The following is a 134,074-nucleotide window of genomic DNA, read 5'->3' on the forward strand; positions in this document are numbered from 1 at the left end:
CCTCTAGTAAACAACAGAATCTTGAGGTGCTGTGCTTTAGCCATTCCCATACTGCTCCTGCTTAATTAGAGCTCTGATTGGATGGGCACAGTCCATAAAGCAGCCATAACACTGGTTCAATCCAGCTGCAGAGCTGCGCTGCTTTTTTAACACTGGTTTATAGCCTGCAGGAACCATGACATCTCCAGATGTCTGTCTGTATTCCCACACACACGCAGCTAGCGCACACGCACACGCACACACACACACACACACACACACACACACACACACACACACACACACACACACACACACACACACACACACATCTTGGTGAAAAACCTCATGAATTTATGTTCACCCTGTTCTCACTTCCTCTTCCTCCTCTCCTCCAACAGTTCAGGGCTTATTTCTCTCACCTCCTGGGAATGTGGCAATGGAGTAAAAGAAAAGTGAGAGGAAGAAAACAGGGAGTTAAAGGGAAAGTGAGAAAGACTTGAAGGTGTCCTGAGAGCGATTTCGCTTTATGGAAAACGCCGCGACTAATCCTCTGAGTGTCACTGTACTCTCCGCATCCTAAATAAGAAGTTACTTTGTACTTCCCAAGACGTGACTTATCTCTGCCCCCCCCCTCCCTCCATTGTTCATGCTGCCTCGGAGGAACAGAAAACACTAACAATCAACGACATGAGTCCTTGCTTCATCATGACCATCATTAGCTTTCACCAACACAATTAGACGTTTTGTGCTGTTAGAAGAAAAACAGAAACACAAAGTCACTGTTTTCATCATTAGGGCCTGCTGGGTTTCACTGAAATGGTCTGATTGGAAAACAGCAGCCACTGATGAGCCATAAATGAGTTATGGTCATTTATGCTAATCGAAGCTACACACAACACACACCTCGTTCTATGTTAAACAAACACTTTATTTTCCCAATGAAAAGCTGGCATTCGCTCCCTGGGGTTGTATTACTACAGCTGGCCTACAGCTATGATCATAACTTAACGTCTCCATAATGGGCTCGGCCCTCTAAGCAAGCTGACCTGTTAGGCCTGGGACTGCTTGGCGGCAGTAATTACACATGTGAGCCATTTAAATGAGCATGATTAGCCAGCAACAAGCTGAAAGAGTGAAAGGAGGTGATTAGACAACTGCATGCTGATTCATCCGCCAGTGGGGGAAAAAAAAGCCAAATGGCTGCAGGTGAATATTTGTGTTGCTTTATGCAGTAATAGATGCTCTAACAATGTTTATACTCGTGGTGGTTTGCCCGACCATAATGAGAATCTTACATTGTGATAAAATGTGGTTTTACTACTCTAATTTAGACGGAAGGCGCACCAAGGAAATGGAAATGCTTTTATATTGCTGTGTCTGACCAGGGAAATCAGAAAGTTGAATTCTATTTAATATCAGGATTTCCGTTTCGGTCACTCACCTTGTGTTTATTCCGGTCTCTTGTTTAATTCAACCACATGCTTGTGTTGTCAGCGTAGCCTGGGAGCTATGCTCAAAGCCCCAGCATTGCCCTCTGGCATTTTTTTCCCTTTGCAGATAAAGAAACCCATGGCTTAGCATATCAAAATATTGCACTTTAATGTGGCAGGTTTATTTATAGAAAGAAGGATTTATAATTATTTCAGCACCAAAGGACACGCTGGATTGTGTCATTCTAAAGCTCGTATGTGCTACTTGGCATCATAATATCTGACAAGCGACTCCAGGCATTTCACAGAGTTTTTGTGAGATTTCAGCAATGCCCCCTGTCCAAACTTTTTTTTTTTTCCATTTAGATATTCATGAGTGTAAACACACACCTCTGCAATCACTTTTACAGGCACTGCAGTCACTCCTGTGGGCGCACAAATCTTTAATTACCCATGAAACATATATTAAAACGTTCATGGATTAACTTTTAACAGCATTCCTCTGATCATTTTAAAAGGACTTGAGTTCATCACAGCAGCAGAACCAAAGGAAAAAAAAAAAGGCATTGTGAATGCGTTGGGTGACTGATCTGCACATGACATGGAGTGGACCACAGAGTGTGCCTGTTTATTTGCAGGCCACCAAATACGATCAAATGTTGCATTAAGTAGAACATGACATCAAATTAGATGCAGTGATTAGTGGCCTTAGTACAGGTCACTAATAAAGCAGGATACGTCTCCAGCAAATGCTCATAAATGCACATACCCATGCCCAAACACTTGTTTCATAATGATCCTTCACTCAACTTGAAAAACTTATACAGCAGCAGGCCACTTCCAGCAGCCATTGCCATTAATAACATATTAACGATGTATGTCTGCTTTGAAATTCTAATATTTTTGCAGGGGCTCAATTTGAAATCCATCACGGGTGTGGGGGGCTCATTATTAGTATGTGGCTGAGGAATTATCGGAACAAGGCCCTTAGCTGCCTGTCTGTCATTACAACACTGTCAGATGTGCTTTGGCTACCGGGCCTGTTAAAGGGAGCACGGGGACTTATCTTCTCAGCTGTAAAATGATTTTCTGTCTCTCGAAGAGATACCAGGAGTGTGTGTGGGGGGGTATCAGTGATCTGAGAGTAATTAAGATATGGGCTCACATCACACAAGGGCTTTGCACGTGGGAGACAAGCAGATAAAATTGAACGTGAAATAGTTGAGTTTAAAGGGGGGACTTTGATTAATTACAAAACTCTCAAAGGACGGTCCACCCCCTCTTAAATTGAACTGCCATCCAATAGCAGCTGCTCTGGAGCTGATGACCTCAACACCTGCCTTTATCTTTAATAGGCAGGTTATCTCGTTATTCATTGCAGCTCACCCATTCATTTGCTATATTGCTCTTTCCGCAAGACTGAAATACATCATTATCTTTGTATCAAGCTGTTCCATGTAAAGATTTTCTTTAAAGGGTAAGGCAATCGTGTGCTCAATGGAACTTCAATTGAGTTTATGACACATAGCCTATCGGCACTTCGTCTTTTCATTTTGAATGTGCACTCTTATTGCTAAAGATGCTGCTTACAGTGTTTCCCCTATTAATATCTTACTCTGAAAATAGCTGCTGATAATATTCTGATATTCTGATTCTGAGACTTTGATATCACATTCATATCTCTTCATTAAATACAAGCCTCCAGCCAGCAGTGGTTAGCTGGAAACAGGGGGAAACAGCTAGCTTAGCTCCAAATGAAAGTTGCACAATCTATCTACCAGCAGCTCTGCAAAATCTAAATCATAAAAATCACAATTTGCTGTTTAGTTTTTATATGCCGGACTATTTCTGACTATTTCTGAGTGGTTGCCAGGCAACCAGCAGAGGCCCCAGGAAGTTACTGCTCCACCTCCAGAAAACACCTTAGAGCAGTAACTCCCGGATAATTTTAAAAACATTAAACTGCTATTTTTATAATTTGGTTTTTGTACGGATTAATGAACAGGCATAATGTTAATTAGGGGGCTTTAGAGGTGCTGGTAGGTAGTTTGTTAGTTTTTGAGAGAGTGACGCTAGCTGTGTCATTCTGTGTCCGGTCTTTATGCAAAACTAAGCTAGCCGGCTGCCGGCCGACAGACAGATATGATAGTGGTATTGATTTTCTCATCTAACTCTCTGCCAGAAAGCAAATATGCATATTTTCATACATTTCGAGCAATTCTTTTAACTGTCAGTGTTGGAAACATCAGCCCCACCCCCTCTATGTGATGCCCTGTGCAGTCGTTTTGTCAAATGCTTGGGCTCAGTTCCCACAGAAAATAATTGCTCATTTAGAATGTGATGAGTTACACAACAAAAGCAGTGGGAAGTAAATTTGGAAATAATGAAATATGCTAAGAAAAGCAACTCACACTGGGCTTTCTTACGGATTGATCACCATGTGCACTCCCTGTCATCGCCTCTGTGTCCCTATAATTTCCTGTGACTGTGTGTGGTTTGTGTGCTTTCTTAGCAAAGCATAAATGATTTTACCAAAGCAGCTCAAAGGAGCTTTAGATTAAAGTGCCGATGCTTATCGCAGTTTACTGATATGATGTATTTAGAGGAAGCCCTCCTTCATTTAGTCTTCCTCCAAGCTGTGATGCGTATGATTGATAAAACTTTCAAAAGGACTAAATTGATTTGCCTCCTCCTAGCAAGGTTAATAGGCCACAGTTTTATACACCCCACAAAGGGTTCTGTTTGTTTTTCAACCCATGTCTCCCTGGGCGTGTGGACTATATCACAAGATATGTGGTTCATTGACAAACCTCAGTTCACTGGTTGTTTCACTGAATACTATTCACAGATGACTGACGATTCCCTCGTATGGGACTAAGGCACGGACACAAGAAAAAGAAAAGGAGGGGACGCGAGACAGAGAGAAGAGAAACAAATTTTGCAGTCCAGATAAAGGGTAGGTGGAAGAGCTGTGTTCTGTGCCTTCATGATGATATTTCACCCTGAACAAACAAGCCGAGCCTCACAGAGAGAGGAAAGCATCGATCTACCCGGCTCCAATCATAATACATCCACTTTTCCCCAAGTTTACTTTCTGGCATTCTATCAGGACTTTATAAATTATTTTGGGTGACAAATCGATCTGTTGCTTTGCTTCCCTCTCTCTGCTGAGTGAAGGGAAACTTGATTGTGAGCACTGTAAGTGTGTGCGTCTATGTAAATGTGTTTGTGTGTGTGTGTGTGTGTGCGTGTATGTGTGTGCGCGTGTGTGTGTGCGTGTGTGTGTGCGCGTGTGTGCAGCCTTGCGCTATGTTTGTGTGTCATCTGCTTTGGAGGCATCATCTGCCATCTGGCCTCAAAGTACAGGGGCCACATGGTGGGAAAGCAAATGTCACTGGTCAGGCCAGCCAATGCCAAGTCCCGACAAATGACGTCAGGAGAAGCCCACACTGCCACTGCCCAAACAAACAACCCAGCCACCGAGTCCGATCCCCTCCTGACCCTTCGCCTTACTGTCGCTTGCTTGTAATGATGGTGATAGTGATCTAGGAATTAAAGCTTATCCTAGCGTAGCACTCAGTGACAGTCCCTGTGGACAAGCGTTGAATGCCTAAACTCAAGTAGAATATATCTTTAAGGATTAGCGAAATGTTTAGGGAGTGCGGAGAAAACACTGATGGCCTGAACTGGCCTGAATCAAAAAAAGTAAATAAATTGAATATTCACATCTGAGCCAAACGATTTAAAGCCAGTGATAATTAAGTATCAATCAGCTGAAATGAGAGATGAGATTCTGAACATGATCCACCTCATATTTGCTAAACAAATTAGATCATATTGCGTCTATTTTGGTTGCAGTCCCCTGTGCTCCAACATACAAATGTATGCGCACCAATGATGAGCAGTGAGCTCTGAATGCGGTGGTTAATGTCAGTCTGAGCTGAACTCGAAAGCTGATTTCTGCCTTTTCTCAGCCATTACTTCACTACGTCGAAGCAGCTGCAGCATAAAGGTTTCAACACTTGCCACGGTTGAAAAAAACACAAAACAAAGAGCTCCATTTCAATTTGCGGCTGCGGCTGCACAGACAGTGTGAACCTGTTAAAAGCCTTGTGTTTAGATGTTCACATAGCATCTGCTCAGAACCTCTGCAATGAGGATTGTGTTCAACAGATGAGGCGGATAAATAGTGCAATGTCCTTGGAAAAGAATTACTGTTTCAGCAAGGGTTTGCCAGGCGGGCGTCATGCTGTCTTTGGTTTTTAATTACACACCATGAGATGAACACACATCTGTATTTCTCTGCTACAAGGCCAAGAAGAAATACTACAAGGTTGAACTGACAAGGCAAGGTATAGAAAGGTATGGTTCAGTTTAGTCTCTTGGCCTTGCTTTACATTTTTCCAGCTGATGTGCCCTTGTGCAGTGGTAGTTAATGGTGCAGTGATGTACCGTACTCAAGGAGTTCTAAAACCCCAGACGCATGCTGCAGAGTATGTACTTTAGCTATAGGCACAAGTGCTCACAGTGACAGACACCTCCCTTCCTCCTCTAATCCCTTCTACACCTCTTCACCAGATGACAAGAGCTACTTTCCCTATAGACACAGTGAGAAGGAGCTGGGTGGAAATTAAAAACGTGCAAGTGGGTGGAACACTTGTCCCCATCTCATTGTCTCCCATCCAGAATACACTGTACACAAATACTAGAATGATCTGAGGAGTAAGATCATATTTAAGCTACACATTTGTTTGTTTAGCAGTTGTAATGGCATTAGTCACATATGCTTTAAGATATTTGGTTGTCTCCAGTGGCAGCAGAGAGTGAGGTTACAAAAATGATTATGCTTCGAGTGCTGAAGAAACACAGGTAGCATTACATATGCTGTGAACCATGCACACCAGTATGTACTATTTGTAGATTTCTGACAGCCAGCAGTTGTTAAATTACAGATTATCCCAGCAATCCTGACAGGGATAAAACTAGTCATACAGTCCTCAAGCAAAGAACATCAGCCTCCCACTCCCGGCAACTCCCTACCCTGCAGTACATAGCAAATACACAGACACACACACACCGACACACACAGACACACACACACATGAACAAATATAAATAGCTTTACACATGAGTGCATGCTTGTGTACACACACACACACGGACACAGAGATGCGAGCACAAACACACCAGCTGCCATATGCAATGAAGAACCAAGAAGACCTACTCTATTTTACACATCCACAGGGGGTCAATAACTCATTAGAGCTGAGGAAAGGCAGAGGCAGCTGAGGGAGATGACGTGGTGGGAGATGGGCTGTGTGTCTGTGGGATGTTCACCTGAGGATATCAGCATGTCATTGTGCCCAGAGGTCATGAGGACGATTCATGACTTCATTTGCAGTATGTCATAAAACATGCCGGGGAGTTTCCAGGCTTGAAATAGTGTACTGGTGTGTAATTTGCCCGTTTTATTCGCCTCTAACCTTTTTTCTCCCTTTCTGGGATTTTTACTGCGCATCCTATTGGCTTTTTATTTATTATCCTTTTATCACTTGTCATGAACTTTGCATCTCGTTGAAATGCTCCATAAAAAGAAAGTTTATTATGAGGTGAAACTAGACCTCTGTCCCACTAACGCCCCAGTGCAGGGCACTGGTCTATGTGATTGTGTTTAAAGGCATTGTAGGCATTGAAGCAAATATTTGCTCTGCAGATGATTCACTCTGCTCACTTGTTATTTCTGGCTTAAACTTACAAAATCGCTTCAATAGTTTCAAATATTTTGAATTTCCCTATTGATGACCTGCATTAAATGGCAGCTGCCCCTTCACTTCTTCCTTAATAAGTCCTGGCATGTCTCCAGTGAAGGGGACTCATCTGTTTAATCATCTCAATCACTGAGCTGGACCTGACTAAATATAGAATACAGAAAACAGGCCTCAGTGTGGGCTGCATCAGTGTACTACAGTGGACAGACTACTACTGTCAATGGATCAAATGAAAAAAAGATGCTTTTGTGTGTGTGTGTGTGTGTGTGTGAGTGTGTGAGTGTGTGAGAGAGAGAGTGTGTGAGAGAGAGAGTGTGAGAGAGAGAGTGTGAGAGAGAGAGAGAGAGAGAGAGAGAGAGAGAGAGAGAGAGAGAGAGAGAGAGAGAGAGAGAGAGAGAGAGAGAGAACCTACACAAATGTCTCAAGGTTTATCAGACAGACAGTGTGTGTGTGTGTTGTTTTGGGTCTGTGCCTTTGCGTTACAACACTGAGCACACTTAAGGACATGTTTACCAAATATATCCTGTTGCACAACCTAATCCCAGAGGCTTCAGCGTCATTTCAGTGGTACAAGTTCAAAATGTCAGCAAGCACTATCTGGCTGGACGGGACTAGAGCCTGATTATGTATTATTACTGGAAGCCACTGAAAACTAAGACTCATGCATTTATGTTACATCCAACTCAGTGATTTTCATCTTAGAACTGATGTCCGCGCAAAACCAAGGATGAGCGGTTCAACCTTGTTAAGGACACGTGCTAATTACTTGATCCAAAGAGTAAATCCATAAACACACAGACGATGTAATTAAATCATCTGCACAGCTCTGTGTCAACACCAATCATCTGAAATGACCTTGGAAGTTGTTGAAATAGATCATGTTCATAAAGTATGTCAGCACCTGACGCAGACATGCCACAGACCAAAGGGACCAATCCATACTGGTCTTTTGAAAAACAGTAGAGGATAAAACTGTGTTTAGAGAATTCACAAAGCAAAGGCAAATGGATATATGAGCAATGAAAGATGAAAAACCCTTTATTTTCACTCTGTCACACACTCATACTCATTTTACAAAGCAAACATTACCACGTTTTGTTAGAAATACCAGAAATTCAGAACATTTTACCAAATTGCTTTGCTTTGCTTAAATTACAGGATATGTGGATGCTAAATAACCACTTTCCCTACCTTTTAAATTAAATCACTGTGGCTATCTGTGCTCTGACAAGCTTGCAGCTAGTCTGGCATCCCGCTCAGCTCAGATGCCTGTGTTTGGTGCCATTTGGCAACCGCTGGAATATTTAAATGCCCTGATGAATACATAGCCCCTGGGCCTGACTGCTCGGACTGAACACTAAGTGTGCTCTGACATGGTCAGCATACACTAATGGGACAGTCCTGTGCATTCATCCTACAAAAACCCGGCATTGTGCCAGAGGGGACCAGAGGCTTGGTGTGAGTGTAGTGTGGCTAAAGATCTGGAAGGTAAAAAGCCAAACGTCTGACTGGTGCAACATCTAATGTGTACATCAGCAGCCACTTATACTGTCAAACTGTCCTTGAGAAAAACACGGAGCAGCTTCCTACTCACTTGTTGCAAATTACAGTACTTTGGATAAGCCTAACAGCTGCAGTACATTTTCCAAAGGGAATGAGTCTGCACCTCATCTCGGTTGAGGCTGGGAGTCTGGGTTAATGGTCAGAGGGACCATCCATTTTCTAGAAGCTCAGCAGCTGTATGTACTTAAGCGTGACTTAGCTGAAGCTGGAGAAGCTCCACAGCTGACTGACTGCAGCGTACAATAACATGCCAGGGAAAAGCTGTAACCTGCACGCGCGCAGAGGCACGAGAAACTGACGTATGCAGAGATGTTGAAAGCTCGGGTGCTGTCCGCGGTGCTGAAACACAAAAACGGTTAAAACGCGAGTCTGAATCTGTTCGAGACTCAGCGGGAACGCGCTCTGTCGGTCCTAATACGTGGATCCGAAGCCAAATGTGGTCCACGCCGCAACACATGCTTCACAGTGGACACAGTTGCCTCAACTCCCGTCGGAGATGCCAGTGTTGTGTTATGGAACACAAGAGACATTTCATTGATTATGGTTATTTTGGGAAAATGTCAGTAGAGCGGTGTAGCCCAATGATGTTGACCTTTTAAGCCGTGTAACTCCGTTCAACAGCATCACATACTGATGCAATTCCAAAAAAAATATCGATCACAATTTGCTGCAGATCTGAAATCCGTAGATTTATTTCTCTCCAGAAAACAACACCAAACAAAGAAGACTAAATATTGCAGTCAATAGATTTTTTACCAAGAAACCACTGCGCAGGGTGTTCTGTAAGAGTTTTAACAAACAAAGACATCGCTCTTAACTCCCCAGACTGAGTGCTATCACACTTGTTATATTTTTATTCTCTTTTATAGAGTACTATAGAGACAATAGGGAAACTTCAAAGGACTTTGTGCTTTATAGAAAAAGCCCAAATACATTACGACCTCCGCAGAAAACAAGCCACTTCATTCAGGGCAGTCCATCATATTAACGACGTTACGTTCGAGGTGTAACACAGTTCGGGTAAGTCGAATTGTGATGGTTCATGGTGTGCAAACACACAGAGACACACAAACACACACACGAGTGTTAACTTGAGGCTTTGGAGATGCCGCCTACTTAGACTACCATTACGCATTGATTAGTTCCCCCCACAGAGAAGCAGCAGAGGAATTTCTGGGTGCAGATAGGACCACTCCTCTCTCCCTCTCTCTCTCTCTCTCTCTCTCTCTCTCTCTCTCTCGCTCTCTGCATATGATTTTCTCTCCTCTCTCCACAGTCGGGGCTTGGTGGTGAAAAGGAGGAGGGGGGAGGGAGGGTGGTCTTGCAGTCGACGAGAGGAACAGGAGTTTATTGAGGAGTAGCTGCAACGAGAGGGAAAAACGCATGCAACTGAGCGCCGTTGCCTTGCGGACGGCGAGAAGAGACAAAAAAAAGAGGGAAAGGTCGCGCTCGGACGAATGACCGCTCTCTGCTGAGAAACTGTCGCTTGAATTGTTTAACTTGTTGATGCGACGTTATTGTGCCGTTTTCCTCTATCGTCTGGCTGCAGTGACAGATAGATGGGTGGCGGAATCGCAAGTATTCTCATCCGAGGATAGGTATTTTATTAAACTCCCGTGGATGCAGTTTAAAGAGCAACCTTCCCTAAGGTGGGTTTTTCTTTTACTTGGATTTTCATTGAAAAAAAAAAGCCCTGCTTGTTGATGGGTGACGTTTTCGAAAACCAATTCATATTCTGCCGCAAAGTAGGCTTCCATAACTGAACAGTTACACTGTGGATAAGGCTGGAGAGTGATACACACCAGTGCTATGCGCAGTATCAGTATAAGTAAATGGGTCTGTGTGTTTTCTTATCACATTCTGTTAAGCCTAGATGCTTCAGGAACCTAACCATCAGTGTCTCTATCTGCTGTTCTTCCTGCAGATGCAATTTATCTCTGAGCCATAGCACTGTGATAACCGGAGCAGGGTCGTTTTAAACACTACAGGTCAGCATGGCAGCAGGTGTAGCGGCATGGCTCCCCTTCGCCCGTGCGGCAGCCATAGGATGGATGCCCGTGGCGAGCACCCCGATGCCCATCCCTCCCCAAGACAAGAGGAAAGCCCAGGACGGACTCATCATCCTCAACGTGAGTGGGACCAAGTTTCAGACGTGGCGAAACACTTTGGAGCGGTACCCGGACACTTTGCTGGGGAGCACGGAGAGAGACTTCTTTTTCCACGAGGAGACAAACGAGTACTTTTTCGACCGTGACCCTGACATATTTAGACATATACTCAATTTTTACCGCACGGGGAAACTACACTATCCGCGCCAAGAGTGCATATCTGCGTACGACGAGGAGCTCGCTTTCTTTGGTATAATCCCCGAGATCATTGGGGACTGCTGTTACGAGGAGTACAAAGACCGGAGGCGCGAAAATGCAGAGAGGCTTCAAGACGACGAGGAGATGGACATGAACAATGACGTCACGCCGGTGAACCTGACGTACCGGGAGTACCTGTGGCGGGCTTTTGAAAACCCTCACACCAGCACCTTAGCTCTGGTCTTCTACTATGTTACAGGCTTCTTCATTGCCATATCAGTGATGGCCAATGTGGTGGAGACGGTTCCGTGTGGGACTCTGCCCAACAGGTCAAAGGAGGTTTCCTGTGGAGACCGTTACGCACTGGCTTTCTTTTGTTTAGACACTGCGTGCGTCATGATATTCACTGTTGAGTATCTCCTCCGTTTAATCGCAGCTCCCAGCCGGTACAAGTTCATGAAAAGTGTGATGAGCGTCATTGACGTGGTCGCCATCATGCCTTATTACATTGGCCTGGTCATGACCGACAATGACCAGGTGAGCGGCGCTTTCGTCACGCTGCGAGTCTTCCGGGTCTTTCGGATTTTCAAGTTCTCCCGGCACTCTGCGGGGCTGCGCATCCTGGGCTACACCTTGAAGAGCTGCGCCTCCGAGCTGGGCTTCCTACTATTCTCCCTCACCATGGCCATCATTATCTTTGCAACGGTCATGTTTTATGCAGAAAAAGGCTCCACAGCCAGCAAGTTCACCAGTATCCCCGCAGCGTTTTGGTACACCATTGTCACCATGACAACACTGGGGTAGGTGGCTGTAGTCCATAAAATCCTATATGCTTTTCATTACGCCATAAATCACAGTCTCAGCTGCCTTATTACCTCCACGAAACACTCACATTTTTTAGCAAAACACGCTACAAAAGATGTCTTTAGTTGCTCAATTAACATAACAACATGTAGTAATGAACTATTTTAAATTTTTCTAATTACGGAGGAGCAAAATTAGCTTGCTAAGAGACACAGAACCTAATTAGCACAAATTTTCGGTTATTGTTTGAAGTGATTGTGGAGCGGCCACAGGTGTGCATTTATTGGGCATATTAACTGCCTCGAGCGCTGCTTGTCCAATCAGAGGGTAGGAACGGTCTGCTTTATAGGGGCTTCTGTGCGCCATTCACTGCCTATCAATGAGCCTGCACTTCACAAACAGCCCTTATCCGAAGGTTACTCCTCGTCCCTGCTTGTTTCCATGGGCCTTTGTTGGATGAGCTCTTTTTTAAAGGTTAGCACAATGAGCACAAACATTCTGGCCAATCAACAGACGGTGAAGGGTTTTTAAAAAAAATCCATGTTACAGGAGAGCTCTCATAGGAGCAAAGAAAGAAAGGCTCATAACTGGCCAATACCCTGCATAACGGATTTATAAGCCAAACTGAGGCACAAGTGCTGATTAATGCAATCAATTAAACGTAAAGTAGTTTACAAAATGTTAAGGCTACACACACACACACACACACACACACACACAGCATTTCTCCCCCTACACCGCCTCCCCTCTTGTCTCTCATTCATTCTCTCTCAGCTCCTCTCTCTTCCTTTCAACGAGGTACAGTAAATATTTGAACGCTAATTTCATGCTCGTGAGCAACATCAGTTGTACTATGTGCTGATGTAGCATAAAATAATTAAACGCGCTTAAGACGATTACATCAAATTAATTTGTATTGATGAGCGCACTCAACCGCTCAGCCGCTGGGCGGGGGTTATTATTACTATTGTTATTATTACCATTATTCACTCCGGCTCGGCATTCTGGGGCGGTGCGCTTTCCAAGGTGCTGAAAAGTTGTGCGAATGAGCCGACTGTAGCTGCCATTTGGTTTTTATCTGTTCAAGTGAATAAAATGAATGCGGCGTTTTGCTGCCTGAAGCGCAATTTCAAGTTATACAGTGGAAAAATAATAATCAGACCGTTCCTAATGTGTGTGTAAAAATATCCTGGTTGCTTCTTTACTCACTGCTGCATGTGTGAGGTTGAGCACAGCCACTCAGCCAGTCTTAGTCCTCACGCCCTCCTCTTCGCTGATGACACAGAAATGAGGTCCTGTTGAAATAATGTTGTCTTTTAATTTAGAAGTCCCAACATCACAGATCAAACATTGCCAAAAAAAATTGCCACTGACTGTGTGTACTCTTGTGTGTCCGTTCTTGCCTGTGTGTCTGTAGGTGTGTATGTGTGTGTGTGTGTGTGTGTATACAGCTCTAAGTATATGCTGGAGATGTGTCAGGCATAATTCTATGAATATAAAGTTTAAACGTGCACTTTTCAGTATTATTTATTCAGTATTATTAGTTATTCCACTTATGCAGGAATACATAATGCAAAGATGCTGAATTGTGTGTTTGACTTTTTGATATCGATCCTTCTTGTTTTTGTCTGGGCTCATATCTGCATTGATGCAGCCACTCTGCACCTGCTTATGCTTCAGATCTGCAGGCACAATATGTTATTATTATTCTTGTTTATTATTTAAACTGTCACTACGCCAACCTCTTTCTATCTGCTCTCATACTGTGGTGAGTTAGTGGATTTTCTGTCTTCTTAATGACATACAAAGCTTCCCCCCGCACTCACTCAATACCAGTCAAACCACCACTCACCCTTGAAATGACCAATGAGAGCATAATTAGTGATATGCATGATCCGATGATTGAAGCTGCCACCACAAATGTAATGCTGCATTGGCCATGCTATCAGATTCAAAGCACAGATGAACGATGAGTTGTGTAAGAGGGTGCATTATTTATCTTTGGGGAGCAACAAAGATGTTGCTGCATTCAGCTAGGAATCCCCTTTGTGTTGCTTAAGATGGATTTGAAAAAGATGTTCTGTCGTGCCAGGACAAAGCTGAAATGTCCTTGGTAATGGGGACGTTTCTGTCACTCCATTGTGAACCATGACAGCCCGGCTGACAGATTTGCAACCTGAACTGAAGCCTTGCAGTGGTGCAGAATGCTGCATAGTGGACCACCGGTGGAGAGGCTGAATACCCATCACTGAAAGACAAAGTCGGCTCCTTCTCATGATTCATCATTGTCTGAAGGTGTGCTTTTAAAAAACACATCTCGTGCAACCCCTGTAGAATTCAATTGAATTGTGGTTGTCATTGTCTACCGAATACACTGGAGTGAGGAAAATATCTGTTGTACTCTCCTCCAGTAACCTTCAAATCCTTATCTGATCAGGGGAAATGAGGTATTCTGATGGTTTGTTTCAGAGCTCGGCATGCAGAAAAATTGATCGACGTCTAACAAACACTTATTTATATGAATGGGATAGTCTTTTCATTTGGCGGCAAATAAGCTCTTTAAAGACTGGCGGTGGTGCTACTGGCTGGAACCTCCATTTGAAGCTTTCGAAAGCATTTGATTTCATTCTGATAGTCAATGATGCTTTATGCCCGCATGGTATCATGATGCCTTTCCACTACATATATTTTCAATTTCCCTGACTCACACCCTGTGGAAGTAAAGACAGTGGCGTGCGTTCTCTCCCCTGCTGATGGCCCATTGATTGTGCTTAAGCAGACGTGCAGACATTGGGAGAGCAGGGGCTCCTGTTCAGAGGAACTTGGCAGGCAGCCTGAATGAAAGGGAAGGGTGCCTGGAGACCAGTGGAGAATCAATAGCACTGTGCAGCTGTGTGTCACGCCTCTGTGTGTCTACTGCTCTGTGGCACCAAACACAGGACAAGACCCACTTATCCCTCCTTATTTATTGAGCCTAATCTCTGTGGCTGCTTTCGGACACCCTACAAAGTGGAATCTGCCTCTGTGAGAATGCTTCTGCCCAGGTCTTCAAGAACTGGGAGATTCATATCTGTGGTATTGTGTTTACCAATATCTTTGAAAACTGCACAGGTCTTAGGATATAATTTTGTGGCTTGATTTAATATTGTCCATTTAAGGCTGCAATAGATTGCAATATAAAGATAGCACTGCACTTTATTAGACTGGAATCAGACGGTGCAGTGTTTGCTTGCTCTTATTTTCTCTAGATGATCCACACAGTCAGGGTGAATTAGCTGCAGAGGGAGTTTTTGGTGCTTCAGATCTTTTAAGTGATTTAAGGTGTAATGGAGTGCACTACTGAGAGCAGCTGTGAAAACAGTGGAAGTCAAGCGCAACCCACAAGGGAAAGGGAGAGAGGAGGACAAGGTTTAGTCTGGCATAGAGGCACCCACATTCCCCTGGACACAGACATTACCTTTGATAGACATAACAGGCCTCAGCTTCCGACACAAACATGTTCTTTTCAATCACACACTTAACTCCCAGTCCTCATGTCAACATCCTTCTTTCAGCTACTGCCTTAATAATGCTGAGAAGAATGATCATTCTAATTACTGATTTGTTGTGACATTTACTGTGTGGATTATCCTACAGTACAACAAACATGGCTGCACGCTGTAGTCACTCAACAGATGCAGAATTTATCACCATGTCGTTTGTCTGTGTTACAGCTCCACCCACCAAATACGACTGGTAAGGCTTGACAAGTGAGTCCTATAAACCTCTCAGGATAGGATTTATGAGTCAGAGGAGGGAAGGTTAACAGACACCAGGGTCACCGTAGGGGCCATAAACCACCAGAAGTATCACCATTATCATGCTTGCCAGTTTTGACACCATGGCCCCATGGCAATCAAAGCCTACAATGCAAAGCATTAACTTCATGGTTCGATGTGGTGCAGAGCAAAGCTTTTTGAAGTCCAAACCCTTCACTGCATGTCAAATGTAATTGAAGTGTACAGGAACAATCTTGAGGGCCCTTTACTGTATCTGTGCCCAAGAGATAACGAATGCATTCTTAATGATATAGCATTCATGTGGTTGGATAAGTTACCATGCAGAGGATTTTCACTCTTTTTTCTTTCAATTGAGCACGACAGTCAGTGAGAACGTTCGGCGTGTTTGATTATGTATTGCAATGGGTGTAATTTTTGTGTTCAGTAGAATACATTACACCACTTGGCATTGTGTATGTTATGCACATTATGAAAATCAGCAATCCATTATGAGCAATGTGATGTATTACTGTGTAAAGCAGAAGTGGCTGATGTGAGATGTGTAGGCTGCCATTAGCCTGTAGGCTCACAGTGCGCCTCCAGGTGCTTTATTGGGGAGGAGAGGTGATGCTAATATGAGGCTGTCATAATGGTCCTGAAGTGACAGGTGACTTAATGAGAAGAACCTGGCACTGAAATGTGTTCTGTGCGAGCTCCTTTCTGTCCATGCAAATGACTGCGAAATGGAGGCGTGAGAGTGAGGGGCGGGAGCAGGCAGCCTTCTTCAGGAAAGATTAAGATCATTGTGAAAGACAGAGTCTATGAAAAAAAAAACAAAGATCCTCTTTTTTTCTGCTGAATTGAAAATAAGCAAGCCCCTACATTTTCTTTATTCTCTTTGTTTTGATCACTGAAACAAGTTACCACTGGCAGTTTGAGATTTAAAAGGGTGCTGTGGAGGTGTGAGTTGAATGATTGATTAACATTTTATAGGAATTCATATATTACAGATTTATTACGTATGAATTTAATTATGTAGAAACTTTAAAGACTTTGTTTGCACTGTATTTTAATGATGGTGTATATATGTATACATACATAAACATTAATATATATACACACTATCATTTACTGTAATATATAGACCTATATATATTAAAGTAAGGGAAAACTGAAAATTATGTTTTCTTTTTGACATTGTATGTATGTGTATATATGTATAAATACATATATATATATATATATATATATATATAAATGTGTGTGTGTATATATGTATATATATATGCATGTGTGTGTATGTATATATATATATATACATACACACATATACATATATGTATAATATACACACACACATATCTATAATATATATGTGTGTGTGTGTGTGTGTGTGTGTATATATGTATATATATATATGCATGTGTGTGTATGTATATATATATATATACACACACACACACACACATATATGTATAATATATACACACACATATATCTATAATATATATATATGTGTGTGTGTGTGTGTGTGTGTGTGTGTGTGTGTGTGTGTGTGTGTGTGTGTGTGTATATATGATACACAATGATACAATGTCAAAAAGGAAAACATCAGTCAACTGTTTCGTGAACCTGAGCTGAAAAACAGATTATGTCCAGCTGGTAGGTTGATGTGAGGATACAGTGTGTGTGAACTGACTCTAAAAGCAGGCATGCGTCACTGCGGATGGTCAGATTGATAAATAATCTATACGACAAGGACAAAATGGCTGTCCTTCCATTTGATTCGATTTCTTTGACAACCTGTCTTCGAGGCAGCACCAATAACACTCATTCCATGTGGGGGGAGGGGGGGGGGATTCATTAATTCACTTTGAATGTGCTGCATTAAGCAGGGAAATAGACTAGCATGTTCTGCACTTGGGCCTGGGCAGCGTAGTGTGAGCGCATAAAATATGGCATCAGTGTTTTTTCCACTGCTCAGCATTTTCATCTTCTTTGTATTGCGAGCAACATCAAAGATTAATGTAATTTTCCAGAACAAGATTAAAGTTACTCTGAATGAATGCAGCATCACTGCATTAAGAAATAAGGAGATATGTGAGAAAACACATCACCCCGATTTCATTGTTGTTAGAAAGCATTTGCTCTACCTGACTCCACTTCCATCCAATCTAACAGCCAAGAAACCCTGACCCAGACTGAGTGAACGACTGAAATGAGGAAATTTTGCCTATTATGTGACTGTGTCCCATCTTGAAAGCTGATACAGTGGCAAGAAAAAGTACGTGAAGCTTTGGAATAAAATAGATTTCTGTATTAATAAATGTGATCTGATCTTCATCTAAGCCACAAGTATAAACAAACACAATGTTTTTAAGATAATGACACAAACAATTATACAATTTCATGTCTTTACTGAGCACAACCATTCACATTGCTTTTGGAAAAACAAGTGAACCCTTGGATTTAATAACTGAATGAATCTCTAACAATAACATTCATGGGGAAGTTTGGACCATTCTTCCTTATAGAGCTGCTTCAGCTCAGACATATTCTTAGGACATCTGGTGTGAACGGCTCTTTTCAGGTCATTCCACATCACCTCTATTGGATTAAGGTCCGGGGTCTGACTAGGCCTTTGACTTTGATGTTTACAGTCATTGTCCTGTTGTATCACCCACCTTACACTGAATTCAGCAGGTGGACAGCCACCCTGACATTATCCTGTAAGGTCCCTCGATAAACTTGGGAATTAATTTTCCCCTCGATGACAGCGAGCTGTCCAGTCCCAGAGGCAGCAAGGTCCCAAATCATGATGCTGCCTCCACCGAACTTGGCATAGTGACGTTTTCTTTGCAGAGAAGCAGCTTTTTCTATGTTGTCAATGTCAGGACACCATGCACCATGATTTGCCTATGATAGACTCATGAACAGAGATGTCAACCAGCCCCAATGATTCCTTTTAAGCCATTAGCTTGTACTCTATGGTTCTTGGCTTTTACATTACTGATCATTCTGCGTTTTGCTTTTGGACTCATCTTACCTTGGCACCCACTTCTGTGGAGAGTAGCCACATAACTAGATCCTCTCCATTTATAAACAGTTTGTTTGACTGTTGACTGATGAGTATCTAAACTCTTTGAGACTTTGTAATCAACAATTCCTCGATCCTAACTCTTCTGAGATCTCTTTTTTGCGAGGCATGGTTCACATCAGCAGATGTTTCTTGTAAACAGCCATCTCAAAATGTTTAAGTGTTTTTTTCTATAAGTCAAACTAGCTCTAACCCGCATCTCCAATCTTGTTTCATTGATTGGACTCCAGGTTTGATAACTCCTGACACCAATTAGCACATGGGTTCACATGCTTTTTCCAGCCTTCACTGTGAATGTATGAATGGTAGAACAACACAATTATTTGTGTGTAATTAGTTAAAATACATTGTGTTTGTTCATAATATTAATTTAGAAGTGGATATGATTATATTTTAAGACGGATTTCTGCATCAATTCAGATAACTCCAAAGGTTTTCCTTACTTGCGACTGTACAGTGTAAAGATATTGGATGTAAAACGTATGTCGTGGGATCAGTGGATCAGATATTGTAGTGTGCAAATGATAAACCGAAGCCCAACAGCTATCTCCTCCTCTAGTGTCGCAGGGCTTATTTACATAGTCAGCATTAACATACAGATGAAAATGGCTTGTCTGGTCATGGAGATTGGTATGCAGACACACATAATGCCTCCTCATCACTTTGTTGAAATGTACAACAGTATTCTAAGTGGATTCTCTTTAGTTTAGTCTTCTAATTTACACTGTGTTAAGCATTAGATCCATGCAATTATCATGCCAGGATAACAATAAATGTATTCTATAAAGAAATGTACACGATTTAGGATTTAGCCTAATATGCTAAACATTGATTCCTATTATTACTGTTACTCTTATTATTATGTGTCTATTGATACCTCCACAGTTTCGCAACACAACAAAAATGTTAGAACCAGGACCAGATTTACTACTATCATTCTGACACTGTTTATTTTTACAGCGGTTAATGTAATATCATGTAGGGGAGGACCATGTGTCATGATTTATGAGGTGAATATTTTCATCATTAAGAAGCTACTTCTGAATATAATTATATCACCTCCCAACATTACTCATTTTTTTATTATTCTTATTATATGTCTGACCATAGACTGTATATAAATGCATTTTAATGATAAATAACTGTATTGTGTGAATTCTATGAACTCAACGTAATCACGATGTTCATGCGCACAACAGCAACTATTGTATCAAGTATTGATACTCAAAACAAAACTTAATGTCTGTAGTATGAGTCCTGTAGGCATCAAACCACCCTCCTGCACAGCACAATACAAAAAAATGGAGAAAATATCTTCACCACTTTGACAATATACTTTACACCAAACAGAGATACACCAAACACAAATACACAAAATAAACCAACAATGTTTGTCTTAGCTCAAAATTATATAATTATTACAATTATTATTGTTGGATATCTTCGCTATATGTCTACAGTAGTCCTCAGTTTTTACTAATAACTGTTTTGCATATCCAGTTTTAGTGTCTCCTGGTAATGTCTATACAACTTGCAGCATTTCTGGCAGTATTTGCTTTTGTATTGTCTCTGTGTCACTTTAGTGATGTCAAATTGGTGAATATGTTTATTCATTTGATTGTGTTTTTATTTGTTTCTAGCAATGGTGAAAGTCTTTTCTTCATTTGCTCCTGTTGTCCTTGTAAAACCACAAGGTCATTTTTACACTTCAGTTTTGATATGGATTAACAAACAAGAGTTGCTGTGTTAATTAGTAAGCCTCCGAGGTGATAGTGGGCAGATTTTATTTTACCTTTGTATAGAGCTAGGCTAGCTGTTTCCCCCTGTTTCCAGTCTTCATGCTAAGCTAAGCTAACCACTTTCTGGATGTAATGTAGCTTCATGTTTATGGTACATGCACAGCAGTGGCATCAATCTTTTCATCTGAGACTGTCCTCTCTAGGAGAAAGACGGTACCAGTCTTTTCAGCTGGCCAAAAACAACACATGTTTACGTTCAAGTGGTAAAATCCTCTAGTAGCCGTAGTAATTATGACAGGAGCAAAGGAGGAAGTCAGGTGAATATTATAGAACAAAATCCATTTCGGGGGGGGGGTAGTTGAGCCAACAGAACATTGGACTTTGACATGCAGAGATTTGTTGTTCATTTCCTGTTTGAAACCGACTGTCATCATCATTGTTGTTTTTTAAGCATGACCACAATAGTTCCTTAAAAAATAATCCTTCTAACCCAAACCACAATGATTTATTAAACCCTACCAGTCATTTCTGTGCATAAACCTAACCAAAGCTTAACCGTAGCATTGTCGCATCATAAAAGTGATTTATTTTTTAACAGTGATTCATAACAGTTCTGGAGGGCACAGCCGAATTATGTCCTGCTGATAGATCAAACTCTTTCTCTATGTGTCCTTCTTGAGGCCTTGGACGTATATGGCGTATTTTATTCTTTAATTTGAACAAGAAAGCAAGCACGTGTAGTTCCTAAAATGTTGAGCATTGAACTCTCACCATTGTAATACCCTCTTACTCTGAAACGGTTTTAACAATATTATGAAGGCTTTTCTGTATTGCTTGTGTAAGTTCATGTCCTTTGATTTTATTCCAATCACACATTCATTACAACATTTTCACATACTGCAGTGCACAAACACTTTTCTCAATAATGGCCACTGAAACTTTCCTTGGAGAGAAATTCACGACCACTTCACAGTCAGGGTTTCACTGTAAGGTCAAAAAAACAAATCTTCAACTCAACATAGTGTTTAAACAACAGAGGAATAACATGATTCCCTCACGGTCACATTAGCATTATGAAAAAAGTCACTGTAACAAATTATAGTGTTTCACATATGCAAGTCACTGGCCTTGCACTTGTTACTTTTGTGTTACTCTTGAACTAATCAGCATACAAAGAAGAAGCTGCGGTTTGTTTTAGCTGTAAAATTTTTAACGTCCTCTGCCTGTCTGAACCATAGGTCTGAACATCACACTACTCCTCGCGCTGGCATGTAATGAGTGCTGGTTTAGGGACTAACAGTTGTTCTTTTATTTTTAGATGCCACTGTCGCTAAGGTAAACAGCAAACTAGTATTCATTACACTCCACTTCCCAGACCAGAAGACGCCTTTGTCCCTTCCTGACCTGCAAATCCAGCTTTGCAGCAACAGATGTAGAAGCAGAACCTAGTGAGGAAGGTGATGATAGTCCAACCGTCACCGCAAAGAGTTTGGGAGGGGTTTACTGCTCTTTACACCAGTTTTTTCTCTCAGGAGCATGGGACAGCATAGCAAACACAATATCTTGATACAGTGCCAGATTTTATGATGCCAGGGTGAGAGAACCCCCCCCCCCCGACATTTGTCTCTTTATCAAAAACGCCCCTTAGCCAACAATCCAACATCTGTGATCAGCAGAGATTCAGAGATTATAGCTAACAGCAATCATCAGTCTGCTGTGAAAATGAAACAGAAAAGACCTGATGTAACTTCTGCCTCTCTGACACCTCATCTGAAGACTGATAAGATATCACTTCAGATAAGGTTTAAAAAAAAGAATTATGCTGTTTTTAAGCCTCTCAGCAAAACATTAACTGAGGGGAAATGAGAGAAATCCATTACCTTGACAGTTACGGTAGTTTTTAAAGTACCTACACTCAAATGCTGTAGAGCATACATTCATTTCACTGTGACACTCTTGTGTGTAATGTTAATACCAGGTACTGTCTTATCCTGTATCCTGTGAGAGTGTTGAAATCATTATAGACTTTCATGTAGCGGAGACAAACAGAAGGCATTGCTTGTCATCAGTTTCAGAGAGAGCTGTAAAAATTTGATGCTAACACTTTTAATTGAGATTTGGTTTACAGCCCATTCATAATACCTGAACGTGAGCAGCTTCATGACAATGTCATGAATATTGATTCAGCCTGTTTGTCAGCTTAAAGCTCCGTTTCACTGTTCATGAACCATCTCATCTCTGTCAGAGCGGAGGAATCTGCCAGTTTACAGCACCAGGATGCCACAATAAAAGCTCCTCGTGATCAATACTGATCCCACTTGAATGAAATGCACAGTGTTCGCTGTAAAGGCAGAATACAGATCTCTGTAGGGCACACAAGTGTGGCTTTGAATGGAGCTGCCCATACTAGCCACTGTTAACCCAGTTTCATTGTTGAGTCTTTGCCACAGGCTCCATAGATTATTAGTTTCTGTATGCAGCATGAATGATAAGAGGCTATGTCCCATTTCAGTTTAGGTATAAAGAGCTTCCTCCTGTCTGCCTGGCTGGGAGGTCCTGCTGAGATGAGGGATGTCAGCCTGTCACCCTGACGCATGGCAGCTGTTTCCTGCCTGCCCCAGCTTCTATAAATAGCTAAATATATCACCTAATGTAGGCCATTTGGTCAAACAGAAACTAAACAGGGCATGTGCTCTAGGGCTGTATTTTTCTCTTTCACCTCAAACGAATTTCTCATGTACAGGTGTATCAGTGTGGGCACCACAGTCGAAATATTTCTTTCTTCTTTAACTGTCTCCATGCAGTCTCTAAAGACGTTTTATTGGCAGAGTATTTGATTATCAAATACTGTGGAGATCATATAGTGCCAGTATTTTATGTCGAGTTCAGGCCTTCACACACCTATGATCATTTCAGTTTATCTCATGTAAATGCAATACATTTTTTCAAGCTCATATATTATACATATATCTGTTATCTGCCATCTCTCATTCCTGAGGAGATACGGTAAAGGTGCTATTATGAGCAAATATATATTGTGGATGTACACAACAAAGCCTGTACAATATAAACCATTTTCAATACATATAGTCTTCCAGTAACTGCCAGTTTGTGAAAATTGCAATAGTTTTTTTTGTTTGTTTTGTTTTTTTCTAGTTCTCTGTTTTTTGTGTGCATCAGAAAAGTATTCAAAAGGTGGTCAAAATTTCAATCACACTTACTGTGGTCTTAAAAGATTGCCACAGTGTTAAATCAACATTTCACTGGCAGACTCTCAACAAGAATTGAGTGCTAAATCTTCACAAAGGTAAATGGTGATGATGCTTTTATTGTACACACCCGTAGTAAATTTAGAGGACTCACATGACAGGTGGAAGGCAGCGTATCGCAGTGTCTGTCTGTTGTCAGTATTTCAGTATAATTTATTATCTCACTGAGATAAACCATAGTATTTTTCAAGGTTTTTTAGCCACTTCAGTGGCATGGCACTATAGATGGAAATGCCACACTACCAGTCAGTCCACAAGTTTGGTCCAGAATGAAATATCTCAACAACCGTCAAATAGATTTCTATGACATTTTGTACCTCATCTAGCAGCCACATGATCTTTGTGTTTTTAGTGAAATGTCTCGGCAACTATTGGATAAATTTCCATGAACTTCGGTACATGCATTCATGTACCCATTGGGATTAATTCCTCTGATTTTTCTTTTTTTTTTTTAAATCTCACACCATCATCAGTTCATCATTAGTTGGTTTAGTGTGAATTAGCAATTTTTAGCATGCTATCACGCTTAAGTAAGTTCGACAATACCCTCTAACTATCACCATGTTAGCATTGTGATTGCAAGCACGTATGATATGTTAGTTTGGTTTAACTACTGTAGTACAGTCTGTTAAAATAACTGTAAGCCTGTAAGATTAGTCTCAAAATGGACAAACCTGCAAATTCTTGTTGTAACATCACACTGATTAACTTTTATGTTGAATTTTTATGTTAAAGGAGATCTCGTTAGTGAAGTATGTTTCTTTGTATTTCTGGTTGTTATTTTCAGTCATCCTGCTGATCTTTACTCAGTCTACCCATGCAGGATGCCTTTGTTCCACTGCTAATGTGCCACCTGTGACACCCGCGGCAGGTCAGACCAGTTTGCTGCAACTCTGTTTACATTATAGGTGGTGTCATAGAGCAGGATTTTGTGGTTTTAGCTCAGTACACTATGTATTGGACTGAAGATCAGTTTCACAGTACTTGTAATTTGCTTGAGTTTTGCCCTGTTAAGCTGCTTTTATACATCTACAACACTGCATGTCATAGGATAATTATGTGACAGCTACAGTGTAGCCCCTAATCACTTTGGAGATTCACATTTCCATATGATCAACTGCACTGTTATAGAATAAAATCACCCTGCAGTATATAAAGAAATATGTTAAGATAAGTGGCACACCACCAGCTACATTAAAATGCAGCTCACACATCAATAATTTAAATCCAGTGATATAATACATATATTAATATAAATCTCTGAAAGCGTTAATCAATTCCCTTACTTTGGATACATCAGAGCATTATGCTGATAATACTTGTCTGTGTTTACTTAAGTAAAATCTTTAGCCATCGTTATGAAAATGTAAAAGTTCCAAAACACTTTTTTACATACTCAGTTTAGGTATTTTATAAAGGCCACATGCAGGTAGTGAATACACACTCCATGGGGTAGGTGAGGCTAACAACTAGCAAGGTCACTCCAGGTAAGTATAGTAACGTTGAAAGTACAAAAAACAAAATGACAAATCCTAATCCTATCCTGTCAGTGCTTTCTGATGCTTTACTGGTTGGATTTCATTGACTTAAAAACCGCAACAATTTAAAAGCTTTATTGAGAGCGGGATAGATGATAGCTACTGTAGATTGATATGTTTGTCTAGGCATTATTGAAGTGTGGGTTCAGCTCCCACCTAGGGGATTTCCTGCCTGTGTGTCTCTCTCCAGGCATCCTACACAGGAGTATCTCGCCTGCTTACGGATTGCATTTCCATGTGGGGATTTTCTTTCTTTTTTTTTTTTTTTTCAAGGTATTAAGGGAAAACCGTAAACAGTTGATTATTATTTGTATTTTTCCCCTCAGCCAATTGTCCGTAATCCCTGTGGAGGAGCTTAAGAGTTAGATTTCTGGCATCCATGGCCCTATCTTTACATAACGGCCACAGACAAATGGAGTGTGTCTCGTTTTGACTGAGCCACACATTTAGGCCAGAGGGCAAAGACAAGCCAGCGAGTTGAGTAGAGAAGCCACCCAAACAGCTAGCATTAATACAGCCGAACAACACAATCAATTTCAGATGTAGCTTAGTCTCATTTATTTGCACGCACAGACTGACTTTCACATGCAAGGAAACACACATGACACACACCCCATTTACATTCCTGATGTATCTGCTGGTCGCAGATGTGGTGATGTTGGATGCTCTGGTCCTTGCCGTCCTCTGGACAGGGGGGCAGATCCAGCAACGGCCTCTCTAATGTGACAGGTGAAGTGGTCTCATTCGGATCCAAAAATCAATTTTGCGTGGACTTTGCTGCAGCATTCTCCTCTGGGCTCTTCCCAGCGATTTTGTGTACACATGTTGGTGACAGAAAACAAGCCGCGCTGCCGTTGTTCCAACTCCCATCGTCTTTTCTATGAAATGGCATCCATCAAAGTTAATGGGCTGTAATCATCACCACAAATACACTGTCGCACGTCCCACTGCTCGATCCTGAGTATTCAACTCCCAGTCAATGGGATGTAAAGAGCGACAAATGTGAGGAACACAATTTCCCATATCATTAACAAGTCCAAGTGAGAATTGGAGGAGAATCCCAAAACGTTTCAAAATTTAAAAGATCTCATCTGCTTCATCAGCGTCTTTGGGGACTGCAGAGGAGAAACGTTTGTTAGATATGCATGTGATATACAGTCAATACTACTGACACTGTGTTTTCAGGCATCCATCAACGTTGTCATCTTGTATTAAAGCGTGTCACCCGCCAACCGACAGATCTGCTGTGTGGTAGATAGATTAATTTTCCAAGTAGCCAATCCTGCCAGCTTTATATCAGAGTTCAGCGTATAGCGTATATCTACTTATCTCCAGGCTGTATGCTGCTGGACTTCTGATTATACATCACACAGCCACACACTCACACAGACACACAGACGCACAGATACACAGACTACTCTTTCAGTGCCTGGCATGGCAGCGCTCCAAGAAGGCTGTCCCTGATGTATTTCTGTGTCTGATAGGATGTTTTAGCCGTAGCATCCCCAGAAGACAATTTGTAGACCTCAACAGATGGAGAAGTCCAATTAGAAAAGCGGGTGAATGAATTGGAGAAATGGGAGACAAACATTCCAACTCTTTCTCTCTCCCCCAGGACAGACAGCTAATCTTAGAGTACAGGTACAAAACCAACATCACTTCTGTTTTGGAGGGGAAACATTAACAAAAAAAAGAGAGAAATAAAAGCTAAAAAGCAAGCAGAAAAAAGGCAAAAGATTTGATTTGTTAACACTACACAATCAAAGAGGAAGGCGCTGAATTTGATACAGCTCGCTCTCGCACCACATCTACAGTATGTATAAATATCTCCTTCTGTTGTCTGATTCTTCAAGGGCAGACGTCCCACAAAGCAATTGCCTTGCCATCAGCCAAGACCAAAAAGAGGAGAAGAAATGAAAAAGTGCTTAAATATAGCAACCCCCTGGGATAGTGGAAGGGAGGGTGTGCTGTAGTGTGATTAAAATGAATAACCTTCATTCAGTCACGATTGTTAACGGTACATTCGAATGTGCAGTCTGCGGTGGAGCCAAAGCCGTGCAGCTCCGCCTGTCTTCCGAGTGTTAACATCATTATTCATCAGGAGGCCTGTCCTCTGCCGTGACAAAGATGCTGAAGTTCTATATAATGGGAGTTGTGTCATTAAGTACACATGCTTTCTGCCACTGGCCCAGGGTCAGTTCAATTCATGCTTGAGCCACCCCTGCTGTGAGAGCAGACATAGTGGATGCAAGACAAATTTTCATCATCAAACTGACCTTTTTGGTTGTATTGTTGTTGCTGTTGTTGTTCCGCCCATGGCCCCGAGTTATTATTTTTCATGTCATTTTTTGATTTGACAGGAGAAGTCTCGTGGAGTGAAATGGAAAAAGTAATGATGTCCCCATGCGCATGAAGTAGTGTGGTGCAGGTGGGGAGATGGTGGTTATGGCTGCAGCTAGCAGCTCTACTCTGCCCCAGGGGCCAGTCAGCAGCTGTTAGAAGAGATGCAGCTCTTCCCAATACTTCCCCACAGGTTCTCACTGGTTCCTGGTACTCGCTGTTATCTAGGCTCACTGCTGTCGCCGGCCTGGCTGCTGTCCACACTCTCTGAGAGAGCGCTCAGTACATTTTTCCGCTTCACCACTCTTTCTGTCTCATCCCAACCTCGCTATTCCCTCCAGTTCGACTGTGAGATTTTGAAGTGTTCCTTTGAACTTGCAGTCGTGTTTTTTTAAACGGCTGGATTTTGTACCTTGATGTTTGTTTCTAAGACGCTCTCCGAGGAATTTTAAATGCCTCTCTCCGTGGTATGACAAACAATCTGAGACCATTTCGGTATTGAGTTGTGTCTACTTACAGTATGCCATACGAGGTAATGTCTATCCTGAATGTGTGTGTAGCTTTGTACGTACAAGAAGAAAACCTGGAAAGGAGGGGCTGCAGCTGTTTGGCGTAAAAAGCTAATATAGACAATTTAAAGTTGCAACTCAAACAGAATCTAGAAGTTTTTGGGTGTTGAACACAAAAAAAATTGATCTTTCACCCCAACATCTATTATCCTGAGACTTTTCCTTTCCTCCAAATTCTAGAGATATATTTGGCCTATTGGATTTATGCTGTAACATAACTTGTCCAGAGTCTGCAGATTTACGCCTCTACAATTAGTCAGATAATCGTTAAAATTCACTCTCGCCCTTGGAATCAGTAGTTTGACTGAACAATCCCAATATAAAGTCCACTTACTAGCTCTCTCGCAGGTTTCAGTCCTGTCTTACAGTCTTCGTCAGCAGATGGAGTTTGCTCAGTTGTCATGACGATGACAAGTGTTGCTTTTTATTTTTCTTTTATAATTAAATCACCTCTGGGCGTTGGTCAAGACATCACCGTACCTTCAGGTCTGGAAATGCTGATGACATTTTAAATTATTTCTTGACATCTACATTTAATAGTTTAAACTGTTTATCATTTAAAAGGGTTAGACCTTCTCCAGAGATTTAGACTTGCATTTTCATACTTGGTTTTTTAAGCTGAGTACTGCTGATCCTCAACTGATCTTCATGTGTAAAATTGGTGGAGTTCCCCTTAATCAAAAAAGCAATGAATAGATTAATCGATACTGAAAATAATATATAAACCAAGGCCTTAATGGGCTATTGGATAAAACTTCAATATTCAGATTAAATCACTGAGACCAAAGTCTGGCGACGCTGTTCTCTGCCATTAAAAATCAGATTTTCAGATACTGCAGCTCATGAATGCTCACACTGCAAACTCAGAGTTAAGGGGCCATTTGGTGGAGGGAACTGATATCCAGCGGCTGCTCTGTGTGGAATCGCACATCAAAGTTAATCTTGCACCGTCTGCTCTGGCGCCGTGGAGCACTAATCTGCTGTCAGTGTGATGAGGCTCCTGGACCAGTTCCCCTTTCCAACACAGAGGCACTAATCTGAGAGGCCTTTCACGTTCGTGCTCGTCTCAATCACCTGACCACACAACAAAGGTCACAGGGGTCACTTTGAAATCTCATCTGGTCAATACTAAGTGACAATTAGCATACAGTGTGTTTCAGTTAGAGGGCAGTTTGGACTATCATGCTGATTTTCATCTGTCACAACTATTTCAAGTGCATTTTTTGTAATTCAGAGACTGGAATTTTACAGACAAATACATAAAAAAGTACAATTAATTCAATTAACACGGCCATTACTAATGCTATTCCTGATTTTAGGCTACTACTCTTAATTTTTTTTCGTAATTGCTCATCAATAAATTTTAGCGTTTTCACCTTTAACCCCACCTCAGGTCGTCACATGGCAGAGGTGAGGTAATTCGCTGCCTGCTCGATCAAAGCTTTTGGTGTTCAAAAAAATGCCACCACTCTCTCCCCCGCATGCCGATTAACCTATGATGAATACGGAATGAGTTCATTAGCATAATCGCTTGAGTGTCTGATGATTTCATTTCATTATCACGTTCTCTCATAATCCATAGCTCTGGCGCCCCTTCGTGCTTCCTACCCCTCTTTCATGTTCCTTTGCCCTCCCCATTCAGCCACGAAGGAGTGTAATTGCATTATCAAAGTATTATACTGACGTTATGGGAATATATTTTTAGCCCCTGGCTTTCTGAAGTAATGTAAGGAGAATGGGCAATCTAAACATGGGATGACAAATTAGACTTTGAGCACTGTTTGAGTCAGTTTACACTGGTTTCATCATGTCCTGATGGAAGACTTGCATCATCCAGACCTCCCTCTGACACACAGAAAGTATTATTCTCACATTTGTATGTTTGTATTTTATGGGTCCATGTGGACACTTAACCCTCCTAAAACTTCGATGAATACAGAAGAGCCATTCATCGAGTAATTAAAAGAAACTGCCACGAGGAATTTGGTCATAATCGTGACGACGAGGAGCTGGAGGAGAGGTGACTTGGCATATAATAGCAGTGAAATGGGAGTACTTTTTTGCATAGGACAGCAGTTGTTTCTCAAGTGTCAGCAGGTGTAGACTGAGCGAGTGGAGAAGAGCAGAAGAAAAGAAAAATGTCAAGCAGGGCTGTGCTAGCACTGCATGATAATAGAAAAGGAGGAGAAAAAGAAAGAGAATGAAGCGTTTCATCTCCAGCTCATAGTTAGAGGCAGGCAGGTCCAGGCAGAGGAAGGGTGAGTCAAAGTCAGGAATGGAAGAGCGGTAGAGAGGAAAGCTTTTTATCATCCCTGACTCTTAAGAAGATCTCCCAAATGAGAGAGGGCGTGCATGCTAATGTCAAAGCCGCGATGATAACTAGCCGCCTGGTTTCACAGGGTGAGGGTTAAGCTGGGATTTGGAGGGCTGAGGGAATACATGTTTGATATGTGAGCGAGAGAGAGAGAGAGCTGAGGTGCCTTTGCCAGGGCTATACGTGGGGGATTATTCTATATGGTTTATCTCTGTCTGCATAGCTAAATGAGAGGAATTTCACTGGCCTTTATTGGCTGTGTGTAGCTCCTGAGATTCCTGGGTGAACGTTCAGCTGCGAGATCAAAGCCACATTGACACTGCTGCACCACAAAGTCTTCATTTACAAAGTATTAACACTGACTGGCATGTAGTCATGCATGCCACGGCTGTTTCCTTGAACTTCACATGCAAACCTTCAGCTTTATGCCTTTCACAAATCTGCAGAGACGGGATCTCAGTTGGATTGCAGAGAGCATGGAGAAAAAAAAAGAAAAAGATCTCTCACATCTGCTCCACACTGTATTTAACTGCATTTCAACATCCAATCAGAACAATGTAGTCTGAGCGTTGTTGCCCACCGAGTCGGCGATGTTTTTCACCTATCTCAAAGTTGTCCTTCCCTGTAGCTATTGTTCGCAGTTACTCATACTCAAGCGCTCTGTTTTTCCTACCACACGCATTACACCAGGCAGTGCGGTCCACTGGCTCCCTGCTATCTCTGCTTTCCCATCTCCCCATTATGTTGTGTAGTTGTGCCAGCCTCTCCTTCTCTCCCTTATCACCTGCAGTGAAAATCTAGTGGGCTAATCCCAGCGCCTGTGGGATTCCCCCCTCTATAATGATGTATATCTGAGGGATAGCATCAGAGCAGAGTGCTATCAGCCCACACACTCTTAATCCCATCAGTCTTTGGTGTCCAAACCCAGGAGAGGCAGCGTTTTGGATGTTGTGCTCCCGGCCTGTAGCCAGAGATGCAGTGCAGAACATCAGGAATGATACGTGGTGTTTAGGGATCATGTTGGAGATCATGTTCACTTATTGTGCTTCTGATTCTGAAACCTTGTGGTGTTCCTCCCTGAGGATTGCATTGCAGTGGTACATCCTGTAGCTGTGCCACTGAATTGAAAAATTCCTCTCTGCAGGGTGTAAGTCACCACTCTCTCTGGCATTATAAAAAACATGTATTTGCTTTGTTTTATGATGGAGATGGATAAATACAGAATTTAGTTAATATTTGAACATGCTGACCAAAACACAAAACAGATTTACATTTGGTTCATCAATTATAAAAACATATGGTACACCAGAGAGTGTTTTCCTTTATTCAGCAAGCGTCACCCTTGTTTATCTGTAAATGCAGCAATCTCTGTTTGCTGCATTTCTCTTTTCGCTCTCGCTGGCCAGATTCATGATGCCTATTGGCACAGGAAAGAACGATCATATAGCCTTCCCTTTCTTGTTTTTATGAACTAAATTTTTTATGAGGGCTCTTAATATGACATAACCACCCTCAAGACCTCTCCCACAGCACTCTATAAATCTTGCGGTTTTCACAAATAAAACCTGAGAAAATTTACATCATCTTGTCACTCATGTTAGTATCCCTCCATGACATGCAGCCGGTATAATCCATTTTCTGGAGATTCTAAATTCATAGTTGTACAAGCATGATTGAGTTCAGAAGGAAAATTACATTTTTGTGGTACATCTATTATTTAACTGTCAGCAAAGATGAATATTGTGTTCTTTCAGCCTTGTGGAGAAGGTACAGAGAACCATATTGTCGAGGAGCGTTGCTCCATTTGCTCCTTGTCATGGCTTGTAAAAATGGAGCCTTTCTCGGTTGGTCAGTGAAAGGCCTCATCGCTTCTATGTCAAGTCCCTAGATAAGATTTTAATGTTGTGTCCACTCTGACAATCTTTGATAGTCTGCAGCGGCTGTGCATTTCACATTACATTCGCCCCCGAGATGTCGCCTCTTCTGATACAGTATCTCAAACTTCCCGACCTTGCCACTGTTCTGGTGTCCCTGCACAGTTTTAATGCCTCTCTGTGTCATTATCAACTTTTGATTGGTACAGTCAGTGACAGCATCAGAGTTTCAGGATAGTTGACAGGTTTTTTGCTCACAGGTTTGGAGGGCTTGCTGTAGAAGCCATTGAGCTGTGAAACCGGATGAGTGAATTACCTCAGGAAGCGCTGATAGTGAGCTTGGTGTGCGACGGGATGTTTGGTGAAGGTCAAACAGAAAATCATGCATTCACAGAATTATCAAAGACCAGCTGAGGGTACTTGATGCAGAGAGCATGTTTGGAATTTACCAATCTCATCTTTTTGAAATGATAAAAAATGCTAATGCTGTGCCAAACTAAAAATGGTTGACCTTGACATTTTTTCTCGATAAAGTGCTTCTTCAAATGAATGTCTTGTTTTAGCATCTCAAAGAGCGACTCATAGTAAGTTCCCTCTGACTCAACACACACAACAGATACCACTGAGTCCATTGGATATGTCTCTGAGCGATTTCCCCTGCTTGCAGATAATAAAGAGACAAATGCTGAGTGGGATGCAAAGTTAAACCAATCTCAGGGAAGAAGGTGAGATTGAAATTAATTTGAGATTCAGATTATCAGATTGCAGGCCCCTCAGTAATTATCACCATGAAACAACACGTGGTGGATGGATGGTGCATGAGATAGGACCGTGTGCTTAATTCATCTTGATTCTAATCAGCTGACGAGTCAAAACCCTTAATGTATTAATCAAATTAGTTTCATTCCATTGCTTCTCATTGAAATATCAAAGAAGAGTAGATCAAAGTGCGATTTAATGTCTTTACCATGACGGATTTAATAGGATGGCACCCTCCTGCCTGGCAGCTTTGGTTTCTTCATCACATGATTTTTCTTTATTTGAACACCTTGACCTTGATCGCTCACATCAGTGGGATTGAATACTGTGATGCCATTTGAGCATCAGTCTTTCCCTTTGCTTTTATCAATGCACTTTACTACAGTCACGTCTGCAGGAGGCGAGCTAGTTTAACAGTAGAGCCCGGGAAGAGAAAGCTGGAAGTACCATGACCGAGGTGCCAGTGGATGATTGGATTTTAACGCTGTTGACAAAGCCCTCTCAGCTGGAAGATCTGCCACAATCCTTCTTGGATCCTAATTGTCAGCACTGCTAAGCTGTTGGCGATGCTCTCCGCTGGCATGTGAGTTGGTGGGATAGCAGGACTCACTTTAGACCTCTATGATTATATCAGAAACTTGAGCCTGTGCTCACTTAAGGGAGGTTTGTACCTCAGTATTGCATTTCTCCTGCCAACAGCCACACACGTCAACAGGTTGGTTGATTTGTGTGCAGTAGACGCAGCAGCTCAAATGACTAGAAAAGGTCTGACTTTTACAATTTAGGCTCATTTTACTTGAAAAGCTTTTCATTTCATTCTGTTTGATTTGGACTCTCAGAGAGACGTGCCCTCTCTCTGAGAAGAGAAAATAAACAAATGACGTGTTTGTAAAGTCATCCAGATATGTTTTTTTTTTTTTTTTTTTTCTCGCTTCCCACTAACCAGATGGCAGTCAGATTTCAGACACAGGGTTCTGGAAGACAATCAAGGAACAAGATTGTTTTTTAGAAAGGGGGATTGGTTAAAGTAGATGTCAAATTAAAGGTCTTTTCACACACACACACACACACACGCACACACACACGCACACACACACACACACACACATATTCTTAGTGACCGCCTGTGTCTGTGTGTGTGTGTGTGTGTGTGTGTGTGTGTGTGTGTGTGTGTCTCAGGCGTGTCCATGTTTCAGGGTGTCGCCACTCGCTGTGAGGCAGTGAGGTCATGTATAGAAATCTGTCTCAGAGCACCCCCTGATGGAATACCGCACCACTTTTAAGGTCAGCCGCACAAACTCTGCCACACAGGTTGATACAGGGACTCATGAATGTTTGATTGGTCTATTATCCGAGCCGGGCGGGGACATTCATCCCCCGGTTCTGGAATTCAAATATTCCTTTTAGTCTGACATTTCTCCTACAACGTCTGAGGCGAACCCCCCAGTTTCACTCTCTCTCACTGCGCTGGGCTTCATCTGCAATGCTGTCATCTCGCTGTAGGACAATTCTACAGGATGCGCTGTTTTTAAGAGCGGTGCGACTGCGAGCACAGTATGGTTTCAGGTGGGTGGAACTGGGGAATTGATACTCAGTCATTCCGACACCCCTCTTCCTCCTCTGCAGGGTGGATAAGGATCTGGCTATCCATCTTTGTGTTTCACCCATGTCAACTCGGGGTAGCAAACGTGGGCACCTGGTAGTCGGAGACAACAAGAACAAAGCAGGAACATTACTTTAATCTCTCGCTGCCGTTAATTCCTACCTCTGCCATCATCCAGGAGGCAGAGCTTTGTGTATCTCAGCTTCCCCCTTATGAACAATCCATCACTGTTAGTGCTTCTCTCCAGAGTGCGCTAGCTCCTTTCTTTTTTTTTTCACCTGCTCACTACTATGCTTTGCTTTCAAAAGACGAGGCTCGCCGAAAGAACTGCAATGCATTGTATTCCACAGTTCACTGTTCACACTTATTTTCACATCCAGCAGCATCTCTGCCACTCGTCCCATTGGAATAAAACACATGTGAGCAGTCACATTAATGGCATTATAGGCTTTCAACAGCACATCCAGAATCTATAATTGACACCTGCTGTCAGGCTCCGTCAGTGATTACAAAGGAAAATGACTTGACCTGTAATGAACTGTTAAACTAATGACATCTGTGTTAGATCACTCAACTTGAAAGCAAACTGTTGTACATGAGGTCTCATCAAGCGTGATATTAAAATGTCCACTTTTACATCTTTCCGCCCAAGCTCTGTAAAAGCCCAGGCTGTTGGGCCCAACGTGATGGAAACCTGAGGCTAATGACTCAAGCAGACGGCCGTGGGCATTAGACAACTTCATTTATGAAATAGTCAACCTCCCGTGTAGCGATACATTCACATTACCCTGCCTCACTTGAGAGACGCGCTGCTGTCACAGCCACTGAGCAATGCTGATGTCCTTTCCTACCTGCATTCATCTTACTCTCAGGAGGTAATGGTCTTCTCAGGTCATTTGCGCATTAGGGTCCCGATCATTCATCTCACCCACCTGCAATCCTGTGTACTGCTGGTCCTCTGCAGCACATGGAGGGATGTTTGGAAGACAAGGAAAACATTCACTCTCTGAATCATTTATTCGCACTGTTTCCTAAACAGTGCTGCCTGTGGTATAACAGGCAGAGGGGTGTTCATGAACATGTAGGTTATGTTGGAATGATTTGTGTGTCTAATTTGCAGCCTTGTTCCTAATAATTGCCTTGGAGAAATCAGGACTTGCTGCCTTATGTTTTTTTTTTTAATATATTTGTATGATATTGAATGAAAACTACCTCTCTGTGTGGCAACCGAATATCACTGAGTTTGTGGTTAAATGTAAATGTTCAGCTTGTTAGTTTTGGTTGTAATGGCTGCTAAGTGGCACTGGAGGTGTCTGCTAATGTAAAGAAAGTGAGATCATGAAGACAGTTTGATTTCAGTTTTACCTTGAGCATAGACAGGTCTGAGTGCCTGAGAGAAGACAGACACATTAATCTCGTGAATGGGAATCATTCAGTCCCATCTGACATATATACAACCATTAATCTGTTCGTGCTGAATGTATCCTGTCCAACATTTGTATGATGTTGAAAAACGACACGCTTGTGGAACAGTGTTGTGCACCATTTCCAAACAGACGTTTTTTTCTCTCTTATCTTGAACAGGAATCGTTTTAATGTGGTTTCACCGTCTATCTACATTCAATATTCAAGGCCCATTATGATGTGGGAAGAAGAACAAAACACACAAGAGGCTGTTTCTGAGGCCCACAGACTCGAGCGATCTCTCCAGGGTTTGGCATCATGCTGTTCCCTTCCCCCTTTAGCTTTCACTCCATGTGATACTACTCCCTGTATCTTCCACAAGCTGTTTGGCTAACAGAGGTCACAGGGGATGTGTAGCACGTTTGGTCACGACGTGAAAGCATTAGCCGGTGCCAGCAGGTGTGTAATTATATATGAAACGGGGGTTTTAAAAGAGGAGCATCACAGTGGCATGTAGAAAGTAGGCCAGGAAGCAGAGACTTCAGAAAAGTCCTATTTATTGCTCACTCACTTCAAATGTGTGACTTCTTATTTGAAGTAGTGAAATAATCCAAGGTCACTGTAACTATTTCAAGACGATTAAAAATAACATTAAACACACAACAACATGACAAAACAAGCGTCCAGGGCGGATTCTTTGAAAGGAATTCTTTTTTTTTTTTGGTATTGTTTTTCTACCCTGTGTGCTCACTGTCGTCTGTTGTCTGTGTTTCAGGTATGGTGACATGGTGCCAAAAACTATCGTGGGGAAGGTGTTTGGGTCCATATGCTCTCTGAGTGGGGTGCTGGTCATTGCCTTGCCTGTCCCTGTCATAGTGTCAAACTTCAGCCGTATCTACCACCAAAGCCAGCGGGCGGAGAAGCGACGAGCCCAGAGGGTACTGCCCCTCCCTCTGCCTCTCTCTCTTCCTTTCTCTCCCTATCTCTCTTTATTTTTTTCTCCTATCTGCCTCTTTCCTCTGTCTCTGTCTTCTCCACACATAACAATGACAGGGCAAATGTTATCTCCCAGAATATTAATCTTGTATTGTGCTTCTGTGTACTGTATGTGTGTATTGGGCGGGCTAAAGTTGCTTGAGTATATTTCAGTGGGAGAGAGAAATAAGAGGGGAAATGACAATGACTGAACAAATGATCTTCAGAGTTTTGTGTCAGCAGCTTTTCAATAGCAATATGTGCATTTCTTTCTAAAAGTGTTTGCTAAGGCAGAATTTCCTAATCATAGATTTAAGCGTAGCCTCTCCCTACTAAATACTGTGGCTGCCAGAGGGAGACAGAGCCAATTAGTGTGACAGACAAAGCGTCAGAGGCTAAAACAGAGGTCTGTTTGTTCAAACAGAAAACTCGGCTTGCTAGAATCCGCGCTGCGAAGATTCGAGGCACTAATGCCTATATGCGCTACAAACAAAATGGGCTCCTGATCGACTCACTGGAGGAGGTAACGGGGCCAAGCAGCGGCTTGGGGGCTGACTGACCGGGGCCTCGCTGATGCTTGCATGCCGCTCTGCTCGGGGGGCCATGCCACCACACACGGGGGAGGGGGCGGGTGGGGGGGCTTCTCATGCTGTAACACAGGGGCTGCTGTCATTCCAGTGCTTCAGTGTGATCGTCCTCTCTCTTACATTGCACCTCTCCGCTGCAGCATTGACATGCTTCGTCGACACACTCTCTCTCTCTCTCTCTGTCCATACAGCAGGAGGGCCAGGCAGGCACACTTGCCTTCTGGTGGAGTACACAGCCATTACAGTCACACTGACACATGACCAAGCTGTGCATGTCTGTTCAACAGGGTTTGGAGGGGAAGGAGGGAACCAAAGGCTTCCTGGACAGTAGGTCGCCTATGGAGGCTGTCTGCTCAGCCTGCAATCTCCTCTAAACTCTGTTTTTGATCTGCCGTGTGTTTTGTGTGTTATTTCTAGAGCATCCAGGTTGTAGTGCAGACTAACACAACATCCTTCCATCCCAGAGCCGTGCAGAGCTTCATCAAAGTCTGTAGTGTGGTTGTGGTTCAGAATCTGTGCTGTGTTTGGTGTAGTGTGTTCGATCTGTGTCTAGGTGTGCCACTGCTGTTGCACTGAAATGAGTTCAGTTCTAATTTGACTTTTCTGGTCCTTCTCACCAAATCAGCGAGAGAATGGCAAAACCAAGTCTATCAGTGAAACATGTTGTAATCAGCCACTGTCTCTATGCCTCTCTAAAAACATCCCCATCTCACTAGGTTCTCAGTAGATTGGCTGCCGTGCTACAGATCAGCATCTCAACTCTCAGTGCTTTGCGTACTCTCCACTACATCACAGAGCTCCTAGCTCCTAGCTGTTGCCTGAGACTCACAGAGTCTGAGCTTGCTCATCTACACTGTTTTTTTTTCTCACTTTTGTGTGTTCCAAGGCCTCCAAGGAGGCAGGACAGGCCCTGGTGGGGAAGGCCGCCAGCCCTCCTTTTGAGAGCCAGCATCATCACCTGCTGCACTGCCTGGAGAAAACCACGGTAAAATCCCTTTTATTTCCCTCAAACTCAAAAGCTGTGTCCACTGGAAAACACACAATCACTTTGGCATCTTTTAGTTTTACTATCTTGGTAACAGACTTTACACAGTTTAAAATAGCTCGCTGTAAAAAATAGTTCCTTTTATGTAAAATTGCGTCACTCCTGCAGTCTGCGCTGTATCGTCGGTGGTGCCTGCTTGTTCCAGTGCGTTGCAAATAGAAACAAAGTAGGTTTTTTTTCATCCATGCACAAACTGTAGAGTCTATTTCAAATGCAACATGAGTTAAAAATAGCAGTAAATGGGGCTGGGAAATGTTGAGTCCCCTCGCCAGCAACATGCTAAAGATAACATGACTCTGCCAGCCAGTAACATTATTCCTTCCATTCAAACCAGCCTACTTCATTTTACACTATCTATAATTTAGAGATGTAAGAGCCTCTTTTAATGCTTGGCGGTGACGTGAGTTTTACACTTGCAGCTCTAAACCCCGTACAGAAACATGGACAGGCAGTAAATCAGAGTTCCTCCTCACAGATCATCCTCCCCCCTGTAAAAGACTTGCCTGTCATCTGGGAATATCTCCATTAAGGCTTCACCCCATTCATATGGATGCGCACATGTGTACATCGGGCCTCTCATGGTGTGCATTACAGATGGCAGAGAGTGGAGAACAAGTGGCAGAGGGAAGCTATAAGAGAGGAGGCATGATTCAGGACGATGGCACCAGATTCTGCGTGGTGTCACTCTGCCACCTCCTGGCACAGTCTGAAACATACTCGGAGCCTGACCTTCAAGTCATGCTAATTTGTCACAGGGATAACAGTTGTGAATGTTTTCACAGATGGCAGTTAATATGGACATCTGGGCCAATATATTTCTATTCCCTTGATGATTCATTTTCCAATTATTAAACAATTTTGCTGTGGATTTTGTTCAGTCTGTTTAGTCTTTACTGTGAAACATCTTTACTCATTATTTAGCGGAGCCAATCATCGATGTAATTGAGTGATTCATGAGCAATATTGAATCCCAATTTTTCCACCGTCTTCCTCTGCAGAATCATGAATTTGTGGACGAGCAGACGTTTCAGGCCAACTGCATGGAGATCTCTACAGTGAACAAGTCGGGGTCCCGCTCCTCCTCGCTGTCCTCGTCTCCGCACGGCCTCGGCTCGTGCTGCTCTCGACGCCACAGGAAGAAGAGCAGCTTCAGCCTGCCTAGCACAAACAACCAGGAGCTCAGCACCATACAGATAAGGGAGAGGCCGGTGGTCAACAGGTAGTCTGTCTGATTAGCCCTTTTTTCTCTCTTTACATCTCTACATCTCTGTCTCTCTGAGCACACTCACACCAAATACACATATGTATGCAAACTGCTGGTCCTGCATTAAAAGATAAGATAAACTTTACTGATTAAATGGAAAAGCATTCCTGGTTTTGTAACCCGTGATTGTCTTAAAGCGCCAGTTCACCCATGTTATGGAAAATCTTTTTTTTTTCACCAGTAGGTGTATGTACAGATAGTTTTGGTTTTATTTGCCCTTGTTTCTATCTCTGTATCTGTCTCTGAGATTTCTGCTTCCAACCCAACACAATGGTAGTGAACTGAATTTTGTTGGCGGCGCTTAAAGTAAAACTAAAAAACAACAACACGTCCTTCCACAAACAGTGTTCCCGTCACTCTGGACAATCCACAGAACTATGAATAATTTTCAGTGAAACTACTTTCTGCGCAAGCAATACCCCCTAACCTCTGAGAGAACTGTTGACAGCTTGTTCTGTGGATTATCCAGAGCAACAAGGACACTGTATCTGCAAAGAGAGGTTTCTGTTGGATGTAATTTTCGATGTTGTCAGCAGCACAAATTCTATTCACCTCCTTTGTATTGGAGCGCAGCAGAATTCTCAGAGCTGCATATATAAAATATAGGCAAGTAAAACCCTGAACTATCTGTATATCTTCAGAGCACAAAGGGCAGGTGAGAAAACATGTCATTTTATGAACTGGGTGAACTGATACCTGTTTATGTTGGTGTGAAACAGTGTGATTCCTTAGCATTGTATGAGATAATAATAATACATTTTATGTGTGAAAAGACAGAACGTACAGTACACACACAGGATGATTTTGTACATGATAGACAAAGAGAGCTGCATGTGAGACTTCCTTTACAAGTATAGTCAGTCTGGACCTTCATATACGCAGTTCCCCAATACAGTATATTCTCCATTTACTGACAAAGGCTCCAGAAGTTCTCATTAAAACTGAAATATACCTTATATGAGCAACAGGATCCAGTGTTCATTTATAAATCCCTTCTGTAGAAAGGACATGGATATTTCTTAAGATTGGCTTTTGTAGAATGTAAGGATGTATGAATGGACCCTGTGTAACACAGGCTTTGTGTAATACTTTCACAAGGTCAGGCCTCTCACCCTCTTTCATCCTGTGTTTTCTTTTACAGCCGCTCCAGCCTGAATGCCAAACTCGATGAGACTGTGCCCTTGAAATGTGACGAACCTTACATCACTCCCTCCATGGTCAGCCTGTCTGCCCCGGTGGTGACCTCATCAGACGGGGACGGCTCCACCACCACCACCGCATACTCTCAGAGCAACATTGTCCGAGTATCTGCCTTGTAGATGTCATGCCTATCTTATCAGCTAACTGGTCTCAAGAAGCACCAGATGCTGAGGAGAGGGACCACCGAGCATCAACCTGCCATAATCTAGTGGGATTATAAGATTAGCAGAGGTCGGGGTTTTTTGAAGTAGTGATCTCATCTGATGTCAAACTCTGCATGGTATTAGAATGATGTGGACGGCTGCCTTGGAATAAAAGCGACCAGCAGATCTTGCTCCATTAAGCACAGCAGAGCAAGGAAGTGTTGGGATTGCGTGGTTATCATTGTTGCCTAAACATACTGAGAAAAAATACTTTATTTTTGAATATGTAATGTAGGTGTATTTGTTGTCTTCTGATTCAAAGGAGGAAAGGCAGTTGTTTAAAGGTCACTCTTGATGACCTCTGATGACAAAGCACACATTCATTAACTGAGGGCCATATTTGTGAATATTATATGTACACATTAGAAACATTCACTTCACTCGCTACCCAGTTAAATAGATTGTTTTAAACCCCCCCCCCCCCAATTATCTGGTTTCTAATAGTCCCCTCACTGTTGTAAATTCAGAAAACGTACATCCACAGGAATGAATAACTGTTGTGAATATTCATTAACTGACTCATTAACTGGTTGATGTCATCGCTTGATGAGTAAAATATATTACGCATCCTGACATGTTTGTGAAATGTGCAAGTGAAAGTCAAAATGACAAAATCTGTGTTAGCTTACATATTTGACATTCTGATATGGATCTATGTGAAAGCCACTGTCATCAATTAACAATTGATATTGAGAAATATACAGGGTACATATTAGTTAGGTCACAAGGTAGAAATATAAGAGGATGTTCTTTGCAACACTTGACTAATACTAACCCTAATGTGGACACATAGTATTGACCTGGAAAACCATATGAAAGAGTGTTGAGCATCAATTCCACTGAGTTCCTCTTAAATTCTAATATTCAAAAGCGAGACTTGGTAGATTTCACTGTGTTAAAGGGCCATTTTGTACATTTTTCATATTGTAAATATCTCAGTTAGAACTTTATCAGCCGCATTTGAAGTTGGCTCCTCTTATTTCTAGATTTAGTTGACAGTTGTTGGCATACTATTTCTGTCTGTTAACTGGTTGAATTAAGGATTTGCATGCTGTCATTGCAGAATTCTGTTTTATTAAAGTATGTCTCTGCTTCTTGTTGGAGGTTTATCAGTAAAAATGAGATTGATTGAAGGAAACACAATGAGGCTGGTATGTTATGATGTAAATTCTGCAACACTTTGCTTTTAATGAAATACAAATCTTGTCATGGAGTACATATATAAAGGGTAAGGAAATGAGACAAGTTAATACACATTGTGCATTTGGTGCAGTGGATAGAATAAATACTGTAGCTCTACTGAAACATCCATTAAATGACCCATGTCTTCTTTTTTTTTAATTAAACTAAGACACAGTTAGGTGGATTTCATAATGTTTTCCCTGATTACTCAAAGAGCATCACTAATAACAGGGATGGGATAATAATGAGGTGCTGCTGGAGGACATGTGAGGACCTGACCGGCCCAGTGGTGGGTCCTGGCTGCAGGGTCTCTGGAGACAGACAAGCAATTCCTCACTGATTGTTTGACACAGAACTCAGCAGCTTACCCCCGCTGAGCTGATTGCGTTGGTCCAGGCTGCTTCTCACAGCACGCAGCGCTGCTGCTCTGCAGGGTTTAGTAACTGCTGAGAAGTCAGCCTGCATAAAATCTAAGATAACACAGCAGCATATAAAATAATAGGCCCTCTATAGCCAAATAAAAATTCACACTTTAGCGTCTGGGGTTTAATTTAGTTAATATTTGAACAATGACTAGACAAATGTTAACCATTTTAATATTCAGTTACATTGTGAATATTGAATATGGTCATTTGGTCTAGTGCCACTCAAAGGTAGACAGGAGTGGAAACATTATTATGTCTTACTGAATGTGGATTTGACCTTATTTTTTAGCCTGTAAAACTCTGTACGAAACTGAGGGTTCACTGCAGCATATATTATTGGGTCACTCAGTGAAGTGATGCAGGCAACAGACACTGACAGGATCTCCACATCCTGAATGATCTTTATCTGAAAAAAATAATAAAGAATTTAAAGTAAAGTGTTAGAGGTCATTTGATAGACTTTGTGTAAAGACTATCCACCTATAGAACAGGTTTTCATCCCTGGGTTCATAGGTCATAAGAATATATATATATATATATATATATATACACACACACACACACACACACACATATATATATATATATATATATATATATGTATAGCATATAAATATACTATATATAAATAATTAGCTATATAATTAAATTTACATTTACATTAAATCAAACAAATATTTGTGTATAATCCATTCTGGCCCTCCCATGCTCTTGGAAATACACGTTAAAAACATGTCAAACTCAAAGTTACATCTTGTGTCAGGAGTATTTTGGGACCTTAAAGTGAGTTCAGGGGTCATAAACAGTGCAGGAGTCCTTCCTTCAATTATAAGAGTACAGATGTTCACCTACTAAAAACAAAAAGTTTGTCTTACACTTTTTCACTCACAAAATGCCATTGAATGTTGCATCCTTACCCCTACAAACACTTACCTGTGTATTTCTGTTTTTGCGAACAAAAAAATTCACCAGGATAGTTGTGATCAGTGGCAGCCAGAATAAAAGGAAGGTTACAATGATGTAGCCGGCGCGTTTGGCCATTTTACCTTCCTTCTTCTTGTTCGCTCTATCTTTAGTCGCTTTTGAAGGCATCATGCAAACAGCCCCTTCTGCCTCCACATTTTGTTTGGGAGCGTCTGTTTCAGGAGGGTTGCCTGACACTGGAGGTAATGAAGACACTTGATCCACTGTAGTAACAGCCAGTGTTTCTCCTCCATTGCTGTTCTTTGCTTGTTTTGGTTCAGTCACTGAAACTGCAGTGCATTCAGGCTTTTCTAACTGTGCAGACGTGTTAACGTGCGGCCTGGTTTCTTTCATTTCAGAGGGTGCTTTGTCAACTTTCTCTTTGGACTGGCTTTCTGTGTCGAAATTGCTTGACACCTTCTGTGGCTTTGTGTTTGAGCTCTCACCGCTGCCAACAGCACCTCCATTTGATGGTTTTGCTCCAGCTCTTGTAAGACAGGGGTTGGACTGCTCCATTTTAAAAGGTTTCTCTTCAGTCTGCGCTGCAACCTGCATCGCAGGAGGGCAAGGTTGTTCTGTTTCCATGTCGGTTATCTCCACGGTATTTTTTAATTCTTTCTTACAGTCTGAACTGGAGGCACATTGTGCAGCTTTTTTCGAGGTCAGCAGAGCAATGGAGGAATCTTTCTTTGATGAGTTTGGTTCAGCTTGTGTCACCAGCTCCACCTGAGCAACATTTTTGTTCAGAGTCTGCCTTTTCTCAGAGTTTGCATTTTCCACAACTTCTTCTTTCTTCTTTTTATCCTCAGTTTTCTGCTTTTTAGAAAGTGCAAACGTACCTTTGTCAAATATTTTGCGATTGTGCGACCTCACAAGGAGAAATATTCGAGCGTAGAATCCAATGATAACACCAAAGCAAGCTGCCCACAGTGGGAACAGCATGTAGAGTCCAAAGGTGTCATATGAGGATGATGTTTCACTCTGTGATCCTTTGCATTTCATGTGCACGGGTGAGTCCTTTACAAATATGAGACAGAAAACAGACATCAGAATAGCCAAGGTCCATGTGAGAGGAATCAGCACTGTAATCCGTTTTTTTCGTTGACTGGTTTTGAAGGGTTGTGCAATAGCCTGGTATCTCTCTGCACTTATGCATGCCAGTGTTAACAGTTGGATACAGCAGCTGAAAGAGAAAGAGGCCACTTGTGCATCACAGATCGACGCTCCCACATTTCCTCTTTGATGCAAAGCCATAACAATGGTCAAGAGAATAGGACAGTCAATCACACATCGCAGAATGTCTATGATTGCGAGATTAACCACCAGCGCATTGTTCCAAGTTTGCAGTGATTTTTGGTGATAAACTGCCAGAATCACAAAAATATTTGCTGCAATTCCCACGACAGAAGTTGTCAACAGAATCAAGCTGTTTGCCACGACAAAGGTGATGTCAATGTATTTCTCCCAAATGGTGCTGTTCCCAGAGTCCCATGCAGGCAAAGGCTCGGCTCTCATCTCCAAGGTCAAAGAGTCAACATGTTTACTTCTGTATCTTCATCCTGGATAATCTGAGCAAACATACATCAAGGCAAGTGATTCTCCTCTGAATGAATGATATTAATGGGTGAAACTGCAGCTTGGACAAGTTACACCAAAAGTACCCGCCCTTTTCATTATCACTCCACAGCACCAGCGGGTCACCTGGGAGTCTTCACTGTTCACATTCATTAAAAACTGTGCTGTGTATTCACAGCAGAGACAACTGGAAAAAAAAGGATGGCTGTTAATTGAAAAGCATATACGTCACTATTGTCTCAATCCTGATGCCCATCTTTAAAAAGCAGCTCAAAGATGAGATGCAGTGGATCTGCACTAAGGTGCATAGACTATGAATATGCTTGTGAATTAAACAGCTATCCATTTCATTATATATAGTAGCCTTCCTCACAAAGGTTAAAGGCTTTGTATTAAGCATGCCAGATGGATAACTTGGGAGTTCTTGAATTGGCTCAGGAAATAAAAGGAGCCGTGCTGCTGGATTATAGCATGACATTGTGTAATCCTGTTTGGAGATAAAGTGTGAAATGCTATTTGCTTGAGATGTACAAGCCTATGGACTATGCCAAATCTGGGATTAGATCAACACAATACATTTTCCTCCTGACCATCCGACATGTTAGAGTGATTGAATGTCTCTCAAAATCAAATAGATTCAAAAACAGGAAGTTCTGGAGAAGAAAACTTGTGAAACCATTCAACAAACTTCTTGGTGCAAACAAATAAACTGTACATATTTTAGGACACCATAAACAGAGGGAACATCATAAGCAGCTTATGACGTTGTGATAAAAATGTTGAGGCAAAGGAGTAGTTGCAAATGAAAAACATTTTCTTTATTTAGAATTAGATTCCCATTTACAATATTTACATCAAGCGTGTTGAACAAGTGGGAGGGAACAGGACAAAATAAGAAATTGAACAAAAATTCACCCTGACTTTTTTTTTTAACCAATCTAAACAAGCCAAACATATCTACAAAAGGACTATTCAAAAGACTGCAGTGTGGGCACCTTAGTGGGCAGCCTGGTGTATGTGCAGAAACAGAAAACCCATTTGTGTGCATAGTGTATAGTAGAAGGCAGACCAAACTTACATACAGATTTAACAACAGCAGAGGACAGCAGTTCAACAAAGTCAGAGAGAGTGAGTCAAGAGAGAATGAACTCTCATGATGCTGACTGTATTGTCCTTGTGTTTGCTGTGGATTGGACAGCTGGATCTCAGTCTCACCAATGAGAGACTGATCTTCCTTCCTCTCTTGCTTATTCGCTAACAGGTATGATCAGCTGATCATACCTGTTAGCGAATAAGCAAGAGAGAGGGAGCAAAAATTCACATGGAACAAAATAAAAAATAATGCATGATGACTTGCAAATGACTTTGTCAGTGTTTGAAAAAAAAAAAAAGCCAGATTCTCTGACATTATTATAAAGGCATACAGTATTTTGTTATTGTGAAAGGTTCATGGTTTAATAAATGTAATAAAATCATTGCACCAAAAAGAAAAATATGAGCCAAATAATAAAAAAAAAACATAACAATAAAATAAAGTAAATCAGTAAATAATAAACAATCGAACAAAATCATAATCCTAGTGGCTAGCATTAACTCAACAACTAAAATTTGTCTTTTCATTTCATCTTTATTCTCTGATGCACAGTAATCTTCATGCTGGTGACTCAGTGTGGGCTCAGGCGTGTGCCATGTGAGACACGATGTCCTGGGTTTGAATCAGGCCCAGAGACTATTTCATTATGTCATCTTTCCCCGAACTGTCTAATCCCCCTCTGAACTGTCTGCAAAGATTTAAAACTGCAAATAATATAAATACAGAGTTGCCAGACCACAGAGCAGGCTAACCCAGAGAAATGAAAGTCTTTCACTGCCTGAATCACTCACTCACTCACTCACTCATTGTTGAAAACAGGTGTTGCTCAAGGTGAACAAGTGCATCCAAATTTTGCCATGATTTTTCCACTGTGATTTTGTGGGAATTGCAAAACGATTTGAGCACATTACATTGCCTTTGTTGTTCCCTTCAACTGTAAAATAATTGTGCTGATCAAATCCTGCATTCACACAGGTGCTTGTATTTGAAATGACATGTATATACACGGCAGCAATATAATATTGTGTTTTGTGCTGCAGTGGAAATTGTGTGTTGGCTAAAGGCAGGATTTATTGCATAATCCCTAATAAGTAAAATTATTTGGCCTTGCTGTCACTGTTGACTGGATGATAGAGCTGGCTACTGTTGACTTTAATTCTGTGTATTTGCATAATAATGTTACATACGCAGAGGTGCTGTCCAGTATATCTTATATAAAATCAGAGCACTGGTTCCCAGAAAAAGGCCTTGTAATATAAAAAGAGTTGCAAAGTGTATTAAAGGTATGAATCAATATTTCATTATGCAACTCCCTGCAAATGTTAATCACCTATGTGATTTTCACAAAGTAGGAAGTGTTTTCTCACACTACACAAAAACAGCTCCAATGCATTTTATTTGAACAAAAGGTCAGGGGTCAAAGTCCGGGGGTCTGTGACTTGCCCAGGCTTGTTAAAAAAACAAATGAAAACATTCATTTCAGCCAGTGTTTTCTGTTCTTTCAAGATCTCCAATCTTTTTTTGGCTATTTTCCCACATGCACACACACCTGCAAACACCAATATGAAAAATGTAACAGTTTATTGATCTAAACAAATCACAGAAATAAAACCTACTACAGTACACCCTGCAATATAATGCTGTTCAATAAAACGCCAAGACAAAGTAGTCTCAAAAAGAGATTAATCAAAACAAAGGATGAACAAAATAAGCACTTATTTTCAGTGGTATTGGATTGGATTGTATTCCTGCATATACTAAGGTTTCCCTGTTGTTTGCTTCACCTTCTGAATCAGCTGTTAAGTCTCTGTGCTGATTCTGTTCTCATCTGGCTACAGTGAAGACCTCTCTGAAAGACACCAGCCTGTGGATGTGCAGGTCTGTGTCTGTGATGACGCACCAATACAACCAACTGACAACCATGGCAGCGTCTTTGGTTTTTTTTTTGCTGGAGAAAAGTCACAGAGGCAGCACCTTGCTGTGCGTGTTGACACTCCTGCTTAAGGAAGCTGGGGTCCTTCTGTTCAAGGTGCGCATGTTGATGCTGACACTGGTGGGCCCGTGGGGAATGTAGCGGCCGCATGACAGCACCTCCAGAGCGGAGTCGCGGAACTGTTAGAGATAAAAACGCATAATCATCTCATCAGGAAAACATGTGAGCGTTCATTTCAGACATTAAGACATGCAAATCTGTATATATGTTGTGTTTTTATCTTTGTCCACCCTCAGCCTTTGCATCTCAATTCCACAGTAGATACAGACTTCTGCTGCTTACCTGCTTGTTGGAAAGGAAGTAGATGATCGGATTATACACAGGGCTGGTCTTGGCAAAGTACATGGGCATGGTTGCGACCAGTGGAGGGATGTAGAGCTCTGGATCCACAACTACCACCACTGACAACGCCGTGTAGGGCAGCCAGCAGACAAAAAAAGCTATAATCATGGCCAGCACCATACTGATGGCATGATCATTCTCCTTTTGGCTGGAGCGCCCACCCTGTAGCTCCACACTCCTGTTCAGCTACGAGTGGAAAACAAATATGACCCCCATTAAAAGCTGTTTTAGTCTGTAGGTGGTAGATTGCAAACAGATGAGGATGGAGGTGGGAGTTTTAAATCTTGTTTTAATGGTGTAAACGTGTGATAAATATGCAGAAGGCATACTAAGCCCACCTTGCTCATGGATGTGAGCACTTTGCAGTAGCAGTAGATGATGACTGCAACAGGGAAAATGAAGCAGAGGAGCGTGTAGAGGACGAGATAGCTGTAGTTGCTCCATGATCTCTCCTCCCATGCCAGAGAGCAGGAGGTCTGGACTCCCTCGGGTCCGTAGGAGCTCCAGCCGAATAAAGGAGTCACAGCCCAAAACAAGCAGAAGACCCAGACAAACAGAAGCCCGATGATGCTTCTCCGCATGCTCAACTTTAAACCAGCTCTTGACTTACACACAACATTGTAGCGCTCGTAAGCAAGCAGGGTCAGAGTGCAGAGAGACACCAGGCCTGGGAGAGCAAAACAAATTGAAGAAAAAACAAATCTTAGCTCATGGTCCACTCACAGACTTTATCTGAACATTTTAACTGCATTTTAAGGTCTTTCTTAGGGAATCTAGTTCGCTTAGTTGTCATGCAGAGAATCCCAAACGTCTCCATAACAACGGAGCAAACTTCTTTCACAGAGAAGACCATGAGATGTTGTTGAAAGCTCTGGGAAAAGCAAACAATTGTACCTTGGATTACAATTTGTTTTGTTTCCAAAGTCAATATTAAATTCTAAGTCCAAATAAGCAACATAGCATTTGAAAGATGTGATATGACGAGAAAGACCAAAAATCACCAGGAGGCACAGAGCATGAATATTTTTTGTAAAGCTATAATTCATTCAGTTATAAACTGAAGGAACAATAAGGTGTCTTTTCACCCTAAACTGTGGTATCTTATGTTTCACATGGGTTTTATGACCTCCAGGCACAGAGAAAGCAACGTTCTCTTAAAGTCTCAAAGGTCATTACAAAACGAACTCCTGTCTCATCTCCACTTACCAAAATAATTGACAGCAAATCCTTGAAACACACAGGCTGCGTGTCCGATAAAGAAGGAGCCTTGGTAGTTAGTGATGGTGACGACCAGCGAGCCGCACAGGCCTATCATGAGGTCAGACACAGCGAGACTGAGGATGAAAACGTTCATAGGATGGAGGAGAGACGGATTCCTCAGCATCACGGTTATAACGAGCCCGTTGTTAAACACTGACAGGACTGTGTTGATGAACATGAGGAAAGAAAGTATACTGTAGCCCACCCGAGGGAAGATGGTGGGCGCCATCGTCCCCATCTCTTCGGGGATGTATGGATGGTGAGAGCCGGAGCTCCACGGCTTCGTGCTGTTGCTGTCCATGGTGCGTAAAAGAAGTCCAGGAGGAACAAGTGTGAGGCCAGAGACTGAAGCCACAGACACTGTGCTCAGCTAAGGACACCGCGTCATCGATCTTATCAATTCTGATCCCTGTTGGACCATTCGGCTTTTCTTATTTCCATTTCTCAGATTGGGCACCTGGTCTGATAGAGAAAGCCCCAAATGCAATATGGGAAATTGGTCCGTAACACGATTTGGAGGGATTAATCCCAACAAACCCGCTGCTGTAATGCTAATTGGAAAGTTGAAGAGTTATTAGCAGTGGATCAATTAATCCTCGAAATTAATTTTCTTGTCATGAAATATTTCTTCCTGTTGTTGGTAAAAGCACAGCACACAAGTGGACTATAAGTTGAATAAACACACACCTGCAAATTGAATCTAATCATGGTACAATTACCCAATCACCTCAAGTAGCTTCACATTAATGACACAAGCAGTGGGCTGGGAACATTGAGCCATTTCCATTTTAATAAATAGTGAAATAAAAATACACTTTATCAAGACATATTTAAAACTACAGGAACAAATAAAGAAAAGAAACCATGAGGTCTTGGTTGTGGCCACTGGTATTAAACAATTCCCTTTTTCCAAATTCATTAAAAACTAAAAAGATGCCAGCTTGTATATGAAATACATATATATATATATATATATATATATATATGTATATATATATTTCCAGCTTTCACTCACTTTCGCAAAAAAGTGACAAACACAAAACCCACAAAACTCAATGCTGCCTGGACAGATCAAACAGCAACAACCATGCAAAATGCAGCACTAATGTTCTATATTTTCCTGACAAGTATTACAATTTCTCTTCTGCTAAAATGAAACATACAGGCTGTGTTTTGTAAAAATGATTAAAACAAAAATATCTGACAATCAATGTGCAATGTGCATCACAATGTGCAGTTCAAAATTAAATGAACTAAAATGCTTGTTGGCAAAGTCTGAAAAGCTTGATTACCTTCATTTAATATTAGGCTTTTAAAAATATATACAGTACATAGCAGTAATGTGAACATGAGATTAAGGCAACAGAGTTTGTAATGTAAATGTCACGTCAGTATTTCACCAGTAGCTAGTCTTACAGTTTTACAGATGCAGAGGACAAAAAAAAAGGCAAAGATAATCTTTAAAGAGATTGTACAGTTCATACTAGAGACCTATCATAGACTTGATGTGAGACTGCCCCTTATTGTTCAAACTGTGTAAATGCATCATTTTAGCGTAATCTCGCACTACAAACCTCCCTCTCCCTCATACAAAGACACACACACACACACGCAAATCCAAAACAATCAGTGCTTTCAAGTTTCCAAATTCCAAATAAAGATTTAAAATACAAAGTATGCATTTTTCGAATTCAATAATCGAATTGCTTGTTCTGTCATGTGGCATTTGGCTTAAAAAGCACAAAATCCACTGAATTCTTTGACAGGATATACATAACTACTAGTTTAAAGCTTAATAAACATCAACAATTAACATCATTGTAACCAATTATACATAACTTAAAGTGTGGCATGCATCTTCTAAAATGCCATATCTCAAAACTTGAAAAAAAAAAAAAGAGTTAGGTTTAAATCAGCAATGGAGATCAGTCAATCTGAACAATGCCTTGCCCCCTCTCTCTAATCGGACCCTGCTTTGGTCGTGTGGAACTGTGAGGAGACACTCAGGCCAGCAGAGCTGTGTTCAGGCCAGATGGGCGACTCGTGCTGCAGGGGAGTGCGACGGGGGAAAAAGGTGTGTTGGAAGTCGTAGTTGAGCAGGCAGCTGATGGAGGCCATGTAGATGTCAGCAAAGCGCGACAGCCGTCGTGAGAAGTAAGTGGGGTTGTGGTATGTTCGGAAAAGACTCCCAAACTGAGCGTTGAAGATGTCCTTCGTCTGTGGCCTGCCATTAAAAGACATTCATACTTTAAGCACATGGGTTAGATCAGATCTACAAGAGCTCAGTAAATGTTCAAAGTCATGAATGCCAAAGAAATTATCTGCATTACCTCATGGCTTCTCTTTCTCGGATCCACTCGTCAACAACAGCTTGAGATGCCGGGTCCCTGTGCACCTGTTTGGGAGCAGTGCACAGAAGTTAAGCATAAAGAGTTGAGCTTGGAGGCAGAAAGAAAAACAAAGAAATGCTGTACATAAGACCTGACACAAAGGTTTTTGTTAAAGTTCTTGACCTGCATCTGTTCAATAAGTCCAGTCAGTGCCTGTAACCAGGTCATCATGTGCACATACTGCTCCGTGTTCATAATCTTGATCTCTTTCCTCAGCTCAGGGATGATGGCCCCTGTTCTCCAGCCATGTTTCAGCGTTAAATCCTGCACAACAAAGTACCAGAAGACCAGTCTTCAGCTACAAAACACTGAATACAGCATTATTTGTCAATGATTAACGACTTGTTTGGCTGGAAGTCTGTGTCTACATGCAAGAAATAATTAAGCAATAAAAAAAACACAAGGGATTGCTATGGATCACACTCCAGAGTGTCAGGCTTAAGGTACTTACATACAGTCAAAGAACTATTGCGTACTCAGTTGCTTTACACAGTGCTCACAACCCAACATACAGTCAACGTAGTTGCACAGATGAGAGTGAAGAAAATAGACTTCAAGCCTCAATCTGTTAGGTGGCAAACAGCAAGTTAAAACCAAAGTGTGTCTGTTCTATAGGACAAAACTGAAATGGATCAAAGTAACGACAACATCCTTTTCTGTTTCGTGTTTTTAGATTCTTTTATCAAAGTGTATAAAGAAAAAATAAAATATCGCTCCATCCCTCCCTCCCATGTGACGCGTTTGCTTCTGCTCTTTGTCCACTTACAGTAATGACCTCGTCCTACAGCCTGTGAGGCTGCCTGTTAGCTGTGGTTATAATAAACCACACACGCCATGTTCCATCTCTTTAAATAAGCAAAATGGAGATATTTGATATGTAGCAAGATGTAAACTGTTTTCATTATCACCATTTACAGCGGTTGTTACAATTCACTGTGCTGCAATGAGAAAAAAAGATGCTAGTTTGTTTGTTTAGTGCAAATGAGGGGCAACTGTCGGCAAGTTGCTAGGTTACAGGTATAAAAAAGGTAAATCAGGTGCAGTGATAGTCACTACTGTGGATGTGGTAGATGTAATATATCAGGAGGAGCTGACACTCATTAAAATGTCTGTCAGCCAATGCAGAGTGGCAGTAACTGGTTTAAATACATGCTCAACCCAGTTATTTTAGTATCATTATTCTATTTCCTGCAGATTCAGTGTGTAAAGATGAACTCTGTCTTAAAGCAAGCAATAAATAAAGCAGGGCTCCCCTCTGTGTTCTTAATATCACAATCTTTCGTACCACACTGTTTTGTGTAGCTGTTATTAGCCCTTTGTTGAACATATGTCTGGGTACTGCTTACTGCCAAGTCGCTGTAGATGTGATCACCAAAGTAGAGCACTTTGGATCCTCTCCAGCCTGTGAGTCTCAGGAACTCATAAAGGTTTCCCTACAGTGAAAAAAAATTCATTAACCATGTGTTTCATCAAGGTGTGTGCTGGTGTGATTTCTCAGAAATGTTTAACTGGCATGACATGATCATTTCCTGTCACCACACCTGTTTGTAGATCTGCCCCTTTTCCAACTTGTGAATCCTGTCCCACAGCAACGCACCTTTGTCAGTCACTCGCCTGAAGGGTCTAGGAAAAAATACACAATCCCTTATAGTATCCACAAACTCCAAATCACACATACACGTATGCACATTCTGTGTACAAATAGTGCACAATGTCTATTGGTGACCGCAAGTCCGTGTGGTCCAGGGGGACCCCTAGTGGAATGCAAAAAGCATAGCATGGACATGGTATGAGCTGCGGACACAACAACACACTTACTTTCTCCTGTCATTGAAGAAACCAGGTTTGTCGGCCTGAACAATAACAACATCAAACAGGTCCCTCCAGTCCTTCCCTACAATGTAGCTCATTCCTCGGTCCCTGAGGAAAACAAAGATTCAAGCTGTTACTTTGTCAGCAACATCTTAAAGCTCATCATGAGGGTACAATTACAAACACTTGAGCTCACAGTGTTTACAGCACACAGTGATAATGATGCAACCACCAGCAATAATATGTCCATTTTTTTACTGTTAGTGTGATGTTAAACAAAAATCAATGAAACTGCCCTGGTATTTTAAATCTGGCTTTGGCATGTTTTGTTGCTGTACTGACTGAATGTAACAAACTATGAAATCAAGGACTTGAGTTTCCTGTCTTTGGGTACTGGGGGCCTTTCAAGATTGCATAGATATAGCTGGTCATGTTGTGCAAAAGAGAATCACAGGCAATGACTTACAACGAATAACAAATGCGTGCAAACAGAAAGCCCTTTGATGTGTGCATATTTCTGCCCATCCATAAAAGTTGGGGGCATTATGCAGAAGCGCTGATTAAATATTTGTACACCAGTACATGGCGTTTTTAATTAACCATACCGGCAAACACTTGCACTCCGTTTGCGCACACTTACACAAAGTCAAAGGGACTATTGGTAATGAGGAACATCTTTTTTCCATGCTCTGACAGCTTCTTCAGTACAGCATGGCTTTGCTCACCATAGCAAACATATTTCTCTGGGAAATGAGAGAACAGAGAGAGGCAGGGAAAAAGAGGAAGAGGGAAGGGGTGGGGTGGGGTGGGTGGTATTGATATAATTTGAGCAAACAAAACTCCGCTTTTTGTTTATACATCACAGCCTCATTATTTCCAAATCAATTTTTTACGTCTTGGCAACAACTCAGATGTGGCCGTATAATTTCTTTTACATCAGTTCAAACAGAGTAATATAAATCAAAGAGCATTACCAATATCTGCCTCCACAGCTCGGTACATAATGCCCTTGACGTGAACATCTCTAATGGCTTCCTGTGAAGATGAAAAAGTAAACAGCCCTCAGTCAGGAAGTCTTGACTTCAGTGACACAATGTTAGCAGTCAGATCTCGTAGCAACACTTTGTTCTGTATATAAATGAATGATTGGAAGCACAAAGAAAGTGCATCTTTGAATACAAATTAAACCTGAAGAAAGCAGACCCTGGAGTTTAGTTACTTTGGTGACACAGAGAAAAACTTTCCGGCACATTTTCAACAGTGTATCTTGTGCTTGTGAATCGGTTAATGGTAAATCAAGCTGGACATTTAAGGGCAAACTTAAAGGAAGTGTGTCATATACAAAGACTGTTTGAGGTTCAAGGAAAATAAGTTAAAAAAGAATACAGTAAAAATAAAAGGGTTAATACTGAATAATGAATCAGGCTTGGCAAGAAAAAGGAAAATAAGGAGGGTGTCCTTGAAAAGATGTAAGAGGCACTCGTGGAACAGAGTGTGTGTGAGGGCTTTTAATGACAGCAATCTGTCAAAAACGCTTCAGTGTCACACAGAAGAGTCAGGACCAGCGTGACAGCTGCCCTCGAAGGGAGAACACAGCGCTGATTTCTCGCCCCTCTCCCTCTGAAGTAGCAGAGCCACCAGAGAGCAGACACAGATGGCTGGAGGCGGGCTTGCTCGACTAAAATTAGACGCCAGTTTTCAGAGCTAAAATTAAGACGGTATTGAATGGCTGGAGTATCAAGGCACACAGCAAACATGTAAATACATTAACATTCATGCAGATGTGGCTGGATTTTATGTATTTACACACATACAGGCCTCAACCAGGGGTGAAGGAGAGTAATGCTCAGTCAATTTGTCACAATTTCCCTAAACAATAATGAACCAAGGGAGTATGATAAGAAGAGAGTTCACCTTTACGTCTTTGTAGAGATGGACTGGCTCATAGTCGATATTATGCCTCATGAAGAAGTCATTGACACAGGACAGCAGGGTCATCTCAGGCAGGGAGAATATATCCATGAACTGTTTCATGGTGTGGCCATGTGAGCTCTGCCGGACAGTGACAAACATAATTATATTCTGTTGTTTATACCTATATCTGTGAACCTGTGTTAGTACAGACAGGTGTTGAAGTGTTCTTCACCTTGCCATAGAAGTCGCTCATGATCTCTAGAGGTACGTGACAACCTTCATACATCGCAATGACTTCCTCATCAGGAACTGGATGAAGACCCCTTTAGGAGAAACATGAAATATTACAAGTGACACATACTTATATATATATGTGTATATATATTATTATTATTATTATATATATACATATATAACATTTTTAGCTGTCTACATCTGAAAAACTGTGTTATACTCAGATAGTGTTGTATAAATTTACACTTTACCCTCTACCCTGGTGTAATACATTGGACAGATACCTGTATACAGTTCCCAACTGGATGTAGTGGAAAGCATCTATCTTCATCAGCAGCGCCTGTTGCAAATCATTGAATTTTTTCACAAAAATGGTCCTCACACTAAGCTTACAGTTCAACATGTGCAAAATATTTTTAAACCAAATGTGTCAGTGTTTTCAAGTTAAATGAGAAAAGACCTCACTTTTTGAACATCATAGTGAAGTCCTCTTACAGCAAAATTTGGAATATACTCATACTTCCGCAGATCCTCTGGATACTAATGAACATTAAAAAAGCAGAGGTTAATATGAGCTTTTCAATGACAAAATAACAGATAAAGGAAAATATATGGTTATATATTGTCCTTCTGTCTGCACCTGGAACAACAATGTGGTGACCGGTTAGTGACAGGTTTGAAAGAGTCACACACCCTGTGGTTAGTGATGAGGATGTCCCGGGCTATGTTGAAGATGAGGGTGTGGAGGTGGCTGGAGTAGAACGCCAGGGTGTAGTCATAGTCGAAGCCGTAGATCTCTATGTCTCGCAGGCTCATCTCGTTGTTGGCAAAAATGGTGTCAGGGTTGACCGAGTTGGTGGATATGACTGGGATCAGATCTGAGAAGAGAGACACACTGTAAGTTATTCTGCAGTTTGTTTCCATTTGGGAATATTATGTTTTTATGACACGAAAGTCATGTCTTAGGACTGAAGCACATCTGATAACCACGTTTCTGTTCCACTTCTGTTTCTTAATTCTGCCGGCCTGTTTTCTCTTCTTAAGTTTCTGCTGGCACTTTCACAATCCTTTGTCCATAAACATTTGCACTGACCCAAGCAAATATTAGAGGTACATTTTTGTGCACATGAATTACTATTAAATTAGAATTTCATATTACTAATTGCTCATTTCTACCATGAAATTATAAGTTTAAGTGTACAATTAGTGCCCCAAAATGTGCGTATTATGTCGGCTGCTAGTTTAAGGTACTGGCACCTTTTTAATTCCCATTCAAGCACCCATTCAGGAGGGGACAAAATAATAGGAACACCATAGCAAATAATTAAATGCATTACAAAATCACCACAAAGTTGAATTGACCCTTACCTGACACATTCTCAAACAAATCCTGGACAGTATACATGTCACAGTGTATTATTACATTATATTTGACAAGATTTCATGTTGTTGTGTTCACCGTAAATGCAAAATACTGTTCATATTTGGGTACGACCGAGTTAAAACAGTGGATATGGTTTTGAAATTGTGTTTAGAGTTTGGACAAAATAACAGAAACACCTCACTACTACAACAACATCACCACCTACAAAAACATCTATAGATTTGAATTAACTAAAAATCAACATTTACATGTTATAAGCAGCCTTAACTGCATGGCTGCTGCATTGAATTGCATTATATTTTACAGGTGTTGATGTTGTTTTGTCTATAACATTAATGTGTGAAACAAAGTATCCTAGCCTATAGCTAAAGGGTGCTATTTCCATGAATTTTGCAGGCGGGGCTGCTAATGTGAGGCTGTTAGAATAGTGGATGCGTTTAGGAAACATTAGTCATAACAGGGTTGTAAGGCAACAAGAGTTTTGTATTTACCGCAATGCTGTATCTTAATAAATGAATGGCGCCTCTGTAGTTTTATCAGAGTTCATACCTTCTGTCTGCCTTTTGGTCTCATTGTAAACAGACCACAGCCTCTCTGTCATGTCCTGACCGTCTGAAGAGCTGCTACAAACAGATGCTGCGTAGCTTTTGACTCTGGGCTGCTGTGACAGTAGTTGACCGACTCCATGGTGTACCGCACCGAAATTCCGTTTCCACAAGCAAGACCTGAATGGCCGGTGGTGTAAACCCTGTAAGACTTTACAGAAAACAGCCGCCTTCAGCAGACAGTCCTTGTGTTTCAGGAGAGACGGCAGGGGCAATGACAAGGGCGCCATGGCTCTGTTCTTTGGGTGACGGCCCGGGTGTATGTCGCAGCGGACTCCCGGACGAGTGCATGCGGCTGACAGACTCCTCTGTAAATACCGAAAGTGTCTCTGGATGGTTGCTCTCTTACGTCACATCCGTGTTTGGCCCGCCAGCGAATCAGAAGCTGGTAAGAGTTCAGTCTCTTCCTACTGTTCATTAAACAGCTGAGACATTTACCAGATACATGCATTAAATATACATAATCCAGAAAACGATCCATTATTACACAGACCCGTTGTAATGTGCAGGTCAGTAGCTGAGCCGCATTAACCTCCCTGTACATGGCAGTTTCATTATTTCTCCCCACACCCGGAGACCCACCAGTAGGACTACTCTACGGCTGAAATGGTTAGCTGAGTGATCGACTGACAAAACAAAAACATATTGCCATTAATTCTTACTTGTTTAAACCATTTAAAAACAAAAAAATGTAAAAATCCACTGTTATTGACAGTGTTTTGACAGTTGCACGGGGAAAACAATTTGAATATGTACATTTGCTCTTCAGAGAACATTGATGAGTATATATAACTATTTTCTGACATTTTAATCACAGAACAATCAATCAATTATTACAGGAAAAAACTGTCAGATATGTTGTTAAAGAAGATAATTGTTGGTTGCAGCCCTACAGTTCTCACTGTGTATTTCTGTGTGTTTTGTCACTTGACAAACATAAAAAGTGGAAGGAATTTGTCAAAATACAACTTTACAGCAAATGAGGCCAAAATAGATGAAAACAATGAAGATCTAACTGAACTTTTACACATGGCCCCTCTACAAATATAGTTATAGCTGATATTGTACTTCACTGGTGCAAATTTCTAACAAATTTACGATTAATCAAATGATGTAGATCTAAATTAAATGAACTAAAACTTGGACTTTGGGCCTCTTGGGTGCCTGGGCCAACTGGACAGTTCCCTTCTCTCTCTTCTCTTTGTTGGTCATCCAGCCTTGGCCAGAGGAGTTTATTCTGTCAATAGTATTAAAAGGATCCTCTTGGACATAATGGCAATGACAGAAGCCAAAACATAGATCAAATATTCCTGATGACAAAAGTAAAAATAATCATGGCAAGTTATGACTATTGTGTACAGCATTATTCTGACTTCTCACTTTTGTCATGGTAAACCAAAATTTATGATACACACACCCCACCCTTTCACACCTATAACTGTAACTATAACTGCAATTTGACACTTGTAGCCTGATCCCACACAGTCGGATACACACCATTCAGGCAGGCTTAGCAAACAGCACAATAATGTGCACATTTGTATGTTAATGTTATGCACTATTTATCCATCCAGTGGTGATTCCATTATGGCACAATCTCGGGCGTGTGTTGCGAGTAAAAATATGTGTTTGAAATCATCTGCATTTTCATCTGACTAACTGAACAGTGCCACCCGATGGAGTAAAGATCAGAGGTGTACATAACATGTGCTCATTCAGTGCGTACCTCCAAAGTAGGAGATATATGACTACAGGGAATCCACACCTTTATCGGAAAGATAATGCAGATAGCCGAAATAGCCATGTGTACGGACAAAACACATACACGGATATAATGCTCCAGTTTGTGTTAACGGGGCCATAACCAAAAATCGTGTCTGTATCTACGTTGTCGTCAGGCTTCAATGTGTCACTTGTCTGTGACATTGCATAAGAAAATCAAAGTTTAAGCAACGTGTAGACAGAGATTTTTTTCTTTTTTCTTTTTTTTTACTAGAGGTAAATTTTCGGAAGTGATGTGCTGATCATTCATTCTTGGCCAATGGTGTCCAGCCACGATTTTCGGGTATTGACTTATGTTGAAGAATCTGATTGGACGACATGTGCGGTGGGCTCGGCTGTGATTGGTCTAAGGTTGTGCGTGGTGCGCAGCCATTGGCTGGTTGTCACGGGTTTAAGAGAGTGGGCACTTTTGGTGGGAGAGGCAGGTTGTCAGTCTCTGTTGTAAAGGCAGAGCTGCGTGCGCTGGTCCCCGGCTTTTGTCTGAGTAGCTGAAGAACCACTTCGCCATTCATCTCAAAATGAAACGTGTTTGGCTGATAGGTCTTCTCTTTGCACTCTTAGCCTTTGGTGAGTAGCGGGGAGATTTACTACGTTGTCTCACTTCTTTTTAAATGACCTAACATTGTAGCTAACAGGGTTAGCCGGTAAGCTAACGTTAACTTGCTTTTGTGCTTCTTCTCTGCTCATTCATGACTGCAGACTTCATAGATTTGCAGTTTCCAAGTTTAATTTAATCCATTTGTTAATGATTGGCCGCATGATTTATTTGGCCCCTACACGTTTCTTAGAGCAACTGGCTAGTATCCGTTACTCCTAATTTCCTTTCCAGAAGTTTCTAGTGCCAACACCATGTATGTTGAAGCTGACTGACGCTGGCTAACATCCCTATGAAAAACTGTTGCTGTTACATAGATGCACGTCCATATATTAGCTTGTAAAAACCAGCCTACCTAAGGTTACACCTTTCTTATTTTGGTGATTCTGAGCATGTCTTTGCAGAGCGTCATTCTGATTGAGATAATCTTACCTGCTGAATATTTCCTCAGGTATTCCTGCAGCATTTAGTATGATTTTTATGAATCTAACAATCTTTTTCTCCCTTTGCAGCTGCTGTAAAGGCAGAAGATGAACTTGACATCGATGGGACAGTAGTGGATGACCTGGGTAAAAGCAGGGATGGCTCCAGAACGGATGATGAGGTGGTGCAAAGGTAGGTGTCACTTTCAATACATTTCCATATCACACCTGTTGAGTGAACTGTGTCTCTATCTGAGAATGTCAACTAGACCTCAAGTTAACAGCACAAGGTCAGTGTGACCAAGCTTGTGCACACAAACGCTCAGAGCAACCTTGGAATTGTTACTGGCAGCAAAGCTCTGCAGGATTTATGGCACATCCCTCATTAAGACGAGGGAATCTGGTGTGTGTTGCCTTTAACGTGGATACTGATCCCCAGAGGGAGAACAGATTTGCATGTTGTTTGTTGACAGCTGTGATTTCTTGTTGTGCACTCCCCCTGATCGCACATGTGTGCATCTGTCTATCCTCAGAGAGGAGGAGGCTATCCAGTTGGATGGGTTGAATGCAGCACAGATTAAGGAACTCAGAGAAAAGTCAGAAAAACATGCATTTCAGGCTGAAGTCAACCGTATGATGAAGCTGATTATCAACTCCCTCTACAAGAACAAGGAGGTGAGCAGGAATAAACATATTTTGATGTTCTGTCAGCAGTATTGCAAGATGACTTCTTTACTTGTACGTTATGGCTTACAGACTGTATCAGGAAGGCCTAAACTAATGCTGAAATTATTATTTTTGTCTGTTACAGATCTTCCTTAGGGAGCTGATTTCTAATGCCTCCGATGCTCTGGATAAGATCCGCTTGCTGTCTCTAACCAATGAGGACGCAATGGCTGCCAATGAAGAGCTGACCATTAAAATAAAAGTATGCACAAGATATGGGGTGTTTACATTTACTGTATGTTGCAGTCTATATTGGTAATGTTAATGGTTCTTGCTCTGTTGGTAACTTCACTATATTGTTCCAAACCCCAGTCTGATAAGGAGAAGAACATGCTGCACATCACTGACACTGGTATTGGAATGACAAAAGAAGAGTTGGTGAAGAACTTGGGAACGATCGCCAAGTCCGGCACCAGCGAGTTCCTCAACAAAATGACAGAGATAGAGTCTGACGGACAATCTACCTCAGAGCTCATTGGCCAGTTCGGTGTGGGTTTCTACTCTGCTTTCCTTGTTGCTGACAAAGTCATCGTGACGTCAAAGCACAACAATGGCACCCAGCACATCTGGGAGTCTGACTCTAATCAGTTCTCTGTCATCGAGGACCCCCGTGGGGACACACTGGGCAGAGGAACCACCATCACGTGGGTTCACATTTTGTTTTTCCATTGCTAAAAGTCTAACAACTGCTGTTACTCTTGTAGCCATTTACACTGCCCCTCTTTTTATCCTCCAAACTGTAAAGATTACATTTGTAGTTGCAGGAGAAGTTTCCATATAGCTACTAGCAATTAAGAGAGATTGTTAAACTGTAACACCTCAACTGGACTTTGTTACTACTCTAGTCTCAAATGTTAGAATAGTATTGACTTTGAAATTAAATCCTTCCCATCTTTTTCCAACCTCAGACTTGTCCTCAAAGAGGAGGCCTCAGACTATCTGGAGCTGGAGACCATTAAGAACCTCGTCAGGAAATACTCTCAGTTCATCAATTTCCCCATCTATGTTTGGGCCAGCAAGGTGATTACTTAAGACACTTCCTCCACACTTTTGACTCAGATGTGATTTCAGTATAGTTCTGTTATGAAACTGACAAATATGGAAATTAACAAATGGCAGTTACATAACTTCTTCCCCTCAACATACCAGACTGAGACAGTTGAGGAGCCCATCGATGAAGATGCTGAGGCAGCAGAGGAACCAGAGAAAGAGCCTGCTGAGGAAGAGGCCGAGGTAGAAGAAGAGGAGGAGGACAAAGACAAACCAAAGACAAAGAAGGTAGGAAGTTCATTTAGGGCGGGCGATATGGAAAAAAATAATATGACTGACTATCGGATGTATCTTGATATTAATGTTGTATTTTTATTGTGTGGTGTTTGTGTTGCAGGTTGAGAAGACTGTGTGGGACTGGGAACTGATGAATGATATCAAGCCCATCTGGCAGAGACCAGCTAAGGAGGTTGAGGAGGATGAGTACAAGGCTTTCTACAAAACGTTCTCCAAGGTAGGGACCTGAACAGTATCACTTTGTCAAACATCAGTGTTGGTTGTCTGCGTTCCTCGTGGGCTCAATTTTAGTCATTCAAACGATGTTATGTTCTCCAACAGGACAGTGACGACCCTCTGGCCCACATCCACTTCACAGCTGAGGGAGAGGTTACCTTCAAGTCCATCCTGTTTGTGCCAACTTCAGCTCCCCGCGGCCTCTTTGACGAGTATGGCTCCAAGAAGAATGACTACATCAAGGTATGTGGCCCGAACAATATTTAGTTATCATTTTAAGGGATTGTATGTGCTTATAGAACAGTAATCAGGAATTTTCCCAGCTCACTCTATGAATAAATGTCTTTCTGTCACAGCTGTTTGTCAGGAGAGTTTTCATCACAGACGACTTCAACGACATGATGCCCAAGTACCTGAACTTCGTCAAAGGAGTGGTGAGTGATTTGTTACTGTTGTTATGATGGAGCCATGTGCTATTATGGACCGTTCATTCTTTGCTTTAATGGCACCAGCACTTGTTATTTTAATGTAAATTTATTTTGCTAGGTTGACTCTGATGACCTCCCCCTGAATGTCTCCAGAGAGACTCTGCAGCAGCACAAACTGCTCAAGGTGAGCTTCATATCAAACATGAATACATCATCTCAAGACCAACTATTTTTCATTTGTAAATGTCACTTAGACTCAGTCTATAATGTATATGGTCTTTACTGATCTATGAGGCATTATAACATTTCTTTTTAACTAGATGCAAAATGACTATTGATAAACAAGCAGGAGAGCAACCTTGTACAGAACATTTTATATTAAAAGTCAGGAAGTGCTTTCCAGGAAGAAGAGAGGGAAAGAGAACAGAGTACAAGTTACGAAATCAAGAAAAATGTATAAGGACAATGAAACCTAAAGTGGAAAATGTAATTTCTTATCAGGTTATCCGTAAGAAGCTGGTGCGCAAGACTTTGGACATGATCAAGAAGATCGCAGAGGAACAATACAACGATAAGTTCTGGAAGGAGTTTGGAACCAACATCAAGCTGGGTGTCATTGAGGATCACTCCAACAGGACCCGTCTGGCCAAGCTGCTGCGCTTCCAGACCTCCAACAGCGAAACGGTCCTGGCCAGCCTGGAGCAGTATGTGGAGCGCATGAAGGAGAAGCAGGACAAGATCTACTTCATGGCGGGCACCAGCAGGAAGGAGGTGAGTGGATGGTTCGAATGATTGTAAAAACAATTTAAAATTGTAGATTTTCATAGAAGATGAGATCAAATGACGGGTATTTGAACTCGCACAATAAAGTCAAAGGAGCTCATCTGATCATCTGTATTATTTTTTTCCTCTGCAGGCTGAATCTTCTCCCTTTGTTGAGAAGCTGCTGAAGAAGGGCTATGAGGTGATCTACCTGACTGAGCCTGTGGATGAGTACTGCATCCAGGCGCTGCCAGAATTTGATGGAAAACGTTTCCAGAATGTGGCAAAGGAGGGTGTCAAATTTGATGAGAGTGACAAGGCCAAAGAGAAGCGAGAGGCCCTTGAGAAAGACTATGAACCTCTCACCACTTGGCTGAAGGACAAGGCCCTGAAGGACAAGGTGAAGAGCCAATTATTTTGTGATATTCATGACATTGGAAATAAGTACCAATCAAAGAAGTGATAACGTTTGGCTGCGTCTACTTGGTTATGTCTGTTCCATCAGCTCACTTTTTCATATGATGCTGTCTTTCCCAGATTGAGAAGGCCGTCATCTCTCAGAGGCTAACCAACTCGCCCTGCGCTCTGGTTGCCAGTCAGTATGGCTGGTCAGGAAACATGGAGAGGATCATGAAGGCACAGGCCTACCAAACAGGAAAAGACATTTCCACAAAGTGAGTAATGATGATGCGCTGCGTTCCAACAATGTTTATGCTCGTTGTCAGTTGCAAAATGCAAATGAAGAACATGTTGTAGCCTGCTATGAGTGTCTGTTGAGCTTATTTGGCAATTCATCTCTCTCTTCCTTAGTTATTACGCCAGCCAGAAGAAAACACTAGAAATCAACCCTAAACATCCTCTCATCAAGCAGATGCTTAACAGAATCAATGTAAGTCTGACCACGGTCACATTTCAGTGGTGCCATATTATGTGATTTATAAGTTAGTTTGTTGCTTTTAAAAAATTAGGCAAAATGTAATTGATGTTATGTCATTCACATCAACTAATATAGTTATAGTAGTTTTAATATGATGAGCTAACCTATTCATGTGCATTAATTGGCTCCAGTGCATTATTTTTTGACATAAAATATACCAACAAATGCAGAATGAAGTGGAAAACAGTTTCTTTTCCTTGTGTTCTTCAGAGTGACGCTGAGGACCAGACTGCATCAGATCTGGCCGTGGTTCTGTTTGAGACGGCAACACTGCGATCAGGCTACCAGCTGGCTGACACAAAGGCTTATGGAGACAGGATAGAGCGCATGCTCCGGCTCAGCATGAATGTACCCCTGGATGAACAGGCAAGTCAATGCCAGCTGCGATATACTGTATTACTGTGCATTTGCATAGCAAATGTTTCCAGTTTCCAGTTTCGGTGTGCAAGTGTCAAGTCATCTCCTCTTTCATAGCCAGTGAACACATTCTTATCTATGACTTGATTAAACCATGTTTGTTTTTCACTGGAAAATAGTTCCACTTTCTTTTTTGTGTAGGATCTTCTGTCTTTGTAAACAGTTTAAGCATCCCTACATTCTTCATTTTGCCCAGTTTGGTAATTTTGGGTGTGTGAGCTCAGTGATGGTTATGTTAAAGTATGTGACTGTTCTACAGATTGAAGAAGAACCAGAGGAGGAGCCAGAAGAGCCAGCAGAGGATGACTCTGAAGATAAAGATGAAATTGTAGATGAGGAAGATGATGAAGAAACGGTGAGAACACTTAACAAAGCTGTGGCATCTTAAAGATGTAAAGAATTCAGATACTATTTGTTCCTGGCTGTTTTCTCATGACTTTGATTTTCTTCCCTTTCAGACACAAACGGACAAAGATGAACTGTGAAGCACTGAATGGAAAAGTATGTAACAATACAGCTGGAAACAGGATTTGAATCTTGTTCTAGTGCCACTGTGGTCGATTATCCTGGGTGGCGTCTCTGGGTTGGGTTTTTTAAGGCGAGTGTTGTTTGTTTTTGGTTTTTTTTTTTTTTTTTTGTTTTGTTTTGTTTTGTTTTGTTTTGTTTTTTTTGTTTTTTTTATTACATTCCCCATGACTGTAAATTTGTTAATATTTAACTGACTTGTTTATGGAAAGATGCGATCCTGTCTCTTGATCGAATAAATGTTTCCTGGAAAAAGGACGTGCATTGTTTGTTTGGTTTCATGAAACGCATTGAAAAATATACATGTAACTGAAAGCAACGTAAGGTAACCATGAATTTCTAGAGGCCAAATCACTGTTGAGATTACAAAAAATACTGCAAATTTATTTATTTTTTACATATCTCTTTTACATGGATCATTCACTACCACATTGACGTCTTGGATACTTAAGTCATTTAAATCATTACCACAAAGTCGGGATGGATATGTCTCCACCACTTCAGTGCTCTGCAACAGTGGTTGTCAAAGTTGGTCCTTGAGGGGGTTCCAGCAAAAGGGGGAAAAATGTCTTAATACTATAAATCTATCATAAGTAACTCAATGACAGACTGTATGACCATTTTGGTGATGGGTTTCAAACACTGTATTAAAACATAAACGGTCTGTAGTCTAATTTGTGCCAGTTCAGGGCTCCTTGATGTGAAGAGTTGAGAACCACTGCTCTAGACCATGCACCTTGTATTACCCTAACAGAAAAAATACTCAGCATTGATGTCTGGTTCATGTGGTTCATTATTATTACCCATGGTTCCATGCTGCTACTACTACTGGCTGCCCCGGCCTTCCAGCTGGATCACTACTCTGTTTATCTGTACCTGCTACTGACCTAGACAAGACGAAGATAAAGCAGAGCTGTAAGTATGTAAACACTTTTTTAATCTTGTGGAGAAGGTTATTCAATGTTATGAAGGTTATAAACTTTTTAAAACAAAATTCATGGCATTGATCATCATTCCATTTTCTTTTACTGTGAAATGCTTTCACAGCTTTTCTGTTGCCTTTCTGTCTCACAGCTTTGCAGATTCAGGGAAGATGAACCCTCTGAAAAAAACTGAAATCACCACACTTGTAATCCACTGGACAAAGACTGAGTGCCTTTGTTTTCCAAAGAGAGAGATCTTACCGGTAAGACTTGATACAGATGATGTATTTGAGTCAACTATATGTCTTTATTGAAGGAGTTTGATGCAGTAACCAATGCATTTTCTTTCATTTATAGGAAGTGAATTAAATTAGTCATGGGTTCAATGGAGAGGCAGTTTATCCAGGTAAGAGTCAATCACAAAGCCTGGAGCCAGGTATTGGAAGCAGAACTCCTTGTCTCATCTCAAGGAACACAAATAGCTCTCAGCAGTACATGGGCTCTAACCAGTCCCTTACTGGGATTGCAGGCCCTGATCATAGACCAGGTGTGAGGGAGAGGTTGAGGCATCAGATAATCCAAAAATCAGCTTTAAAGGAAGAAACACAGCTCAGCAATGTATCCATAGCTTTTGTGCTGCATCAACAGAAATATATTATGTTTACTTGCTGATAACTTTTCTCAAAAGAGTCACTGGGTAATGGTCATGAATTCAATGGAAACTGCACAGATTACATTTCCTATCAGCAGTATCTGTGTGTGGTTTGGTAACAGTGAAATCTGATAAGAGCAAATTCCACAGGTTTATCTCAATATCTACAGTACAATATGATTTACTGTAGTGGAAACTTAAAAGACTTACATATGTTTGGTTAACAAAGCATCTTTGAAACAAATTACGGTAAGACCCAAAGAAACAAAAAATGACTTGTGTGTATTATTTTACATATTTCTTATGATCCTTCCAGCACACTGTGAATAGTTTGTAGGGAATGAAACAGGAAGGTGTCTAAATTCATTAATCATTCTGGTGTTTAGTCAGATTCTCCATTGATCAGAATTTATAATGAAAAGGCAAAATATCATAATGAAAGAATGTATTACAATACCTCACTGTGTCCACTAGGTGACACAGTCACCCACATTTTGAAAATATGAATGGCATTAGAAGAATAATACTTTAGTGACTCAATTGTTATTAAAAGAGCAGATTTCTGTCATTTTGAGTTTTAAACTTAGGTACAAATTTACAGTTTTAAGGTTTTGGATTGAATTTAATGAGTAGTTATAATATTCAATACAAAGCAAAGTGAAGAAAACAACTCTTTGGCTTCAGGTAGTACTATAGCAAGAATTTATCATTCTTATCATTCAGGTAGCTCACTATTATTTAGTCATATTATCTCAATTTTAAGTTCACAATATCTTTAAGGCCATCATTTTTTTTTATCAGTCACTGTGCATATAGTGTGTGAGCAAGTTTTGTCCCAAATTTATTGTTTTTCCACTCGGAAAAAACTCTGATTATAACCTTAGAGAAGAGTATCAGAAGCTGCCTTCATAGCAGCCCGGAAATTAAGGAAACACTCAGGACGATGTGTTGGTGTGTGGATAAGCTACCCAGTCAGCACATTTCCTTTGGATGTGAAAGATATGGGCCAAGCTATGGCCCACATTCAGAGATGAATGAATCCCCACACCCGGTCTGAATTTATATCCCCAAGGCTGAACCACTGAAGTCGGCCTCTTTGCACTGTTACTAAAAATTGTTGGTCCCGTGATTGACTGCCTCCTGTTGTTCTGTAAATACTGAGCCTTCTTCACAATGTCAACAGAGGCTACTACTTGCTCGTATATACACAAATTACCACATATGTGGGTACGATTCAGAACTTCTTTGCATTTTGAAGTGTAGTAGTTCCACAGCTGTAAGCTCCACTGATCTGTTATGAAGCAGAAGCAATCTTTAGGATCTATGGTTCAGAGAGCAGGGCGGATGCACAGGGTTTGTTCTCTCCTAATAATTGTCTCTAATGTCCTCTATACCAGTATGGGGTTGTACTGTACGCATCCAAATCAAATCCATTTGCTTCCAGCAGTGGAAACCTGCAACTTTGAACGGTGACTTTATAGCAGATTAAGCTGCAGCAGTGTTGCATTACAGGTCAGTCCACGGTCGTGCCATATGTTTGCCTGAGTTAGAAAATGTTGTGCCCTCTTAATAAAAGGTGACAGATATGGGCCACAGCAGGGGGAGGGGTGTCATAGCGGAGCCAAAGTGGCACAGAGGTCTGATAAGCATAGTAGATAATAGCTGTGCTCTTTTGGTAGACTTTTTCTTTCTCAAGTGATTCCCTGCTGTTAACCTGTAGAACTATTCCTTCATCTGTCTTTGCCTTCTGCTCACCTCCATCAAAGCCCAGCTCCCCATGATAATCCCTACAATATGGCACACACATCTGGCAGTCACAGGGTTTTTTCATACAGCCACAGTTGCACCGCCATGTGTCCCAGTCAAAACACTAACTTCAGATCTTCTGTTGAAATGCTTCTCTGTCTTTAACTACGGGACTGAAAACTGGGGGGATGTACCTGTTGATTTCTGGATTTTCTTTTCCTCCTGCCATATCGTCTTTTTCACTTAAAATCACTTTTATTTGCTGAATTCTAAATGTGGCTCATCTAACCTGATCCAGTATTTTTCCTGGATGTAAATGTTGTTTGCTGTCTCGTTGTAGGAGCTTGTCTTCTCTGTGTTTTTGTCATGATTTCTGTTGTAAAGCACTTTGAATCAACTGTTTAAAGTGCTCTATGCTCTATATAAAGATGGGTTGAGTAGCCTGAGAACTAAAAGTTAAAGTTGAGGGCACAGTTGGAGAGAGTTACCAGTTTTACAGGTTCAAGGGGAACATATAAATCCTAGATTTCAGATTTCCTGTTATTGTGAGAAAGTCTAAAGGAAGGCCCAGATTCTAAGAAATACTGCTTTATCCATTTTGGAAACATAACTTATATTCATTGATCAGTATCTTTAAAACCCAAATAACTGCATCACTTGTTACTTTCAATGCAATGGGCTCTCCATAGATGACTATATAAGGTGTGCTGACAGCCATGTTTTAGTTTCATTCCAAGTATATTTTCGTCAGTTTCTTTCCGATACTGAATGTTTCACTCTGTAATGAAACTTCCTGGCAGCACACACAATCTGCCTGGGAGCCACAATGTTCTGAAAGGTCCCGTGACACTAAAATATGCATCAGATTTATCTTTTTTTTTCTCTCTCTGGAATAACAAACCGGGTCCAAACTCCCAGTGCTATCAAAGGGATAGTCCCTCTATGATGAGCCTTTGCCTCAAGGCTATTAATTAGTTAATGAATTTAATTAATAATAGCTGGAGTTACAATGTGAATGCAAGACTGTGTTTCACTCTTCTTCCAGAACATTGCAGCTGTTTTCATTTTCACCTGTTTGATCCCATTATAAATTAATCATATACAGTAGATCACATGGCTATATTGATTTTTCTGAATTTCCTGTTTATTAATATGATATAGAACAGCTTCATATTTGTATTAATTATGTTTTTTTTAATTTCATATGCCTATTTTATATCATTATCATTATTTAAAGGTGTTGTGAGGCATTTACTGTGGGCCTGTGTGAATAAACACAGTAGATTAAAAAACGAGCATGGCCACAGAACATGACATGTAAAACTCACTGGACAACACAAATGATATGGACAACTTCTATCTCTTCTCATCTCTCTCAGTGCAAACCGAGCTCTGACTGATCTTCCCGAGGGTTTCTCTTTCTCATCATTTGTATTTTGCGACTGACTGCAGTTTCTGCGCTGCTGCTGCTGCTGCTGCTCATACGCAATCCCTGGATAGGTGGTTGCCATGGATTCCTGGGTCACATGCGTGGGTTTCCTGTAGCCAGAAGCAGCAGAAGATGCTTGGACCAAAAATCCAGAGCCATTTTCATTCAAGGAAAAGAGAGGATCCGCTGTTGATGGCTTGCTGACTGGGTGGCCTGACTACACTCGTCTGCTAATTTAAGGCTTTTTAAGAAAAAAAAAATCCTATCCGTGAGCGTTTGATCGTTTCAAATTCGCAGCAAACCGGTTTAGTCCACATTCATAGACTGATAACAGGAATGAGTATAGAAATTCCTGAAGGACTGACGGAGCTGTTACAGAGCTTTACCGTGGAAGTTTTGAGGAATCAGCCCAGGGATTTGCTCGAGTTTGCGTTACAGTACTTCACCCAGCTGAAGGACAGTGAGACCAAAGAGGCCTCATTTGGCAATGACCAAAATTCGGCCCCAAGACCTGGAAAAGCGGTCAATTTCATTGACGAAGCCATGCAGATCGATTCGGAAAACGGAGAGGAGGACGACGACGATGACGAGGAATTCATAGGTAGGCTTATAGATTTACAATGTGTCAGGAAGATACCGAATGTGAATGTGGATGACCTTAATTTAATGTGAATAGTGAGCGTGTATGGCTGTGTGCGCGGCTCCTGCTCCGTGGAAGACGCTAAGGAACACATTGAGCGCAGTGATGCTCCAGCGCTCGCCACCTTGCATCCACCACGGCTCTGTCATTGGCCATATATGGTCACGGAGGCTGAATGATGCTTAATGAACATGTCTTGCTCTTCATCTGTGCAGACACGTTTTTGTTACAATGACAACGTTAAAAAAAAAAAAAAAAAACAGCAGCTGCAGAATCAAGGGACTGTGTGTGTGTGTATGTGTGTGTGTGTGTTTTTAAACAGACCCTGCACCTCTATAGGTCGTCTGAATATTTTCTGTTCCATCCGCAGGCCAGATGGGCCTACCCTGTTCATGTATCAAAAATATGACAAAGCACATAAAGATAGAAAACTGAAGCTCTGCTGTGATGTAAGCAACAGAAACCCTGACTGTGACTGCCCAGGATTCATTTGTTCTTCCTAAACTGCGGTCATATTTAACACAATGGCCAGTGCTGGATTGCCATAAGGTGCAGCAAGTAGCATAGCAACCCAGAGCTCTGACACAGCATCCCAATGAGTGGTGGGGTCTACAAGGCTGGATGCAATGATTACATAAGGACTCTATATTCAATCATTAAACTAACTATTGTTGTATTTTTAGTTCTTCATCATGCACCATCACACCTCTAGTGTCTTGTCTTAATGATATTTCAATGAGCCTCCTCCTTGGACAACACTGGCTGGCAGCCTATTAATGGGTGAGACCTCCTATCTAATGTATATTTCATACCGAGCTATTGTGTCTGAGCTTGGCACTTTTTGCTGTGTTTTACATTTAAATTTTTTTCTCATTTAAATTTGATTGAAAGAGGCAAAACGCACTTCAAAGCAGCTGGCCTTATTCAGGTTTTAACCAAATGAATATGGATCCTTAATGAGCACAGGGCTGGGTATACTCTGCCACACATGTGCCCCCACAGATGGAGAAAACTAGAGCATTAACTTCATCCTCTCCAGTTATAATTGAGTTACTGTAAGACAGATTCACTTCATGATGAAATCTAACATGTTAATATATTCTTTATGCTTTTGTAGCCCCGGTAATAAACAGATTCATCAGAAGAGCATCAGGTGAGTTGTCATTCACCTCCTGTTTAAGCCGGCTGTTAAAAGCCTGTTTCATCGAGAGAAAAACTCTGGACAGTGTCAGTGCTGGAAATATATAAAACTTGTTTGACATATAAGCACTGAGACTGCGTCAGATTTGCTCCAGTACAAGCAATATTGAAGTATTTTTCCATCTGTCTTTTCTCGCTGTCTTCAGTTGATTGTAATAATGCTGATTTATTAGTTTGTGAAACCACTTTGTCTGGAGCCAGGTTAATAATGTCATTGAGTGATGTGGGTGGGAAGATCCAGACAAGTATTACTACTAATAATAATCTCTTGCTCATGGTAATAGTAAGGTCATAGCTTCACAAAAGTATCTTTGCTGTATTAGGACTGATGGTGGGATGTTTGAATGGAAAGTATGAGCAAGTAACACTTAAAGCTTGATTGATTTCTTACCTTATATCACTTCAGGATGGGAAATGAACATCCGCTGCATAGGACACAACAATGGCTAAAACGTGGACTAAAAATTAAGCCAAAGAAATATATAGGCTACTTGTATAAAAATAAAAACTGATTAAACAGAGTATTGATACTGGAATGTAGATATTTTAAGGTTTCAGGGGTTTTTAAGCAACATGTTTTTTTGTTTTTTCAGAATCAACATAAATGTTCCCACATTTATGAACCGAAACATAAGGCATAATTCAACTCGAGTCTACATGATGTCAGATTCGCTCAAATAACGTTTTGTTATCTGTTATCTTGCAGTTAAAACAGAAAGGAAATGTGCCACTACAATCACTGCATCCCTCCAACCCCACCCAAAATCCCCACACACAAAGAAAAGATGTGTTTATTGAATGATTTTTTTGCGTGAAATGAAAGTGAATCATCCCTGGGTTTCGACTTTCGTCGTTTGACTAGGATGAGAGCTGTGCTGCTGGACCACTTGAATATGATTTTTGTTTCAAGATTATGTTTTTGGTCATTTTTTTGTCTTTGTTTGATAGTGGTGGAGAGAGAGAGAGAGAGAGAGAGAGAGAGAGAGCGAAGTATGACATGTAATAAGGGTTCAATGCCCATGAACTGACACTGTGGACATTACAGTTATGTGGTATACACCTTAGGCTTGCCTCTGTGTTTGTCTACAGTCTCTTTTATCCCCAAAGCATGGGGTTTATTGAAAAAGCAAAGACCTCATAGACCTTAAACAGGCATTAAACTTGCCATATGAACAACATCTTGAACAACAGGCTGCAACAGCCAATCAACAAATGATTCAAATTACAAACAATTACACTGTCAATAACTGATAAAATAAGACAAGCAATATGACTTGAAATCCATAGAATACAATAAAACCCAGCAGTACAATTTACTGGATCCACTGCACAAAATAAAAATTTATCAACAAGAGAAATCAAATGTGGGAGCGGGGACAGAAATGTAAAGTTTTTTTTTTTTTTTTTATCTACTGTCTGGTAGTGACTGAACAGTTCATTCATTTGTTGAACTCTGTCATGCAGTGTGTGCTGAGGCATTCAATCCTGATGAAGATGAGGAGGATAAAGAGCCAAGGGTAGGCTGTGCCACAATTATCTAGTTTGTATTTTCCATTGAGTGTGACTGTAGCTCTGAATCTGAATAAAATGGTGAGCAATATGACTTGTTCTATGTAATCTACCTCAGGGCCACATCACAGGTGTGTTTTTTTATTTTGCAGGTCACCCACCCAAAAACAGATGAGCAGAGACAGAGACTACAGGAAGCATGTAGGGACATTCTTCTGTTCAAGAATTTGGATCCGGTGAGTGGATTATTCAGTAAACCCTCTGTGCTCCTCTGGTTTCTGCTCTGCCATCTCTTAAATTGCACAAAGGAGAACAAGGCCTGAGGCCAGCAGCTTTTTGCCACAGCTCAGTGCACTATGCATGGTTTTTAAAGATGGTTATTTTTAAGTAGCTGAAACAGCACGCTTGAGTTGATTCTACATGATAGTTTCAACATGTGAGGTTCAAATAAGTTACTGGGTCTTTTTTGTTAAACGCTGCTGTTCTGTACCATACAGGAAGAGATGTCTCAGGTGCTGGATGCCATGTTTGAGAAGTTCTGCACAGAGGGGGAGCACATCATTGATCAAGATGATGACGGGGATAATTTTTATGTTATTGAAAGGTAAATTCTCACATGATTACATACTTTTATCCTGAATCAAATTACTGATTGTGAAATAAATTGTTATGAAACTGAATATATTTATAAAAAAATGCTGTAAAATCAATGCTTCTTGCTGACTGAAGATTTCAGGAGACACCAATATGGCTGACGTGTTTATATTTTCTCTGATTTGCGATTTTTTTTTTTCCTTTGTTTTTTCATTCAGTGGGACGTTTAACATTTTCGTGAAGGTTGATGGCACAGAGAAGATGGTAGGCTGCTATGACAACAGAGGCAGCTTTGGAGAGCTAGCGTTGATGTACAACACCCCCAGGGCAGCCACAATAATCGCCATCTCGCCTGGAGCCCTTTGGTGCCTAGTGAGTATACCACGAAATCATCATGCAAGAGCACGGTTGGCCCCGTGCTCAGGTTTTTATAACAGGCGGTTCTGTCAGTTGTCGGGATTTAAACATCCAGGTTGTTTGTGACAGTGTTGGTACCTGGTGTCATAAGGGAGATCACTTCGTGTGACTGACACAACATACTAAAAGTGAATGCAACTAAAAGTGAGAGAGCACTAATCATGCGGCTGGAAATGATTATATATCTTCTTTTTTTTAAAGTATATTTTTTGGGCTTTTTATGCCTTTATTTGTCAGTATAGTGGAGAGAGACAGGAAACGGGGAGGCAGAGAGAGGGGGAATGACATGCAGCGAAGGGCCGTCCGATGCGGGATTAGAACCGGGGCCAACTGCAGCGAGGACTCTAGCCTCTACACATGGGGCGCCTGCTTAGACCACTACGCCACACGACGCCCCTGATTATATATCTTCTTAATTCATATATTGAAGCATATAATGAACGTACAAACTGAATATGAAAAAACTATATTCATGAATGTTAATACAGGTGTCTTACAAAAAACATTTTGAAGCCCATTCAGAAAGCTCTGCCATCAGATCAGTATAGATAAACAGGGCTAAACTTGTCTCTTTTATCAAGTATGCACTTCAGATGAACTCAGGCAGCTGAGTTAAGAGGTTATAAATGATCCAAATATGAAAAGTGGGGCTGCCAGCACTATCATAGAGCATAATTATGATTTTTTGAGTTTCAATTTATTGGTATTTTTCCTAAACAACATCCAGCTATTTCATGAATCGTATCCAGAACAGCTGTCTTGAATATTCAGTTGCTACTTGATCTCTTTCTGTGAAGCAGCTTCTTTATTAATGACTCAGTGAGGGTCGTGTCCTTAAACTGTGGGTAACAGCTTTGTTATGTCATCGCTGCGCAGACTGGGCAGGTTGCAGCTGTATCCCCCGTCGACCTGCGCACTTGTACTGAGTGTTTGAGTCTGTGAACAAGCAGCCAGCTCTGTTCAACTAACAATCCCCTTAAGGTCGAGGAGGGATAGCACTGCTGAGGGGCTTCTCTGCAAACAGCAGACTATTGTAACAGCTGTGATTAGAGTCTGATTTATGCCTGGGATTAAAGTGAACGGTAATTCAGTGGTAGCCTGATAGTATATTAAATCTACAGTACTCTGAATTCTATGGCCAAGGACTGACTTTACTGGCCATGTTGTCATGTTTGGGTGGGAATGTTTTTGTTTTGCCTGCTAGAGGGCGCCCTAAGCAGTACAGCATGTAATCATCTACCATGTTGCTGGCCATTATATGTGTCAAAACTGCATATAATCCTGCTGAAATTACTTACAACCTTGTGAATTATAAAGGTTTATCACTGAAAGAAGCAGGATGACACATGGTTGAAATATCCTGAGTGGTGTTATGGTTCACAGGAGAACTTACTTAAAATCTGGTTTACAGCGACCCCTACTGCAAAATGGTGTTTCATGTCAGTTATTGTTTGGTGAAAGGTGCCCAGAAGAACCTGGAACTGTAGGGAAAATGTAAATGAGTGTCACTGTCCACTCAACCTGAATGCTAGATTGTGCAGGGAAAGCAATCACTTTTGCCATGTATATTTTAATAATCATTATTCTTCTGTAATGTATGGCTCAAGACGAGTCATCGAAAAGGGGGGGGGGGGTATGAAGGACATATACTTACAAATGATTAATGCATGTGTAAAACGTGTAAAAATGTATTTACCTTTTCACTGGGCCTTTAAACACAAACCTGACTTTTTTCCTTTTCTTTAAATCTCTGTTTCAGGATCGTCTGACATTCAGGAGGATCATAGTGAAGAACAATGCCAAGAAGAGGAAGCTGTATGAGGCATTCATTGAAACGCTACCACTGCTTACATCATTAGAGGTTTGGAGATTAGGCTTTTCCCTCATGCCTTAAAAAACTGCAGTATTTATCTACAGCAAAAAACATTGTCAACCATCTTTTCATCCACAGCTCTCAGAGAGAATGAAGGTTGTAGATGTGCTATCCACCAGGGTGTACAGTGATTCACAGCAGATTATTGCTCAGGTGATGAGTCTCTTTGTATGTTCTATTCGTGGATTGGTCTTCTCACTTTCTGTTTCAGGAGAGCATTTATGTAAACAGGGTCACCTACTTTTCTTTTTTAAAGATTATTTACTATTGCTTTAATGCTTTGTGTTACAGGGTGATTTAGCAGATTGCTTCTACATTGTTGAGTCTGGCCAAGTTAGAATCACCATGAAAAGAAGCAGGGTATGTTTGATCTGTCTCCCTTTTAATTTCTAAGAGTCAAAAACCTTCTGACTAAAAAAAAAAAAAAAAAAAATCTGTGGTGTTTTCTGGTATGTTATTGTGTGATTTTTTTTTCTTACCAGACGAAAAAAGACCAAGAGGAAGAGGAGGTGGATATTGCCACATGCTCTAGGGGCCAGTATTTTGGAGAGTTGGCGCTTGTCACAAACAAGCCTAGAGCTGCTTCGGCATATGCTGTGGGGAGTGTCAAATGCCTGGGTACATTTTGTGCAATTTTGTAATCATTCATACATTGAGTCCAACCTGTAAATCTTCCAGTATACCACTTGTTACTTTACGCTACTCACTTTCCTTCTGCTCTTTTTGGTTTTTGTTTTGTTTTTCAGTGATGGATGTTCAAGCCTTCGAGAGATTGCTGGGCCCGTGCATGGACATCATGAAGAGAAATATTGCAAACTATGAGGAGCAGCTGGTCACCCTGTTTGGAAGTAGCCCTGAGATTGAGCAGCAAACTGCATGAGACGGCTCCAATGGACCATAAATAGGTGGATGAAAAATAAAAGGCTTGTATGGATGTTTTCCCCCATAACTACTTAAAAGGCTTTTCTTACAAGAAATGTGAATACCCACTACAATATTTGTGTATCAGATAAATAAACCAGAGTACAGATTCCCATATGAGATAAAGTTCATTCTAGCAAAGAGTGTTATGACTAAAGTAAGCCAAAGCAGAATTGCTTAAAGCTTGATTAAATTAGATTTATCACGACTTTCACCTTAAAGATGTAAGTGTACATTTTACTTGCCAGTGTCAGATGCATTATTTGTCTGTATACTGAACACTTTTGTTAATTCTCACCTTTTCTCCACAGTGTTCTAGTTATACGTACAGTATAATATTGTTTGTAAATTTCTAAACATTGTTTGTTAAAACCAGATGCCAAAGCTAATTTCTTACTGGAAAATTGTGAGCAAATATGTCACATTCTCTTGTCATTTTTTTGGCAAGAGCACTAACACTAGCAGCATGAGGCGCACTGGTACAAGAGCGCCCCGACATGAGAAAAGATAAACAAATTGTAAAGGAAGTTGATTTGATTCTGTGTTTGAATAACATCTTTCACATTTTGATCACAGCAGAATGTAGACTTGGCCATACTTTAACATTTTTGCAAAATGCATTTTTGTTTATCATAAGATTTAATCCCTTGAATACGTGTTCATAAACTGTATATCATTGTTGGTAAGTGTGTGTGGCTGTTAGCCTAATATTATGCTTTTTCAAAAAATAAAAATAAAAAATAAAAATAGTTTTGTAAGAATATACAACACATACAACACATTGCTGTACAATTTGAAAATGAGTATTTACTGTTATTATATAGGCCCACCTTTAATTTAATAAGTCGCCCCACTAGACTGTAGTCATTATAGGCAATGTCTTGACACAAATGATTTTCCTGTGTTTTAATGTCAAATTTAAGTCATACTGTTGTGTCGGTGAAACATATATTATGATTATGACATCCATTATTGCTGTCTACCTCTGCCAACAACTTATACTGTTTGGAAACACATATTCTGATGTCCCATCTCAACAGGAATTTAATGTGGGTCCTCTCTCTCTCTCTCTCTCTCTCTCTCTCTCTCTCTCTCTCCTTCCTCTCTCTTTTTAAAATCAATAATTGAAGTCTTCTGTATTTTGTCTGTGGTTTACTGCAGCTTAAACTGTTTAAAGCTGGTTTAAAATTTAAACATTCTGAATTTATTTCCCCCCTTTGTGCAGGTAGTACTGGTCATTTCTGAGGGCAAACCCATAATACTGGCTGAAAGTACTGTATGTTTCACTTTTCATGTCAATAAAGAACATTTTTTTTTCTATTTTTCGTGTCACATACATGTTTGTTACAATAAAGAAATAGTACAAGATCAAACCTTTTCATTCACAATTCACTCACTTATCATTAATTCATTCTATATCCATACAACCATTCACTTGATCTTGTAGTACTAAGTTAAAGCGATTTAATTACAAGTGTAAACAAAATCTAGAATGCAATGTGTGCAAGTACATTTTGCTGTACGTGCAACATTGCAGATAAAAAATAACCATGTATTGTTCCTGTTATTGCCAATCAGCTGTTACTGGGTAGTAACAGGCATGTACTTTCATCCAATGATACGATGATCAACAAACTTCACCCCACCTTCTATATTTTTCTCAACAGTATCGACCAATAGAATACCCGGATTTTTGTTATTGGCGTTCGTATTCACCAATAGGAGGCGTCCTCTGAAACCATTCATTCCCACCCTTCGAGTGAATGCCAGAGAGTTTCTTGATGGCGACAGGTCTGGTAAGTGGGAAGTTGTCCACTTTTTTCGAAGAAATAAAAGGTTCGAAATCATTTTTAACTTGTGCGTTATGTGATCCGTGTCTTTGCAATTCTTAGGCGTTATTTTAGTAGGGTTGTCACACGCTTATTTGATGTCGAATCACAGGTTGTGCTCGACAATGTTTTTTTCGCTGTGACGCTTGTTGTTTTGGTGTTAACAAACCCTCCCGACAGCAGTTTTGTATACAAAAATAACTCATGCAGTCGGTAAAATGTGCTCTGATTTGCGTGGAAATGTTGTTAAAAGGCTTCTGGAGGGTTTTGTGTCATTCATTTTAAACGGGGCAGAGAGGTTGCGTCATGCCTCAACTTGTTGACATTCTTTTGTTTACAGTGTTAGACCCGACAGCCTCTGGGTTTGAGCTGAGGACACTGGTGCTGCTTTTGAGGAGTGGGAAAACAGCAGGCCTGGGTTTCAGACGCTCTTTTTGGACACGATATTACTTAAGAAAACGTTTTATTAACGGCATGTTACTGCTACATCCGCGTTTAAGAAGTCGAGGCGACGGTTAGCCCGACCGTGCAGCGACCGTTGATCGGTTGTCAGAACGCAAAATGACGGTTAGTTCTTCCTTTTTAAGTAATGTATTTGATACTCAGAGGTTCTTTTAAATGTTTAAACGTTTTTTTTTACGTTGCATGTCTTCAAACACCAAATAATTTTCTAATAGGCGTAACATGTTTACTCTTTCATTAATATTCCTTCACATTTATTTTCAACTTCGTGTTTTCGAGCCACGAAACTACACTTTAAAGACGAATTTCTGATATTTATCACTTTTGCTACGCAGTTATGAATGAATGAGCTCTGGTGCGCATGCGCCAAATCCTTTTAAGTTTATAAACAAGGCCTCCACGCAGCGGATCACATGACCAGTTACAGAGGTTTACTGTGTCGATTCAGAGACAAAGGATTCCCTAAAGGTTGCCTACCTTTTCCATTATATTCATGCAATACATTATGTTTCTTGTATTGATGAGATGCAGTATGAAATATTATTTTATTTGCTGTTTTCAGAAATATTTGAAAGATAATGTCTATTATGTTAATGCTTTTTATTGCATGGATCCTTTCATAATGCCTAAATGAAACCATAATATTACTGTCCAAAATCCACATACTACCATTCAGTCTTATGTATGCAATTACAATGACTCCATTTTCATTACTTGTGGGTAATAAGAGTAATTGAAACAGCCTTGTAAAACTGTGCTGCATTTTCACTTTGTTCGTGAAAGCTCTAATTTTGTCTTTTGGTTTTGCCAAAAACCAGCTCACGTGGCAGAGGATGATGATGGAAGCTGAGTAAACTGACCTGTACCCAGTTTCAAAAACAATCAAACAAACAAACAAAAAGGGGAAACAGCAGAACATTGTGGGAATGGACGAGTCCTTTGATCCTCTCAAGTGTAACGAAGACCTGCCTTCCTCACCTGGGTGCCACATGGATTATGGTAAAATGCTACACCAGCAAGAAGTCACATTCTATATTTAAGCAGACTGAGCTCTTTTTATGAATATTAATGTTGACCCCTCTTTAGATGACATGCCAGAGCTGCAGGAGGTGGAGGAGGACCAGAGGTCTCCAGGGTTATTTCAGGTTGGAGCAGGAGTGTCTCACCAGGAGCTCAGCTGCTCCCCCAGCACCAACTGGCTTGCTGAGCTGGCCAACATTGCCACCAGTCCTCAAAGCCCTTTGCTTAAGGATGCCCCACATAAGAGGTTAGTAAATATTTAATAGCATGAAAATTAGCTAAATCTAATGATTGCATACATGTGACATAAACACAAAGAGAAGTTAGAAGTTGACAGTGCACGTAATAACATAAGTACACGCTAGTATACCTGGGGGGTATTCCACAAAGCAGGATTAGCAACATAACTAAGAAAGTATGACATCAAACAACCCTGGAAATTTTTTAACATCATTATAACCAAGATGTCACAAAATAAATTTTACAGTGAACCTGGCTAACTAAACTTTTATACAGGATTGCATTCAGCTGCTACATTAAAAATATAGAGTATCACCTATATGTTCACTTATAATCAAGTTCTTTGTTTGTCATGTAATGTAAGAAATTATGCTCATCTCTGACAAATGTATCAGCACTGCAACAGTATTTATTTTTTTAAAATTATATCTTTATTTGGAACGGACAGAAGAGTACATCTACATAGCATCAACAATAAAGCAGAAATAAATGCCATTCCAGTTTTTTGTTTTAAATACAGAAAATGTGCAACATCAGACTCAGGGCTTATAAGCCCAAAGAATGTACAGTCACAAATTGGGGGTCAGACCCTGTTCGATCTATGCAAATCCCACTCTCCTGTAGTAACATAAACTACGTGAGATTGGTGTTAGATTCAAATCAGTGGGAACACAGTTATCTTCTTTAGGCCCATGTTGACAAGTTGCCCAGACTAGATCGCTTAGGGAAAATTCTGATACAGCTGCAACAGTATTTTCTTGGTGTCTTGTAAATCCATGTGGGGTGGGCACTTGTATGCGCATGATACAATAACTAATGAACTAACTATCCAACTAAAAAATAATGTGTATTGATATCATTGTCATTTTTTTCAGATCATCTCCAGTCCACATCTTTGGCAACAGTAATAGTTTACATTCCTACGCCCGGCCCCCATTAGCCAGTAGTGCACCCAACCCGTCCAGAGGCCACCTTAGGGAGCGCAGGCGTGTCAGGGTAACTTTTCACTTCCAGCCTCTGAAAACCCAAGAATCATCCATTCCTGTAGAATCAGTGATTATTTCCAAGTAAATTCTGTATAACATGCAAGCTGAAATTGTTTATTTTACTGATGTCATTATAAGATGTTTTTTATTATCTGCGACAGGCTAGCAGTGAGTCGGAGTCTGGAGTTTTCTCAATGTCCTCATCCTTTTCTGATGATGAAGACATGGCCTGGTCCCACTCCTGGCCCTCCACAGCCTGGCATTGCTTCCTCAAAGGTGCAAAAATACACACACAGCATATGCATCCACCAGTGCACATACATGCATTTACACCTCACCTTTTTCACACACATTGAAGTTAACTCTTAACTTTTCTAAGAATTTCTGAGAGAAAATAAAGGTTTTGACAAGTATGCCTCATAGCTTAAAGGCACAATCCCCAGTCTAGTGTAAACATGTACTCCCCATTAGAAAACAGTAGTAATTCATGAATGTTTTCAAAAATTCGTTAATGTTTACATCAGTAAGATTTAAAAATCAATTGTGATTGTGAGAAAAAGTATACCTGTAATGATTAAAAAAAAAAAAACTAACTACTGATTGGACTTAAGCTGCTCTGGCCTTAAACTCTGCTGATGACAACCAGACATGCAATCAAGGCTGTTTTGGACAGGAGCTGTAGAGGTGCTGACACTAATCTCTTGTTTACACTTTTCTGAAAGGATCCTCCCATCACAATTTTCTGAGCTAGGATGAGCAAGACTCAGACAATTTTAAAGAAATCCTGACCTCTTGTGTCCAAACAGCAGCATTGCACCCACTTTCCTGCATTCTCTTATAAATATCATTTGACATCTGCTTTTTTTCATCATGTTGCATTGTTGCGTTGATATTCAGGAACTCGCCTGCGCTTCCATCGAGGTCCTAATGTAGAGTGGCAGGAAGCAGATGAACTCCGGGATTCAGATGATGACTCGGATGATGAAACCATGATGCCATCCTCCTCCTCTTTTAAGGTTAGGCAATTGATAGTGACTTCAGTATGTCTTAAAATATTTAATAACAGTTTGCTATACTATGGAAAACCTTCCATCTACCTTATGTTCAGTATTGTTGCATTGTTGACTGTATGAGTGACACATTCCGGTTGTCTTTGGTTGTCAGTGGCTTGGAATGGCCACAAGGTGGCAGGCTAACAGTAAGTGAGTAAATGAGTGCATGAATTTATAAACATTCTTGCAGATTTTTTAGTGGTGATGTACTTGTTCAGAATGGGAACCTTTTAAACTTTTCAGGCACCAAAAATTAGTTCCTTCAACTTTAGTGTTGGGTTCATTTAGCTCAACTTGTGGGTGAGTAAAGACTTCTCTTATTGGCCTTTGCTTTATTTTCAGAGATACGGTTCAGAGGGGCTGAAGTTGGTGAGCCATGAAGAGACAGTATCTTTTGGCCAGGCAGTTCTTAAACTGACGTTTGACCCTGGTTCACCTGATGACGGTCTTTTAACAGCTGAATGCCGACTAGATCACCCATTTTTTGTAAAAAATAAAGGTAAATTAACAGCTTTATTTCCTGCTCCTGCAGTATATAAAAATATACTGCTGATATACTGCAAAAGGACAATAGGTTATGCTTATCTGTAATTTACCATTTGTCCTCTTCAGGGTGGTCTTCCTTTTATCCAAGCCTTACTGTGGTGCACCATGGGATCCCTTGCTACGAGATGCAGCTTGGGGATGTGTGCCTGCCACCAAACCACCCAGATGCCATTAACTGTGATGACTCAGTCGTCTTTGACACTTTCAGAAGGTACACTCTTCTAAATAATGTGTTCTTAGTTTATTGAAGAGACCTGAGCGTGAGTCATCATCAGAGGAGCAGAGTGTTTTTAATCTACCTGTTTTGCTTATGATGATCACTGTCTAACACACACACACACACACACACACACACACACCTCAAAGACACGGTTCTATAATCCACATCTTAGCCAGTGCTTAGCTTATAGCTGTCTTGTACAGTTCACTAAAGCCGTCTAATCACCCTTAACATCAAAGTATAAAACACTGCACAGGGAAAGTGAAATCTTTCCTTTATATAACTTCAAGTAAACAAAAAATAAAGATAGAAATATGAATCATAAACACAATAATTAGTTTATAAATATGATTTATTCCTTATATAGCATATTTACAATCATTTACAATGTTCAGTTCTTTACAGCAAATGAAAACTAAAAAGTATATGTTGCAGTGCAGAGGAACTGTAAAATGACAAGGTGAAATTTTTAGATACTTTTGCAGTGTAAAAATGTCTGTTTTCTTTCCTTCCTCCCTGCAGTTATGACTTCACCCCCCTAGATTCCTCAGCAGTGTATGTTCTCAGCAGCATGGCTCGTCAGCGCAGGACCTCCCTGTCCAGCGGCGGTGCCGTCAGTCCAGACTGTGATAAACTTGAGCGCTCCAGCTCCCCACAATCCTCAAGTAGCAAATCAAACAGGAGCCACACCTCAGGGACAACCAGCAGTGCCACGCCTACAAAATGCAAGCGGCCAATGAATGCCTTCATGCTCTTTGCCAAGAAGTACAGAGTGGAGTACACACAGATGTATCCTGGGAAGGACAACAGGTATGCAAAAAGTCAATAAGATCTGGTGCACTTAATCACACTACCATGTAAATGGCAGCCTTTTTTTGTAAGGCAGAATTGTCTAATGTTTCTTTCACTGTGTCATGTCTTAACATTGATCACTAACATTAGACGTCCATTGAATGAAACCGCCCCACAGTTAAGGTAGTCACATCATATTCCAGTACACAAATATTTTCTCTATCTCCCATCCACCGCTATTGAAACCTGAGTGTGGATAAATTTAAGTATGTGTTTCACTGCAATCTCCAGCCAGCTCCAGCAGATTCACAGGTTAAATTTCACCTTTGTTCAACTCTGAATGACTTGATGTGCTCAGCTGGCCAATAGATACACTGCTGCACAGTGTTTATAAATGGTAAAGTTATTATTCTAGCTTGTTTCATCACCATTTTTAGCACACCATCACACCACTCGACTACAAACTGCAGCATGCGAATCATGACCTTTTTAGGGGCACAGTGCGGTGAAATTTGATTGAACAGAAACATGATGATACTATACTTATTTCCCCTACAAGATGTCATATCATGGTTCCAATGTGGCTAATAAACAAACATTGAAGAGTGCAATCACAAACTAAAAACAGAGTATGAGAGCAATGTTAAAACTGTCAGTACAGACTGTAAGAGAGGTCCTCTCTGCGTTGAAAGTTAATGAGTGTTTTGGGCTACAGATGTCAAGCGGCGAGCTACAGACTAGATGCCCTGTATTGACTTGAAGAATACAAAAAAATTCTACATGGGGACTCTTTGGGACATGCTTTCAATTTTTTAGTAGTGTATAGGTTACGGAAGTGATTTTCTGATACCTGGATCAACCGTGAATGATTGGTGGCTAAACTGAAAGACTAATGGCTCCTTTACGAAGTACCATTTAAGAGTCCACTTATCTCCGAACCAGTGCTGGACCAATTCATTAAGCCAGTCATCTCCCAGCATGTGAGACAGAAGACCTACCTCACTACATCCACTGAAAAATATAGATCATTTTTTATTGTGTTACTTGTCTTTCATTTCAGTGTAGGAGTATCACCAGGCACTGCAGTCTGTGCAATTTCATTTTTGTGTACCATTATGTTCTATATGTTGTTTTTGTAAGTTAATTCTTCATTTAGGAACTGAGGCGTAAGATGTAATGACATGTTTTCATTGTAGATAGCTTTAGGTTCACATCTTGTAAAACATTTATATGTATGCTTTATCCATATTCCATGGACAAAAAGGAAATCGAAAATGGTAGAGCAAAAGAAAGTAAAACAGATTCCATTAAGACAAAAATCAGAAAAAGGTGAGTCTTTCATCTTCTGTCTCTAACCTTTCACTCCAGAGCCATTAGTGTCATCCTGGGTGATAAGTGGAAGAAGATGAAGAGTGAGGAGCGGAGGATGTACACCATGGAGGCCAAAGCTCTGGCTGAGGAGCAGAAAAGACTGAATCCAGACTGCTGGAAACGTAAAAGAACCAACTCAGTAAGGACCAAAGTCACAGAACTATAACATGTAGTCATCCAGATTGTACATACATGATAATGTTAAATTACTGTATGTTAACTCCATTTTTGTTTCATTCACGTGTCCTTCCTGCTGTATACTTACTGTTCATGTCATCTTTCAACAGGGTTCCCAGCAGACCTAGATAATCCCCCAGAATCCCCAGCTGCTGGTGTTTTGGAGTTGAGAGGTGCCGGACAGAGTCTGATGGACCGCTTGATGCCTCTTTGCTCTCCTGTCTTTTTGAGACTCAACTGTGATGCTGAATTCACTTCTTTTTTGTAACCTTGAAACATTATAGAGACAAACCAGAATTATGAACTATAAACAAAACATGTAATCTAGTCACTAACAGTGCATATATTTTCTTATATCTTTAATGTATTATTCCCCTGAAATAAGATAGAATCCTCATTTATTTCAGGTCATTTCATACTCAAGGTTGAGACAAATGAGAGCCTTTGGTGCTATGCTTCAGTGTAGAAGGAGCAGTAAACAACAAGTGTCTATTTATAATTGTAAAAAGGGGAATTTTAGGCAACTTTTCACAGCTGTTCATATTGACTATATTTGTAAAATCCAATATATTGCACAGATTTACCAATCCCTTTCATACATTTTATAATACAGTATATATTCTGTAGCAGATCTATGGCCAACAGTTTGTGATACTGCCCTGCCAAGTCTTCAGATTGTTTTTGCTCAACCACCTGGCCATATGATGAGAAGGCTTTCAGCATGTGGTGGTGGGTTTACAGTCAGTCACAAAGCACTTCAGGCCTTCACTGTAAGTGTTTATTTCTTCTGCACTTTATATAAATATGTAATCTAATCCTATACAGCCATTGTATACTGGTGGAAACCATTTGTATAAAAACAGCTAGTATCTTGATAGTAAGCCATTTGACACAATTATGGCTCAGTAGCCATGTTCTGCTTTCAGGTTGCTAATGAGTTTTAAGTGCTTTGTTCATAATGTACAGGTTTCACAGCCCCAACAACCTCTTGCACAAAATATCCTTGTATCATATTATAAATAATTTTTTTTAAACTTGCATCTTATCCAAGTGTTTGGTTCTTTTTCATAAACTGTAATCACAACCTCTGGGGATGCTTGTCTTTGTGTTTGAATACACATTCATGTTTTTGCCTGTCTTTTATTTTGAATTATTATCAGCTTCCGCCTATGAACACGTGTGTTCTTAAGCAGCACACTGAACCAAGAAAATTTTGCTTGAAGGTTAAAGAGCTATCGATATCCACTGATCTAAATGTCCAACCAGTAAAGCTTGATGTTTCCAGGTGACACAATAAAACACAGCTAAAGTGTGTTTTATTCTTCCGTTTCTCTGCTGCTCTGCCACATCAAAACAATCATACTCATGCTCATGATAATTCACTCTTGGGCTGAATGAGGACAACGATAAAAGTTTTAATTGAATCTTATACTCACTGGAACCCTGGCCTCTTCCTCTGGTGATGAAAAAGGATCTGAAAGAAAATGAAAGAACACATTATCATAAGCTTTTAACTGGAGACTGTTTCCATGGAACATGAGTATTTTCACAAAATATCTGGTGATGCAGTTAAATGTGAAGGGTTTGGTTAATTTGCTTTGCTGCCTGATGCTTGCACAGTCAAAGAAATGATCAAATCAGCTAATAATAATAGTCCATATTATTATCAGTTGAAGACGTAATTTATAATGATAGAGCCAGAGGGCGCCATCACTCCATTTTTGTTTAATGGAAGACATGCCGCTTCTTGATGATAAACATCAACCATCTCAATCCTCTTCTCTCTCAGAGATAATATGATTATAACATCAATATAGAGATGACTGTAAATATATACTATATGGATACTGTATCTGTGGTTTAGGAAACTAGAACATACTGCATGAAAAATAGCAAATGATTTGCTTTTTACCATACGGTAAAACAAACAACCCTCAAATGATTTATGGACTGGGAAGTTATTATTTTGATGTTTATGAATATCTTGAGGGCCTTGCTTGACTGCTAGTAGAAAATGGTTAATCTGAAAGGATGAGATTCATAGCACTGCATGCCTCATGAAATAACAATGATCAACACCCTGCAAGCCTTTTAAGCACAGGAATCTAATTATAGCATATCCATAACAGGTCACTCCAAAATGATCCGACTTGAATACTTCATACAGTATTTGGGGAAATGGAAAGTTTTGTCTGATATTCTTTTGGCTCAAGACTATTCCAATTTTTAAAGGCGAATTGCAGGATACAGTAGCTATGTGATCAGAAATTAAAAGCATTTTTCAAATCTTGTCACAATTTAGTAAATTAAAACCATATGTCACTGTCATAAGAGGCAGATCACTTAATGTGGAAGCAGGATTGTTGATGAACGTTACTGTGTGAGGCAACACAGCATGCTGCTATAAAAGCACGCACATCATTTGTGCCTTCTCACAGTTGATTTTTAATGGCTGCCCCACTGATAGTGGGGCAGATGGGCAAAAAAATGTGCATTTTATGACTAAAGCATGAAAGTTTAAGCATATAATCTACATACCCCAAGGTTTTTCTCAGACGTGGAGGCTATTTGTATCTGACCTCTGGTGACCTTAGGAGGTCATTAACATCAGCATTAAATTTCGTTAAATTTTACGTCACAGTATAGTAAGGCATAAAAACGTCATAGTATAGTAAGGTATAAAAACGTCATAGTATAGTAAGGTATAAAAACGTCATACAATATAGTAAGGCATAAAAACGTCATAGTATAGTAAGGCATAAAAACGTCATAGTATAGTAAGGCATAAAAAAGTCATAGTATAGTACGGCATAAAAACGTCATAGAATATAGTAAGGCATAAAAACGTCATAGTATAGTAACGTATAAAAACGTCATAGTATAGTAAGGCATAAAAACGTCATAGTATAGTAAGGTATAAAAACGTCATACAATATAGTAAGGCATAAAAACGTCATAGTATAGTAAGGCATAAAAACGTCATAGTATAGTAAAGCATAAAAATGTCACAGTATAGTAAGGCATAAAAACGTCATAGTATAGTAAGGCATAAAAAAGTCATAGTATAGTACGGCATAAAAACGTCATAGAATATAGTAAGGCATAAAAACGTCATAGTATAGTAAGGCATAAAAACATCATAGAATAGTAAGGTATAAAAACGTCATAGTATAGTAAGGTATAAAAACGTCATAGTATAGTAAGGCATAAAAATGTCACAGTATAGTAAGGTATAAAAACGTCATACAATATAGTAAGGCATAAAAACGTCATAGTATAGTAAGGTACAAAAACGTCATAGTATAGTAAGGTATAAAAACGTCATAGTATAGTAAGGCATAAAAACGTCATAGTATAGTGAGGCATAAAAACGTCATAGTACAGTAAGGCATAAAAACATCATAGAATAGTAAGGCATAAAAACGTCAGAGAATAGTAAGGCATAAAAACGTCATAGTATAGTAAGGCATAAAAACATCATAGAATATAGTAAGGCATAAAAACGTCATAGTATAGTAAGGCATAAAAACATCATAGAATAGTAAGGCATAAAAACGGCAGAGTATAGTAAGGCATAAAAACGTCATAGTATAGTAAGGCATAAAAACATCATAGAATAGTAAGGCATAAAAACGGCAGAGTATAGTAAGGCATAAAAACGTCATAGTATAGTAAGGCATAAAAATGTCATAGTATAGTAAGGCATAAAAACATCATAGAATAGTAAGGCATAAAAACGTCATAGTATAGTAAGGCATAAAAACGTCATAGTATAGTAAGGCATAAAAATGTCATAGTATAGTAAGGCATAAAAACATCATAGAATAGTAAGGCATAAAAACGTCAGAGTATAGTAAGGCATAAAAATGTCATAGTATAGTAAGGCATAAAAACGTCATAGAATATAGTAAGGCATAAAAACGTCATAGTATAGTAAGGCATAAAAACATCATAGAATAGTAAGGCATAAAAACGTCAGAGTATAGTAAGGCATAAAAATGTCATAGTATAGTGAGGCATAAAAACGTCATAGAATATAGTAAGGCATAAAAACGTCATAGTATAGTAACGTATAAAAACGTCATAGTGTAATAAGGCATAAAAACGTCATAGAATATAGTAAGGCATAAAAATGTCATAGTATAGTAAGGCATAAAAACATCATAGAATAGTAAGGCATAAAAACGTCAGAGTATAGTAAGGCATAAAAATGTCATAGTATAGTAAGGCATAAAAACGTCATAGTATAGTAAGGCATAAAAAAATCAAAGAATGATGAGGCATAAAAACGTCATAGTATAGTAAGGCATAAAAACGTCATAGTATAGTAAGCCATAAAAACGTCATAGTATAGTAAGGCATAAAACGTCATAAAATATAGTAAGGTATAAAAACGTCATAGTATAGTAAGGTATAAAAATGTCATAGTATAGTGAGGCATAAAAATGTCATAGTATAGTGAGGCATAAAAACGTCATAGTATAGTAAGGCATAAAAACGTCATAGAATATAGTAAGGCATAAAAACGTCATAGTATAGTAAGGTATAAAAACATCCTAGTATGGTAAGGTATAAAAACGTGATAGTATAGTAAGGCATAAAAACGTCAGAGTATAGTAAGGCATAAAAATGTCATAGTATAGTGAGGCATAAAAACGTCATAGTATAGTAAGGCATAAAAACGTCATAGTATAGTAAGGCATAAAACGTCATAAAATATAGTAAGGTATAAAAACGTCATAGTATAGTAAGGTATAAAAACGTCATAGAATGGTAAGGCATAAAAACGTCATAGTATAGTAAGGCATAAAAACGTCATAGTAAAGTAAGGCATAAAAACGTCATAATATAGTAATGTATCAAAACGTCACAGTATAGTAAAGTATAAAGACGTCATAGTATAGTAAGGTATCAAAACGTCATAGTATAGCAAAGTATAAAGACGTCATAGTATAGTAAGGTATAAAAACGTTATAGTAAAGTAAGGCATAAAAAAATCAAAGAATGATGAGGCATAAAAACGTCATAGTATAGTAAGGTATAAAAACGTCATAGTATAGTAAAGTATAAAAACGTTATAGTATAGTAAGGCATAAAAATGTCATAGTATATTAAGGCATAAAAACGTCACAGTATAGTAAGGCATAAAAACGTCATAGTAAAGTAAGGCATAAAAAAATCAAAGAATGATGAGGCATAAAAACGTCATTTTATAGTAAGGCATAAAAAAGTCATAGTATAATAAGGCATAAAAAAGTCATAGTAAAGTAAGGCATAAAAACGTCATAGTATAGTAAGGTATAAAAACGTCATAGTATAGTAAGGCATAAAAACGTCATAGTATAGTAAGGTATAAAAACGTCATACAATATAGTAAGGCATAAAAACATCATAGAATAGTAAGGTATAAAAACGTCATAGTATAGTAAGGTATAAAAACGTCATAGTATAGTACGGCATAAAAACGTCATAGAATATAGTAAGTCATAAAAAAGTCATAGTATAGTAAGGTATAAAAACGTCATAGAATATAGTAAGGCATAAATACGTCATAGTATAGTAAGGTATAAAAACGTCATAGTATAGTAAGGTATAAAAACGTCATAGTATAGTAAGGCATAAAAACGTCATAGTATAGTAAGGTATAAAAACGTCATACAATATAGTAAGGCATAAAAACGTCATAGTATAGTAAGGTACAAAAACGTCATAGTATAGTAAGGTATAAAAACGTCACAGTATAGTAAGGCATAAAAACGTCATAGTATAGTGAGGCATAAAAACGTCATAGTAAAGTAAGGCATAAAAACATCATAGAATAGTAAGGCATAAAAACGTCATAGTATAGTGAGGCATAAAAATGTCATAGTAAAGTAAGGCATAAAAACGTCATAGAATATAGTAAGGCATATAAACGTCATAGTATAGTAAGGTATAAAAACGTCATAGTATAGTAAGGCATAAAAACGTCATAGTATATTAAGGCATAAAAACGTCATACAATATAGTAAGGCATAAAAACGTCATAGTATAGTAACGTATAAAAACGTCATAGAATATAGTAAGGCATATAAACGTCATAGTATAGTAAGGCATAAAAACGTCATAGTATAGCAAGGCATAAAAATGTCACAGTATAGTAAGGCATAAAAACGTCATAGTATGGTGAGGCATAAAAACGTCATAGTATGGTAAGACATAAAAAACGTCATAGTATAGTAAGGTATAAAAACGTCATAGTATAGTAAGGTATAAAAACGTCATAGTAAAGTAAGGCAAAAAGAAATCAAAGAATAATAAGGCATAAAAATGTCATAGAATATAGTAAGGCATATAAACGTCATAGTATAGTAAGGCATAAAAACGTCATAGTATAGTAAGGCATAAAAATGTCAGAGTATAGTGAAGCATAAAAACATCATAGTATAGTAAGGCATAAAAAACGTCATAGTAAAGTAAGGCATAAAAAAATCAAAGAATGATGAGGCATAAAAACGTCATAGTATGGTAAGGCATAAAAACGTCATAGTATAGTAAGGCATAAAAATGTCAGAGTATAGTGAGGCATAAAAACGTCATAGTAAAGTCAGGCATAAAAAAATCAAAGAATGATGAGGCATAAAAAGTCATAGTAAAGTAAGGTATCAAAACGTTATAGTAAAGTAAGGCATAAAAAATCAAAGAATGTTGAGGCATAAAAACGTCATAGTATAGTAAGGTATCAAAACGTCATAGTATAGTAAAGTATAAAAACGTCATAGTATAGTAAGGTATCAAAACGTTATAGTAAAGTAAGGCATAAAAAATCAAAGAATGTTGAGGCATAAAAACGTCATAGTATAATAAGGTATCAAAACGTCATAGTATAGTAAGGCAAAAAAACGTCATAGTATGGTAAGGCAAAAAAACGTCATAGTATAGTAAGGCCTAAAAACGTCACAGTATAGTAAGGCATAAAAACGTCATAGTATAGTAAGGCATAAAAACGTCATAGTATATAGTAAGGTATAAAACGTCATAGTATAGTAAGGCATAAAAACGTCACATTATAGTAAGGCATAAAAAAATCATAGTATAACAAGGCATAAAAACGTCATAGTATAGTAAGGTATCAAAACGTTATAGTAAAGTAAGGCATAAAAACGTCATAGTATAGTAAGGTATAAAAACGTCATACAATATAGTAAGGCATAAAAACATCATAGAATAGTAAGGTATAAAAACGTCATAGTATAGTAAGGTATAAAAACGTCATAGTATAGTACGGCATAAAAACGTCATAGAATATAGTAAGTCATAAAAAAGTCATAGTATAGTAAGGTATAAAAACGTCATAGAATATAGTAAGGCATAAATACGTCATAGTATAGTAAGGTATAAAAACGTCATAGTATAGTAAGGTATAAAAACGTCATAGTATAGTAAGGCATAAAAACGTCATAGTATAGTAAGGTATAAAAACGTCATACAATATAGTAAGGCATAAAAACGTCATAGTATAGTAAGGTACAAAAACGTCATAGTATAGTAAGGTATAAAAACGTCACAGTATAGTAAGGCATAAAAACGTCATAGTATAGTGAGGCATAAAAACGTCATAGTAAAGTAAGGCATAAAAACATCATAGAATAGTAAGGCATAAAAACGTCATAGTATAGTAAGGTACAAAAACGTCATAGTATAGTAAGGTATAAAAACGTCATAGTATAGTAAGGCATATAAACGTCATAGTATAGTAAAGTATAAAGACGTCATAGTATAGTAAAGTATAAAAACGTCATAGTATAGTAAGGCATAAAAACGTCATAGTATATTAAGGCATAAAAACGTCATACAATATAGTAAGGCATAAAAACGTCATAGTATAGTAACGTATAAAAACGTCATAGAATATAGTAAGGCATATAAACGTCATAGTATAGTAAGGCATAAAAACGTCATAGTATAGCAAGGCATAAAAATGTCACAGTATAGTAAGGCATAAAAACGTCATAGTATGGTGAGGCATAAAAACGTCATAGTATGGTAAGACATAAAAAACGTCATAGTATAGTAAGTAAGGCATAAAAACGTAATATTATAGTAAGTCATAAAAAAGTCATAGTATAGTAAGGTATAAAAACGTCATAGTAAAGTAAGGCAAAAAGAAATCAAAGAATAATAAGGCATAAAAATGTCATAGAATATAGTAAGGCATATAAACGTCATAGTATAGTAAGGCATAAAAACGTCATAGTATAGTAAGGCATAAAAATGTCAGAGTATAGTGAAGCATAAAAACATCATAGTATAGTAAGGCATAAAAAACGTCATAGTAAAGTAAGGCATAAAAAAATCAAAGAATGATGAGGCATAAAAACGTCATAGTATGGTAAGGCATAAAAACGTCATAGTATAGTAAGGCATAAAAATGTCAGAGTATAGTGAGGCATAAAAACGTCATAGTAAAGTCAGGCATAAAAAAAAAAATCAAAGAATGATGAGGCATAAAAAGTCATAGTAAAGTAAGGTATCAAAACGTTATAGTAAAGTAAGGCATAAAAAAATCAAAGAATGTTGAGGCATAAAAACGTCATAGTATATAGTAAGGTATCAAAACGTCATAGTATAGTAAAGTATAAAAACGTCATAGTATAGTAAGGTATCAAAACGTTATAGTAAAGTAAGGCATAAAAAATCAAAGAATGTTGAGGCATAAAAACGTCATAGTATAATAAGGTATCAAAACGTCATAGTATAGTAAGGCAAAAAAACGTCATAGTATGGTAAGGCAAAAAAACGTCATAGTATAGTAAGGCCTAAAAACGTCACAGTATAGTAAGGCATAAAAACGTCATAGTATAGTAAGGCATAAAAACGTCATAGTATAGTAAAGTAAGGTATAAAAACGTCATAGTATAGTAAGGCATAAAAACGTCACATTATAGTAAGGCATAAAAAAATCATAGTATAACAAGGCATAAAAACGTCATAGTATAGTAAGGTATCAAAACGTTATAGTAAAGTAAGGCATAAAAAGATAAAAGAATGATAAGGCATAAAAACGTAATAGTATAATAAGGTATAAAAACGTCATGTATGGTAAGGCATAAAAACGTCATAGTATAGTAAGGTATAAAAACGTCATAGTATAGTAATGCATAGAAACGTTATAGAATATAGTAACGCATAAAAACGTCATAGTATAGTAAGGTATCAAAACGTCATAGTATAGTGAGGCATAAAAACGTCATAGTAAAGTAAGGCATAAAAACGTCATAGTATAGTAAAGCATAAAAACGTCATAGTATAGTAATGCATAAAAACGTCATAGTATAGTACGGCATAAAAACGTCATAGAATATAGTAAGGCATAAAAACGTCATAGTATAGTACGGCATAAAAACGTCATAGAATATAGTGAGGCATAAAAACGTCATAGTATAGTAAGGCATAAAAACGTCATAGTATAGTAAGGCATAAAAACGTCATAGTATAGTAAGGCATAAAAAGTCATAGTAAAGTAAGGCATAAAAACGTCATTGTATAGTACGGCATAAAAACGTCATAGAATATAGTGAGGCATAAAAACGTCATAGTATAGTAAGGCATAAAAACGTCATAGTATAGTAAGGCATAAAAACGTCATAGTATAGTACGGCATAAAAACGTCATAGTAAAGTAAGGCATAAAAACGTCATAGTATAGTAAAGCATAAAAACGTCATAGTATAGTCTGGCATAAAAACGTCATAGTATAGTAATGCATAAAAACGTCATAGTATAGTACGGCATAAAAACGTCATAGAATATAGTAAGGCATAAAAACGTCATAGTATAGTACGGCATAAAAACGTCATACAATATAGTGAAGCATAAAAACGTCATAGTATAGTAAGGCATAAAAACGTCATAGTATAGTAAGGCATAAAAACGTCATAGTATAGTAAGGCATAAAAAGTCATAGTAAAGTAAGGCATAAAAACGTCATTGTATAGTAAGGTATAAAAACGTCATATAATAGTAAGGCATAAAAAGTCGTAGTATAGTAAGGCATAAAAACATCATAGTAAAGTAAGGCATAAAAAGTCATAGTAAAGTAAGGTATCAAAACGTTATAGTAAAGTAAGGCATAAAGAAATCAAAGAATGATAAGGCATAAAAACGTCATAGTATAGTAAGGTATAAAAACGTCATAGAATGGTAAGGTATAAAAACGTCATAGAATATAGTAAGGCATAAAAACGTCATAGTATAGTAAGGCATAAAAACGTCATAGTATAGTACGGCATAAAAACGTCATAGAATATAGTAAGGCATAAAAACGTCATAGTATAGTAACGTATAAAAACGTCATAGTATAGTAAGGCATAAAAACGTCATAGTATGGTAAGGTATAAAAACGTCATACAATATAGTAAGGCATAAAAACATCATAGAATAGTAAGGTATAAAAACGTCATAGTATAGTAAGGTATAAAAACGTCATAGTATAGTAAGGCATAAAAAGTCGTAGTATAGTAAGGCATAAAAACATCATAGTAAAGTAAGGCATAAAAAGTCATAGTAAAGTAAGGTATCAAAACGTTATAGTAAAGTAAGGCATAAAGAAATCAAAGAATGATAAGGCATAAAAACGTCATAGTATAGTAAGGTATAAAAACGTCATAGAATGGTAAGGTATAAAAACGTCATAGAATATAGTAAGGCATAAAAACGTCATAGTATAGTAAGGCATAAAAACGTCATAGTATAGTACGGCATAAAAACGTCATAGAATATAGTAAGGCATAAAAACGTCATAGTATAGTAACGTATAAAAACGTCATAGTATAGTAAGGCATAAAAACGTCATAGTATAGTAACGTATAAAAACGTCATACAATATAGTAAGGCATAAAAACATCATAGAATAGTAAGGTATAAAAACGTCATAGTATAGTAAGGTATAAAAACGTCATAGTATAGTACGGCATAAAAACGTCATAGAATATAGTAAGGCATAAAAACGTCATAGTATAGCAAGGTATAAAAACGTCATACAATATAGTAAGGCATAAAAACGTTATAGTAAAGTAAGGCATAAAAAAATCAAAGAATGATGAGGCATAAAAATGTCATAGTATAGTAAGGCATAAAAACGTCATATTTTAGTAAGGCATAAAAACGTCACAGTATGGTAAGGCAAAAAAACGTCATAGTATAGTAAGGCCTAAAAACGTCATAGTATAGTAAGGCATAAAAACGTCATCGTATATAGTAAGGCATAAAACGTCATAGTATAGTAAGGCATAAAAACGTCATAGTATAGTAAGGTATAAAAACGTCATAGAATAGTAAGGCATAAAAAAATCAAAGAATGATGAGGCATAAAAACGTCATAGTATAGTAAGGCATAAAAACGTCATAGTATATAGTAAGGCATAAAACGTCATAGTATAGTAAGGCATAAAAACGTCATAGTATAGTAAGGTATCAAAACGTTATAGTAAAGTAAGGCATAAAAAAATAAAAGAATGATAAGGCATAAAAACGTAATAGTATAATAAGGTATAAAAACGTCATGTATGGTAAGGCATAAAAACGTCATAGTATAGTAAGACATTGAAACGTTATAGAATATAGTAAGGCATAAAAACGTCATAGAATATAGTAACGCATAAAAACGTCATAGTAAAGTAAGGCATAAAAACATCATAGTATAGTAAAGCATAAAAACGTCATAGTATAGTCTGGCATAAAAACGTCATAGTATAGTAAGGCATAAAAACGTCATAGTATAGTACGGCATAAAAACGTCATAGTATCTTAAGGTATCAAAACGTCATAGTATAGTGAGGCATAAAAACGTCATAGTAAAGTAAGGCATAAAAACGTCATTGTATAGTAAAGCATAAAAACGTCATAGTATAGTAAGGTATCAAAACGTCATAGTATAGTAAGGTATAAAAACGTTATAGTAAAGTAAGGCATAAAAACGTCATAGTATAGTAAAGCATAAAAACGTCATAGTATAGTCTGGCATAAAAACGTCATAGTATAGTAAGGCATAAAAACGTCATAGTATAGTACGGAATAAAAACCTCATAGTATAGTAAGGCATAAAAAGTCATAGTAAAGTAAGGCATAAAAACGTCATTGTATAGTAAGGTATCAAAACGTCATAGTAAAGTAAGGCATAAAAACGTCATAGTATAGTAAGGCATAAAATGTCATAATATAGTAAGGCATAAAAACGTTATAGTAAAGTAAGGCATAAAAAAATCAAAGAATGATAAGGCATAAAAACGTCATAGTATAGTGAGGCATAAAAACGTCATATAATAGTAAGGCATAAAAAGTCATAGTATAGTGAGGCATAAAAAGTCATAGTAAAGTAAGGCATAAAAATGTCATAGTATAGTAAGGTATCAAAACGTTAGAGTAAAGTAAGGCATAAAGAAATCAAAGAATGATAAGGCATAAAAACCTTATAGTAAAGTAAGGCATAAAAACGTCATAGAATATAGTAAGGCATAAAAAGGTCACAGTATAGTAAGGCATAAAAATGTTATAGTAAAGTAAGGCATAAAAAAATCAAAGAATAATGAGGCATAAAAACGTCATAGTATAGTAAGGCATAAAAACATCATATTATAGTAAGTCATAAAAACGTCATAGTATAGTAAGGCATAAAAACGTCATATTATATTAAGGTACAAAAACGTCATACTATGGTAAGGCATAAAAAAGGCATAAAAAAAGGCATAAAAAAAGCATAATACAAGGCATAAAAACGTTATAGTAAAGTAAGGCATAAAAACGTCAGAGTATGGTAAGGCATAAAAACGTGATAGTATAGTAAGGCATAAAAACGTCATAGTATAGTAAGGCATAAAAATGTCATAGTATAGTGAGGCATAAAAACGTCATAGTATAGTAAGGCATAAAAACGTCATAGTATAGTAAGGCATAAAACGTCATAAAATATAGTAAGGTATAAAAACGTCATAGTATAGTAAGGTATAAAAACGTCATAGAATGGTAAGGCATAAAAACGTCATAGTATAGTAAGGCATAAAAACGTCATAGTATAATAAGGCATAAAAACGTCATAGTATAGTAAGGCATAAAAAGTCATAGTAAAGTAAGGCATAAAAACGTCATAGTATAGTAAGGTATCAAAACGTCATAGTATAGTAAAGTATAAAAACGTCATAGTATAGTAAGGCATAAAAACGTCATAGTATAATAAGGCATAAAAAGTCATAGTAAAGTAAGGCATAAAAACGTCATAGTATAGTAAGGTATCAAAACGTCATAGTATAGTAAAGTATAAAGACGTCATAGTATAGTAAGGTATAAAAACGTTATAGTAAAGTAAGGCATAAAAAAATCAAAGAATGATAAGGCATAAAAACGTCATAGTATAGTAAGGCATAAAAACGTCATAGTATAGTAAGGTATAAAAAATTCATACTATAGTAAGGCATAAAAACGTCACATTATATTAAGGCATAAAAAAATCAAAGAATGATAAGGCATAAAAACGTCATAGTATAGTAAGGCATAAAAACGTCATAGTATAATAAGGCATAAAAACGTCATAGTATAGTAAGGCATAAAAACATCATATTATAGTAAGGCATAAAAAAATAAAAGAATGATAAGGCATAAAAACGTCATAGTATAGTAAGACATAAAAAAATTATAGTATAATAAGGCATAAAAACGTCATAGTATAGTAAGGCATAAAAAGTCATAGTAAAGTAAGGCATAAAAACGTCATAGTATAGTAAGGTATCAAAACGTCATAGTATAGTAAGGTATAAAAACGTTATAGTAAAGTAAGGCATAAAAAAATCAAAGAATGATAAGGCATAAAAACGTCATAGTATAGTAAGGTATAAAAACGTCATAGTATAGTAAAGTATAAAAACGTTATAGTTTAGTAAGGCATAAAAACGTCATAGTATAGTAAGGTATAAAAACGTCATAGTATAGTAAAGTATAAAAACGTTATAGTATAGTAAGGCATAAAAATGTCATAGTATATTAAGGCATAAAAACGTCACAGTATAGTAAGGCATAAAAACGTCATTTTATAGTAAGGCATAAAAAAGTCATAGTATAATAAGGCATAAAAAAGTCATAGTAAAGTAAGGCATAAAAACGTCATAGTATAGTAAGGTATCAAAACGTCATAGTATAGTAAAGTATAAAAACGTCATAGTATAGTAAGGTATAAAAACGTTATAGTAAAGTAAGGCATAAAAAAATCAAAGAATGATAAGGCATAAAAACGTCATAGTATAGAAAGGTATCAAAACGTCATAGTATAGTAAAGTATAAAAACGTCATAGTATAGTAAGGCATAAAAACGTCATAGTATAATAAGGCATAAAAACGTCATAGTATAGTAAGGCATAAAAAGTCATAGTAAAGTAAGGCATAAAAACGTCATAGTATAGTAAGGTATCAAAACGTCATAGTATAGTAAAGTATAAAGACGTCATAGTATAGTAAGGTATAAAAACGTTATAGTAAAGTAAGGCATAAAAAAATCAAAGAATGATAAGGCATAAAAATGTCATAGTATATTAAGGCATAAAAACGTCACAGTATAGTAAGGCATAAAAACGTCATTTTATAGTAAGGCATAGTATAGTAAGGTATCAAAACGTCATAGTATAGTAAGGTATAAAAACGTTATAGTAAAGTAAGGCATAAAAAAATCAAAGAATGATAAGGCATAAAAACGTCATAGTATAGTAAGGCATAAAAACGTCATAGTATAGTAAGGTATAAAAAATTCATACTATAGTAAGGCATAAAAACGTCACATTATATTAAGGCATAAAAAAATCAAAGAATGATAAGGCATAAAAACGTCATAGTATAGTAAGGCATAAAAACGTCATAGTATAATAAGGCATAAAAACGTCATAGTATAGTAAGGCATAAAAAAATCAAAGAATGATAAGGCATAAAAACGTCATAGTATAGTAAGACATAAAAAAATTATAGTATAATAAGGCATAAAAACGTCATAGTATAGTAAGGCATAAAAAGTCATAGTAAAGTAAGGCATAAAAACGTCATAGTATAGTAAGGTATCAAAACGTCATAGTATAGTAAAGTATAAAAAGTCATAGTATAGTAAGGTATAAAAACGTTATAGTAAAGTAAGGCATAAAAAAATCAAAGAATGATAAGGCATAAAAACGTCATAGTATAGCAAGGCATAAAAACGTCATAGTATAATAAGGCATAAAAACGTCATAGTATAGTAAGGCATAAAAACATCATATTATAGTAAGGCATAAAAAAATCAAAGAATGATAAGGCATAAAAACGTCATAGTATAGTAAGACATAAAAAAAATTATAGTATAATAAGGCATAAAAACGTTATAGTATAGTAAGGCATATAAAAAGTCATAGTAAAGTAAGGCATAAAAACGTCATAGTATAGTAAGGTATCAAAACGTCATAGTATAGTAAAGTATAAAAAGTCATAGTATAGTAAGGTATAAAAACGTTATAGTAAAGTAAGGCATAAAAAAATCAAAGAATGATAAGGCATAAAAACGTCATAGTATAGTAAGGTATAAAAACGTCATAGTATAGTAAAGTATAAAAACGTTATAGTATAGTAAGGCATAAAAATGTCATAGTATATTAAGGCATAAAAACGTCACAGTATAGTAAGGCATAAAAACGTCATTTTATAGTAAGGCATAAAAAAGTCATAGTATAATAAGGCATAAAAAAGTCATAGTAAAGTAAGGCATAAAAACGTCATAGTATAGTAAGGTATCAAAACGTCATAGTATAGTAAAGTATAAAAACGTCATAGTATAGTAAGGTATAAAAACGTTATAGTAAAGTAAGGCATAAAAAAATCAAAGAATGATAAGGCATAAAAACGTCATAGTATAGTAAGGTATAAAAACGTCATAGTATAGTAAAGTATAAAAACGTTATAGTATAGTAAGGCATAAAAATGTCATAGTATATTAAGGCATAAAAACGTCACAGTATAGTAAGGCATAAAAACGTCATTTTATAGTAAGGCATAAAAAAGTCATAGTATAATAAGGCATAAAAAAGTCATAGTAAAGTAAGGCATAAAAACGTCATAGTATAGTAAGGTATCAAAACGTCATAGTATAGTAAAGTATAAAAACGTCATAGTAAAGTAAGGCATAAAAACGTCATAGTATAGTAAGGCATAAAAAATTCATACTATAGTAAGGCATAAAAAGGTCATAGTATAGTAAGGCATAAAAACGTCATAGTATAATAAGGCATAAAAACGTCATAGTATAGTAAGGCATAAAAAAATCAAAGAATGATAAGGCATAAAAACATCATAGTATAGTAAGACATAAAAAAATCAAAGAATGATAAGGCATAAAAACGTCATAGTATGGTAAGGCATAAAAAGTCATAGTAAAGTAAGGCATAAAAACGTCACAGAATATAGTAAGGCATAAAAACGTCATAGTATAGTGAGGCATAAAAACGTCATATAATAGTAAGGCATAAAAAGTCATAGTATAGTGAGGCATAAAAAGTCATAGTAAAGTAAGGCATAAAAATGTCATAGTATAGTAAGGTATCAAAACGTTAGAGTAAAGTAAGGCATAAAGAAATCAAAGAATGATAAGGCATAAAAACCTTATAGTAAAGTAAGGCATAAAAACGTCATAGAATATAGTAAGGCATAAAAAGGTCACAGTATAGTAAGGCATAAAAATGTTATAGTAAAGTAAGGCATAAAAAAATCAAAGAATAATGAGGCATAAAAACGTCATAGTATAGTAAGGCATAAAAACATCATATTATAGTAAGTCATAAAAACGTCATAGTATAGTAAGGCATAAAAACGTCATATTATATTAAGGTACAAAAACGTCATACTATGGTAAGGCATAAAAAAGGCATAAAAAAAGGCATAAAAAAAGCATAATACAAGGCATAAAAACGTTATAGTAAAGTAAGGCATAAAAACGTCAGAGTATGGTAAGGCATAAAAACGTGATAGTATAGTAAGGCATAAAAACGTTATAGTATAGTAAGGCATAAAAATGTCATAGTATAGTGAGGCATAAAAACGTCATAGTATAGTAAGGCATAAAAACGTCATAGTATAGTAAGGCATAAAACGTCATAAAATATAGTAAGGCATAAAAACGTCATAGTATAGTAAGGCATAAAAACGTCATAGTATAATAAGGCATAAAAACGTCATAGTATAGTAAGGCATAAAAAGTCATAGTAAAGTAAGGCATAAAAACGTCATAGTATAGTAAGGTATCAAAACGTCATAGTATAGTAAAGTATAAAAACGTCATAGTATAGTAAGGCATAAAAACGTCATAGTATAATAAGGCATAAAAAGTCATAGTAAAGTAAGGCATAAAAACGTCATAGTATAGTAAGGTATCAAAACGTCATAGTATAGTAAAGTATAAAGACGTCATAGTATAGTAAGGTATAAAAACGTTATAGTAAAGTAAGGCATAAAAAAATCAAAGAATGATAAGGCATAAAAATGTCATAGTATATTAAGGCATAAAAACGTCACAGTATAGTAAGGCATAAAAACGTCATTTTATAGTAAGGCATAGTATAGTAAGGTATCAAAACGTCATAGTATAGTAAGGTATAAAAACGTTATAGTAAAGTAAGGCATAAAAAAATCAAAGAATGATAAGGCATAAAAACGTCATAGTATAGTAAGGCATAAAAACGTCATAGTATAGTAAGGTATAAAAAATTCATACTATAGTAAGGCATAAAAACGTCACATTATATTAAGGCATAAAAAAATCAAAGAATGATAAGGCATAAAAACGTCATAGTATAGTAAGGCATAAAAACGTCATAGTATAATAAGGCATAAAAACATCATATTATAGTAAGGCATAAAAAAATCAAAGAATGATAAGGCATAAAAACGTCATAGTATAGTAAGACATAAAAAAATTATAGTATAATAAGGCATAAAAACGTCATAGTATAGTAAGGCATAAAAAGTCATAGTAAAGTAAGGCATAAAAACGTCATAGTATAGTAAGGTATCAAAACGTCATAGTATAGTAAGGTATAAAAACGTTATAGTAAAGTAAGGCATAAAAAAATCAAAGAATGATAAGGCATAAAAACGTCATAGTATAGTAAGGTATAAAAACGTCATAGTATAGTAAAGTATAAAAACGTTATAGTATAGTAAGGCATAAAAACGTCATAGTATAGTAAGGTATAAAAACGTCATAGTATAGTAAAGTATAAAAACGTTATAGTATAGTAAGGCATAAAAATGTCATAGTATATTAAGGCATAAAAACGTCACAGTATAGTAAGGCATAAAAACCTCATTTTATAGTAAGGCATAAAAAAGTCATAGTATAATAAGGCATAAAAAAGTCATAGTAAAGTAAGGCATAAAAACGTCATAGTATAGTAAGGTATCAAAACGTCATAGTATAGTAAGGCATAAAAACTCATAGTATAGTAAGGTATAAAAACGTTATAGTAAAGTAAGGCATAAAAAAATCAAAGAATGATAAGGCATAAAAACGTCATAGTATAGTAAGGTATCAAAACGTCATAGTATAGTAAAGTATAAAAACGTCATAGTATAGTAAGGCATAAAAACGTCATAGTATAATAAGGCATAAAAACGTCATAGTATAGTAAGGCATAAAAAGTCATAGTAAAGTAAGGCATAAAAACGTCATAGTATAGTAAGGTATCAAAACGTCATAGTATAGTAAAGTATAAAAACGTCATAGTATAGTAAGGTATAAAAACGTTATAGTAAAGTAAGGCATAAAAAAATCAAAGAATGATAAGGCATAAAAATGTCATAGTATATTAAGGCATAAAAACGTCACAGTATAGTAAGGCATAAAAACGTCATTTTATAGTAAGGCATAGTATAGTAAGGTATCAAAACGTCATAGTATAGTAAGGTATAAAAAATTCATACTATAGTAAGGTATAAAAACGTTATAGTAAAGTAAGGCATAAAAAAATCAAAGAATGATAAGGCATAAAAACGTCATAGTATAGTAAGGCATAAAAACGTCATAGTATAGTAAGGTATAAAAAATTCATACTATAGTAAGGCATAAAAACGTCACATTATATCAAGGCATAAAAAAATCAAAGAATGATAAGGCATAAAAACGTCATAGTATAGTAAGGCATAAAAACGTCATAGTATAATAAGGCATAAAAACGTCATAGTATAGTAAGGCATAAAAAAATCAAAGAATGATAAGGCATAAAAACGTCATAGTATAGTAAGACATAAAAAAATTATAGTATAATAAGGCATAAAAACGTCATAGTATAGTAAGGCATAAAAAGTCATAGTAAAGTAAGGCATAAAAACGTCATAGTATAGTAAGTCATAAAAAAGTCATAGTATAGTAAAGTATAAAAAGTCATAGTATAGTAAGGCATAAAAACGTTATAGTAAAGTAAGGCATAAAAAAATCAAAGAATGATAAGGCATAAAAACGTCATAGTATAGTAAGGCATAAAAACGTCATAGTATAATAAGGCATAAAAACGTCATAGTATAGTAAGGCATAAAAACATCATATTATAGTAAGTCATAAAAACGTCATAGTATAGTAAGGCATAAAAACGTCATATTATATTAAGGCATAAAAACGTCATACTATGGTAAGGCATAAAAAAAGCATAATATAATTAGGCATTAAAAAGTCATGGTAAAGTAAGGCATAAAAAAATCAAAGAATGATAAGGCATAAAACGTCATAAAATATAGTAAGGTATAAAAACGTCATAGTATAGGAAGGTATAAAAACGTCATAGAATGGTAAGGCATAAAAACGTCATAGTATAGTAAGGTATCAAAACGTCATAGTATAGTAAGGTATAAAAAGTCATAGTAAAGTAAGGCATAAAAAAATCAAAGAATGATAAGGCATAAAACGTCATAAAATATAGTAAGGCATAAAAACGTCATAGAATGGTAAGGTATAAAAACGTCATAGTATAATAAGGTATCAAAACGTCATAGTATAGTACAGCATAAAAACGTCATAGTATAGTAAGGCATAAAAAACGTCATATTATAGTAAGGCATAAAAACGTCATAGTATAGTAAGGCATAAAAAAATCAAAGAATGATGAGGCATAAAAACGTCATAGTATAGTAAGGCATAAAAACGTCATAGTATAGTAAGGCATAAAACGTCATAAAATAAAGTAAGGTATAAAAACGTCATAGTATAGTAAGGTATAAAAATGTCATAGTATAGTGAGGCATAAAAATGTCATAGTATAGTGAGGCATAAAAACGTCATAGTATAGTAAGGCATAAAAACGTCATAGAATATAGTAAGGCATAAAAACGTCATAGTATAGTAAGGTATAAAAACATCCTAGTATGGTAAGGTATAAAAACGTGATAGTATAGTACAGCATAAAAACGTCATAGTATAGTAAGGCATAAAAAACGTCATATTATAGTAAGGCATAAAAACGTCATAGTATAGTAAGGCATAAAAACGTCATAGTATAGTAAGGCATAAAAACGTCATAAAATATAGTAAGGTATAAAAACGTCATAGTATAGTAAGGTATAAAAACGTCATAGAATGGTAAGGCATAAAAACGTCATAGTATAGTAAGGCATAAAAACGTCATAGTAAAGTAAGGCATAAAAACGTCATAATATAGTAATGTATCAAAACGTCACAGTATAGTAAAGTATAAAGACGTCATAGTATAGTAAGGTATCAAAACGTCATAGTATAGCAAAGTATAAAGACGTCATAGTATAGTAAGGTATAAAAACGTTATAGTAAAGTAAGGCATAAAAAAATCAAAGAATGATAAGGCATAAAAACGTCATAGTATAGTAAGGTATAAAAACGTCATAGTATAGTAAAGTATAAAAACGTTATAGTATAGTAAGGCATTAAAATGTCATAGTATATTAAGGCATAAAAACGTCACAGTATAGTAAGGCATAAAAACGTCATAGTAAAATAAGGCATAAAAAAATCAAAGAATGATGAGGCATAAAAACGTCATTTTATAGTAAGGCATAAAAAGTCATAGTATAATAAGGCATAAAAAGTCATAGTAAGTAAGGCATAAAAACGTCATAGTATAGTAAGGTATAAAAACGTCATAGTATAGTAAGGCATAAAAACGTCATAGTATAGTAAGGTATAAAAACGTCATACAATATAGTAAGGCATAAAAACATCATAGAATAGTAAGGTATAAAAACGTCATAGTATAGTAAGGTATAAAAACGTCATAGTATAGTACGGCATAAAAACGTCATAGAATATAGTAAGTCATAAAAAAGTCATAGTATAGTAAGGTATAAAAGCGTCATAGAATATAGTAAGGCATAAATACGTCATAGTATAGTAAGGTATAAAAACGTCATAGTATAGTAAGGCATAAAAACGTCATAGTATAGTAAGGTATAAAAACGTCATACAATATAGTAAGGCATAAAAACGTCATAGTATAGTAAGGTACAAAAACGTCATAGTATAGTAAGGTATAAAAACGTCATAGTATAGTAAGGCATAAAAACGTCATAGTATAGTAAGGCATAAAAACATCATAGAATAGTAAGGCATAAAAACGTCAGAGTATAGTAAGGCATAAAAATGTCATAGTAAAGTAAGGCATAAAAACGTCATAGAATATAGTAAGGCATATAAACGTCATAGTATAGTAAGGTATAAAAACGTCATAGTATAGTAAGGCATAAAAACGTCATAGTATATTAAGGCATAAAAACGTCATAGAATATAGTAAGGCATAAAAACGTCATAGTATAGTAACGTATAAAAACGTCATAGAATATAGCAAGGCATAAAAATGTCACAGTATAGTAAGGCATAAAAACGTCATAGTATGGTGAGGCATAAAAACGTCATAGTATGGTAAGGCATAAAAACGTCATAGTATAGTAAGGTATAAAAACGTCATAGTATAGTAAGGTATAAAAACGTCATAGTAAAGTAAGGCAAAAAGAAATCAAAGAATAATAAGGCATAAAAATGTCATAGAATATAGTAAGGCATATAAACGTCATAGTATAGTAAGGCATAAAAACGTCATAGTATAGTAAGGCATAAAAATGTCAGAGTATAGTGAAGCATAAAAACATCATAGTATAGTAAGGCATAAAAAACGTCATAGTAAAGTAAGGCATAAAAAAATCAAAGAATGATGAGGCATAAAAACGTCATAGTATGGTAAGGCATAAAAACGTCATAGTATAGTAAGGCATAAAAATGTCAGAGTATAGTGAGGCATAAAAACGTCATAGTAAAGTCAGGCATAAAAAAATCAAAGAATGATGAGGCATAAAAAGTCATAGTATAGTAAGGTATCAAAACGTTATAGTAAAGTAAGGCATAAAAAATCAAAGAATGTTGAGGCATAAAAACGTCATAGTATAATAAGGTATCAAAACGTCATAGTATAGTAAGGCAAAAAAACGTCATAGTATGGTAAGGCAAAAAAACGTCATAGTATAGTAAGGCCTAAAAACGTCACAGTATAGTAAGGCATAAAAACGTCATAGTATAGTAAGGCATAAAAACGTCATAGTATATAGTAAGGTATAAAATCGTCATAGTATAGTAAGGCATAAAAACGTCACATTATAGTAAGGCATAAAAAAATCATAGTATAACAAGGCATAAAAACGTCATAGTATAGTAAGGTATCAAAACGTTATAGTAAAGTAAGGCATAAAAAGATAAAAGAATGATAAGGCATAAAAACGTAATAGTATAATAAGGTATAAAAACGTCATGTATGGTAAGGCATAAAAACGTCATAGTATAGTAAGGTATAAAAACGTCATAGTATAGTAATGCATAGAAACGTTATAGAATATAGTAAGGCATAAAAACGTCATAGAATATAGTAACGCATAAAAACGTCATAGTATAGTAAGGTATCAAAACGTCATAGTATAGTGAGGCATAAAAACGTCATAGTAAAGTAAGGCATAAAAACGTCATAGTATAGTAAAGCATAAAAACGTCATAGTATAGTAATGCATAAAAACGTCATAGTATAGTACGGCATAAAAACGTCATAGAATATAGTAAGGCATAAAAACGTCATAGTATAGTACGGCATAAAAACGTCATAGAATATAGTGAGGCATAAAAACGTCATAGTATAGTAAGGCATAAAAACGTCATAGTATAGTAAGGCATAAAAACGTCATAGTATAGTAAGGCATAAAAAGTCATAGTAAAGTAAGGCATAAAAACGTCATTGTATAGTACGGCATAAAAACGTCATAGAATATAGTGAGGCATAAAAACGTCATAGTATAGTAAGGCATAAAAACGTCATAGTATAGTACGGCATGAAAACGTCATAGTAAAGTAAGGCATAAAAACGTCATAGTATAGTAAAGCATAAAAACGTCATAGTATAGTCTGGCATAAAAACGTCATAGTATAGTAATGCATAAAAACGTCATAGTATAGTACGGCATAAAAACGTCATAGAATATAGTAAGGCATAAAAACGTCATAGTATAGTACGGCATAAAAACGTCATACAATATAGTGAGGCATAAAAACGTCATAGTATAGTAAGGCATAAAAACGTCATAGTATAGTAAGGCATAAAAACGTCATAGTATAGTAAGGCATAAAAAGTCATAGTAAAGTAAGGCATAAAAACGTCATTGTATAGTAAGGTATAAAAACGTCATATAATAGTAAGGCATAAAAAGTCATAGTATAGTAAGGCATAAAAACATCATAGTAAAGTAAGGCATAAAAAGTCATAGTAAAGTAAGGCATAAAAATGTCATAGTATAGTAAGGTATCAAAACGTTATAGTAAAGTAAGGCATAAAGAAATCAAAGAATGATAAGGCATAAAAACGTCATAGTATAGTAAGGTATAAAAACGTCATAGTATAGTAAGTATAAAAACGTCATAAAATATAGTAAGGCATAAAAACGTCATAGTATAGTAAGGCATAAAAACGTCATAGTATAGTACGGCATAAAAACGTCATAGAATATAGTAAGGCATAAAAACGTCATAGTATAGTAAGGTATAAAAACGTCATAGTAAGTAAGGCATAAAAACGTCATAGTATAGTAAGGTATAAAAACGTCATACAATATAGTAAGGCATAAAAACATCATAGAATAGTAAGGTATAAAAACGTCATAGTATAGTAAGGTATAAAAACGTCATAGTATAGTACGGCATAAAAACGTCATAAAATATAGTAAGGCATAAAAACGTCATAGTATGGTAAGGCATAAAAACGTCATAGTATAGTAAGGTATAAATACGTCATAGTATAGTAAGGTATAAAAACGTCATAGTATAGTAAGGTATAAAAACGTCATAGTATAGTAAGGCATAAAAACGTCATAGTATAGTAAGGTATAAAAACGTCATACAATATAGTAACGCATAAAAACGTCATAGTATAGTAAGGTATAAAAACGTCATAGTATAGTAAGGTATAAAAACGTCATAGTATAGTAAGGCATAAAAACGTCATAGTATAGTAAGCATAAAAACGTCATAGTAAAGTAAGGCATAAAAACATCATAGAATAGTAAGGCATAAAAACGTCATAGTATATAGTAAGGTATCAAAACGTCATAGTATAGTAAGGTATAAAAACGTCATAGTATAGTAAGGCATATAAACGTCATAGTATAGTAAGGTATAAAAACGTCATAGTATAGTAAGGCATAAAAACGTCATAGTATATTAAGGCATAAAAACGTCATACAATATAGTAAGGCATAAAAACGTCATAGTATAGTAACGTATAAAAACGTCATAGAATATAGTAAGGCATATAAACGTCATAGTATAGTAAGGCATAAAAACGTCATAGTATAGCAAGGCATAAAAATGTCACAGTATAGTAAGGCATAAAAACGTCATAGTATGGTGAGGCATAAAAACGTCATAGTATGGTAAGGCATAAAAACGTCATAGTATAGTAAGGTATAAAAACGTCATAGTATAGTAAGGTATAAAAACGTCATAGTAAAGTAAGGCAAAAAGAAATCAAAGAATAATAAGGCATAAAAATGTCATAGAATATAGTAAGGCATATAAACGTCATAGTATAGTAAGGCATAAAAACGTCATAGTATAGTAAGGCATAAAAATGTCAGAGTATAGTGAAGCATAAAAACATCATAGTATAGTAAGGCATAAAAACGTCATAGTAAAGTAAGGCATAAAAAAATCAAAGAATGATGAGGCATAAAAACGTCATAGTATGGTAAGGCATAAAAACGTCATAGTATAGTAAGGCATAAAAACGTCATAGTATAGTAAGGCATAAAAACGTTATAGTAAAGTAAGGCATAAAAAAATCAAAGAATGATGAGGCATAAAAAGTCATAGTAAAGTAAGGTATCAAAACGTTATAGTAAAGTAAGGCATAAAAAATCAAAGAATGTTGAGGCATAAAAACGTCATAGTATAATAAGGTATCAAAACGTCATAGTATAGTAAGGCAAAAAAACGTCATAGTATGGTAAGGCAAAAAAACGTCATAGTATAGTAAGGCCTAAAAACGTCACAGTATAGTAAGGCATAAAAACGTCATAGTATAGTAAGGCATAAAAACGTCATAGTATATAGTAAGGTATAAAATGTCATAGTATAGTAAGGCATAAAAACGTCACATTATAGTAAGGCATAAAAAAATCATAGTATAACAAGGCATAAAAACGTCATAGTATAGTAAGGTATCAAAACGTTATAGTAAAGTAAGGCATAAAAAGATAAAAGAATGATAAGGCATAAAAACGTAATAGTATAATAAGGTATAAAAACGTCATGTATGGTAAGGCATAAAAACGTCATAGTATAGTAAGGTATAAAAACGTCATAGTATAGTAATGCATAGAAACGTTATAGAATATAGTAAGGCATAAAAACGTCATAGAATATAGTAACGCATAAAAACGTCATAGTATAGTAAGGTATCAAAACGTCATAGTATAGTGAGGCATAAAAACGTCATAGTAAAGTAAGGCATAAAAACGTCATAGTATAGTAAAGCATAAAAACGTCATAGTATAGTAAGGCATAAAAACGTCATAGTATAGTACGGCATAAAAACGTCATAGAATATAGTAAGGCATAAAAACGTCATAGTATAGTACGGCATAAAAACGTCATAGAATATAGTGAGGCATAAAAACGTCATAGTATAGTAAGGCATAAAAACGTCATAGTATAGTAAGGCATAAAAACGTCATAGTATAGTAAGGCATAAAAAGTCATAGTAAAGTAAGGCATAAAAACGTCATAGTATAGTACGGCATAAAAACGTCATAGAATATAGTGAGGCATAAAAACGTCATAGTATAGTAAGGCATAAAAACGTCATAGTATAGTACGGCATAAAAACGTCATAGTAAAGTAAGGCATAAAAACGTCATAGTATAGTAAGCATAAAAACGTCATAGTATAGTCTGGCATAAAAACGTCATAGTATAGTAATGCATAAAAACGTCATAGTATAGTACGGCATAAAAACGTCATAGAATATAGTAAGGCATAAAAACGTCATAGTATAGTACGGCATAAAAACGTCATACAATATAGTGAGGCATAAAAACGTCATAGTATAGTAAGGCATAAAAACGTCATAGTATAGTAAGGCATAAAAACGTCATAGTATAGTAAGGCATAAAAAGTCATAGTAAAGTAAGGCATAAAAACGTCATTGTATAGTAAGGTATAAAAACGTCATATAATAGTAAGGCATAAAAAGTCATAGTATAGTAAGGCATAAAAACATCATAGTAAAGTAAGGCATAAAAAAGGCATAAAAAGGCATAGTATAGTAAGGTATCAAAACGTTATAGTAAAGTAAGGCATAAAGAAATCAAAGAATGATAAGGCATAAAAACGTCATAGTATAGTAAGGTATAAAAACGTCATAGTATAGTAAGGCATAAAAACGTCATAGAATATAGTAAGGCATAAAAACGTCATAGTATAGTAAGGCATAAAAAAGTCATAGTATAGTACGGCATAAAAACGTCATAGAATATAGTAAGGCATAAAAACGTCATAGTATAGTAAGGTATAAAAACGTCATAGTATAGTAAGGCATAAAAACGTCATAGTATAGTAAGGTATAAAAACGTCATAGAATATAGTAAGGTATAAAAACGTCATAGTATAGTAAGGCATAAAAACGTCATAGTATAGTAAGGTATAAAAACGTCATAGTATAGTAAGGCATAAAAAGTCATAGTATAGTAAGGCATAAAAACATCATAGTAAAGTAAGGCATAAAAAGTCATAGTAAAGTAAGGTATCAAAACGTTATAGTAAAGTAAGGCATAAAGAAATCAAAGAATGATAAGGCATAAAAACGTCATAGTATAGTAAGGTATAAAAACGTCATAGAATAGTAAGGTATAAAAACGTCATAGAATATAGTAAGGCATAAAAACGTCATAGTATAGTAAGGCATAAAAACGTCATAGAATATAGTTACGCATAAAAACGTCATAGAATATAGTAAGGCATAAAAACGTCATAGTATAGTAAGGTATAAAAACGTCATAGTATAGTAAGGCATAAAAACGTCATAGTATAGTAAGGTATAAAAACGTCATAGAATATAGTAAGGCATAAAAACATCATAGAATAGTAAGGTATAAAAACGTCATAGTATAGTAAGGTATAAAAACGTCATAGTATAGTACGGCATAAAAACGTCATAGAATATAGTAAGGCATAAAAACGTCATAGTATAGTAAGGTATAAAAACGTCATAGAATATTGTAAGGCATAAAAACGTTATAGTAAAGTAAGGCATAAAAAAATCAAAGAATGATGAGGCATAAAAATGTCATAGTATAGTAAGGCATAAAAACGTCATATTATAGTAAGGCATAAAAACGTCACAGTATGGTAAGGCAAAAAAACGTCATAGTATAGTAAGGCCTAAAAACGTCATAGTATAGTAAGGCATAAAAACGTCATAGTATATAGTAAGGCATAAAACGTCATAGTATAGTAAGGCATAAAAACGTCATAGTATAGTAAGGCATAAAAACGTCATATTATAGTAAGGCATAAAAAAATCAAAGAATGATGAGGCATAAAAACGTCATAGTATAGTAAGGCATAAAAACGTCATAGAATATAGTTACGCATAAAAACGTCATAGTATAGTAAGGTATCAAAACGTCATAGTATAGTAAAGTATAAAAACGTCATAGTATAGTAAGGTATCAAAACGTTATAGTAAAGTAAGGCATAAAAAATCAAAGAATGTTGAGGCATAAAAACGTCATAGTATAATAAGGTATCAAAACGTCATAGTATTGTAAGGCATAAAAACGTTATAGTAAAGTAAGGCATAAAAAAATCAAAGAATGATGAGGCATAAAAATGTCATAGTATAGTAAGGCATAAAAACGTCATATTATAGTAAGGCATAAAAACGTCATAGTATATAGTAAGGCATAATACGTCATAGTATAGTAAGGCATAAAAACGTCATAGTATAGTAAGGCATAAAAACGTCATATTATAGTAAGGCATAAAAAAATCAAAGAATGATGAGGCATAAAAACGTCATAGTATAGTAAGGCATAAAAACGTCATAGAATATAGTTACGCATAAAAACGTCATAGTATAGTAAGGTATCAAAACGTTATAGTAAAGTAAGGCATAAAAAAATAAAAGAATGATAAGGCATAAAAACGTAATAGTATAATAAGGTATAAAAACGTCATGTATGGTAAGGCATAAAAACGTCATAGTATAGTAAGGTATAAAAACGTCATAGTATAGTAAGACATAGAAACGTTATAGAATATAGTAAGGCATAAAAACGTCATAGAATATAGTAACGCATAAAAACGTCATAGTAAAGTAAGGCATAAAAACATCATAGTATAGTAAAGCATAAAAACGTCATAGTATAGTCTGGCATAAAAACGTCATAGTATAGTAAGGCATAAAAACGTCATAGTATAGTACGGCATAAAAACGGCATAGTATCTTAAGGTATCAAAACGTCATAGTATAGTGAGGCATAAAAACGTCATAGTAAAGTAAGGTATCAAAACGTCATAGTATAGTAAGGTATAAAAACGTTATAGTAAAGTAAGGCATAAAAACGTCATAGTATAGTAAAGCATAAAAACGTCATAGTATAGTAAGGTATCAAAACGTCATAGTATAGTAAGGTATAAAAACGTTATAGTAAAGTAAGGCATAAAAACGTCATAGTATAGTAAAGCATAAAAACGTCATAGTATAGTCTGGCATAAAAACGTCATAGTATAGTAAGGCATAAAAACGTCATAGTATAGTAAGGCATAAAAACCTCATAGTATAGTAAGGCATAAAAAGTCATAGTAAAGTAAGGCATAAAAACGTCATTGTATAGTAAGGTATCAAAACGTCATAGTATAGTAAGGTATAAAAACGTTATAGTAAAGTAAGGCATAAAAACGTCATAGTATAGTAAGGCATAAAAACGTCATATAATAGTAAGGCATAAAAAGTCATAGTATAGTGAGGCATAAAAAGTCATAGTAAAGTAAGGCATAAAAATGTCATAGTATAGTAAGGTATCAAAACGTTAGAGTAAAGTAAGGCATAAAGAAATCAAAGAATGATAAGGCATAAAAACCTTATAGTAAAGTAAGGCATAAAAACGTCATAGAATATAGTAAGGCATAAAAAGGTCACAGTATAGTAAGGCATAAAAATGTTATAGTAAAGTAAGGCATAAAAAAATCAAAGAATAATGAGGCATAAAAACGTCATAGTATAGTAAGTCATAAAAACGTCATAGTATAGTAAGGCATAAAAACGTCATATTATATTAAGGTACAAAAACGTCATACTATGGTAAGGCATAAAAAAGGCATAAAAAAAGGCATAAAAAAAGCATAATACAAGGCATAAAAACGTTATAGTAAAGTAAGGCATAAAAACGTCAGAGTATGGTAAGGCATAAAAACGTGATAGTATAGTAAGGCATAAAAACGTCATAGTATAGTAAGGCATAAAAATGTCATAGTATAGTGAGGCATAAAAACGTCATAGTATAGTAAGGCATAAAAACGTCATAGTATAGTAAGGCATAAATCGTCATAAAATATAGTAAGGTATAAAAACGTCATAGTATAGTAAGGTATAAAAACGTCATAGAATGGTAAGGCATAAAAACGTCATAGTATAGTAAGGCATAAAAACGTCATAGTATAGTAAGGCATAAATCGTCATAAAATATAGTAAGGTATAAAAACGTCATAGAATGGTAAGGCATAAAAACGTCATAGTATAGTAAGGCATAAAAAGTCATAGTAAAGTAAGGCATAAAAACGTCATAGTATAGTAAGGTATCAAAACGTCATAGTATAGTAAAGTATAAAGACGTCATAGTATAGTAAGGTATAAAAACGTTATAGTAAAGTAAGGCATAAAAAAATCAAAGAATGATAAGGCATAAAAATGTCATAGTATATTAAGGCATAAAAACGTCACAGTATAGTAAGGCATAAAAACGTCATTTTATAGTAAGGCATAGTATAGTAAGGTATCAAAACGTCATAGTATAGTAAGGTATAAAAAATTCATACTATAGTAAGGTATAAAAACGTTATAGTAAAGTAAGGCATAAAAAACGTCATAGTATGATAAAGCATAAAAACGTCATAGTATAGTAAGGCATAAAAACGTCATAGTATAGTAAAGTAAGGTATAAAAAATTCATACTATAGTAAGGCATAAAAACGTCACATTATATCAAGGCATAAAAAAATCAAAGAATGATAAGGCATAAAAACGTCATAGTATAGTAAGGCATAAAAACGTCATAGTATAATAAGGCATAAAAAACGTCATAGTATAGTAAGGCATAAAAAAATCAAAGAATGATAAGGCATAAAAAACGTCATAGTATAGTAAGACATAAAAAAATTATAGTATAATAAGGCATAAAAACGTCATAGTATAGTAAGGCATAAAAAGTCATAGTAAAGTAAGGCATAAAAACGTCATAGTATAGTAAGGTATCAAAACGTCATAGTATAGTAAAGTATAAAAAGTCATAGTATAGTAAGGTATAAAAACGTTATAGTAAAGTAAGGCATAAAAAAATCAAAGAATGATAAGGCATAAAAACGTCATAGTATAGTAAGGCATAAAAACGTCATAGTATAATAAGGCATAAAAAACGTCATAGTATAGTAAGGCATAAAAACATCATATTATAGTAAGGCATAAAAAAATCAAAGAATGATAAGGCATAAAAACGTCATAGTATAGTAAGACATAAAAAAATTATAGTATAATAAGGCATAAAAACGTCATAGTATAGTAAGGCATAAAAAGTCATAGTAAAGTAAGGCATAAAAACGTCATAGTATAGTAAGGTATCAAAACGTCATAGTATAGTAAGGCATAAAAATGTCATAGTATAGTAAAGTAAGGTATAAAAACGTTATAGTAAAGTAAGGCATAAAAAAATCAAAGAATGATAAGGCATAAAAACGTCATAGTATAGTAAGGTATAAAAACGTCATAGTATAGTAAAGTATAAAAACGTTATAGTATAGTAAGGCATAAAAATGTCATAGTATATTAAGGCATAAAAACGTCACAGTATAGTAAGGCATAAAAACGTCATTTTATAGTAAGGCATAAAAAAGTCATAGTAAAGTAAGGCATAAAAACGTCATAGTATAGTAAGGTATCAAAACGTCATAGTATAATAAGGCATAAAAACGTCATAGTATAGTAAGGCATAAAAACGTCATAGTATAGTAAGGCATAAAAACGTCATATTATAGTAAGGCATAAAAACGTCATAGTATAGTAAGGCATAAAAACGTCATAGTATAGTAAGGCATAAAAAAATCAAAGAATGATAAGGCATAAAAACGTCATAGTATAGTAAGACATAAAAAAATCAAAGAATGATAAGGCATAAAAACGTCATAGTATGGTAAGGCATAAAAAGTCATAGTAAAGTAAGGCATAAAAACGTCACAGAATATAGTAAGGCATAAAAACGTCATAGTATGGTAAGGCATAAAAACGTTATAGAATAGTAAGGCATAAAAACGTCATAGTATGGTAAGGCATAAAAAACGTCATAGTATGATAAAGCATAAAAATGTCATAATATAGTAAGGCATAAAAACGTTATAGTAAAGTAAGGCATAAAAAAATCAAAGAATGATAAGGCATAAAAACGTCATAGTATAGTAAGGCATAAAAACGTCATATAATAGTAAGGCATAAAAAGTCATAGTATAGTGAGGCATAAAAAGTCATAGTAAGTAAGGCATAAAAATGTCATAGTATAGTAAGGTATCAAAACGTTAGAGTAAAGTAAGGCATAAAGAAATCAAAGAATGATAAGGCATAAAAACGTTATAGTATAGTAAGGCATAAAAACGTCATAGAATATAGTAAGGCATAAAAATGTCACAGTATAGTAAGGCATAAAAATGTTATAGTAAAGTAAGGCATAAAAAAATCAAAGAATAATGAGGCATAAAAACGTCATAGTATAGTAAGTCATAAAAACGTCATAGTATAGTAAGGCATAAAAACGTCATATTATATTAAGGTACAAAAACGTCATACTATGGTAAGGCATAAAAAAGGCATAAAAAAGGCATAAAAAAGGCATAAAAAAGGCATAAAAACGTTATAGTAAAGTAAGGTATAAAAACGTCAGAGTATGGTAAGGCATAAAAACGTGATAGTATAGTAAGGCATAAAAACGTCATAGTATAGTAAGGCATAAAAATGTCATAGTATAGTGAGGCATAAAAACGTCATAGTATAGTAAGCATAAAAACGTCATAGTATAGTAAGGCATAAATCGTCATAAAATATAGTAAGGTATAAAAACGTCATAGTATAGTAAGGTATAAAAACGTCATAGAATGGTAAGGCATAAAAACGTCACAGTATAGTAAGGCATAAAAACGTCATAGTATAATAAGGCATAAAAACGTCATAGTATAGTAAGGCATAAAAAGTCATAGTAAAGTAAGGCATAAAAACGTCATAGTATAGTAAGGTATCAAAACGTCATAGTATAGTAAAATATAAAGACGTCATAGTATAGTAAGGTATAAAAACGTTATAGTAAAGTAAGGCATAAAAAAATCAAAGAATGATAAGGCATAAAAATGTCATAGTATATTAAGGCATAAAAACGTCACAGTATAGTAAGGCATAAAAACGTCATTTTATAGTAAGGCATAGTATAGTAAGGTATCAAAACGTCATAGTATAATAAGGCATAAAAAGTCATAGTATAGTAAGGCATAGTATAGTAAAGTAAGGCATAAAAAAATCAAAGATGATAAGGCATAAAAACGTCATAGTATAGTAAGGCATAAAAACGTCATAGTATAGTAAGGTATAAAAAATTCATACTATAGTAAGGCATAAAAACGTCACATTATATTAAGGCATAAAAAAATCAAAGAATGATAAGGCATAAAAACGTCATAGTATAGTAAGGCATAAAAACGTCATAGTATAATAAGGCATAAAAACGTCATAGTATAGTAAGGTATAAAAACGTCATAGTAAAGTAAGGCATAAAAAAATCAAAGAATGATAAGGCATAAAAACGTCATAGTATAGTAAGCATAAAAAGTCATAGTAAAGTAAGGCATAAAAACGTCATAGTATAGTAAGGTATCAAAACGTCATAGTATAGTAAAGTATAAAAAGTCATAGTATAGTAAGGTATAAAAACGTTATAGTAAAGTAAGGCATAAAAAAATCAAAGAATGATAAGGCATAAAAACGTCATAGTAAGTAAGGCATAAATCGTCATAAAATATAGTAAGGTATAAAAACGTTATAGTATAGTAAGTAAGGCATAAAAAAGGCATAAAAACGTAATATTATAGTAAGGCATAAAAAAGGCATAAAAACGTCACAGTATAGTAAGGCATAGTATAGTAAAGTAAGGCATAAAAACGTCATTTTATAGTAAGGCATAAAAATGTCATAGTATAGTAAGGCATAGTATAGTAAGGCATAAAAAGTCATAGTAAAGTAAGGTATAAAAACGTTATAGAATAGTAAGGCATAGTATAGTAAGGTATCAAAACGTCATAGTATAGTAAAGTATAAAAACGTCATAGTATAGTAAGGTATAAAAACGTCATAGTAATAGTAAGGCATAAAAATGTCATAGTATAGTAAAGTAAGGCAAAAAAACGTCATATTATAGTAAGGCATAAAAACGTCATAGTAAAGTAAGGCATAAAAAATTCATACTATAGTAAGGCATAAAAAAGGCATAAAAAGTCATAGTATAGTAAAGTAAGGCATAAAAACGTCATAGTATAGTAAGGCATAAAAACGTCATAGTATAGTAAGGCATAAAAACGTCATAGTATAGTAAGGCATAAAAAAGGCATAAAAACGTTATAGAATAGTAAGGCATAAAAAAATCAAAGAATGATAAGGCATAAAAACGTCATAGTATAGTAAGACATAAAAAAATCAAAGAATGATAAGGCATAAAAACGTCATAGTATGGTAAGGCATAAAAAGTCATAGTAAAGTAAGGCATAAAAACGTCACAGAATATAGTAAGGCATAAAAACGTCATAGTATGGTAAGGCATAAAAACGTTATAGAATAGTAAGGCATAAAAACGTCATAGTATGGTAAGGCATAAAAAACGTCATAGTATGATAAAGCATAAAAACGTCATAGTATAGTAAGGCATAAAAACGTCATAGTATAATAAGGCATAAAAACGTCATAGTATAGTAAGGTATAAAAACGTCATATTATAGTAAGGCATAAAAAAATCAAAGAATGATAAGGCATAAAAACGTCATAGTATAGTAAGGCATAAAAAGTCATAGTAAAGTAAGGCATAAAAACGTCATAGTATAGTAAGGTATCAAAACGTCATAGTATAGTAAAGTATAAAAAGTCATAGTATAGTAAGGTATAAAAACGTTATAGTAAAGTAAGGCATAAAAAAATCAAAGAATGATAAGGCATAAAAACGTCATAGTATAGTAAGACATAAAAAAATCAAAGAATGATAAGGCATAAAAACGTCATAGTATGGTAAGGCATAAAAAGTCATAGTAAAGTAAGGCATAAAAACGTCACAGAATATAGTAAGGCATAAAAACGTCATAGTATGGTAAGGCATAAAAACGTTATAGAATAGTAAGGCATAAAAACATCATAGTATGGTAAGGCATAAAAAAACGTCATAGTATGATAAAGCATAAAAATGTCATATTATAGTAAGGCATAAAAACGTCATAGTATGGTAAGGCATAAAAATGTCATAGTATAGTAAGGCATAAAAACCTTATAGTAAAGTAAGGCATAAAAAGTCATAGTATAGTAAGGCATAAAAACGTCATAGTAAAGTAAAGCATAATTTTTTGCTTATAAGTTCTGTTTGCTCCATGGAATTACATGACTAGCTAGCACATTAGTGAACGTTCTAATCCTAAACTGCTATTTGGTCTGGACTACTCTCATTACTCCAGGGGCTCTGTCCTGTCTCAGAGGTCACATCTGAAATGCCTCCACTTCTGAAAATAAACTTCTTAGAAACACTGGAGACGGTTTAATGCTTTTGTCATAAAATGCACAATATCTTCCATATACAAGCTTATCTGCTGCACTATGAGGTTTGATCAGATTTAAGAATCTTACCAAGATGCTTCCATAGCACAACATCAATAGAGATCATACAAAGATATCTATAGAACATAAGAAGCAATGCTCAGTCGGAAAAGTGACAAGTTAGACTTCAAAAGCTAAGTGAAGTTATTTTTTTTGAATAGTCACATATTGAAAACCCAAGTACAGCAAAAATAATTATCAAATTCATCTGAGGTCACTGAGTTGAGAGTCATTCAGGAAAAGGCTTATTCTTGCATAAATGGCTTGCATTTATGCAAAAGGTCCTTTGACAGAAACGATTAAAGAAGAAATGAATACTAAAATGAACCATTAAAACAGAGAGAGAGTGAGACAGGGATCATCACTGCTGGCTTCCTCTTAAATCAGAAGCTGCAGCTTAATCAAGGCTTCCTAATTAGGGGCAATTAGCTTTAGTAATTCACTGAGAGATAGTGAGTGACACTCAGTGTCTTTGTTAGAGCAAAGTGTTTGTGCGTCTGTCTGGCAGTCATCTCTAAATGGTAGTTTGTGATGAACACGTTTTGGTTTGATTTTCTTTTTTTTAATTTTCATTTTACACTGGTTACAGTAATTGTTACAAATTTCTATGTTTAATCTGTTAAAACAAAAAAAGTCACCAGAGTGTGATTTATACAGTACATGTCTCCATTGTTATATTCAGGGTTTCTGCAGGGTTCACCCAGTTCATTTTAAGACTTTAAGACCTTTTTAATACCATGTAGAGTGTAATTTAATACAACTCATGATCATACTGTCCAAAATATAAAAATACAAGGATAAATCAATAGTGTTGGACTAAAAAAAAGTATTATATAGCACATATGTTGATTCCCAGCTTTATATAACAATAATTACCTTTGCTGAGGAGATTACGTTTTCACCCATGTCTGTCTGTTTGTTGGGTTGCTTGTTTGTCAGCAGGATTATACAAAAAGCACTAAAGTGATTTGCACCAAACTTGTTGGAGGGATGGGGCAATGGCAGCAGGAAGGACCCATTACATTTTTGGACGGATCAGAAAAAAAATTTAAATTCATAGTAAACAATGCTGAAGTCTGGTGTATGTCGTTTGACATTGACCTTGGTGGAGGTCTGCCCTTCCACTTCCTTTTAATTAATTCAATGCAACCTGGACCCAAATAAGCGGCAGAAGATGAATGGATGAATTAAGCTATTAAAAATAATAAAATCTTCTTAGAGATGCATTTATGAGAGGATCAAAATAAATTGTTGACTATTTTGATTAATTGTTCAGTCATTTTTCAAACCAAAATCCCAAACATCTGCTGCTTTTATCTTCTCAAATGTGACGATTTGCTGCTTTTCTTTGTCATATATGATAGTAAAGGAAATCTCTTTAGAGTTTTGGACCGATGGACGGACAAATCAACCTGAAGACATCATCTTGGGGGGGTTTTCACTACATTGTGATATTTTGTAAGACTAAACAAATAATGGAGTTATTGAGAAAAAAGGCAGACTAATCGATGAGGTAAAACAATCTTTAGTTGCAGCCCTAATCCTTTTCAGTTCATGTTACGTTTTTGCTAAAACTGACACTTGCCCGTTGTGAGGTGAGCTCCTGTAACAGCAGTAGTGACAGTGTTTGCTGCAGGTCAGATGGTTCTGACTGAAACTCCACCAAAAAGGATTAAACAGCCTCCTGCAGCATCATCCTCTGTCACAACAATCCCACCCTTAGTTTAGAGGTGTGTAACGTCTCCTGACAGCCTGTAAAAACATACACAAACATTACTCACTATGGCAGGCAACAGAAATTATTCAAGTCTTGTAGAGATTTTTAAAAATATATTCTTCTTTTTTTGTGGTTTAACTAAATGTTTTTACCCTGTATATTAGTAGATTATTGATCACTTGTAGCATTAAGTACTTAGAGATCCTCTTGTTCTTGCATGTTGATGCTCATTTGTCACTCGTGTCAAATCACTGTGCAGGATACTGTGTGAATTTAGATAAAAAAGGAACTGATATCAGGAATAAGTGGGGAGAGATAAGTGGATTTCTTTTCTCTCCGTCTCAGCCGTCACCGGCAGCTCAGTGGTGCCGTGACATTTGAAGAGAGCAGAACATCTCTGTAGGTTCACTGGACTGCCAACAGTGACAGAGTGTGGCTAAAGAGTGAGCGACAAATGGCTTCTTTTTAGACAATCCTACACAGCTTATGTGCTGATACCCTTTAACAGCCTCTTGGAGATTGAATTCTATGGTGGCTCCTGTTCTATGAACCATACTGATGTGTGTGCACAGTCAGTACTTTTGTTGGTTTACAATGCAATACTACAGTGGTCATGGTGACAAGTCTCTGTCAGCACTTTGTTCTTTTTTTTTTTAACTTTAACTAAAATACAGTCATAATAATCATCCTGCTGCTGAGCAGAATTATGATGGACAGCCCAGTAGTTAACCTAAAACACTTCACTTACACCTCTGTTCAGCCTGTTAAAAGGCCAGCAAAGTCAAATGTAATCTTTCACTTTCTATTAGTCAAGTAGAAAATCTGAAAAAAATTGAAGCCCATTGCAGGAGCGGAAGGTGCAGTGGTGCTGACCCATCACTGCTGCATGAGGGCGATACTGAGCAAGAGAGAAACCTCTGCTCAGTGAAGTTAACCTTCACTCTGGAGAGAGCTGTCGCCTCCTAAGTTGCAGGATGCTGGTGGAAATCTGTCTGATGGTGAAGTGCAGGTCACACAGAAGAAGCTGCAGCAAACCTTTTGTTTTCCTGATTGGAGCAAACCAGTTTTTTTTACATGTTCAACCCTACAAATCACCTACTGTTTACATTGACACCATTACCACAATGTATGCGTATGCATTGCGACTGAATGTGTGTATCTCCCTTCCTTTCAAACAGCCATTTATAGTCATGTCAGAGATTTGACACTTGAGCTGTAGGTAATTTGTATGGTACAGTGCACATACAGTATTTTGTTGTGCAGTATCCATGCAGCTATAACATGCAGCTGAACATATCTGTTAAAATGTTGCCAAAAGACTCTGTTTGGCAGCAATCTCTGAGTGTTTGCTGATATACATAAATATTTACATCAACATTTTTTTATCAGGATCCCTTAAATTTGTGAAAAATAAACTCACTGGTGGATAACATATAATGGAGAGAGACTATTTCTAAACATCCTCAAACATATCTGTAGCATTTTTAAGGTGGAACGTCTTATAACTGTCTTGTTGTTAGTACATGTGGACAGATGCAATTTTGGATTATTTACCAAAGAATATAAAAAACATTTTAAAGTAGAACCACCTTCAAATGCAATAGAGTAAAATAGTGATGAAGAGCACAATGCACATACTGTTAGAAGAGAGTATGATGGCTTTCATAGGCACCATATTCCTCTGCTCTTTTATCTCTGTTCTTCTCCAACTATATTCAATAACCTGCCACACTACCATTCTTCTTTTGTCCTTTAATACTGCCCACATCTCTGTCTGCCTATAACTCTCTCCCTTGTGTTTCGGGGCCCTAATTGGATGGTGTGTGAACACTGTGAAAGGGGGAAAATCATTCTATTTTCTTGGTCCACAGGTTTCAGGCAACGGAGAACTGAATTGAATAAACCCCTGCTGATAGAATTTGCACTTTGGTCTGACAGCTGAACAACAGAACAGCCAAGAGGACAGAAATCACACAAGAGTCAAACAAAGCTCTAGAGAGGCAAGGGACACAACCGCTGCATGGCATACTAATCCACACTAATGCTCATACTGTCGCTGGTGCCCTGGATTACAGAGCTGTTAATGTAGACATACACAACCCCAGCTAAGTCTGGGCTGTATCGCCTTCCAGGTGACTGATTTTGTAGCCAGACAGAGTGTTGTGTCACAACTGTGTGACATAACTTTTTAATACCATACTAAGTAGTGCTGAAAGGATTAGTCAATAAACATTTAATCAATTATTTGACCAAGAGAAAATGTATAGAAAACAATTTTAGTTAGTTAGGAATCAATCAATGACACGACGCTAACCTGCTTATGTTAGGCAGTTTGAATGTTTACCATATTCACCGGCTTTGTTAAAAGTTAGACCTGATGATGGTGCCAGGTGAAAGGTCAGGGGATTAAAAGGATCACAATTCATCCTGAGGGGAAGATGAATGTGATGACAATCCATTCAAAAGCTGTTGAGACATTTTGTGAGAACCACACGTCAACCCCATGGTGGCCCTAAAAGAAAAGTCAGGGGATCACATTGGATCAAGTCGGCGTAGGAAGCATGAACGTGTGTACCGTGGTTTGTGCCAGTCCAACCGACCGTTATCAAAATATTTCACTACAAGCCAAAAAAAAAAAAAAAAAAAAAAAAGTTAACCTGCTGATGGCGCTGAAAGAAATGTTGAAGGGTCACCAAAGTCAGTACGACTCATCCTCTGGAGACCACAAATATTTGTACAAATTTTTATGACAATCCATTAAATGGTTGGATGGTTTGATGACCAACCAACCAACTGACGTCCCTGGAGCATGGCTAAAAAATGCCAAACATTTGCTAGTTTCAGCTTCTCAAATGTGATCACTCGCTGCTTTCCCCTGTCTTTGTAAATTGAACATCTTTGGGTTTTGGACTGTTGGTAAGACAAAAACTACTTGACGCCACCTTTGGCTCTGGGATAGTGTTAGTGATATACTGGCCTTATCGAGCCGATCAGGTATCAGCCAGAAGTCATTGATCCTAATTAATTATATAATTTTTGTTAAATTATTTTGTTTGGTCAAGCTGAATTAGATGTTGGCCCTCAGGTCAGGATACATTCAAAAATCTAACTGAGGTTGATGCATTGAAACAATGTAAAACTGTCTAATACAATATAATTAAAGACTAAAAAGACTGATGGTGTTTGAACATCTCCATTTATAATTAAGAAGTGATGTGAAATGACAGTGTTATGCTACTGTACATAAGAATGATCCCAATCAGATCCATGAGGTTTACAGTTAATTTGTAGGACTGCATCAACTGCATCAACTGCATCAACCCCACACACACTGGTATCAGACAGGTACCTCGTATCTGCAGATACCTCAAATCTGGGTATTGGGATCAGAAAAAGAAAGAAAAAGTTGGACATACTTAGAAACTGTGATGTGCATGGACTAAATGACTAATGGAGGAGATAATCATCACATTAGTCAATAGAGAAGATAAATGTCGCCGCCCTAAAATAATGGAAATAAAAGAGGAAGTTAGAAAAGAAAATGGCCATAAAATGAGAGGCAATGAGCTTTTATTACTGCCTCTACATTAATTGATTAATATTTTTCCGAGAAATTATACTGAGGGTTCAGACAGAGGCTCAACTGACTGAAAACGGTAAACATAATCAGCCTCAGATCCTCATTTCCTGTGTTTACTATATCGAAAGATACAACTCAAGCTTTGATAACGTAATTAACGTCTCCCAGAGATCAATAACCCTAGAGCGCACAGCTAATGAGACATCAAGACATGACAGAGAGAGCAAAAGAGAGACAGACAGCAACCTGACTTTACTCTCATTAAGCTCCACTGATATACTCAGGGAATGAATGGGACCTTAATACATTTTTTTCCTACAGGGTGTCATAACATGCTGGTTAGTGAAATCGCAACAGGAAATTATATATCAATTGTTGACAGATCTTAGGGTGAATTAAAAGATAATTAGATTGTTGTCATTAACTCACCATTGCACGCTCGTCTAATGTTATTGCCTTCTTATTTACTCAAAAGCCTCTGTGAGTAGTCTGGCTTGTTTGCCTGAAGTGAGCTGCAGTGGTACCAGGAGACCAATAAAGATATTCGAAATTATGCAGCCGACTAATTCACCAAAACAGAGAAGCCAGCAGGTCTAACATGACATCCACTGCAGCATAACAGCTGTTGGGGGTATGACATGCTGTTATGATCATTACATGGAGTGGGCGTAGCTTTTTTTGAGAGTTACATGGATGATAATGGGTCATGGACTAGTTAACAAGCTACAGACTGACTGTACTGCAGACCTCTGTAGGGAAGCAGTGACACAGTTTGTAATATGGCTGTGACTGTGCGGTGGGAAATTATTTGAGTCTCCAAAGAAGGGCTTGTGTGTATAATAGTGTTAAATGACTACAACAAAAGACCAGGAAGGCTGAAGGAAGGTTTACAATGCGAGTTAACAATACTGTTGCTCTGACCCGCCCAGACATTAATGGTAAGAAAGTCCCCAGGGTGCCTTACACACTCCTCCCAAAACCTATTACCATTTCTGAACATTGGCTATTTAAATTCATTATCTTAATCCAGACTTAATAGGCTTGAGCAATTTACATATGAATTAAAAACAGGTACAGCATCATATTGATGCAGAAATCCTATAACAAGAAGACTCTGGGAAGCTGCACAGCAGTGCTTTCAGCTCAATGTGACCATCACAATGAAAATGCTAACATGTTGCTGTTTATCAGCTATAATGTTCACCATGTTCCCCATTTTAGTTTAGAGTGAAATACAATGTCTGTACATACACTGCCAGTCAATCTAGGAGATTTGGGGTATTCGCTGAATAAGTGGCGTTAGATGAAAAGTCAGACAGACAGGATTGATCCTCTGGGGATCATGAATGTTTGTATAGAATTTTGTAGCAATCAATCCAGTAGTTGTTCAGATATGTTAGTCTGGATCAAAGTGGTGGAGTGACCGATGCTACCATCCATAGAGCTGTACCACCAGCAGGGCTCAAAATCCGATATTGTCATCATTGATTTGTAACATTGCACACAATGACCTAATACACCCAAAGGTAGATACCAGAGTCTAAACATTGTCTGTGACAACTGACACATTTATATAGCCTCACAGAATATCCTATCCTATCACATAATCACAAAACAAAGTGCTGTATGAACTGTCTTTGCTTTGCATCAACCCCACACACACACACACACACACACATAATGCCCAGGCCAAAGGTGAACACGGTAGCCTGGCAGTCAACTTGTGCTTCACACTGTAAGTATGCCACCATGACTGAGAATTATCCTGTGCCAAGGACAAAAGAAGGGAAGCAAGCACTGCTTTGGATGTGGGCGCCTTATCTTTTATTGAATTTTTGGAGACATCAATGAAAACCTAATAGGCTGCTGCTCAGAGCCTGCCTGTGGTATGGGCAAATCCCTGCTATCTCGCCTGCCCATCATGTGTGCATGTTAAACCCAAAAGTGGTCCTCCAAAACGCAGAGTACAGTCTGTTCTCAATTAAATGTTTTTTGTTTTTTTTCCATTTGTGGTTTTACATTGCAAAACAAAAACGCTTTTACAGGAGAGCAGCTGTGATGTTTCAGATTCTCAAGGATATTGAGAAGTGAAGTGTGCACTTCATTCAGTGTTTGTTTAATATAAATAAATTAAATGATAGTACACATACACATATAACAGGAAAATAAATTATAACATACAGTATTTCTCACAGAACTTGGATTAACCTGTTGCTAATATAATATACTAGTCTGTTTTCGAGCTGGGAGGATGATAGATTATCAATTAGGAAACTAAAGATTGTTTTATCAAATAATCTGCAGATTATTTTCTAGATCTATTAGTAGTTTGTTGTATAAAAAGTAAGAAAATAGTGAAGGTGAAACCTTCAAGTTGTTGTTTTCTGACAGACCAATGGTCAAAAACTTACTACCACATAAGACAAAGACAAGCAGGACATGTTCACAATTGAGAAGCTGGGATCCTTTCTGGTCAAGTGACTAATTGTCTTCTTTTACTTGCAACTACATACATGCCCTCTGAAAGTGTAAAAAAGTCTATGAGATGTGAGGATGGATGGAGATGGATTCTAAGGGGCCTATTCAATAAAAAATCCTTGAACCATGATGGCCACTTCATGTTCACTTCGTGTCCCCTCAGAAACATTAATGCTCTCACACACACACGGCCTTGTAACACTGAGCATATCTGTAATGCTGTCTGTCTAATGGTCCCTCACCATGATCACAGCACAGGCTCAGGTCCATTTGGACACAGATATTATTCTTTTAACATCTATATTTGATCTATATTTGATCACTTCACATTTCAGCACAATCTGACTGAAACATCCTAATCTGTCTAAGCTACGACTTTAGGATGAAATACAGACGACACAATCAGGTATTATAACGTGCTGAAAATTTCTGAAGTGATTGAGCCTTGCAGACAATCATTAAAACTAGCCCAAGAAGCCATGACTGATTTACAGTAGCATGTTAGTGTTGGCATGCCTGGTCTTCTTCCCCTCTGTTCCCCATCTCCACTGTAAAAACAGACACGGGGAAGAGCTTTCGCAGACCTCAGATATCATCACTCAAACGTCATCTTCCTCTTAAACTAACGCTAACCTTTTGATGATATCGTACTTCTACTGTCAAACATTAATATTTGCTATCCTGGTTATTAAATATTTCACCATGAGCTATTTCATTTTATTACTACATTTGTCAGGCAATGGTGGCAGCGGTGTAGGGAGGGGACTCATCATTTTAATGTGACAAATTATACTTGCTACATACAAGGGGATGGACAGAAAGGCAACAGCCGTATAATGTGATCCCATTTAATATCATTGCGCTAAAATTCCTATGGACCGTGTCAGAGAGGAGCACTGCAGGTTAATGTCTGAGGATGTGTTGGTGGTGTGGTTGTATCTGATCTGATCTGATCTTGTTGTGAGGCAGGGGCTAATTATGCAAGTACGCTTTACAATGCAATAGAATACAAAGTACAAACAATTGTCTGAAAAATGACTGAATATAAACTGCAGAAGACTGAAGTGGACAGCACTTGTTACACTGACATCCTGCAGACAGATGACATCTGTGACACTGCGCTGTAGCTAGTGTTACCTGCAGGCGACGGCCCACTGGGCAGAGCCTATGACCTGCTCTGACCATGATGAATGGCACTGACAGCCGCTCAGGACCACCCTGAACTTATGAACACACACACACACATACATACACACACACGCACACACACACACACACACACACACACACACACACACACACACACACACACACACATACACACACACACACACGCACAGTGTGAGGAATCTATGTGGAAACACTACATGCTAAATATACAGACAACAGAAGGAGAAAACATGTAATAACACATAGCTTGAGGGACAAAGGAGCAGAAAGAGACACTGGAAGTAGGTGACAGTAATTGTGAAAATAAAGGTGAGAAAAGAGAGAAGGTGAGAGGGCTGTCATGGCAACGTTCTAAAAATGGCAAAGCAACAGTTAATTACCACCTCCACCCACAGGTATGATGCATACATAATAGGGAAGGTGACAGGACACCTGCTATAAAACCTCAGCTAGTTATCACCTGCAGTTATTTCTGGAGCACCATGCACCTGGAGACTAGCCCAGTTTTTTTTTTTTTTTAACAGATTCAGTACATAAGGAAAATGTGAAAGTGTGAAGGAAATACCAAGAGAGCTAGTGTTCCAAGTGTCAAAGATACGACATTCAGCCTCTGTAGGATTCTGCCAGAGACCATTTAGAGATGCTGCTTGTACTATCATCACTTTCAGTGTGGTTACATTCTGTAGCAAGACATTTCAGTGTTCCCCAAAGAGCTTCAAAGCCTAATAAAGATAGCATCCCTGTTAATTTAATAATATCAGGAAATTATAGCACAATTTACAAGTACATGTACTGTATGTCCTCGTCATCACTCTGCTGTCGTGTTGCTACTATGTTATATCAAACCAGATGTGGTGTAATCCATTTACTGAGGCGCTCAGCTATTTAGATTAGCCTATTTATCACTGTTACTTTCAGTACCATGTCTTCAGACTCAAATCAGTCACTCGTCAGACAAACTGCAAGTTCATCAAAGATGGTTGAGAGCTCCGGTATCATTACAACCAGCAGGATAAAAGGGGACTTGACCTGGCTCCTTGAAGTGACATGAGCTAGAAAAATGCAGACGAAGCAACTCTTGGCTGCATCGAGAAAAAAACCCCAAAAAACAGTATAGGATCAGGTTTTTACTTTGCACAGCGGGCTGCAGGCTCAAAGAGGAAGACGCCCACAGCTGATAAAATCCCTATCCAGATACTACACAAAGCAATAAACCATAGAATTAAACGTAAAACTATTTCATGCACTTTTTTGTCTTAGTACAGTGAAATGGAAGTACTCCTGCCACCTGCTAACCATAAAATCATTACCACAGTCATTAACTTTTGCTGATGTGCGTTAAGACTTCTCTGCACGGTTATGTGCTGATGCCGTGTGCTTCAAAATGTTCAAAAGTATAACTGGAAAAAGCTTAAATGGGAAAAATCAGGGATGTACACAAAGTGAGTGTGACAAGAGTGGCGGTCATAGAGGAGTTATGTTGCCGAACAACGCCACCTGGGGAATTGCACCCCAGGAAATAACAATAATATTTATAACCAAAAAACTAAAAGCTTACGCAAGTTCGTATCACCACAGGGCAAAGACGATGTTAATAATACAAATTTTATTCAACAATAATTACTAAAATGAGGTTCCATAAATGCTGTCTAAAGCATATAATGTTATACACAGGGCCATAGGAGAAGGGGGAGTGGACAGTGCTGGGTTACCTCGGCGGCCCGAAACCAATGAGGGAGGGGGGAAACTAAAACACCCGTGACACTGCACACACACAAACTGAAAACGTGAAGAACCGCCACCAGGGATTGGGTCGCCGCCCGGAGCCCACAGCACTTGTCCACAGGGAGAGAAAGCACAATAAAATGGCCACACTTTACCAATACACACACACAAAACAAAAATAAGTAATAAAGTAAATAACAAAATAATCTAACTTCTCAACTATAATATAACAGGCAATTAATATACAAAAGAAATCAAACTCAATAAAACGGTACTCAATTTAATAATACTCTTAACAAAACAAAAAGAATTAAATCTCAAATAGAACACAAAACAACAATACAAAAGAAATCAAATGAAATTAAATCAATATTCAAAATAACTAAATGCTTGTATAAACTAATAAAGAAACAGCGGCAAAGACTGTTACAACAGCTGCATCAACACAGCGGCACGCTTACA

The 134,074-nt window shown here is 37.7% G+C and overlaps 7 protein-coding genes across 13 annotated transcripts; 4 read left to right on the plus strand and 3 right to left on the minus strand.

Annotated features, from left to right (window-relative positions):
* The first annotated feature begins 9,953 nt into the window (after positions 1-9,953).
* Positions 9,954-42,707, plus strand: LOC130176128 (potassium voltage-gated channel subfamily D member 2-like). 3 transcript variants are annotated; one of them, XM_056387044.1, is made up of 7 exons: positions 9,954-10,392; positions 10,732-11,849; positions 36,893-37,055; positions 37,517-37,615; positions 38,566-38,664; positions 39,723-39,943; positions 41,130-42,707. In XM_056387044.1, exons 2-7 carry the CDS (start codon positions 10,738-10,740, stop codon positions 41,305-41,307), a joined length of 1,872 nt encoding a protein of 623 aa, XP_056243019.1. In that variant the 5' UTR covers positions 9,954-10,392; positions 10,732-10,737; the 3' UTR covers positions 41,308-42,707. The 3 variants fall into 3 exon arrangements, with proteins under 3 accessions (XP_056243019.1, XP_056243018.1, XP_056243020.1); XM_056387043.1 differs by having other exon boundaries at positions 9,956-10,392; positions 10,668-11,849; XM_056387045.1 differs by lacking the exon at positions 37,517-37,615 and having other exon boundaries at positions 9,957-10,392; positions 10,668-11,849.
* On the minus strand, positions 41,796-44,546 carry LOC130176191 (uncharacterized). Its single transcript, XM_056387135.1, has 2 exons — positions 43,932-44,546; positions 41,796-43,404 (listed from the first exon to the last, which is right to left on the minus strand). The coding sequence occupies exons 1-2, from the start codon at positions 44,544-44,546 to the stop codon at positions 43,249-43,251; spliced, it is 771 nt and encodes a 256-aa protein (XP_056243110.1). The 3' UTR covers positions 41,796-43,248.
* A 950-nt stretch (positions 44,547-45,496) lies between these two features.
* LOC130176131 (parapinopsin-like) lies at positions 45,497-50,866 on the minus strand. Its single transcript, XM_056387047.1, has 4 exons — positions 50,171-50,866; positions 49,303-49,631; positions 48,905-49,150; positions 45,497-48,741 (listed from the first exon to the last, which is right to left on the minus strand). Exons 1-4 carry the CDS (start codon positions 50,523-50,525, stop codon positions 48,589-48,591), a joined length of 1,083 nt encoding a protein of 360 aa, XP_056243022.1. The 5' UTR covers positions 50,526-50,866; the 3' UTR covers positions 45,497-48,588.
* A 126-nt stretch (positions 50,867-50,992) lies between these two features.
* On the minus strand, positions 50,993-58,889 carry nt5dc3 (5'-nucleotidase domain containing 3). Its single transcript, XM_056387046.1, has 14 exons — positions 58,508-58,889; positions 57,268-57,452; positions 57,040-57,114; positions 56,859-56,914; positions 56,573-56,663; positions 56,341-56,478; positions 55,401-55,461; positions 55,067-55,169; positions 54,433-54,534; positions 54,156-54,237; positions 53,961-54,047; positions 52,738-52,878; positions 52,555-52,619; positions 50,993-52,448 (listed from the first exon to the last, which is right to left on the minus strand). The coding sequence occupies exons 1-14, from the start codon at positions 58,791-58,793 to the stop codon at positions 52,184-52,186; spliced, it is 1,737 nt and encodes a 578-aa protein (XP_056243021.1). The 5' UTR covers positions 58,794-58,889; the 3' UTR covers positions 50,993-52,183.
* Positions 58,890-60,754: 1,865 nt separating this feature from the next.
* On the plus strand, positions 60,755-66,918 carry hsp90b1 (heat shock protein 90, beta (grp94), member 1). Its single transcript, XM_056387900.1, has 18 exons — positions 60,755-60,912; positions 61,453-61,555; positions 61,896-62,037; positions 62,174-62,290; positions 62,401-62,732; positions 62,997-63,108; positions 63,238-63,366; positions 63,476-63,592; positions 63,697-63,834; positions 63,948-64,025; positions 64,138-64,203; positions 64,521-64,790; positions 64,936-65,181; positions 65,319-65,455; positions 65,592-65,670; positions 65,929-66,084; positions 66,395-66,490; positions 66,594-66,918. Exons 1-18 carry the CDS (start codon positions 60,864-60,866, stop codon positions 66,618-66,620), a joined length of 2,394 nt encoding a protein of 797 aa, XP_056243875.1. The 5' UTR covers positions 60,755-60,863; the 3' UTR covers positions 66,621-66,918.
* A 4,597-nt stretch (positions 66,919-71,515) lies between these two features.
* LOC130176874 (cAMP-dependent protein kinase type II-beta regulatory subunit) lies at positions 71,516-79,675 on the plus strand. 2 transcript variants are annotated; one of them, XM_056388270.1, is made up of 11 exons: positions 71,517-72,011; positions 73,168-73,203; positions 74,715-74,767; positions 74,912-74,995; positions 75,257-75,363; positions 75,572-75,725; positions 77,530-77,631; positions 77,722-77,796; positions 77,935-78,003; positions 78,126-78,261; positions 78,390-79,675. In XM_056388270.1, the coding sequence occupies exons 1-11, from the start codon at positions 71,747-71,749 to the stop codon at positions 78,521-78,523; spliced, it is 1,215 nt and encodes a 404-aa protein (XP_056244245.1). In that variant the 5' UTR covers positions 71,517-71,746; the 3' UTR covers positions 78,524-79,675. The 2 variants fall into 2 exon arrangements, with proteins under 2 accessions (XP_056244246.1, XP_056244245.1); XM_056388271.1 differs by lacking the exon at positions 73,168-73,203 and having other exon boundaries at positions 71,516-72,011.
* A 638-nt stretch (positions 79,676-80,313) lies between these two features.
* On the plus strand, positions 80,314-88,573 carry hbp1 (HMG-box transcription factor 1). 4 transcript variants are annotated; one of them, XM_056387271.1, is made up of 11 exons: positions 80,314-80,360; positions 81,674-81,854; positions 81,942-82,122; positions 82,991-83,111; positions 83,263-83,377; positions 83,999-84,117; positions 84,496-84,652; positions 84,766-84,910; positions 85,442-85,729; positions 87,080-87,221; positions 87,370-88,573. In XM_056387271.1, the coding sequence occupies exons 2-11, from the start codon at positions 81,782-81,784 to the stop codon at positions 87,385-87,387; spliced, it is 1,359 nt and encodes a 452-aa protein (XP_056243246.1). In that variant the 5' UTR covers positions 80,314-80,360; positions 81,674-81,781; the 3' UTR covers positions 87,388-88,573. The 4 variants fall into 4 exon arrangements, with proteins under 4 accessions (XP_056243246.1, XP_056243249.1, XP_056243248.1 ...); XM_056387274.1 differs by having other exon boundaries at positions 80,350-80,400; XM_056387273.1 differs by lacking the exon at positions 80,314-80,360 and adding an exon at positions 80,503-80,960.
* The last annotated feature ends 45,501 nt before the right edge of the window (positions 88,574-134,074 follow it).

The sequence above is a fragment of the Seriola aureovittata genome, chromosome 10, assembly GCF_021018895.1.
Source record: "Seriola aureovittata isolate HTS-2021-v1 ecotype China chromosome 10, ASM2101889v1, whole genome shotgun sequence".
In the NCBI taxonomy this organism is placed as follows: Eukaryota; Metazoa; Chordata; class Actinopteri; order Carangiformes; family Carangidae; genus Seriola; species Seriola aureovittata.

Bases quoted from the DNA above. Each gene is read 5' to 3' on its own strand.
- LOC130176128 (XM_056387044.1), top strand. From the start codon at position 10,738: ATGGCAGCAGGTGTAGCGGCATGGCTCCCCTTCGCCCGTGCGGCAGCC. The intron at 37,056-37,516 runs GTACTGCCCCTC...TTGTTCAAACAG, and splicing joins AGAAGCGACGAGCCCAGAGG to AAAACTCGGCTTGCTAGAAT. The intron at 37,616-38,565 runs GTAACGGGGCCA...GTGTGTTCCAAG, and splicing joins TGATCGACTCACTGGAGGAG to GCCTCCAAGGAGGCAGGACA.
- LOC130176191 (XM_056387135.1), bottom strand. From the start codon at position 44,546: ATGGAAACAGAACAACCTTGCCCTCCTGCGATGCAGGTTGCAGCGCAG. The intron at 43,405-43,931 runs GTAAGTGTTTGT...TATTTTTTTCAG, and splicing joins GCAAAAACAGAAATACACAG to ATAAAGATCATTCAGGATGT.
- LOC130176131 (XM_056387047.1), bottom strand. From the start codon at position 50,525: ATGGACAGCAACAGCACGAAGCCGTGGAGCTCCGGCTCTCACCATCCA. The intron at 49,151-49,302 runs GTGGGCTTAGTA...TTCCACTCGTAG, and splicing joins TGCTCACATCCATGAGCAAG to CTGAACAGGAGTGTGGAGCT. The intron at 48,742-48,904 runs GTAAGCAGCAGA...TATCTCTAACAG, and splicing joins ACTTCCTTTCCAACAAGCAG to TTCCGCGACTCCGCTCTGGA.
- nt5dc3 (XM_056387046.1), bottom strand. From the start codon at position 58,793: ATGGCGCCCTTGTCATTGCCCCTGCCGTCTCTCCTGAAACACAAGGAC. The intron at 52,620-52,737 runs GTCAAGAACTTT...GCTCCCAAACAG, and splicing joins GACTTATTGAACAGATGCAG to GTGCACAGGGACCCGGCATC. The intron at 52,449-52,554 runs GTAATGCAGATA...TTTTAATGGCAG, and splicing joins CGAGAAAGAGAAGCCATGAG to GCCACAGACGAAGGACATCT.
- hsp90b1 (XM_056387900.1), top strand. From the start codon at position 60,864: ATGAAACGTGTTTGGCTGATAGGTCTTCTCTTTGCACTCTTAGCCTTT. The intron at 65,671-65,928 runs GTAAGTCTGACC...TGTGTTCTTCAG, and splicing joins AGATGCTTAACAGAATCAAT to AGTGACGCTGAGGACCAGAC. The intron at 66,085-66,394 runs GCAAGTCAATGC...ACTGTTCTACAG, and splicing joins ATGTACCCCTGGATGAACAG to ATTGAAGAAGAACCAGAGGA.
- LOC130176874 (XM_056388270.1), top strand. From the start codon at position 71,747: ATGAGTATAGAAATTCCTGAAGGACTGACGGAGCTGTTACAGAGCTTT. The intron at 73,204-74,714 runs GTGAGTTGTCAT...TCTGTCATGCAG, and splicing joins ATTCATCAGAAGAGCATCAG to TGTGTGCTGAGGCATTCAAT. The intron at 77,797-77,934 runs GTGATGAGTCTC...TTTGTGTTACAG, and splicing joins CACAGCAGATTATTGCTCAG to GGTGATTTAGCAGATTGCTT.
- hbp1 (XM_056387271.1), top strand. From the start codon at position 81,782: ATGGACGAGTCCTTTGATCCTCTCAAGTGTAACGAAGACCTGCCTTCC. The intron at 83,112-83,262 runs GTAACTTTTCAC...TATCTGCGACAG, and splicing joins GGGAGCGCAGGCGTGTCAGG to GCTAGCAGTGAGTCGGAGTC. The intron at 84,653-84,765 runs GTAAATTAACAG...TGTCCTCTTCAG, and splicing joins ATTTTTTGTAAAAAATAAAG to GGTGGTCTTCCTTTTATCCA.